This window comes from Natator depressus, chromosome 23, assembly GCF_965152275.1.
Source record: "Natator depressus isolate rNatDep1 chromosome 23, rNatDep2.hap1, whole genome shotgun sequence".
Taxonomy (NCBI): domain Eukaryota; kingdom Metazoa; phylum Chordata; order Testudines; family Cheloniidae; genus Natator; species Natator depressus.
Genome location: NC_134256.1, coordinates 4581621 through 4697308, shown reverse-complemented (window position 1 = coordinate 4697308; position 115688 = coordinate 4581621). Strand labels below are relative to the sequence as shown.

Genomic DNA, 115688 nt, shown 5'->3' with positions numbered 1-115688 from the left:
AAAAATTTCTGCCTTATTTCCTGTCTGATGGGTCAATTCGCACCTCTGCAAGGATGCCTTGCTGCTGTGCAGAGCCCCTGCCCTCGTACCTGAGCTCCAGCTGGTAGATGCGCTCCTTCCCACCTTCGCCCATCTCCAGGGCTCCTCCAGCCAGATTCTGCTGCAGATGGAGAGGGAAGAGAGGTGGTTGTGGCTATCCAGTGCTTTGCTGGGAGACTGGGCTGGGTGGGGGTGGGGGTGGGGGTGTAATTTGCTGGGGCGAGGCTAGCGGTGGTGCTAGTGGGCCGCCTTGCTGCAGGGTTGGGAGTGGAAGGGGGGGAGCATTGGACCGGAGGCTTCTGGCTGCAGCAGGGTGTGGGTGTCTTGTGTTTTGGAGTGTGTGGGGGGGGCGGGGAGGGGGTTAGTAGTGTTGCAGTGGAGGTGGGGAGAGCAGAGTGGGGTGCTGCTAAGGTGGGGGTGCCCCTGGGGAGCATCCTTGCTGGGGGTGATGTTCTGGGAGGGGTCTTTGAGGGGTGCTGCTCTGGATCCTTGGGGTGCATCCTTGCTGGGGGTGACGGAGGGCGCTGCTGGGTGTGTTGTTGTGGGAGGGGGCCCAGTGTGAGCTGGGGGTGGTGCTGTGGGGAATTCCCTGGGGTGTATCCCTGCTGAGGGTGATGGGGTGATCCCAGCGTGGTCTGAGAGTGGTTCTTTGGGGAAGGTCCCTGCTCTGCATCTTTGCTGGGGGTGGGGGTTGCTGTGCTGGGACAGGGTTGTCTTTGGTGAGAGGTGGTGCTGGGGATGATGGGGGTGCTGCTCAGGGCGGGGGGATCCCAGTGTGAGTCCTTGCTGGGGGTGGCGATTGGGGTTGGGACGGGGGATCCTTGGTGTACATCCTTGAGAGGGGGGTGCTGCTCTGGGGAAAGGTCCCAGTGTGAGTCCTTGCTGGGGAGGATGATGGGTGGGGGTCCCGCTCCCCGGGAGGAGGTCCCTGTTGTGTGTCCTTCCTGGGGGTGGCAGTTCGGGGCTGGGGGTGCAGCTCAGGGATCGTTGAGGGGTGCTGTTCTGGGCAGGGAACCCTTGGTGTACGTCCTTGCTGAGGCAGAGGGGTGCTTCTTGGGGTGGGATGGGGGTGTATCCTAGTGTGAGTCCTTACTGGGGGTGGCTTTTGGGGTTGGGGGTCTTTTGCTGGCTGGTGGGGGGGGTGCTGCTCTGGGAGGGGAATCTTTGCTGTGGGGGAGCTTGCTGGGGGTGGCGATCAGGGCTGGGGGGAGCGTGGCTCAGGGGTCTTTGAGGGGTGCTGCTCTGGGCGGGGGACCCTCGGTGTGGACTCTTGCTGGGAAGGGGGAGTCCCATCGTGGCTGGGGGTGTTTTGGGGGGTGCTGCTGCGGGATTGAGGGATCCTGCCTCTGCATCGGTGCTGGGGGGCGGGTCCCAGTGTGAGCCCTTGTTGAGGGTGCTGCTCAGGGTGGGTTTTTTTGGGGGGGGTGCCGTTCTGGGGGGGGGCACCCCTCTCTCCAGTCCCAGCCACTCAGCCCGCCCGCCGCTGGCAGCATCAGTATGCGGTGGGGTGTGCCGGCGGCTCCAGCGGAATCCCCGCCCCCGGCCCCCCGCCCCGCCGCTCACAATGTCCGCTAATCACCATCGGAAAGGCGGGGCGGCCGGGCTGGGGAGAGCGGGGTGCGCGGAGCCCGCCGGAGAGGAGCCGGGACCCGCCGGGCGCCCTCCGTGCAGCCGGGGCAGCCCCAGGGAGCGCGGCGCCGGGGGCGGGCGGCCGTGGGGGGGGGTCTATGGAGGCGCCTGCCGGCTGCTGCCCCCAGCGCCCCGAGGCCACGGCGGATGGTCACCCCCCCGCGGGAAGGAAAGGAGCCACCCGCAGCAGCAGCTACAGCGGCCCGGGCACCTGCCCCTTTGCCCTGGGATCCTGCCATGCCAGCCGGGTAACTCCCCCGCCTTCTGCCCCTCGGGGGGGGGGGCGCTGAGTGAGTGGGGGGCTGGAGAGAAGGGGTGCAGGGGGGTGAGTATGTGGGGCAGGTTGCATGGGGTTGGGGGGCTGGAGAGAAGGGGTGCAGGGGGGTGAGTATGTGGGGCAGGTTGCATGGGATTGGGGGGCTGGAGAGAAGGGGTGCAGGGGGTGAGTATGTGGGGCAGGTTGCATGGGATTGGGGGGCTGGAGAGAAGAGGTGCAGGGGGCTGAGTACGTGGGGCAGGTTGCATGGGGTTGGGGGGCTGGAGAGAAGGGGTGCAGGGGGGTATGTGGGGCAGGTTGCATGGGATTGGGGGGCTGGAGAGAAGGGGTGCAGGGGGGTGAGTGTGTGGGGCAGGTTGCATGGGGTTGGGGGGCTGGAGAGAAGGGGTGCAGGGGGGTGAGTATGTGGGGCAGGTTGCATGGGATTGGGGGGCTGGAGAGAAGGGGTGCAGGGGGGTGAGTATGTGGGGCAGGTTGCATGGGATTGGGGGGCTGGAGAGAAGAGGTGCAGGGGGCTGAGTACGTGGGGCAGGTTGCATGGGGTTGGGGGGCTGGAGAGAAGGGGTGCATGGGGTTGGGGGGCTGGAGAGAAGGGGTGCAGGGGTGAGTATGTGGGGCAGGTTGCATGGGGTTGGGGGGCTGGATAGAAGGAGTGCACGGGCTCTGTGTGGTGGGCATGGGGCTGAGGGTGCCCGGGACTCAGGGTCTGGAGAGAAGGGATGCAGGACGCTGTTGGGGGCAGGGGCTTGGCTGGGGGTTGCATGGCTGGAATGTTGTTATCTGGGGGTATGGGAATGAGTGGGGTCTGGATAGAAGGGGGTGCAGGGAGCTGAATGGGGGCCAGGGGTGCATAGCTGGGGTTGTGGGGTGTCGCATGGATGATGGGGTATTGGGTGTATGAGAGTTGAGCGGGTCTGCATAGAGAGAGGGCTGGGGGCTGTGTGTGTGGGGCAATGGGTGTGTGGATGAGGGGGTCTAGGGAGTGCATGAGTGGGGGGATCTGGGGGCTGAATATGTAGGTGGAGGGTGCTATGGGATTCATATCTGCTGGGGGAGCCAGGTAGGGATGCACCTATGTTGGGGTGCATGGGGGCCATGGAGGGGCTATGTGTGTAGGTGCAGGGGGGTCTGTCAAGGGCTGGTGGGGGGCTGCTTCTCCCTGGTTCCAGAGAACATGGGATTGACAGCAACGGGGTGGGGGGATGCCCTAACCTGTGGGTCCCCTAACTTTAGCTGCGGGGGAGGGGGCTCTGGGTCAGGATATTTGCATGAAATGGACCTGGCCTCGCCCTAGCATCTAAACCTCCCTTTGCTCCCATCCGTGCACCCACGTCTGTCTCCATCCCATGCACCCTCATACCATAAAACCCTCCACCCCTAGCTGCCCTGGGAGGGAGGTGGCAACAGAGCCCCAGTCCCTGCAAAGAAATCTGCTCAGGCACATCCTGTGGGGTGTAAAAAGTGCCCCCCCTCCCCCAATCAGCACTGATATGCAGCTGTTGATCTGGGAAACTTCCTCCCCTACCCGCCCACTTCTCCCCCTAGATGTTGGGGGAGAGCCCAGCTCTGCCCCATTGGCTGCTGGGTTGGCATCTTCTCCTCCCCACCTGGCAATGGATGTGGGGGGGCAGGGGGAGCAGGACTGTTTTGGGCTTTGAATGTGAATCCCCCATTCTCCCTCTGTGCTAGGCTGGATCCACTGTGGGCGCAAAGATCCAGGGCAAGGGGTCTAGTGAGTGAGCATTGTGCTTGGGGTGTGTGTGTGTGTGGGGGGTGGGGCTCGGAGACAGCGAGGGTCTGAGCCCAGAGCCCCAGCCCTGCTCTGAGCTCCGGGCCCCTCTACCTCACCGGGAGTGCAGAGCCGGCCAGAGAGCAGCCTGAGTTCAGCCATTATAGCCACAAACCTCATCCCCCACTGCATCCATCCCATTCCCCGGACCCGGACTCGCACCCTCCTTCCCTAGCCCGTCTGGGGCGGATGGTGGAGAGAGACTGAGCCAGAACTCCTGGGTTCTCTGCCTCTGATCCCTCCCAGTCTGTCTAAGGAGTGGGACTGTCGGGCTGTGGAGGGAGGGTGGCCCCCCGTGGCTGGGAGCGAGTGAGGCTGTGATGTAGTCCCATTGGAGTGCAGGGGGTGAGAAGAGATGTAGGGTGAATGGGGGGTGAGGGGAGCTGTCCTAGGTGGATCCCAGAACTCATGCCCTTGGGGGCAGTTCAGGATCATCTCCCCTGTTCTCCAGGGCTTTGCTAGAGTTTGACACTCTGGGGTTGGCAGAGCATCAGTGCTTGCTCCCGGAATCTGGAGTCTCCCCAGCCTCAGAGGGACCCGTGGTGGGATAACCGTGGGGTGCCTTCGTCTGCTTTCTGGACAGCACGTGGGTTGCTGGGTTTCTCAGCTTTGGCTCTTCCTGCCTCTGGAAAGGAAGGGTCGAGATCTGAATGTTCTGTGCTGGAAGGGACCGTTCTGATCTGACCTCCTGCATCGCGCAGGCCAGGGAATCTTGCCCGGCGATCCCTGCCTCCAGCCCAGATCCGGGGGGGAGCTTGAGCAGAGCATTTAGAAAGAGACGTCCCATCTCAGTGTAGACTCGGAGCAGCAGAGAATCCACCCTGTCCCGAGGGGGGCTGTTCCTTGCGTTAATCACCCTTCCCTGTTACAAACGTGCACCTTGGTTCCTGTCTGAATTTGTCCAGCTGCCGCTCCCAGCCGTGGTAAATGGACAGAGAGCTGGGTTGGGGTTGAGAGAAGGAACCAGAGAATGTGCCTGGCTGTGCCTGGGGCTTGTCTGTCCTAGAACTGGGGAAGACCTGCTGGATTCTACCAAGTCCATCCCAGGGCTGGTCTCTACAATCTAATCTCCAGACCTTAATCTGGGCTCCCCCACTCACTACCCCTACCCCTGCCCCACCACCTGCTAGTCCTGATCAAATGCCCAACAGCTACCACCCTCCTCTACGGCCCTCTTGAAAGTCCAGGGCACTTCCCTCCCCACCCAGATGTGAATTTCCAGGGAGATTTTCCCCTGTTCATTGTCTGATGCCTCTGAAAGTCACTGGGAGTTTGGCACTTGGCTGCCTTTTTTGCGTTTGAAAATGGACCCCTCCCTTATTACCCAAAAGAGGTGAGAGGCCCAGGAGGACAGCTAGAGCTGAGAGGAATAGAGAAGGAGGCTTTGGGAAAGGAGTGGGGTCTAGTGGTTAGAATAGTGGGGTCTGGGAGTCAGGACTCTTGGGTTCTGTTCCCAGCTCTGGGAGGGGCGTGGGGGCTTACAGCAGTGGGGGGCTGGGAGTCAGGACTCCTGGGTTCTGTTCTAGATTCTGTCACTGGAATCGCTGTGGCACCTTGGGCCAGTCAGTTGGTCTGTTCCTACTGTTTCCTGAGTTGTGAAGCATGGATGCCCACCTAACCCCGTAGGGTGGCTGTGCGGCTTTGCTGCTGTGTGTCAAGTGCTTGGAGATCCTCAGTGGGGGAGTTGCTGTGGATGTGACCTGCACGTTTGTGGCAATGACTCCGCTAGCATGCGTATATAACACAGCTCGGCCATGGGTCATAGCCCCCGTACTGCTGAGAGCTTGGGGAGATTCTCCTTGAGCTCAAGTGTCAATGGGGGTGGTTGGGGGAGTGGATCTGAGGGCATAAGATAATGCAGCAATGTGGGAGCCGGCCGGGGTCTATTCAGTTTCATGCAACAGCCCTAGAAAGATCAGCTGTGAGTCTGTGGGCAACATCTTTGCTCCCGGTGATGCTGCAGGAGGCAGAGTGGGGCTGGAAATGGAGGATGGAGCACAGGGGTGTGTACGTAGTTTTGCTGCTCGCTGCTAGAAAAATCCCCAGGGCCTGGGAGGAAGGATTCCAAGGGGACCCAGGAGCCCTGCTGTCTGTGGAAGGCAGATCCAGCCAAGTTGGTGTACCAGATTGGAGTGGTCTGGTGTAGATCCCCAAGGGGACATCTCAGCCTGACTGTCCTGGGGAATCTTTATTAAAGGTCTTTGAGTTTCGCTTTAATAGTTGGGACCTAATTGCATCAGAGGGGCCCCTTCTCTGCTGCCCAGTTTGAGTCAAGGGAGTACATTTTTTGATCCCGCACGTGGGCCTCTGCCAGCCTCCCTTACTCCTTCCCTGTCCCAAGTTCTCCCATGAGGTCTCATCTATGGGGCTGCGAACTCCCAGGGTGGAACGTGGCTCGTGGGGATGGCTCCGTGGTCTCAGATTTTGCACCTAGTTTTTCCTAATGCTCATCCGTCGCCCTGCGCCGTCTGCAAACCCTCCAGCCACCAAACAACAAGCTGATGGGCAAATATCAACCCCTGCTCCCCGCTGGGGGAAAAAACCCCGAGTCCGAGAGTTTAAAAGATGGAACTGATCGCCCCAAGCCCCCCTCCAGCGTCCGCCTGGGGCCTGTGTTGCAAGTGGCAGGCTGGCATTGGTATGCACAAAGCAGCCTTCCTATTGATGAGCTCAATTTGATATGCGTGAGAGGTGTGGGCTTGGATTGGTATGTGCGAGAGGGTGCGAGTGCGGTGGGGCGTGCGTTCGGATCGGTATGCATGTGTGCGTGTGGCGGGGACGTGGGCCAGAGTAGGTCTGTGGCTGCGGGCGGGTGGAGGCTGGTGTTATGCTGGGGGAAAGCAAAGCACCTCTCCCAAACCTTGCTGTCTTCTGCATCCAAGCACCCAGGCCTGGAGGGAGGCGTGCTTCGTGCTGGAGAGAGAGCCGCAGGCTGGTGGCAAGGGCACCAGGAGACGAGCCCCAAACGCAGAGGCAGATGTGGCGGCTGGGTCTGACTCGCACCAGGGTGGCAGAGGGGCGCATGCAGGCCTGGCAGGCGCGATTGGCAGCAGCAGATGCTGTCTGGGAATGAATCTGCTGTGGACACGTGAGGCCAGATTTTTCCAAGGTGCAGTTTGGACATTTTATCTTTACATGAGTTTGTGGCAGTGGACGCAGATCGGTCAGTTTTCCATTCTGCAACCGGTGCTCAGATGCCCAGAAGCTGTTTGTTATGTTTGTGTTACCTGCAAGATAAAAAACAAACGAACAAATTTGTGTTTAATTTAAATGAGGAACAATCTCAAAGCCATTTAAATGTTCTAGTTCACCCCCTTTTTAATCCCAACACTTCAGCATGTTTTTAAAAGTCCTTCCTGACCTAAGCTTCCACTTATTATGATTGGGGGTCTATAGATACCACCCTAATATTAATTAGTTAATCAGATGTGTGGTCCCTAGGCATTGTTACAAACAGATTGAAGAGAGTCTTGGTAACCCAGAACTAGCTTTGGTTTAACTTCGTAGCAGATGACGATAAAAAAAAAAAAGGAAAAATATTGTCTCTCTTCCCTGCTGTTTGGGGAAAGTACTCCTGAAAATAATTTGTGCAAAAGATCTATTGCTTTACCGAATGGAAACATGTCCTGTGGTATTTCTGATGGGAAAATAGAGATTTTGAGTTCCCCTGACTTGGAAAAGAACTCTTCTTAACCTCTGCAGGTTTGTACTGAATGCTGTGGATTTTAATTATAACTCCCGCTCGGGAGCCTGCAGTAATTGAGCTAAATTCATGTCATAGTTTATGCTAATATTTTTGCAATTAGGGGCTTTTAGAAAGATCTCTCTCCAACGCTTCTAGCTTCTTGCCTTGTTGTTATCAGAGTCTTTTTTGTTGTTTTTTTAAAAAATTTTTTCTCCTTGCATCAAACTTGGGGCTGTGGGAGACACGTTGGATGGGAAAGGTTTGTGTGTGAAGATAACAGGCTGTTTCATTCATGCATCTGAGGCGTGTGTTTTTTTTATTGAAGTGCCCACACCGTGGTGATAGAGAATAACCTCTGCCAGGTGCTGTTCAAGCTTCGCTCTGCATCCTAGGGCATCTGATGGTTTGCACAGTCCCTATCTGTCCATCGCTCTGCCCCGTGCTTATGCTAGTGCAAAGTGCGTACAAAATGCCCTCGCTTTGCACTGGTGTAAATGCACGAAGGCGTAGGCTGATGGGAGAATCGGAGCCCTCTGTATCAAGGCAAAGTAGTAATAAAAAAAAAAAAAAAAACCTGGGGAAAGGTGCTGCATTGTGGGCTCGAAGTGTAGATTCTCTTTCCTGATTCTCAGAGCGGGTACAGGCTGGGAAAACCTCATATACCCCTCTTCCCTTGACTCTGCCCCATAAAGGAAGCTCCATCTCCTCTTTGGTCTCTCCGCTGAGCCTGCCTGTAAAGGTGATGATGGGGAGTTGGTGGCTTATAAGATGTGGGCATTTCACAGGGGGCAGCGCCTTTCAGAGTGACTTCTGGCCCTCAGCTTTCAGGATCCACGGCTGCAAAACTCTTAGCCAAATATCCTGTTTCTGAGCAGTCCCGTTTCGTGGTGTCTGTTTGTTTTTTAACTCCGGGGGCCTGTAGCAAAAAGCGGCCAAGAGTTCACACAGCTCCTTAGAGTATTAGCAGCACCGGCACCATGGATTTCAGACTGCAGCTTGCAGCAGGGTCCTTGCGGTGGCGATCATCAGCAGTGCTTTCCAGGTAACAGGAAGTGAACCTCTTGTGATTGGCAGCTCATCTATAAGTCCCAGTTCTGCCCAGATGCAGGATGCCTCCTGTAGATTCATAGAGTTTAAGGCCAGAAGACCATCTACTGTGACTTCCTAGGGGTTGTTTGCCGCCTTCTGCTGCGTGGGGCACGGATCACTTGCTGGAGGATTCTCTGCACCTTGAAGTCTTTAACCCACGATTTGAGGACTTCAGTAGCTCAGACATAAGTTAGGAGTTTGTTACAGGAGTTGGTGGGTGAGATTCCATGGCTTGCGTTGTGCAGGAGGTCAGACTAGACTATTATAATGGTCCCTTCTGACCTTAAAGTCTGTGATTCTAAATACCCCAGGCCAGAGAAGTCATAGCTACATAGGACTGGAAGAGACCTCCTGGGTCATCAAGTACAGTCACGGGCAACCCCATCGTATAATCCTGTTCATGAATTTATCAAGCCCTGTCTTCAAACTAGTTAGGTTCTTTGCCCCCCCCCCCCCACCCCGTCCAATTACACATGTTTTGAGCCCAGTCACTTGTGTCAGACTAATGTTTCTCTTCCAGAAACACACCCTGTCTTCGTCTGAAGCCAGCGAAAATCCACCTCTTCTCTTGGGAGTTGGTTCCACCTGCCCTCCTTGTTAAATGCATGAGCCTTATTTCTAACCTGAATTTGTCTGGCTTCAGCTTCCAGGCACTAGTTCTTGTTCTGCCTTCCTCCGCTAGATTGTAGAGCCCTTTAGTACCTGGGATTGTCTCCCCATGAAGGTGCTGATACGCTATAATCAAGCCACCTCTCAATCTTCCCTTTGATAAATTAAAGAGATTGAGTTCTGTCAGACTCTTGCGATCAGACCTTTTCTCCATCCCTCGGATCGGTCACCGGAGCTGACTGCAGTATCCAGTATCGGTCTCATCCAGCCTGTACGCAGAGGGAAAATCACGTCCCCGCTTCTACTCACTATTTCCCTGTTTAAACATCCAAAGATCGCATTGGCCCTTTTCGCCCCAGCATCGCACTGGGGGCTCTTGTTGAGTTGTGTCCACCACTCTGACCTCTCAATCCCTTCCAGAACGGGCCTTGAAGGTGCTCGGTCCCTGGCAGAACTGGGTTCTCAGTTCTTAAAGGTGCAGCCCCAACACCTGGTCAGTTACGCTGCCAAGGAAGTTTGTACGACAACGGTATCTTTCTTGCTGATGAATCTGATATTTTGCTGCTGCTCTCTCCCTCTTAAAATCCCAGCTCCTGAAATCACGCCATTACGTGAGAATCTCTTCTTTCATTTAGAAAAAGAAGCACGTTTCTAGCCCTTAGGGCATCAGAGAAGATTTTGAAAACATAATTCCTAAAGGCTCAAAACCCAGAAGGAAAATAAAAAGAACCCTGTATTTATTCAAAAAAGAATTGGATAATTTCATGGAGTGATAGATCCACCAGGGGCTATTAGCCAGGATGGGCAGGGATGGTGTCCCTGGCCTCTGTTTGCCAGAAGCTGGGAATGACAACAGGGGATGGATCACTTGATGATTCCCTGTCCTGTTCATTCCCTCTGGGGCACCGGAGACAGGACACCGGGCTAGATGGACCTTTGGTCTGACCCAGTCTGGCCGTTCTTATGTTCTTATTTCTTTATTTATTTTAAATCTCAGGATTATTTAAGCTGGTTTCAGCATTTTTATCTGGGCAGGCTCATGCCCTTTGACCGTTTGGGTCAAAGCTAATTGAGGCTAGGTGGGAAACGGTTTTCCCGTCTCCTGAGAATTTTCTAGATTTCAAAAGAAAAATAAAAAAATAAAAATAAAAAATTAATCCTCAATTGGGACAAAAAGTCAAAATCTCAAAAATTTCCACAACACAAAACAAAAAAAATTTCAGTTTGGGTTACTGAAATATTTTGTTCCAATTTTTGCCTTTTTTGTGTGTGTGTCTCTCTCCTTTGTCTTTGAGTCCCATCCATCAGTTTAACAGTGACAATGGGGCCGAATAAAGTCTTTCAATCACTTTCTGTCTTGTACATAAGATCGACCAGGCTGGGTCAGACCAAAGGTCCATGTAGCCCAGTAACCTGTCTTCTGACCATGGCCAATGCCAGGTGCTTCAGAGGGAATGACCAGAACAAGTGATCCATCCCCCGTCGGCCCATTCCCAGCTTCTGGCAAACAGAGGCTAGGACACCAGCCCTGCCCACCCTGGCTAATAGCCATTGATGGACCTATCCTCCATGCATGTATCTAGTTCTTTCTTGAACGCTGTTATAGTCTTGGCCTTCACAGCATCCTCTGGCAAGGAGTTCCACAGGTTGACCGTTGTGTGAAAAAATACTTCCTTTTGTTTGTTTTAAACCTTCTGCCTATTAATTTCATTTGGTGACCCCTAGTTCTTGTGTCATGAGAAGGAGTAAATAACACTTCCTTATTTACTTTCTCCACACCAGTCATGATTTTATAGACCTCTATCATATCCCCCCTTAGTCGTCTCTTTTCCAAGCTGAAAAGTCGCCAGCCTTATTAATCTCTCCTCATAGTACCAGCTTTATAGCTTTGTTTATCTTTAAACCTCTTTGTTCTGTGTCATTCTTCGCCATCTCTATCCAATGCTGTGACGAAGTGGGAATGTTCTTAATGTTTTCTCTGAATACTGTGTGGGCGCCTCAATTTCCCCTGTGCATTTCTTAAGTATCTAGGTGATTGGATAAGGGTGTGTGATTGTTGCAGAGCCCTAGAGGGCAGGGGTGTGCAGAAGAGAATGGCCAACACCCTGTCTCCTGGCAACTGATGGCCTGGGCCCCTCCCCTGCAAGGTGCCAACTGAAGGTGTTAGAGAACAAAGAGATCAGGTGGCCTCCTTACCTGGGAAAGAGCCAAAGGCCAGAGGAGGGGCTAGAGGGAGTTTTCAGTTTGGAGCTCGCTGCGGAGATGCGGGGAGGCCCAGAACCTCCAAGATGGACCTGACTGAGGGGTCCTGTTTTCTGTACCTACAAGTTCTGTTTTAGACCATGTTCCTGTCGTCTAATAAACCTTCTGTTTTATTGGCTGGCTGAGAGTCATGGTGAATCTCAGGAAGTGCGGGGTGCAGGGCCCTGACTCCCTCTCACTCCATGACAATGCATCCTTGTTGGTCTTCCTCTATTTCTGGTTCCTTACACTCTGATTAGTATCACCACATGTGGTATCCTCTCTGTGTCCACTCCTGACGCATATCCAGACCATCACAACCGTCCTTCTTGAATGTTCTGGAACAGTGTCAATTAAGTTACATTTCAAAATGAAAACCTGAAACTTTTTGTTCAGAAAATGTCAAAATGGCATGCTTGGACAATTTTGGAACTTTTTTCAACTTTTTTTCAAGATGGGAAATTCATCAAAACCGACCCTTTCCCGCATTTTCGGTTTGTAGCACTTAAATCTGCATTTTTCAGGGGGGAAAGCATTCATCAAAATTCCAGCATCATCAGCTGCTAATGAAAGGGTGAGCTGGGGTGTGTATGCATGAGACAAACTCTTAAGAAAGAAGAGTCCTGAGTTTCAGTCTCCAACCAGTCTGTAACTTCCGCACTTGCTAACGCTGAACTGTGTAAAAATGCAAATTCGGGTAGGATTGAGCATAGTAGCCATCACATCAAATTGCTTCAGTGTCAAGCAGAAAGTTCTTTATACTTTTGCCCATTGTAACATCCCATGGCAATGAGTTCCACAGGTTAATTGTGCAGTGTGTGAAAAAATATGTCCTCTTATTTGTATGAAACCTGCTGCCTATTAATTTCCTTGGGTGCCCCCGGTTTTTTGTATTCTGGGAAAGGGTAAATAACACTTCTATAGTCATTTTTCCTACACCATTTATGATTTTATAGACCTCTATCATATCCCCCCCTTAGTTGTCTCTTTCGTGCCTTGAACAGATGTTTTCAGAGAACTAGCCAGGATGACTCCAAGATCTTTCTTGAGTGGTAACAGCTGATTTAGACCCCATCATTATATACGTATAGTTGGGATTATTTTTTTCCAAAGTGCATTACTTTGCACTTATCAATGTTGAATTTCATCTGCCATTTTGTTACCCTGTCACCCAGTTATGTGAGATCCATTTTTAACTCTTTGCAGTCAGCTTTGGTTTTAACTATCTTGAATAATTTTGTGTCATCTGCAAACTTTGCCACCTCACTGTTCACCCCCTTTTCCAGATCATTAATGAACATGTTAAACAGTACGAGGCCCAGAACAGATTCTGGGGGGGACCCCACTGTTAACTCTCCATTGTGAAAACTGACCATTTATTGCTACCCTTTGTTTTGTGTCTTTTAACTGGTTACTGATTCATGAGAGGACCTTCCCTTCTTATCCCATGACTGCTTACTTTGCTTAAGAGCATTTGGTGAGGGGCCTCGTCAAAGGCTTTCTGAAAGTACAAGTACATTATGTGGACTGGATTACCCTTGTCCACATGTTTGTTGACACCCCTCAAAGAATTCTAGTAGACTGGTGAGACATGATTTCCCTTTACAAAAGCCGTGTTGATTCTTCCCCAACAAATTGTGTTTGTCTATGTGTCTGAGAATTCTGTTCTTTAGTATAGCTTCTACCAGTTTGCCCAGTACTGAAGTTAGGATCACCTCTGGTGCCTTTTTTAAAAAAATCAGCATTACATTAGCTCTCCACCAGTCATATGGTACAGAGGCTGATTTCAGTGATAGGTTACGTACTACAGATAGGAATTCTGCAGTTTCGTAGTTGAGTTTCTTCAGAACTCTTGGGTGAATCCCATCTGGTCCTGGTGACTTATTGCTGTTTAATTTGTGAATTTGTTTTAAAACCTCTTCGACTGACATATCAGTGTGTGATGGTATCCCATACGGTCGGTCCCTAGACCTCTGACTGCCAGAAGCCGGGACGGGATGGATCACTTGATAATTCCCCTGTTCTGTTCATTCCCGCTGAAGCATCTGTCACTGGCCACTGTTGGAAGACAGGATCCTGGACTGTTGGGCTGACCCAGTATGGCCATTCTTATGTTCTTATTTGTCATCCAAAAAGAATAGCTCTGATGTGGGTCTCTCCCCAACATGCTCTGCAGTGAAGATGGATGCAAAGAATTCATTTAGCTTCTCTGCAATGGCCTTGTCTTCTCTGAGTGCTCCTTTAGTACCTCCGTTGTCTGGTGGCCCCTCTTGATTGTTGGGCAGGCTTCCTGCTTCTGATGTACTTTAAAAAAAAAAAAAATTCGGACAGTTTTTGTGTCTTTAGCAAGTTTCTTCTCAAATTCTTTCTTGGCCTGCTTTATTATCCTTTAACACTTACCCTGCTGGAGTTTGTGTTCCTTCCTATTATCCTTGGTAGGATTTGAATTCCAGATTTTAAAGGATGCTTTTGCCTCTAACAGCCTTTATTACTCGGCTGGTTAGCATGGAGGTATTCTTCTGGTCCTCTTATTGTCCAGACTGGGGCGGTTAAGGTGGGACCACCTTTCTGTATGGACAAAGCCTGACTGGAAGGAAGGCTTTTGGGCAGGGACTGCCTTTGTGTTCTGCGTTTGTACAGCCCCTGGCATGACGGCTTGGTCCATCACTCGGGTGCCTAGGTGCTACCATAATACACCTAACGGTGTTAAAATGTACACAGTGGGGTCCTGCTCCAAGGCAAGGGCTCTCAGGTGTTACCATAATACACCTAATAGCAATTAGTATGCATGGCACAATGGGGTCCTGCTCCATGACTAGGGGTGCCAAGGGGCTACCGTAATACACGTAATAGCAATTAGTATGCATAGTGCATGGTGCAATAGGGTCCTGATCTCTGATTGCTAGATGCTGTGGTTATACAAATAATTATTATTAATAATAGGGCTGCTCTGGGTATAAATTGGGACCAACTTTATCGCCCTGAGTCCTGTCTGGAACCTGAGTGCACTGAGATGGCCAGAAATCTCACTCTGTTTCTCTAGTCCTAACTCTCAGTCCCCACTTGCTGTAACAGTCACTGCAACGTAGCCAAGTGGCTCGGCAGCAGTTCTGCGGAAAAGGACCTAGGGGTGACGGTGGACGAGAAGCTGGATATGAGTCACCAGTGTGCCCTTGTTGCCAAGAAGGCCAACGGCATTTTGGGATGTATAAGTAGGGGCATTGCCAGCAGATCGAGGGACGTGATCGTTCCCCTCTATTCGACACTGGTGAGGCCTCATCTGGAGTATTGCGTCCAGTTTTGGGCCCCACACTACAAGAAGGATGTGGAAAAATTGGAAAACGTCCAGCGGAGGGCAACAAAAATGATTAGAGGACTGGAACACGTGACTTATGAGGAGAGGCTGAGGGAACTGGGATGGTTTAGTCTGCAGAAGAGAAGAATGAGGGGGGATTTGATAGCTGCTTTCAACTACCTGAGAGGGGGTTCCAAAGAGGATGGATCTAGACTGTTCTCAGTGGTGGCAGATGACAGAACGAGGAGCAATGGTTTCAAGTTGCAGAGGGGGAGGTTTAGGTTGGATATTAGGAAAAACTTTTTCACTAGGAGAGCAGTGAAGCACTAGAATGGGTTACCTAGGGAGGTGGTGGAATCTCCTTCCTTAGAGGTTTTTAAGGTTAGGCTTGACAAAGCCCTGGCTGGGATGATTTAGATGGGGATTGGTCCTCCTTTGAGCAGGGGGTTGGACTAGATACCTCCTGAGGTCCCTTCCAACCCTGATATTCTATGATTCTCTGAAGGTCCCCCAAGGGCGCTGGAGCTTATCTCAGCTCTGTCTGTTTCCTGCTGTCAGCTTGTTGTTCCGTGGTGTTGGTGTGGCTGGCTGGGACCCCGAAGGCTGAATCTGGGGTTGGGGTTCCAGCCGCACCTTGACCTTTGCCAAAAGGGTCCGCCTCGCTGCTAGAGATATTGCTGTCTCAGGGGGGTCGGTACGGACTGGAGCTGGTTGTCCAGCATTCTGCTACTGGGAAGTGCTGATTCGACCGGAACCTTTTGACAGAATGTGTCGATTGTTGTCAAAAAAAATTTTGCAGGGAATTATCAGAACAAAACCAGCCGTCTCTTTTGTTCAGTGTTTGTACAGTGCCTGGCACAACGGGCTCTTGGTCCAGGACTGGGGTTCCTAGGTGCTACCGTAATACACCTAGTAACAATAAAATAATAATTACTCCACTTTGGAAGCTCCCTATTCTGGTCAATTTGCCTGTGTAGACAATCCCTTAGTCTGTCTGGATATGTGTACGCGGGAGCTGGAGGTGTAGCCGTACCCGGGCTAGCTCTGATCGAGTTAGCGCGCTAAGTATAGCCGTGAGCCCCAAGTACAATCCTTTCTGAAACCCAGGGTAGATGCTCAGGGCAGCTAGTCTCCCCTGCCAGCCACGCCACCGCAGCGACTGTGCTATTTTTAGCACACTAGCTCGATCAGAGCTGGCGCGGGTATGTCTGCTTGAGCTGGGAATTACACTGCTGACTTACTGCTCGCTTCCCCATCTGCACTTCCCTGTCTCACAGAGGGGCTGCGAGGGTACCTCCGTGAAAGATGGCGAGGCACTCGGGTATCACAGTAAAGATGGGGAGGCGTCGTTAGGAGCCATACTATGGAGAGGAGGAACGAGCAATTTGTGATGATGAGGATCTTGCATGTACCATACACCAGTGCAAAGTGGGTGGGAGAAACACCACCTCCCCACTTTGCATGGGTGCCCGTGGCGGCACAAGGTGTAGGGGGATGGAGAACTGGGCTGATACTATTCAGGAGTGTGTGGAACCTGCGGTCTGGGTCAGCCTGGGAGGTGAAGGGCCAGTGACAGCATCTGGATCCTGACCCAATGTTCCTGCCAGTTTGGGGGTGTGCTGATCAGGAGTTCCTGCTTGTGGGGGAAGGAAACCAGCTCAGACCCACTCAGGCTCTGAAATGTTCCTTTTTTAAAGTGTAATTTTGTAATTTCTCATAAATGATCAAAATCCAGATGGGCCCTGCGTGTGCCTAGAGTGTAAAATGTGAAATTAACATACCACGTTAATTTCATGCACCCCCCCCCCCCCAATCTCAGGTTAACCAAAGAAGGAACATGAGCTCAGGGTTAGAGAGAGAGCGACTCTGTGGTGTGTGCATGTGGGTGGGGAGGGGGGGTGCGGGGGAGGAGGGAAGGGCTGGGAGTCAGGACTCCTGGGTTCTGTCCCTGATTCTGGGAGGGGAGTGGAGACTAGTAGATTAAATCAATGGGCTTACAAGTCAGGAGGACTGCTGCCGGGTTGTTCTGAGCACTGCACTGATTCACTATCAAGAGGGCGATTCACGTCCCACAGCGCTTCAGTTTCCCTGCCTGTCAAACAAGCGCAGTAATCCTGGACCCATTTTTATGAAGTGCTTTGAGATCCCAGGATACACCCGAAACAGTTGGACACTTGCGGGTGCGTGTGGCAGACAAGCCGCCAGGACCAGCAGCCTGGCAGGAGGTGCTGCTCACAGCGGGGTCGGGTGCGACCTGGATTCTTGGTGAGCATCAGGGGCTGGGAGGGTGGCCCGAAGCCAAGAGCAGGGGGAGCTGAGAAGCACTGGGGGGGGTGTGTGTGAATGTCTCTTCATGGGATACCCTGGCCAAGCTGGGATGTGCCCTGGCGGGGCGGGGGAGGGCAGTGAGTCAACTCAGACCTTTCCATCTGGGGCATCTGGTTTAAGGGGAGAAGGCAAAGAAAAGGCCCTGAGCTGCTTATGGCAGTCCTTGTCCCCTTCTGCCAGCGCTGTGGGGATGGGGCAGCTTCCTCTCAGCTGCTGCCCTAGAGGGGGTGGCTGGGAGGAGGCAGGGGGAGCTGCTGCCGCAGCATTTGCATCTGTGCGGGGATGGTGGGGCTGGCCCAGAGCGATACCGCGGGGCTGCCCTGGCTCTGCGTTGAACGGCCCTGTCCCCCGCTCCAGGGCCGAGGGCTCACTGGCTCACGCAGCGGGTTGGATGTAGAAAATGGTGAGGTGCCCACAGGGAATTCGCACCTCAGCAAGGTGGCTGGGAGGGGCAGAAAAAGAGGGGAGACAGCTCACTACAACCCTCTGTATCCTGAGTGCCCCCTTCCTAGCTCTGGGAGGGGAGTGGGGTCTGGTGGTTAGAGCAGGGGGGACTGGGAGCCAGGACTCCTGGGTTCTACCCCCAGCTCTGGGAGGGGAGTGGGGTCAAGTGGTTAGAGTGGTGGGGGGGTGGGAGCCAGGACTGCTGGATTCTGCCACTGACTCACCGTTCAACCTCGAACCCCGGAGCACTCCCAGCAGCAGTGGATAGTGCTTGCGGCCACGCAGCCTTGTTCTGACTCTGTGGATTGTGTGCATGGGGGAGGTGGGCTCTTCAGGCTCTCGTCCCCCTCTTGATCCCTCCCGCAGTTCCCTCCCTCCCATCCGGCTCATGTGCATCTCCCCAGCAGGAGCTGTGGTGTTTGCTGGTGTCCATGCTAGTCACTGTGCATTTGATGTATTACGGTAGCGCCGAGGAGCCCGAGTCACGGACTAGGCCCCCATTTTGCCAGGTGCTGCACATTTGTATTGCTATTAGGTGTATTACAGTAGTGCCTAGGTGCTCCCATTGTGCAAGGGGCTGTATGTTTTTATTGCTATTAGATGTATTAGGGTAGCGCCTAGGCGCTCCCCTTGTGCAAGGGGCTGTATGTTTTTATTGCTGTTAGGTGTATTAGGGTAGCGCCTAGGCGGTCCTCTTGTGCAAGGGGCTGTATGTTTTTATTGCTGTTAGGTGTATTGGGGTAGCGCCTAGGCGGAGGGGCCGTACAGACACAGAACAGAAAGATGGTCCCGGCCCGAATCTGATCCCTCAGCTCAGGGTTCATTCCCTTGCTGGAACCCCCTTGGTCTCGCCACTGGCAGCCTTTGGGTTGAGGCTGCAGCAGCTGAGCTCGTGTCTCCCTGGGCAGCATGGTGCCTTTTTAACCCTTTACCCTCCCTGCCGGCCAGTGGCTCTGAAAGCCCTTTGCAGACACAGAATCGGGCTGAGCTAGAGCAGGGACCCCTTGTGCAAACTGATGTCAGCGGTTCTCTTCGCCAGTGGGGAGGCCTATGCCCCAGCTCCTGAGGTGCGGTTGAGGCCATTAATTATGCACCCACCCACCCTGAGAGGAGGTGAGCGTTTTTCTTATGGGGGAGAAACTGAGGCACAGAGAGGGCAGGGGTCCTGTCCACGGCTGGTGTTAGAAACCAGGAGCCCGCATGTGCAGCTCTGGGCTTTAACCACCAGCCCACGTTCCCGCAAGGGTTGGGGAGGCGGAAAGTCAGCTCTACGATTGTCGAAAGGCTTGGCTACAAGAGGGCAGGTTGGCCCAGTGGTTAGGACTCGAGCCTAGGCATTGGGAGACTTGCATTCCATTCTCTGCTCTGCCACTGACTTCCTGTGTGACCTTGAGCAAGTCATTTAGGCTTTCCATGCCTCAGTTTCCCCATCTTTAAAATTGGGATAACAGCCCTGCCATGCCCTGCAGGGCTGTTATGAGGATAAATCCATTAAAGATTATGAGGTGCTCAGATACTGTAGTGATGGGCACCATATAAGTTCCTAGGATATATGGGTAATTTACCAGACACTATAGCTATACTGGTATGACTCCCTGGCACGCCCAGGGCCAGGGCATGTGTGTACGTCTATACAGGATCTGTGTCTCAGTTATACCAAGTAAGTGGCAGCTGATCAGATTTTTGTTTTTTAAATTAAGCCTTAATGACACCCTTAATGAGTCAGATTCCGTTCGTTTTTTCTGTCCCTGGTACCCTTCCTCTTCTGTCCGTATGCTCAAGCGGCTTGTCAGCTCTCTGGGAGCAAGGCCTGTAACTTCCCCCACGCCCAGGTTACTCCTGGGGGGTGTCTGGCCTTAGCCCCTCTGTATCCCTTATTGTTGTTATGGTGGAGGCCCCAGTGAAAACTGGGAGCCCCTCAGGCCGGATGCTGCCGAGATGCAGAGTGAGAAACAGCCCCTGCCCCGAAGGGCTCACTGTTTACATTGCCAAAAGGTGGGAGGGGAAACTGAGGCAGGGAGCAGGGCTGTGATACTCAACGCCACATAGGGCTAGAACCCAGGTCTCCGGAGTCCCAGCAGAGTGCTCTACCCACTGGGCAATGTTACCTCTCCCCTAGGTATTAAATTGCCCTTTTTCGCTGGGCCCCCCTTTCTGATCCCATACAGAGAGAGCGGCAGGTGGCTGTTGCTACCCACACCCCTGACCTTTCCTGGGGCTGCCATGGCAACATCACCCTGTAATGCCCCCCTTCCCCCCAGGTTACTCCTGGGTGGGGGCCCGAGGAGGAGGGCAGTGGTGACAAGCACCCACGTTGGGAGTTCCCGTCTGTGGCCCCAGGCTGAGGGATCCCTGGTGTCTGTTGGAAGACTATGACAGTCAAACATAATCCATCCCGCAAATTCTTAGCGCAGGTAGGGGACGGATTCAGAAGGTCGAGAAAACAACTCAGGGGTCATCCATTTTGGATCTGGTCTTGACCAACCGGGATGAATTTGTTGGGAAGGCGAAGGTGGTCGGGAACTTGGGAGGAAGTGCTCAGGATCTGATCGAATTCAAGCTCCTACGGCAGGGGTGGCCAACCTGAGCCTGAGAAGGAGCCAGAATTTACCCGTGTACATTGCCAAAGAGCCACAGTAATATGTCAGCAGCCCCCATCAGCTTCCCCCCTCTCTCCCTGCACCTCCTGATCAGCTGGTTCGTGGCGTGCAGGAGGCTCTGGGGTGCAGGGGGAGGAGCGAGGGCACGACTGGCTCAGGGGAGGGGGCGGGAAGGGGGGGAGTGGGGGCAGGGCCTGTGGCGGAGCCAGGGGTTGAGCAGTGAGCACCCCCTGGCACATTGGAAATCTGGCGCCAGTAGCTCCAGCCCCAGAGTCGGGGCCTGTACAAGGAGCCGCATCTTAACGTCTGAAGAGCCGCATGGGGCTCCGGAGCCACAGGTTGGCCACCGCTGACCTACAGGAAGGAGGACACGAGAACTGCAAAACAAGGACCCTGGACTTGAGAAAGGTGGATTGCAACTGACTCCGAGAAATAGCAGGCGAGGTCCTATGGACAGACCAATTGGGAAGAAAAGGAGTCGAAGGGGGTGGCAGTTCCTCAAAGGTGTAATGCCAGGTGCTCAACATCAAGCTATTCTGACGCAGAGGAAAGATTTAAAAAAAGCCACAGGAGGCCAGTGTGGCTGCACAAGGCATGTTTTAGCGATCTAAAAACCCAACAGGATACGTTCAGGGAATGGAAGGAGGGGCCCGGCACCGAGGAAGCATACATGGGAATAGCGTGAGCGTGTCGGGGCAAAATCAGGAAAGCCCAGGCAAGGAATGAGTTACGGCTGGCAAGGAAGGTTAGAGACAACAGGACGGGGTTCTTCAAATAAGTCAGATGAAAAAGAAAGATCACGGACAGTGTGAGCTCGCTGGAGAAGGTGAGCTGGGAACGGAAGATGGTAGGAACGCAGAGCTGCTCAATGCCTACCTCGCCTCAGTCTGTAACATGTGACTGGACGACTAACGAAGTTACTGCAGACAATGAAGGGGACGGGAGGCAGGTCGGGATAAGTAAAGAACACGTCACAGATCTTCTGACCAATCTGAATGAAGTCAAATCAGCAGGGCCGGATGCTCTTCACCCAGGCTACTGCAGGAATTAGCTGAAGAAATCTCGGAGCCACTGGCAATAATACTTACAGACACCTGGGTGACAGGTCCCGGAAGACTGGAGAAGGGCCAGCGTGGAGCCCATCTTTACAAAGGGGGAGCCGGGGAGCTATAGACCAGTCAGCCTGGCTTCGATACCTGGAAGCTACTGAAGCCAGGTATAAACCATTCCACTGGCGAATGCCTGGAGGCTGAAGGGGTGATCGCTAGCAGCCAGCATGGGTTTGCCAAGAACAAATCCTGCCAAACCAGCGTGATTCCCTTCTTTGACAGTGTAACTGGTCTGGTGGATGGGGGAATGCGGTGGACGTCCTATACCTGGACTTCAGCAAGGCTTTTGACACAGTCCCACGTGACATTCTGATAACTAAGCTGGAGAGATGCGGCTCGGCAGAACTACCATTAAGTGGATACGTAACTGGTTAAACAGCTGCAAACAAAGAGTAACTATTAATGGAACGATGTTGGATTGGAGAGAGGTCTCGAGTGGGGCTCCCCAGGGATCTGTTCTGGGTCCGGTGTTGTTTAACATCTTTATTAATGGCCTGGAGGTAGGAAGAGAGAGGAGACTGATCATATTTGCAGGTGACACAAAGCTGGCGGGGCGGGGGGGTGGGGTTGCCAACGCTTTGGAGGACAGAGCGAAGATTCAGAGGGATCTTGATAAATTGGAGAACTGGGCTTGAAATTCAACACAGACAAATGGAAGGTGCTTCAGTTAGGGAAGAAAAACCAGATGCACAAATGCAGAATGGGGGGTAACCGGCTTGGCAGCAGCACGGCTGAGAAGGAGCTGGGAGTTGTGGTGGATCCCAGCCCCAACGTGAGTCAGCAATGCGATGCTGTGGCCAAAAAAGCAAATGCAATTTTGGGTTGCATTAATACCTCCTGCAAGTCCTGGGAGGTGACAGTACCGCTCTGCTCGGTGCCGGCTGGGCCTCACCTGGAGACCTGTGTCCGTTGTATAGGAAGGATGTAGAGAAACTGGAAAGGGTCCAGAGGCGAGCGACAAAGATGATCAGAGGGTGGAACACAAGCCGCATGAGCAAAGGGTGAAGGAGCTGGGTATGGTTAGCTGGGAAAAGAGGAGAGGAAAGGGGGACACGGTAGTGGTCTTCAGATACTTGGAAAGCTGCCCTAAGAAAGCTGGAGAAAAGTCGTTCTCCCTTCCCACAGAGGGCAGGACAAGGGGCAGTGGGTTCACACGACAGCCCAGCAGATGTAGATTAAATCTCAGGAAAAACTCCCTCGCTGTACGAGCAGTAGGACAATGGAACGGGGGCCTCGGGGGGTCGTGGAAGCTCCTTCCCTGGCGGTTTTCGAAAGGAGGCTGGAGCCGTCTGTCTCGGGTGGTTTGGACCCAGCAAATCCTGCACCTTGGCAGGGGGTTAGACTAGAGGTCCCTTGCGGTCCCTTCTGACCCTGTGGTTGAGAGATTCTATCCTGTTGAGCGCAATTAAAAAAGCGGAGTGGGCAGCAGGCATGGGGCAACGCCACCAGCAGGGGGCATGCTGCCGGGCACTCCCATGGGAGCAAAGAACTGGAGAACATAACACCCCCCCACACACACACACATGCACATACTGCTCCCCCCTACTGCAGTAGAGGAAGAACTAGGGGAGAGCTGAGTGATGGTCTAGGATCGCGCACTGGAGTGGGAATTTGGACACCTGGGTTCTCATCCCAGCTCGGCTGCTGATCTTGTCCCTTTCCCCCTCTGTGCCCTTTGTGTATTTAGACTGTGAGCCCTTTGGGGCAGGGTCTGTGTCTGGGCGGCGCCCGGCCCGACGGGGGCCCCCATCTCGGTCACTGCGCGTCTGGGCGGCGCCCGGCCCGACGGGGGCCCCCATCTCGGTCACTGCGCGTCTGGGCGGCGCCCGGCCCGACGGGGGCCCCCATCTCGGTCACTGCGCGTCTGGGCGGCGCCCGGCCCGACGGGGGCCCCCATCTCGGTCACTGCGCGTCTGGGCGGCGCCCGGCCCGACGGGGGCCCCCATCTCGGTCACTGCGCGTCTGGGCGGCGCCCGGCCCGACGGGGGCCCCCATCTCGGTCACTGCGCGTCTGGGCGGCGCCCGGCCCGACGGGGGCCCCCATCTCGGTCACTGCGCGTCTGGGCGGCGCCCGGCCCGACGGGGGCCCCCATCTCGGTCACTGCGCGTCTGGGCGGCGCCCGGCCCGACGGGGGCCCCCATCTCGGTCACTGCGCGTCTGGGCGGCGCCCGGCCCGACGGGGGCCCCCATCTCGGTCACTGCGCGTCTGGGCGGCGCCCGGCCCGACGGGGGCCCCCATCTCGGTCACTGCGCGTCTGGGCGGCGCCCGGCCCGACGGGGGCCCCCATCTCGGTCACTGCGCGTCTGGGCGGCGCCCGGCCCGACGGGGCCCCCATCTCGGTCACTGCGCGTCTGGGCGGCGCCCGGCCCGACGGGGGCCCCCATCTCGGTCACTGCGCGTCTGGGCGGCGCCCGGCCCGACGGGGGCCCCCATCTCGGTCACTGCGCGTCTGGGCGGCGCCCGGCCCGACGGGGGCCCCCATCTCGGTCACTGCGCGTCTGGGCGGCGCCCGGCCCGACGGGGGCCCCCATCTCGGTCACTGCGCGTCTGGGCGGCGCCCGGCCCGACGGGGCCCCGATCTCGGTCACTGCGCGTCTGGGCGGCGCCCGGCGCAATGGAGCTCTGATTTCAGGTGTTACTGTAATTTTAGTAATCTAAGTTTATTAACCTCTCTGGCAGCTGTTCCCTGCACGATGCGGACAAATAAGTGAATGTGTTGGTCTGTACCAGCACTGAGAGGTCCCCAGAGTCAAAGATGGGGGTGTTGCTCTGGTCTCACATGGAGGCGAGAGGTGCAGCGAGCCTGGTGGTCTCTCCCATTTATCCTAAGGAGAGATTGTGCCTGTCTCCATCGCTTATCCGTGAAGGATACCCCTGCAATCTTAGCTTATGCCCTACGCCCTCCCAGCAAGTGACCCACCGTTATCTAGGCCATGTGCCCGTGGGCAGCTCCTGCTCTGGGGGCCCAGCCTCTGCTTGAGCAAAGGCCACGTCTGCATAGCAGACATCTGTCGGCATGATGAACTGGGATCTGTGACCCACAGTAGTGCCGGTGTCCCTAGCGTAGATGCAGCTATCCTGGCAAAGTAGGAGCACTCTGCCGTGCCAGTGTAGCTACAGCTGGGTTACACGTCTCTGGTGTGTGTTACCAAGTGAGAGACAGTCCCTGCCCCATAAACTTCACAATCTAACCAGACAAGGGGTGGCTTATTCTCCCGACACAGGCCTGGGAAACTGAGGCACAGAAAGGGACTTCCCCAGGGTCACTCTGCAGAGCTGGGACTAGAACCCTGGTCTCCCATGTCCCAGGTGTATGCTCTATCTGCTAGGCCATACTGTCTCCCACAGAGATAACCCTAGTCTCTCCTCTTCTTCATCATCCCCTAGCCCTTGGCAACAGCAGATGGGTCTTCAGCAACAGGAGCTTCCTCTGTCTGTACGTTGGCTCCCTGGTGGGGGGAAGAAAACTGACCCTCTCTCGCCTCTTGTTCTTGTAGGAGGCCTGGCCCTTCTCCAGAGGCCGCTGCTCAGAGACTGCCTGAAGTCAGCCGATCTGGAGCACAGCGCCCCAAGTAAAGATGGCAGCCCCGTTCGGCAATGAGGTGAAGTGCGTTAGCGTAGAGTGGGACTTCTTGCAAGGACTGTTGGTTAAGAATCAGCCAGTGCCCTGGTAAGATGCTGAAGAGGATGGATTCTTTGCACATATATAGCCCCTTCCACCTGCGTGTCTGGAAACACTGTACAGGCATGGGTTAATAAAGCCAGACAACCCTCCCCTCCCCCCCGGAGATGGTGTTGTCCTTGAGGGAAACTGAGGCCCAATGAGACGTAACTGCCCAATGTCACTCAGCAAGTTAGTGCAGAGCCTGGGACGAGAACCCAGAAGTCCTGGCTCCCAGTCCCCCCTGCCCCCATTAGATTCCACTCCCCTCCCAGAGCTGGGACTAGAACCCAGGAGTCCCTGCTTTCACCACGAAACACCACTTCCCCCAAACTGGGAATAGAACCCAGGAGTCCTGGCTCCCGGCTCCCAGCCCCCGCCCCCAGGAGTAACCACTAGATCCCACTCTCCTCCCAGATCTGGGAATAGAACCCAGGAGTCCTGGCCCTCAGTCCTGCCTACTCTAACCACTAGACCCCGCTCTCCTTCCAGAGCTGGAAATAGACCCCAGGGGTCCTGACCTCAAACCCTTCTTGCTCAACTCACTAAACGCTTTCCCCCTGAGTTGGCAATGGAACCCTGGAGTCCTGCCTTCGAGCCCCCCGCTGTACCCCTCCTGCTGAACCCTTTGCTCTTCCAGCCACTCCCGATGGTGAGGATTTCCCCAGGCCCGTTTGCTGACAGTCTCTCATCCTGGGGTAGCAGGGACCAGCCTCCAAACGTCTGGCACCGAACCGAACTGTCGCTCTGCCGGTTTTAAGGGTCTTCTCCCCCACCCCCCAAATCTCTGAAGTGGGAAACCCTGGGGCTGACACATCCCACACAAATGCCGACCCCTCCATTCGGCCACCGGCAGGGCTCCCAGCTGGAGGCTGAGCTGGCCAGCAGCCAAGTGCGTAGAGAGTTTTCCACGGTGTCCGTGGGGAGCCGTCACTGAGGGTTGTGTCCTCACGGGGAGAGGACCCAGAGCTTTCTGTGGTTATTAGCCGTTCCGTGAGTCTAGACTTGACGTTAGACAAACACGTCCCGGCAGCTCCCGGGGCGACTCACGGCCAGAATTGCCTCATGGGACACACTGGAAATGTGCCAGCGAGTGCCCCACCCGCTCCTGGGATCCCTCGTCTGATGCCACCAGCCCCACAGCGGGAGCCCCTTCCATTTAGGGATCCCCCCCAGCCAGGCCTGCCAGCTGCAACAGTGCTTGTGTCTAGAGCAGAGGGAACATTTTTCAACAGACTTTTCCTGGAGAAACGCAGCTCTCTGTGCTCCGAAACGATCCATTAATTCGGGGCGCACTCGGCAAATAGCTTCAGCGGAGAAAAAAAGGCGATTTTATTGCAAAAAATCTTTTGTTTTGACCAAAAAGTTTTAATTGTTTTGAAATTAATTTAACACCTCCCCCCCAAATTTTTTGTTTTGGATTGACCTGAAATGTTTTGATTGATTTTTGGAATGAATTTTTAAATAAGGTTTTGATTCAACACAAAATTTTGAAAGAAAAAAAAAACCATTTGTTTCAGTGGAATCAAACCAGATTTTTAAAAATTTTATTCAAGTTTTCAGTTCAGTGCCTGAACTGCAAAACCCATTATTTGCTCAGCTCTGCAGCGGGCTGTGTGGTGGCAGAGATACCCCTGTGGTGACTGTCAGCTAGCTTGTGCTCACGCTACGGGGCTTAAAACAGCAGTGTAGACATTCCCACTCGGCCTGAGTCCAGATTCTGAGACCCACTCAATTTTCTGGGTTTCAGAGCTCAGGCTCTGGCTCATGCAGGAACATCTACACTGCTGTTTGAAGCCCTGAAGCTTGAACCTGAGTCAGTTGTGGGCTTGGAGGCTCAGTGCCATGGGGTTGTTTTTTTGCAGTATAGATAGATGCACCCTTGGTGCTTCAGAGAATACGTCCCCTCGTTGGCTGTGGATGGAAGAGGGGCCTAATGAGGAGGGCTCCAGGTGACCAAAGTTCAATTCACTGCCCCTTGGGCGGGTTGCTTAGGCTGCCCCGGGCCTCAGTTTCCCCATCTGTAAAAGGGGGATGTCTTTAAAGGGAGGTTGGGAAATCCATAAATCTGGAGGAGTTCAGTGCTGGAGGTCCAGATGCACTATTTTAAAAATTGTGATTTAAAGAAAAAAAAGCTAGGGATATTTTTTTTTTATTTGTTTTGTGGGGCTGGGTTGTCAGGCCGGGGGTCTGGAGTCCATAGAGCAGACGCAGTCTGGGAAGCAGCAGGACCAGCCCACTCTCAGACCCCCTTGCACGATGTCCTGTCCAGAGCCAGATGTAAGGGTGGATTTCCGCTCCAGTGCCTGGGTGCTAGCAAATGAGAGTGAGGGGACTGAGCCTTCGGGGTGCTGGGTCTCTGTTCTCCCCTCCAGTGTCAGACCCTCTGAGCATCCCATGGGCCACTAAATTCCTCATGTATCCCTTCTGCGCTCCCCAGAGGCCCTGCCAATTTAGCTCCTCTACCCCTCCGCACACATCCTGGAAGGCACAGCCTCTTTCCCATGATCTGGCTACTGAGCACCAAGCAGTCTGGGCCCTTCCGAAAAATCAGGGGGGAAAAATTCATTGTGTCTCCACCCACAATGGAAAATGTTCCGAAGCAGCATTGCATTGTGGGGGCAGGCTGGGTGGCTGCATGTGAGGTAGGTGGGGGGCTTGGGAGGCGGGGTCCCTGTCTGGTGGCTGCGGGGGGACCAGTGTCGCCTGGTTGAGTCGGGAAGATGGTGGGTGGGGAGCAGCCCCCCACCCACAAACCCTCGCGCTCTCTAACCCCGGTCTGTGTGTGCTCCCCCTCCCCGCAGTCTGCAGGCCCTGCGGAAGGAGAAGTCCCGCAATGCCGCCCGCTCCCGGCGCGGCAAGGAGAATTTCGAGTTCTACGAGCTGGCCAAGATGCTGCCCCTGCCCGGCGCCATCACCAGCCAGCTGGACAAAGCCTCCATCGTCCGGCTCACCATCAGTTACCTCAAGATGCGCGACTTCGCCAGCCATGGTGAGCCCCCGTGGGGGCTGCGGGCCGAAGGGAGCCCCCCACCCGGCCCCGCTGGCAAAGGTAAGAGCCAAAAGCCGGGTGGGGGGAAGCAGAAGGAATCGGGGCTCCCCTCACTGCATCCACCTGCAAGAACCCCCCCTTAGTGGTCAATGCTGGAAAAAAAAAAACCCCATGGGTCATGAAGCAAAGAGGGATTATACTCCATTTACTGTCTCGTCTATCTAGGGAGATATTTACACTGACCCCCCCATCACCGTGGTATCTGACCCCCACACAACCCCCCGTGGGGCAAGGCAGGGCTGTTGACCTAGCATGACCAACCCTAAAGGAGTGAAAATCACAGCTCGGACCTCAAAACATCATGAGATTAGCCAGCCCCGAGCCCATGAGATTATTAATATTATCTTTCAAAATAATAATGGGGGGTTTCTTGTCTGTCTTTTGTTTAACACCCCCTGCCCATCCCCTGGTGCACCGGTGACCATTACTGGTGCCAGGGCTCACTCTTTTATTAAGCTGATTCTCAGGCCCTGCTGCAGGAGTTCTCCCCTGCACATCTGCCCCTCAATCAGTTGGGCCTCTCCCCACCCCATCGGCTCTGCCCCATATTTGCAATCAGGGGAGTGAGGTGATTAAGGATCTGGGCCTACGTCGACTCATCCGAGGCCGTACAAGAAGGAGGAATTGAATTCAGGGCTTGGCTAGCGCCCCAGCTGTGGCCATTCTTCCCCTCGGCTTTCTGCCCCAGAGAGCTTATAAACTAAATAGACAAGACCGGCCACGGCCAGGAGGGGAAACCAGAGGCCCAGGTTTGCCCATAGTCAGACAGCAAGTCCACTGTCGAGCCAGCAATAGAATCCAGATCTCAGTCTGGTGCCCTAGTCGCTGGCTCTGAAATATTACCTTAGAAGAGTCCCTTCATTAGCTGGTAGCAGCAGTAGACTCTTATCCTGCGTGTGGACCAGCCACAGCAAATTTGGCCAGCTCCTGGGGGTTCCTGATGTGTGCCCAGTGAGGGCATTGTGACTCCTCCATTCCCCCCCTACTCTCCCAGCTCTCCCTGCCCTTGTCCTTTCGAAGGGGCATCGGCTGCTCCATTCCGACACATGTGTGCGCTCCCTCGTACCCAGAGCGCACAGAAAATAGCATTGATTAGCCACGCAATAAATCACCATTTAAATAATGCAGCTTCCAAGTGTGTAATTAAGCAAATTAACTGCCTTGGAAGAATACAGGCTTCCAGCGATTTCTGATTACTGTCATTACCCGCGGGGTAGTTATCAGGCAAATAACATGTGTTCCCTGAAATAGGGATAAACATCTGCCTATTGTTCCAGGGGAGCTGGGGAGACCAGCCCTGTGCTGTCCATCCCCCCCGCACCACCACCCCCGGGACATTCACGCGTAGACGGATTCCGACACACAGCCGGCTTAGTTTGCGTCTCCTTTGGCGCGCGGAGCCAAAATCTGTTGGCAGAGGAATTATGATAATGACGAGCTTGGCAAGAGGATGCCTGAGAACTCGATCTGCTTTTGATATCATTGCAGCTGGGTCTTAGGCAGGGGGGAAAGGAGGTGCCATGATGGGGAGTCGGCCTAGGGGTTGTGAGTGGGGGGATCAGGATTCCTGGCTTCTGTTTCTGGGAGTTTAGGGGCTAGAGCCAGGGGATGGGGAGGACTAGGATGCCTGGGTTCTTTTGCTGTATTTGGGAGGGAAGTATGATGGAGGAGTGTAACGGGGTGGTCACCCGCTCCTGCCCTGAAGGGCTTGAAATCAGCCCTGGGGTGGGGCTGTGGCTGGGAGCAAGCAGTTCCCGGGCTGATTGGGGGAAGCAGGCTCAGCGGGGGCCATGCCCCAATCAGGGCCCAGCTGGCCCTTATCAGAGAGCCGTGGGCCAGGAACACAGAGTCTCCTCTAGCCGTGGAGGGAGATGGGCCTGGCTGCTGGGAAGCGTACCAGGATACCTGAGGTGGTGCTGGGCTGGGGGAAGGCCAAGGGAGCTGGGGAGCTCTGGCCTGGAAACCCCCTAGGCTGCAGGCCTAGTGGAAAGCCAAAAAGGGTCCAGGGGTTGCAGGGGGCAGCCCATGGGTAGGCAGAGGCAGCAGGTCCAAACCCCCCTTGCCTGTGATGATTGGCTTATACGCTGCAGTCTGCCCCAGTGTGCGGGGGCTCAGTGGTGTCTGGCAGTAGCCAAAGACTGAGGTGAGGTGGGGATAGTGGGTGGGGGTTCCCCAGGGAGGGGAGACCCAGAGACTGTGGGGGTACTTGCCAGGGGGCAGCACCCTGGGTAAAAGGGGCACCGGGGTCCGGGAGGGACGCAGGGGCCAGCAGCAAGCAGGACACCGGCCTGTAGAGGGTGCTCCGGAGGCTGGAAGAGCTAATTCCCTGAGAGACCAGCAGGAGGTGCCGCAGGGGTGAGTCCCGCCCCGTGACAAGGGGTTAGAGTGGGGGGAGGAGGAGTCAGGACTCCTGGGTTCTGTTTCTGGGAGGGCAGTATGGTTTAGGGGTTAGAGCCAAGGGGTAGGGAGGAGTATGAGTCAGGATCGCTGGGAGAGGGGGTGTGAGCAAGGGTTTAGAGAAGGATGGGGGCCTGGGAACCAGGACTTCTGGGTTCTAGTCTCAATTCTGACACTGCATGACCTTGGACAAGGTTACGCTAGCCCTAAAGTGAGGATCCTAACCTGCCTCTTGGCTTCCACCTGCAAAGCACGCCAGGTGCCAAGCGATAACTGCAAAGCTTTTCCTGCAGGCTATCATTTAGGGGGTAAGCCTATATTTGAGCCCTTTCTTGCCTCAAAAGTGCCCTGCGTGTTATGACTGGACCCCCACCTTTGCAGTAGGAAATACCCTCGCACATTCAAATATCCTGGTGAATGTTACTTTGAAAACAACAAACAAAATAATCCCGATTTCCTGACACCGTGTGAGCTGGGGAGCGGATCGGAGCGCTGTCGTTGTTCCTGATAGATAATCCTGAGGCACGGGGTCACACAATGAGTCGGGGTTAGAACCCAGGAGTCCTGACTCTGAGAGGGCTTGTTCCATTAGAATACAGGTGACCTAGGGGTCGAGTCATGCTGAGACGCCGTTCTGGTACCCAAACTTCCTTTTGTTGGACTGGCACACTGATGTGGCTCTGTACAGTTATAATCCTTATACAGCACCTTTCATCCGTGGATTTCAAAGCCTTCTTCGAAGGCAGTGTTTTGGCTCTAATGTTTGGGGAAACTGAGGCACACAGGATGCGACCATAGCCAGCTGGGAATCTTTCAGCTAAAACACATTTTTGTTGGAAAATACCGGTTGGTCAAAAGGGAACATTTCCTCAGGAAATTTTAGACAGACTTTTCTACTTGAAAAATGTTTGGGGCGGGGGGGGAGATTTCCAAATTGTCCGTGTTTTGTTTTGACATATTTTCAGAATGATTTTCTGATTTTTCTGCTTTTCTAGTTCATAACTACTTTTTGTTTAGACAGTTCAGCAAAATCAGAATAATTTTTATTTTTTTAATGCCTGAAATCAAAAGGAAATAGTTCAATGGACCCCAACTCAAATATTTTATTTTATTTTATTTTTCAGTTCGTGAAAATTTTTGAGGTTTAGACTTTTCTTCCTGATTTGGGACGGGAAAACCTTTTGATATCTCACCACCAGCTCTAGGAGAGATTTTACCCTGGCAGAGATGGAAATAGGACCCCATCCTGACTCTCAGGCCAGCAACCCGCCCACTAGGCAACACTGCCTTAAAATGCCCCTTTACTGCTCTCAGTCCATCTCTGAGCCTGTGCAGAGAGGGCAGGCAGTTGCTGCTGCTTCCCACATTCCACCGGCTGGGGTAGGGGAGTTATTCCTGATCCCTTTTGGGGTTGCCGTAACAGCATCACCTGGGTTCTTGACACTTGTATCCTCAAAGATGAGGAGGGAAACTCAGCTGCCCTTAGTGGGACTAGGGGAGACGGCTGATAGAAATCATGGTTCTAGGTCATCAAAGGTGTTTAGCTACTGAAGGAAGTCAGGCATGTAAATACCATGCAGGATCTGGGCCCTTGTCACCGCTCCCGGGTGTAGCGATGTCTCTGTGTTTGAGTGAGAGATCCACAAGGGTTATAACATAACTCCGCATCTCTCCTGCTTCCCACACCTGCCTGGGCTCAATTTCCTTCCTCCTACAGGCACCGAATCATCTCACAGGACCCTGGATTTGGCAATTGCTCTGATCCTAAAGTAATGCATCCCCCTCCCCATTCTCAAATAAAGCTGTTGACCCGAACCATTTCTAGTGCTAATTAGCATCTTTGACCCAGGGCCAATTTCCTAATCAATTGCATTAGTGAAATTAGCGGCATTTATGCTGACAGCAAAAGTCTTCCAGGCTTAACCAGGGAAAATATTAAGGTCACATTGATTAATAATCAGCAGTTTATTAAACATCTGCAGAGAGCCCAATTGCTCAAATTGCTCCTAATTTGACAGCAAAGGCAGTCTGATTTCCCTGAGTCATCCAGCCACCCAAAGCTGAGCTGAATTCTGGAAAGAAAAATCCAGCAAGATGCTGCCAGTTTTGGGGATGGATCTCTGAGGTTTGAAAAGGGGCCCGCTGGCTCCAAGACCAACTTCCGTTGTTTTGGTGGGTGCTGGGAGTCAGGGCTCTGGGGCTCTGCTCTGACATCTGGGAGGGGAGTAGGGTCTAGTGGGTTTAGAGCAGTGGGGACCTTGGTGTCGGGATTGCAGGGTTCTGGTCTCAGATCTGGGGGAGGGTGGAGAGGTGTCCTTTGCTTTAACCACTAGATGAGGAGTCAGATTTCACGGGCCAAGATTTTCAGACCTGGCTAGAGATTTTGAGAAGATGCTTTTAAAAGTGTGGGGGGGGGCCCTGATTTTCAGAAAATGCTGATCACTCGCCCTCTGAAAATCAGCCCCTTCTAGGTACACAGCTTGAGACCCCTTAAAAGCAAGGCCCCCAAAATGATTAGTCACTTTGGAAAGCATTGGCCCCTGGGTAAAACATGACTGGCTCTTGTCTGTGCATGCACCGATGCCCTCTGCTGCATGGAATCAGAACTGCTCACCTGTGTGTCATAGACCCCCTATACTCCTGTGGCAGGGTCTGGGCTTCTGAAGCAGTGAGGTCTGAGTGCAGGTCCAGCCTTGACATTCTGAGTGGTCACGGTGTACTTAGCGTGGTGACTTGCATGTACTTGTAAAACATCAATGGTCTGCTGAAATGCAGCGATGCGGAGAGCTCTGTGTTGTATTGTTTAGCAGAAGAGTGTGAAGAATTTATTTATTGAAAGTGGCTGAGGAGGCGGTAGGACAGAGATTGTGTCCGTCTACGTTAAACAGCCCCCATCACCTCACCACAGCATCTGAGCACCTCTCATTCTTCAACATCACAGCGCCTCTGGGAGGCAGGGCAGAGCTATTATCCCAATGTACAGATGGGGAAACTGAGGCACGGAGCGGCAAAGTGACTTATCCAAGGTCACACGAGCAATCTGTGGTGGAGCAGGGGATTGAATGCCTTTTATTTGTGCTGAGTTAGGAACATGTGAACTACCAGGCTGGATCAGAGCTGAGGCCCATCTAGCCTGGTTTCCCGTCTCGGACAGTGGTCTGTGCCAGATGCTTCAGAGGAAGGGGTACGAACCCCAGAATTGCAGATTTTGGATAAAGCTGTCCCCACGTTTCTAGATCCAAGGCCGGAAGGGACTGCTGTGATCATCTGGTCTGACCCCTGCATAACCCAGGCCAGAGAACTTCCCCACAATAATTCCTAAAGCCGATCCTTTAGAAACACATCCCACCTTGAATTAAAAATTGCTAGTGATGAAGAATCCTGGGTAAATGTTTCCAGTGATTAATTACTCTCACTGTTAAAAATTTACTCCTTCCCAAGGATCGTGGTGGATTCTCCATCCCTGGCGGTTTTAAAATCAAGATGGGATGCGTTTATAAAAGAACGTGTTTAGTTCAACCAAGAATTAATTTCTGGGACGGATGACAGTAGCTAGAGCAACGAGGCACTGGGAGTCAGGACTCCTGAGTCCTATGCAACCTCTGGGGGAGATTATAGTTGGGTGGCATGGTTCTATCCCTGGCTCTGGGAGGGGAGTGTAGTCTAATGGTTAGAGCAGAGGACTGGGAACCAGGTTCCAGAAGGGCAGGGAGAGATCAAATCTAAGCATCCCCCTGTTTGTGGTCTGACTTGGATCCCACCATCAGCTGTGCTAAATTTCCTCCAGCCTTGTAACGGAACGAACGAGCGTTGGGCTGCGAAGGGTTAATGCAGGCATATGGAATTTGTCGAGGAGTGATGGCAAGTCGGGGGAGGGGGGGGCGCCACAGTGGCCGAATTCTTCGCTTTAATGGTGTTATTGTGCATGAGAAGGAAGCCGGGGGGACGGTGCAGTGGCGTATGGGCTACACATCTGTGAATCTTCTTTTCAATCAGAGCAACGGGATAATTGGCCAGGCAAGGTTTGCACGGTGGGATTCCTGTGCAGCCAAGGAGCAGAGAGCCGGGTGCGGATTCACCAGTGCGTCCCCTGGCGGGTGGGGAGCAGCTGGATTGGCTTTCGGGCTGGGATTCTCCCAAAGCAGCCCTTCTTCTAGACGGAGGTCTCGCTGCTCCCTGCTGGAAGGCATTTGCCGCTGGGGTGGAGTGTGGAAGGCAAGGAGCTGTTTTTAACAGCTGGGCACGAGGCAATTTAGGACAAGGAGGACTGTCTGGGAGAGAAACAGGGAGGTAGAACTGCCCTCTGCGCATGGTCCTGGGGCTCTTGCAAATGGACTGTGGGCCTTGGTTTTATACCTGATCCCAAAGACAGCATCTTTGGCTACCCAGACCCATGCTGCAGCATTGGAGTCAGTGTTGGCTGCCAGGGGAGAGCGCTCCCTCCTGAGCCCCCATCTGGCAGTACGGTGTCCCCTAGGGCTGCACTGGGACATTGGGGTCAGCTTTGACTGCAACGGGGGAGCACCCCCTGCTGCGCCCACTCCCTCCAGCACAGTGCCCCCTAGGGCTGCACCGGAGAATTGAGTCTGCTGCGAGGGGAGAGCGCCCCCTGCTGAGCCCTCACCCCTCTGCTGGTAGCACAGCTCCCCTAGCTCCATACTGGGGCTCTGGGGTCAGCGCTGGCTTGGAAAAGAAAGTGGATTCTATTGGATCACTTGCCCGGCTCCCTGTGTTTTAACTTGGATGTCTCCCCACTAAGAACTTGCCAACTTCATAGCGTGACGGGTGTATGCGAGATAAGATGGTTGGCAGAGGGTGGGCACTGGCATGAGTTGGCTACAGCAGCTCACAAGAGCTGGTGTCACGCTACAGAAAGTCGATCCGCACCCCGTGGTGGGGGGAAAGATAGCTGGATCTTCAACCCTGGGAAGGGGGGTTGCGTGCAGGCGACCTACAAAGGGCTCATGGGCTTGGTGACTGGAAGGGCCTGTGCATTCAGTGACCTCAACGCTTTGAGCAGAGTTGGGCAAATAACGACAGAAGAGAGTTTGGAATCAAAGCCCCGAGTTTGGCTTGCCATTAATCTTGGGGGTTCAGCCAGACCCCCCCACACACACACACACTCTCCCAGAGCTTAGAGCAGAGAAGTGGTCACAGCTGGTGAGCCTGGACAGCAATCTAAACTTGCCCCCAAGAGTTTCATTTGGGTGGACCAGTCCTTGAGGAAGGGAAGGGAGCGTGAAGACAGTCAGACGATGCTTTGGCAAAGCAGGAGAGGATGCTAAGGCATGACGGTTCAATTCATCTCTCCAGAGCCTGATTCAAAGGCCCCTTTCAGCACTCTGGCCGTGTTATTGGGACCTTAAAGCGGCCATAAATGACACTCACCCCACAGTGTAAATGATAATCAGCCCTGTAGAGGCTAAGGCAGAAGGGACCATTCTGATCACGTAGTCTGACCTGCGTAACCCAGTGATCCCTGCATCCAGCCCAGACCTGCTCTCGCTGGAAAGACGCCATGTGATGAAGCAGCCACGCCAACCCTGGGGCATTTGTTCCAATGATTACACCCCTGCCCCATTAAAAATGTTCACCCCTGTTTCCAGTCTGCATTTGGCCAGCTTCAACCCCCATTCATGAGTTCTTCTTCTGCCTTTGTCTGCTCAATTAAGAGCTTTCCGTTGTCAGAAATCTCCGGGCTTAGGTGCTTGTGACCCGCAATCAAGTAGCCTTCTCTTTAATAAACTAACCAGGCCAAGTTTCCTGAGGCAGATTTTCTGGTCCTCTTGCCTATGGAGCTGGGAGGCGTGATCCTCGTGCTCTGAATGCACGGCTGGCTGAGTGGATCGAAGCATTCAATGGATAAAAATATCTCGTATTGTTCAGCAGACACCAGCTCTTCTTCAGCCAACAGCTGCACCCTGAATAGGGGGCTGGCTGGCTCAGGAGATTGGCGGCGACATGGGGAGGGGCCCAGCTAGTTTGCAACAGGGTCAGTCTGTTGCTGAGAGCTGTGGCTGTTTTGATGGCCTGAGTGAAGTGAATTTGTGGGGGTTCTCAGCAGGGCAGTGAAGTCTGCCACCGTGGTTGGCATCAGCTGGCCCCCTAGTCCGGTAGATTCAGCAGTGAAATTGTTAAGGACCGGGGTGTGGGCAGTCACGCCTAGTGGATGGAGCCGGAGTCAGGCCTCATGGTGCCGGCAGGAGTCAGAGCCAGGGTTGCAGCTGGGAGTCAGGAACCAGGGGTCAGAGGCCTGGGTCAGAGCCAAAGTCAGGGATCAGAGCCGTGGGTCAGAACCAGGTTACCTGGAGTGAGCCATGATGGGCAAGGCTGAGTGAGGCGTGGGCGAATGCTTTGAGCAGCCTGCTGGTGTTGCTGATCTCAAGAGCGGGTCTGCTAGTCCCCTCAGCCAGTCGGGCTGCTGGGCCAGCCAGGCGGCTGAAATGGGCCCAGCCACGCTCGTGAGACTGCCAGGTGTTAAGTGAGCAGGTAAGCAGGCCAGCTGCGGGTCCTTAGTCTGGACAGAAACCCGGGATTAAAAGGGTCACAGAGCCGGGCCTGCATTCTCGCCCCTGCGGCCCAGCGTGCCATCTCCAAATCCCAATGGAATCAAAAGACGCTGGAACGCTGCCGCCCAAATGCTGGATCCGCTCTATGGATACGTCAATTTTAAGGCTATTGAAGGGATCATTAGATCGTCTCGTCTGACCTCCGGCATAACACAAGCCACAGAGTTTCACCCAGTGAACTTTGCAGTGAGCCCAGTAGCTTGGGTCAGACTAAAGCATATTCCAGAAAGGCAGCTGGTCTGGATCTAGAGCCATCAAGAGACGTAGACCCCCCCACTTCCCTTGGGTGTTAGTTCCTATGGATAACTATCCTCACTGTTAAAATTAGGGGTCTTTTTTCTCGTTTGAATTTGCCTGGCTTTAGCTTCCAGCCATTGGTTCTTGCTCTGCCTTTCTCTGCTAGATTGCAGATCCCATGAGTACCTGGGATTCGTTCCCTGTGAAGCTACCGAGACACTATAATCAAGTTGCCTTTGGATCCTCTTGTTGTTTTGAGCTCTGTCCCTCCCTGGCATTTTTCCACAGCCTTTTAAAAACGTGGACACCAGAACTGGATTCCAGCATCGGTCTTACCCATGCCACAGACAGAGGGACTGGTGGATCTGGCGGCTTTTTACAAGCCCCGAACTCTGCTTTGAAGGAGAAGCGACCTGCTTCGTCGGCAGCCCAAGACAGGGTCCAATCTGTGATATCCCAGCTGGGGAGTTCAGACTTGTGAGACCTGGGGTTTATTTCCAGCTCTGCCACTGAGATGCTGACCTTGGGCAAGTAACTTCACTGCCCCAGGCTTCAGTTTCCCTGTCTATAAAATGGGGATAATGTTGCTGGCCTCCTTTGTAAAGTGCTTTGAGATCTGCCAGTGAAAAGCGCACTATAAGAGCTTGGGGTTATCCTCTGTGTTTAGGGGGCTCAGGTACTGTACTGATCCGTAGGACAGACCCTGCATAGAAGGGCTTTCAATGGAAAGAGACAGACAGGAGCGGGGGTAGGGAATGGGATTCAGCGTACAAGGAAAATGATCAGGGTTTGCATTTGCCATATCTTCATACCAACATGTACACACACCTCCCCAGCAATCCCTTGGTTAATTTGAAGGTAGAAGTGGCATTATTATTATGTATTTGTATTATGGTTGCATTTAGGAGCCCCACTCATGAACCCCACTGTGTCAGGTGCTGTACATTTTTATTGCTATTAGGTGTATTATGGTAACACCTAGGAGCTCCGTCGTGGACCAAGCCCCCATTATGCTAGATGCTGTGCATTTTTATTGCTATTAGGTGTATTATGGCAGCACTTAGGAACCCCAGTTATGGCCAGGACCCCATTCTGCTGGAAGGCACTGGATATTTTTTATTGCTATTAGATGTATTACGGTAGCACCTAGGCATTGCAGTCATCATGGTCCAGGGCCCCATTGTTCTAGGTGCTGTACATTTTATTTCTATTAGGTGTATTATGGTAGCACCTATGTGCTGCATCGTGGAGCAGGACCCCCCCCTGTGCTGGGCTTTGGACAGACACAGAATGTAACAAAAAGCCTAGTCCCAAGCCACCCTGAGGCTCTTGAAGCAGAAGCTGTGATTTTTAGGGAATCACCAACTCCTGAAGCGGGGGGCTGAAAAACAAAAAAACACCCCCCCCCCACCAAATATCATGGTTCAAATCAGGCGAGTTGTGGAGTTGATGACCTGTCCTGGTGTATGATTAATTTTCTATGTACGAGGTTTGGTCCGTCTGTCTGTTTCACTGGACCACCAGCCCGTTCAGAGACCATCAGAACCTCACGGTGTGATGGTAAAGCTGCAGGCTCTGAGTATCTGGGGCTGGCGTCCCGTGCCCAAGATTCAGAAATTTCCACTTCCCACTTCAAAGTGGGGTCAAAGGAGGGGAGAGGTGTGTTGGTGGCTTGGTGCCCCCGGAGGGGTCCAGAGAGCTTGTTGGAACACGGGCAGCGAGAACTGAGCCCTGCCTCTTTCATGCCGAGTAGAATATCCTGCTCAATTATTCAGCAGTGCTGGCTTGAAAAGGAAGGAGTCTTTTTGTGAAGGTGGCGGGGGGAGGGAGGAAGTGAGGTGCCTTTTAAAGAGAAGTCTCAGCTCAGGAGAGAGCGTGTTGGGCATGCACATGTGCGTGGGCGTTTCTAGTTTCCTAGAGATTGGGGCTGGGGTGAAACCAACAAAGCAAACCAACTTTAAAGCCCAACCCCCAAATTCTGTGTCAGGGGAGGGCAAGCTCAAAAAGGGAAGCTGAGAGCCTCCCCTTAGGGAAAAGCTGTCTCAGTCTTGGTATCTTTTTATTTTCAAAAGCTATGCTCTTCTAGCTCCACCACCAGATATGGGCTGGATGCAGGACCACCTGTGGGGGAGGGAGGCTCTCTGGCATGGGTTATGTAGATCAGACTGGGTTTGTCTAGATGAAAAGTTGGTGCCCGGCAAGCTGGGGCGTGACTCTACAGCGAACTAGCCTGCTGCATGCTCCGTCTGGGTGGACCCCGCTACGGCAGACTAAAATTTCTGTAGTGTGCAATGCCGTACTCCTGTGTCAAAGCGGAATAGATCAAAGCACACCAGACAACTTTTTGTGCGCAGCGGAGTCACATCCAAGTTTGACACGCGCTAACTCCTCGTCTAGACGAGACCTAAGAGCTGGTTGCATTCTTTTAGTGAAAACCCCAGATTTGGGGCACCGAAACATTTTGTCAATGCGTGTTGGTTTTGCTGAATGTGGCGTGTTGAAAAGTATTCTGAAACAGGGCAAACGTTTTGGGTTTTCGGTTCAAAATGACTTTTTGTTTGGAAATTTCCTTCCAATTTTTTTTTTTTTTTAAACCGAGTGTTTTGTTTCGGGTTGAAGAGAATGTTTCTTTCAGTCAGAAATTATTTTTTTGGAATGGCCAAGGAACCGAAAAATTCACGATGAGCCCAGCACCGTCTGGCTGGGTGACTGGCCTGGGGCCTTCTTCTAAGCATCCCTTCTGGCGAGGGGAATCTCCTTGTGATCTGGGTTATGGTAGTACCCAGAGGGCACTGCTCCCTGCCCCTGGCTATGTGGAGGGAGTAAGGTTTAGTATCATTTTGGTGGTGACCGAAACATAGCTCTTTGCCTTCCCTTGGTTGAGTTGCTCCACTGATTTGGTTTTACAGCCCAGTCTTTCCTGCCTATGACCTCTGCTTCCCCTCCTCACTGCAGTAGCATTTAGAGGGGGAAACCGAGGCATGGAGCGGTGGTGCTGTGATTTCACTGTTGTTTTGTGTTTTGCTCAAGGTCACACTAAGTTAGCAGAAGAGTTGGGGATAGGACCCATGATGTCTTGAGTCCCAGCCACCCCTGTGCTAACCACTAGACACTGCTTCTCTCCCAGAGCTGGGATAGAACCCAGGAGTCCTGACCCCAGTCCGTGCTGCTTATATTATTAGGCATCACTCCCTTCCAAGATCCAGGAGCCTGACTCTGAGCCCCCCATCTCTAACCACTAGACACCACTCCCTTCTTAGAACTGGGAATAGAACCCAGGAGTCCTAGCTCGCAAATCCCCTGCCCTAACCACCCCTCCACTCCCAGAGCTGGTTAGAGAACCCAGAAGTCCTAACACCCCTTCGCCTGCTCTAACTGGGGTCTGAGGTTGGGGCAGTGACTGGTCAGACGAAGACAGGACCGGCCCCCGCTCAGACCTGGCAGCGGCTCCCTTCTGGCTCTCTTCCCCTGCCACAGCACAGAACTTCACCAAGCAATTAATTCTAATCTCAGCGATTAAACCCCTCGTTAGCCAGAGGGCCAGATATTCAGATCCTTGCACAGCCAAGGGCAGAGATCGCTGTTGGAACTCGGCCTCGTTAGCTTGATCTCCCCACCCCACCCTGTCCCCTCGTTGGTCCAGTTTCTCTGGGCACTGTACATCCAGCTGATAGAATTAACCCTAGGGCTGCTGGCTGTGATGCACAAGGTGGGCTCGGAGCTGGGGTGACACTAGCCCTTTCCTTGGCCACTGTCGAGCAGGGACCAAAGCCAGACTGGGCCATGGAGACTGAGCGCCTTCCCTTGGCAGGGGGAGGTGTCGGGGGAAGGTGGCCCTGCCTTAACTTCCCATGGGGCAGCCCAGAGTGCAGGGGGCTGCTGTGGGGGGCGGGGACGGTGTCCAGCCCACACTGCCAGAGGAACGGTCACGGATTGACAGGCTCTGTGCTATACCCCAACCTTCAAACAGCCACTGGGGGGTAACCCCAAGGACCCACACAAGGGCAGGCCGCGTGCTCTCGGTGACTCTGAGCCTTCGGGCTCCAATGCGCCCTTTTCTCACAGTGACCCGACTCCATCTTAGTTCAGCCTCCTATGGTGACCTCACCATCCCAGGACCCCCCTAAGAATTCCCAGCTAGGGGGAGCTGCCCGCTTTCCAGCCCCATGACATAAAAGGGGCCAGAGCCCAGCGCTGAATCCGGGCCCAGGATCGGAGGATGTACGTTCCAAGCCCTTACCCTCCAGCGGGGTAGGGCGGGGAGCCAGCAGTGCTGTCGGGCGAGTCCCCACGGAAGGGCAGGGGAAGCTGGGTATATTTATCCCCTCAAAGACCTGAATCCAGCTGGCGGACTGGATTGCAAGTGCAGGGGGGCATGCTCCCCAAACCTCCCCACTCCCCCCACCCTGCAATGGCTTGTGCTGAAGGCTAGTCCCCTCTGACGCCCAGGGCCTGATTCTCCTGCTTCACCAGCGCCAAGCGGTCGTGCAAGGCGACTGCACCGATCCCCTCCTCCCTTTGTGTTTCAGCAGTGTGAGGCTCTGACCCCAGGCCTCATGCATTTCACACTAAATTTGCATGCCGGTGCAAGGGATCGCACTAGGGGCTTGGGCGGCAGTGAAGGATCATTCCCTAATGGTGGCTAGAAATCGAGGCCATGGCTAAATCAGTGGGGTGGCAACTGGGCTAAAGCAGTGACACCCTCCTGCTCGGGAGGAGAGAGGGCTGCAGGGTCTGGTATAGGCGCTGCCCAGAATTAAAGGGCTGGCACTTGGCAACACGGGGCCCTGGGGCTGGAGCCTGGCGGGTGAACGTCAGCCAGGATGTTCTGATGCAAACAGCTGCTGGCTGAACTCCTCCTACCTGGGGTCCGCTACCTCCAGAAACCACCAGCCCGGAGGCCATGGGCTGGGTGAGCCATGGAATGGGAATGGCCCCATCAGACCTGGAAGCGTGTGGGGGGAGCTCGCCCTGCTGCTATGTTGGCTGTGTCTTCCAGGCCACCCATCGCTTCCTCCTGCTGGCGTCTCTACTCTGATGCTCAATAGGAGGGGTAGTTGCCAGCACTCCGTGATCCAGTGACAGACAGGCCCCCTAGGTCCTGGCAGGCACCGGGCTGTTTGGGGCAACCCACGGGCCGTGTTTCTGTGTCAGGGCAGGAACTGGCCTCTCGCTCACCTGCCGTCCTGCCCTGCACCTTGGAACTGCCAATGACACACCTGTGGGAAAATCGCCCCGGGCAGGTTAGAGGGGAGTGTTGGTTGGTGACTAGAGGCCTGGGAGTCAGGACTCCTGGGTTCTCCTCCCAGCTGTGGGAGGGGAGTATGACTGAGTGGTGAGAGCAGTGTGGGCTGGGAAGGGACAGGAAAGGAAGTGGGTGAAGAGAATGAGGCAGCGGGGGTTTGGGAAGGAAGGATGGGCTAGTATTTAAGGCGCTGGGCCAGCACTGGGGTTCAGTTCTTGTCTCTGCTACAGACTCCCTCTGTGACCTTGGGCCCGTCACGTCACCAAGATTTTCTCAGGTGCCCAGTGCCTGCCATCAGGGCCAGACTATCAACAGGGCTCTGCACCCAGCATGCCAAGTGCTTCCAAACATCTGTCCCGTGAGCGCTCTCTGCCTCAGTTTCCCCCTTGGTATGACAGGGCTTATGCCCCTGCCGTTGCTTCCGGGGGGCTGTGATGAAGGGCTCGTTAATGACTGGGCAGTGTGCAGATATTAGAGGGGCAGGGAGCATATACAGGCACCTGGATAGAGAAAGAGGGGCTACCCTGCCAAGCGAGAGGCAGTGTGGGCTAGTGGTGAGGGGCCTGGCCTAGCCTAAAAGCCACCAGACCTGGGTTCTGTTCCCAGCTGTGCCAACTGGGCAAGTCACTTCCCCTCGTTGTGCCTCAGTTGTCCGCCCCTTTGTCTTTTATGGCTTTTAGACTATAATGTACACTCTTTGGGGCAGAGACTGTCTGTCTATGAAGTTTGGGCCTCTAGGTGCTACCGTAATACACATAATAAGGGAGGACCTGCTGGCTGATGTGATCACATGGAGGCATTCCTGCCAGGCTGATGTCTTGCAGCATCTCCTGGGGCTGGGGCAGGTTATTTCTCCATTCAGGAGACGCTTAGTTCCTTAATGCTGTCAGAGTGTCCAAGGCCAAAGGGACCACTGTAATAATCTGTCTGACTGGCAAAGCAGGGAGCTCTCTCCTGGCAGGAGGCTGCCACAGAAGGGCTTGTTATTATGAGGCAGCTTCTAAAGATGCGTTGCAAACATTCTCTCATTCTCGCAGCCCCTGTTGCCCCAGGGGAAACTGAGGCATGAAGCCGTGACTTGGCAAAGGTCACAGAGCAAGTCAGGGACAGAGCTGCACACAGAACTTGGGAATCCTGACTCCCAGCCACCCACTGTACCACACTCTCTCTGAGAGCCGGAGGACTGAACCCAGGAATCCTGTCTCCCATCTCCACCCCAGGGATAGAACCCAGGAGTCTTGACTCCCAGTCCCCTCTCCTGTCCTTAGACCCCCTATGCTCCCAGAACCACAGAATAAGTCCTAAGGAGTTCTGACTGCACCCCCCGGCTCTAACCTCTAGACCCCACTTCCCTCCCAGAGCCATAGGACAAAACCCAGCATGAACTCCCAGCTCCATCCTAGCACCAGGAATAGAACCCAGGAGTCCTGACTCCCAGTCTCCTTGCTCTAACCACCATCCTCCCAGAGCCACAGCATAGAACCCAGGAGTCCGGATACCCTGAGATCAGTGACCCAGAGGCCCTGCTCTAACCACTACCTAGCACTCTCCTCTGCAACTTAAAGTTTCTGCTGAACGGAAATGGATGCTACAAACATAATATAAGACTTTGGCTCCCCTTTCCTCCCTCTGAACCTGTCCTAACAGACCAAGGAGCCGTTGAATCTGAGACGAACAGCAGGGGTTGTTATTAGGTGCTTTGTTACTTTAAGAGTTGGCAACTTTCAAAGTATTAAAAAATGAAGAAGGTATTTTTCATATATATATGTCTCCCCCTCCTTCCCCCCCTCCCAGCCTAGCAGCTTTCTAATTCCTACATTAAATGCTTTTAATTATAGGAGCATTCGGTCTGACCTGCGGGGTTATTTCAAGAGAGGCGAAATGAAGGAATTAAAGAAAATGACAGAGAAAATTGCGGCAATTAGTGGAGTTTGCATTGTTCGGCGTGTCTGTCAAGGGAGCTCTGTGTTTGTTAGTTACAAGTAAATTCATACAGATAACAGAGGGAGCGATTATAAATGCCATCTTAGCTGCTGCATGGTGCCGCAGCTATTTTATTATTATTATATATTTTTTTGTTTAATTCTTTGTAAAATAATATTTCTCCTCCAAAGTAGGGTCCTGGGAAGAAAAGACTTACTCTCTCTGCCCCCACCCCCTTCTCTCCCCCAGCCCTGCAGGGCATCTGTTAAGTGCTGGTCCTAGAGGTTAATTCCATGTCTGCTTCGAAACGGGAGCATTTTGCATGCGTGTAAATGACTGCGCAGTTAATAAAGGAGATCAGCTGCTTCCTGAGATGGTCTGGGCTAGTGGTTAGCGCTCCGGGTGCCTGGGTTCCATCCCCACGTCTGCCACTGTCTTAGGGTGGGCGTTTCGGTAGGAGAAAGTTGTGTTGCTTAAACGGTTACGGGTTTAGTCCTCCTTTGGGGTGGCTGTATCGGCGTGGCTGTTTCTGTACGGGCGGAGAATAGCTAGAGCAGGATAAGGCCATGTCTACACTACACTGCAATGTGGCTGGGTTGGCCAGGGGGTCTGATGAGAAGAGATTTCTGAGCATCATAGCTGGGCTGGCAGAAGCCCCTAGTGTGCTGGCAAAGCTGAGCTTTGACTGGTATAGAGCAGGGGGGCTGGGAGTCCGGACGCCTGGGTTCTATTCCCAGCTCCGGGAGGGGAGTGGTGTTTAGTGGATAGAGCGGCAGGAGGGGCTGGAAGTTGGAACTCTTGGGTTCTTGTCATGGCTCTGGGAGGGGAGTGGGGTCTAGTACAGCTTGTCTAACTCTAGGGGGATGGAATAAGTTTTACCAGTAAAAGCTCAGTGTTGCTGGTGTAAACTGCATTCACACTAGGAGTCCTTTGCGGCTATAGTTTGACTGGGATGCTACACCAGTACAGCCTCCCAACAGGAGTTTTGGGGCAAGCAATTTAATTAGTTTTAAGGGAGCTGGACAAATTTCTGAGTGGGACGGTATGGTGGGGCTCTTGTGATTGTAGGGGTCAGGGCTCACTTCTAGTTTATCTCTTATGTTCCTAAAGCGCATGCTTCAGGGCTCCAGCTGGCTGCATGCAGGGGTCAGGAAGGGTTTTCCCCCTTGCAATGCATTCTGGGAGACTTTCTTTTTATTGCCTTCCACTGAAGCATTGGAGATGGCCATGGCTGGAGATGGAGTACTGGACGGGGTGGGCCAGGGCTCTGTGGTGGCACCGAGCGTTTTCTCTCTCTCGAGTGCTTGGCTGGCTGTTTCTTGCTCATGTGCTCCGGGTTGAACTGATCACCATGTGTGGGGTCGGGAAGGAATCCACCCGCCAGGTCAGATTGGCAGGGACCCTGAGGGGTTTTGCGCCTTCCTCTGCAGTATGGGGTGCAGGTCTCTTCCCCCGATTACCTGGGTAGATCTCAGTTAACCATTTCCATGCCATGGCAGGGGGCCCTCGGTCCCTCCTGTTCTCCGCCTGTAACATGCAACAGTCTCGTCTCCTGTGGGCTGTGGTGGATTTTCGGTTGTTGGGGTTAGCGTGTGGCTGCTGGGAGGGGTTGGCGGCCTGCGATGTACCGGTGGTCACACACACTAGGAGAGCTCTTGGTCCCTTCTGGCCTTGAACTCTATGAACAGAAGCCAGGTTTTCTGAATCCCAGTTTAGTGCACTGCAAGTTTTATGGAACCCTCCACACGCCTCGCCCCTTGAGGGCTAACAAGGTGTGGGGAGAAGAGCCTTTCAGCCTGCCTCCAGCCATGCCCATTTGGGCCTTGAGATCCATGGGGCTGATTTTCCTGGGCCCCAGTCCTTTTTAAACTCACTGTCAGTCCCTTGCTGACTGCCCATGGCCGGTGTCTGCGCAAGGTGAGACTTGGCTCTGGACAAGTATCACTTGCAAACTCTCATGGCTAGACGTTAGGCACCTTATTTTGACTGTCAGCTCCTTGGGGCAGGGCCTGGCTTTTTGTTCTGTGTCTGTACAGCGCCTAGCGCATTAGGGGCCTGGTCCAGGACTGGGGCTCCTCGGTGCTACCGTAATACTTCTAATAGCAATAAAAATGTACAATGCCTGGCCCAGTGGGGTCCTCCTCCATAACTGGGGATGCTACCATAATACATCTAATAGCAATGAAAATGTACAGCACCTGGCGCAATGGGGTACTGGTCAGTAACAGGTTCCCAGGCACTACTGTAATACTCCTAATATCATAAAAATGTACAGCTGCTAGCACAATAAGGTCCTGGTCATTGACAGGTTCCTAGGTTCTACCGTAACACACCTAATAACAATAGAAATGTACAGCCCTGAGCATAGGTCCTGGTCCATGAAGGCCAGCATAATGGAGTCCTGGGGCTCCTAGGTGGTACCATAATACACCTAATAGCAAAAAATATGTACCGTGGCTGGCACAATGAGGTCCAGGCCTAGGGTGACCAGACATCCTGATTTTATAGGGACAGTCCCGATTTTGGGGGCTTTTTCTTATATAGGCACCTATTGCCCCCCGCCCCCGTCCCGATTTTTTACCCTTGCTGTCTGGTCACCCTGTCCAAGCCCATGATGGGCTCCTAGGCACTACCACAATACATATAATAAACCGTCACACTATTTAATCTGGACTGCTGGGTACCCTGCAGAATTGGTTTTGCAATGGCATAGGGAGGCAGTGTGGAGGAGCAGATAGAGCGCTGATGTGGGAGAGTTAGGTACTATTCCCAGCTCTGTCAGGGGCTGCTGGGTGACCTAGGGTGAGTTATTTCCTCACTCTATGTCTCACTTTTCCCTGCTGTAAAATGAGGAGAACAATACAGACGACAGCTGGGTGACGTTTTTCAGGTGAAAAGTTCATGGCCCAAAAATGCCGATTCAGCGACACCAAAATGTTCTGTGACTTCGTTCTGATTTCGATAAATTGTTGATTTAGGAAAAACAAAAAACTCCAAAAGACTCAAACGGGTTCATTTCACTGTGATTTTTTTCCCCCCAGTTTGCAAAAACTTCATATTTCAAAGTTTCCTTTGATTTGATTTGATTTTTTTAAACTAAAAAATAGTCAAATCAAAACAAGACATTTTGATTTTGTCAGAACCAAATCTCTGATTTGACCCCAAAGAGGAGGGTTTTTTTTTCAACTTTTCCATTTGCCAGATGTGTCTAGAAGTTTTGGTTTTGGTCCAACCCAAAACCATTTTTTTTAGACTTTTCGGAATCGCCAATGAATCAAAAAATCTGTTATTCACCCAGCTCTGATATTGACCACCTTTGTAAAGTGCTTTCAGATCAAGCATCCACGTAGGAGAGGAAAGTGTTACTATTAAGTGATCATTTTGCATTTATCTGGCACCTGTGGAGGATCTCAAAGCAATTTACAAACCGGAACTACCTTCCTGATCCCTGTAGGAAGTAGGGGAATTATTATTACAGATGGGGAAACTGAGGCACAAGGCGGGGGAGTGACTTGCTTCAGCGTCTCACAGCTGTTCCCTTGTGTTTTATAAAGCAGCACTGTCGTTCTGTGCTTAATTCTTTGAGGAGAGGAAAGATCCTCGTATTAGCGAGAGTTTTACGGTAACAGAGGACAATGGGGAAATGAAAGTGTATGAGAAAGGGGTTTGGGGGTGAGGATGGAGGTGATGCTTCCAGGTTTGGACAAAGCGGGCAGACAATGAGGCAGAAGGATACATGAAAGTTGGAGCAGCAGAGGAGAAGGTTCTTGTACTCACACCACATGGCTTATGGGACAGAGCCGGGGAGGGCAGGGAATAGAGCAGGTTGAAAAAAGAAAGCCAATTCCTCTTGAAATGTCAAAACTCTTTTCTTTTCAGACAGTTCAGAACAGACTCAATTTTGATTAGCTTTTAAAAATTTAGTGATTTCCGCCCCCTATAAATGCACAGATTTTTAAGACCAGAAAAGGCCACTGTGACCATTATCTAGTCTGACCTCCTGAATAACCCAGGCCAGAGACTCCTGCCCAGCTACTCCTGAGTTTGATTTCAGCCAATTTAGAAGGAGAAAGAAGGAAAGAGAGTGTGCATGCCCCAGAGAGAAAGAGAGTGGAGGGCTGAGGGGAGATGGAGGAAAGGAAAAAAGAAAAGAAAGAAAATATATAAACGGGAAAGTCAACACACAACCAATTTTACTCTTAATGTTTTGGTTCCAGTTTCATTGAAAAAAATTGGGGGTTTTTTTCATGAAAAGGTCCAGTCCATCAGCGGGGCATAACGGGGTCAAGAGACATGTTTGTCCCATGTGGGGAGATAGCTGAGAAAGGTAGTGAAGCAGGGAGCTGATCAGAAAATGGAATTTGCCTCCTGTGGGGAAATCTGACACTGGGAAACTCATTTTCGTCCTGAATTGGAACGAAGCGTTGAAATTTTGAGAATGTCACGTGGACTGAAAATTCCCAAAGAATTCATTCTTGGAAGCCTGCGAACGTTTCCTTTTCACAACCTCGAAGCGTTATTTTATAAATGTGAGGATACTCTATAAAATATTATATTAAATATCATGTATCAATATAACAAAATGAAGATTTCCACGGGCCATAGAAGTCGAAACCAAATGAATCAAAGCAAGAAAGTTGAACTGATTTATTTTAACGTTTTTTTCCCAGTAAAAATTTCATCAAAATCGACCCTTTTCGGATTCAACAAAACTGTGTTTTCTGATGGAAAACAGTTCTGGCAAAAAAAAATTTCGGCCAGCTCTTGGGGCAAACCCATGGGGAACCAGTGCCTTCAACCTGGAGACGGCCACCTTCCCTGCACCCGCAGCTGCCTCGCTCCGTGTTGCCTTGAACAGTTCTGTTCCTGCCCCCCCACCCCTTCCAGCTCCTCCGTGGACCCCAGGAGCCAGGGATCTTTGCCTTCAGCTGCTGTGAGCCAGGGCTCTGTGTAGCAATGAGAAAAGCCTGAAAGAAAGGTTAAGCTCAGGTCCTGTGAACCTTTCAGGCTTTTGGGGGAGCTGTGAATGCAGAGCTGATAAGTATTCCACTGCCATCCGCCTGGAATGTTCAAAGGACAATGGCAAATTCTCTCCCTCTCCCCAGTGCAGTGAGGTCTCTCTGGCTTGTGTGATGTGCAAATCCTCCTTCACCAAGCCGTGTGTGTGTGTGTGTGTGTGTGTGTGTGTGGTTTAAGATGCAGGATGAGACCCTGGCTCTATAAGATCCCCCCGCCCCCCAAACCTCTAGGAAACAGACACTGCCTTATACATTTCACTGGACTTCAGGGAAACTTTTTTCTCTGATCCCTGGTAGATACAATCCCTCGCTTCTTGCCCACCCCTTTGTAAATCAGAAGTAACTCCATTGGAGTCAAGGGAGCTGATTCCCTTCGCCCTGATCTAGGTGTAAATCAGGAGTAACTGTGTTGGAGCTGACCCAGTAACACTTTGCTGCAGAGTTAACTCGAGTTATCTACAGACTTGAGCCTAGCTCAGGTGAGAGCAGCCACCTGGCCAAAAAAATACAGCACAGAGGGGTCGTGTTAGCAGCTGGTGCGCTGGGCTAAGGGGAGATGTCACTTCTGCCCCCCCCCACCCTCCCCCGGCAGGGCAGCCAGCTTTAAAAGCAGCACTGCCCTTGAGTGACCAGGGTCTTGTGTGTGGATGGCACTTGAGTTATAACTCGCATTAACTCTGCCTGTGGGAGATTGACGTTCACGGCGTGGACAATGCATGTGTCTGAGGCCTAAATCAGTCACGTTTACAAAATGCTTTGAGCTCCTCTGATTGCAGCTGCTAAAGACAGGCAAAGTTCTGTCACTGACTCACAAAGTCCCTGCGCTCCTGGGGAGTAAGGGACGTATTCTCTACCATCCCCATTTTACTGGGAAACTGAGGCACGGGGTGGGGTGGAGAGAGTGACTCAGCCAAGAGGAGGGAGCTGGAGGCTACTGGTTCCATCAGGCATGGAACCAGTGTGGCCCAGTCCCTCACGATCACACCCATAATGCCAGAGTACCCCCTGCGGCCTGCACCCACGGGCTAGGGGGAGAAGGCGCCATACAGCTGGGGGCTGGCTCTGACCGCTTGCATTCCTCTCTGCAGGTCCTGGCAGAAGGAACATGGCAGCTCTGCTGACCAAGCTCTTTGAACAGCATCTGGGAGGACACATTTTGCAGGTGAGTCCCGGCTTCCCTGGTTAAAGGGGATGCAGAGCCCAACCTGGGGAGAGAGATGAACTGAGCATTGCCTGGCTAATGGGGAATGCTGGGGGGGGGGATGGGACAATGGTGTGTGTCTATCAGAAAGGGGGGCAAACCCCATGGCGGTTGGGGTGGTGCATAGTTGGGGTGGGGGGTCTAGGAGCTCATCAAAGGCTGAACATCAGGGAAAACTCCCTGTCTCGCCAGAAGGGGTTAAAGCATCGGGGGGGGGAACAGGGCCCCTCTTCTGTTAAAAGCAGAGTGCGCATCCCCCCCCATTCTCTCCCCTCCCAGTTCCCTCTCCCCCTTGGCTGGTGAGAGACCCGGTCCCCGTATGGGCCCTGGGGGGCAGAGAATAGCCACAGCTCAGTGTGCTCCAGCCATGCCCCCGATCTGCCCCCTGTGGGCTCTGGGGGGGCAGAGAACAGCCACAGCACAGTGCACCCTGGCCACACCCCCGATCCGCCCCCATGGGCACTGGATGTAACACAGAACCTGGTCCAGTTGCTCCCAATTTCCCCAGGCTATGGGCCTGAACCGATGCCCATTGAAGCCAATGGGACGCTTTCCATTCACTGGATTGGGCCAGCCTGGCCTCTCTGTCTCCCCTGCCCACCCCAGGCCTAGGGAAGTGTGGCCCGTTTTGGTGGTAGGCTCTACAGGTCACCCAGAGGAGGCAGGGGGGAGGCGGCGGGTTCACGGTCTCTGCTCCCGGTGCTGCCCTGCGGCTGCCCAGCCCCTTCCCTTGCAGCTCGGCGCCCTGACATTTCAGGGCAAGCGTGGCTGAGCCCGATGGATCAGGCTAATTATCGCTGGAGAGCTCTCATGACGGCGGCCTCCTGGCTGCTGCCTAATTGTCAGAAGTAGCATAAGGTAATATTTTAACCAGCCCCCTCCCCTTCCCCTCCGCCACCCACCCAGGCCAGTGACGGACACGGGGCAGAGGGGTGCCTGGAGCCCTGGCAAAGCAATTTCCTGGGATCGCTCTGTTGGGTCCTGATTCCCCGTCGCTTTGCTCCCCGGGGGGGCCCCATTCTGCGTGGCCTGCTTTGTGTCATGAATCATAGAATATCAGGTTTGGAAGGGACCTCAGGAGGTCATCTAGTCCAACCCCCTGCTCAAAGCAGGACCAATCCCCAATTTTTGCCCCAGATCCCTAAATGACCCCCTCAAGGATTGAACTCACAACCCTGGGTTTAGCAGGCCAATGCCCAAACCACTGAGCTATCCCTCCCCCCGGCATTCCCATCGGGTGGCCTTTAGCTCTCTCCGTGCACCAGTGTGGAATCAAGCCCAGCCTGCGCTGTGGCCCCCTCCAAATCCAAAGGGAATGGCCCATGCCTTTAACGTGTCAGCCCCCCTTGCCCGGTGTCGGCTTTGAACTCCCAAGGTGTGCAGGATCAGGCTGGCCCAGTACTTGGGTTGGTGACAAGTCAGACAACCCCAAGGTACTGCGAACGGGGAGATGGTGCTTTTCCATCAGAGGCAGGGCTGACACTAATGGGGCCATAGGGGGTGCTGTACTGCAGGGAGTGGGTTGGGGGGGGCTCTGTAGGAGTCTTGCTCTCCCATTCTCAGTTCGCACTGGCCCACTAGGGGGCGCTGTGCTGCAGGGAGTGGGGTAGGAGGCGCTCTTCCCCTCTGAGTTAGCGATGACGCCATGTGGTGCGAGGGGGTGCTGTGCTGCTGGAGATGTCCAGAAGATGCAAAACTGAAGGCCTGGCTGCTTGTAGTGTTGTCAGAGATCCCCGTGGCACTTTCCGTGGGATTTGGGATATTGATCCCGTCCCGGGTAATGGCACTTTTCCTCCTTAAATACTCCCGCTGTTTCAAACAGAAGCAGGATACTTTCTCCCCTAAAACTGCTGCATCATTTTACTGGGCAGCTGTCTACCAACAGCTATGTTCCACTCCAGAAGCGGCTGCCTTTCAGTGCCGGGTGAGCAATCCCTGTATAAACAGCCCCTGAGCCCCACCCCAGAGGTGGCTGCATTTCAGCACTGCGTGAGCAATCCCTGTATAAACAGCCCCTGAGCCCCACCCCAGAGGTGGCTGCATTTCAGCACAGCGTGAGCAATCCCTGTATAAACAGCCCCTGAATCCCATCCCAGAGGCAGCTGCATTTCGGCACTGGGTGAGCAATCCCTCTTGCGGTGCCCCACCCCAGAGGCGGCTGCATCTCAGTGCTGGGTGAACAATCACTGTATAAACAGCTGCGTGCCCTACGCCAGAGGTGGCTGCATTTTGACACTGGGTGAGCAATCCCTCTTGCGGTGCCCCACCCCAGAGGTGGCTGCATCTCAGTGCTGGGTGAGCAATCCCTGGCTGTCTGCACCTTTCGTCCCATCGACAGGATCCCAATCGAAGTGTCTGTTGCATGACATGGCCATGGGGGCTAGAGAGTGGGAGCAGTTTTAATTTGGTTTTATGTGTTCAAATGAGAGCTGTGCCCGAATCAAACTGGGGGGGGGATCTACAAACCACCCTAAATGGTCCTGTACAAACCACCCGAGCCAAGGAGTTTGGGGGAGTTCACAGTCAGATACAAATGTTAGAGATGCCGTCACAGCCATCCATGGGCCTAGCAGTTAGGGCATTTTGCTGCCACCTTTGGGCACTGGGGATTCTCCCCCTGCCCAGGCCAGCAGGAATTATATTGCCCCTGGGGTGAAGGTGAGCTTCCTGAGTATTTGCATTAGTCAGCAGATTGCTCTGAATGTCCGGAGGAGCTGGGAGGTCACCACTAACACATACAAGTGCATAAAGAGGAGACGCAGCTTAGTCTGGAGAACAGGACACCAGACTGTGAGCCCGCAGACCTGCGTGCTGATCCTGGTCCATGTGACCTTGGCTATGCTCTTTCCTATCCCTGTGTCTACGGCAAGATCTTGTGGGTCTGTGCAGCCCCCAGCACGTTGCTGCCACCCTCGCCCCCAGTTTTAGTTGCATTGACGCCAGTGAGTCCCCGGAGAGGCCTGGCAACGCAGGGGCGCTGTCCTGCTGGGGCAAGGGATTCCCAAGCCCCCAAAGATGGAAAAGGCAGGAACGGTGAAGTAGAATTTCTGAGGCAGCCACCATCAAACTTTCACTGGGTGCAGGCAGGAGGCGTCACGCAGCAAACCCGCCTCAGACCCCAGAATAACGCGGAATATTGCCATTACGGTAGCACCGGCAGTGACTCTGAAAAAGGGGTTTTTTTGAGGGGCGGGGGGGATGATGGATAATCAGCTGAACATGAGCTCCCAATGCAGCACTGTGGCCAAAAGGGCTCATGCAGAAGCAGGGAAATCTCAAGCAGGAGCAGAGAGGTGCTTTTCCCTCCGTATTTGGCACTGGTGCTACCACTGCTGGGATCCTGTGTCCAGCTCTGGGGCCCACAATTCAAGAAGGACACTGATAGATTGGAGAGTGTGCAGAGAAGAGCCATGAGAACGATTAAAGGATTAGAAAAGATCCCTTATAGTGAGAGACGCAAGGAGCTCGATCTATTTCGCTTAACAAAGAGAAGGTTAAGGGGTGACTTGATCCCAGTCTATCAGTACCTACGTGGGGAACAAATATTGAATAATGGGCTCATCAGCCTAGCAGAGGCAGGTCTAACATGATCAGTGGCTGGATGCTGAAGCTAGACAAATTCAGACTGGAAATAAGGCGTACATTTTTAACGGTGAGAGTCATTAACCACTGGAAAAACTTACCCAGGGTCGTGGTGGACTCTCCATCGCTGACTATTCGTAAATCAGGATGGGATGTTTTTCTAACAGAGCTGCTCTGGAATGATTTCGGGGCAGTTCTCTGGCCCAGGCTATAAAGGCAGCTAGTCTAGACAATCACAGTCTTCCCATCTGCCCTTGGAATCAATGAGCTCACAGTCCAAATAAACAAAGAGAGGATCATTACCTCCAGTTTACCGAGAGGGAAACTGAGGCACAGAGTGATTAAGCGATGTACCCAAGGTCAGCCAGAGCCAGGGTAGAAACCCAGTGTCTCTTGAGTCCTAATCTCTTAAGCACAAGATCTTCTGAGAACCTTACTCTCGAGATCTGCCATCCCTGAAATATCCAAGCACCCTGATCGCTCACCCCTCAAAGCACCATCCCACATCCAGCACAACGTCTCCTCGCAGGCCTTGCCCTGATACACATGATCTGAAGGGAAAAAAACCTGCTTAGTTAAGGTTAAGCTTGGAAGGATTTGACTTTTATCAGTAAATGTCGGGAACCATTCATTTCACAGCGCGCGTGCGTGCAGGCACACAAACCAAAGCGAGGAAACGTCATTTCCGTCGATGACAACTGGAATGTACAGATAGGCGGTGTAAGGAAAATACTGCTTGAGAACTCATGAGAGCTGGAGTTAAGGGTATTAACTTTGTCTATTTTGACACGTGACGTGGACAGTTTGTGTTTTAACCGTTCTAAAGCTTTAACTTTTGAATCTCAGCCTCTACTGTCATTCAATAATTATTGTCTGACCCCCCACCCCCGTTGTCTGTCGCCACAATTTCCTGGGACTGTGAAAGTTTAAATGGATAAAAATCTTGAAAGAGAGGCTTCAAACCCGTAATTTTGCACAACCGTGAGCCTTTAAATCGATAAATATCCGAAAACATGCTTCAAAATAAACATCGATACGACCCATCAAAATTACAGAAAAAGAAGAATCCAATTCTGCCAAGCCTAGTTACGGGGCTGATGCTGTTTTTCAAATTTCTGAAGAGCCACAACTAAGTATTACCTGTTACGGAGAAGGAAGCAGCTATGCACGTAAGTAGGGCCCTGCCAAATTCATGGCCATGAAAAACGCGGGTCAGACTGTGAAATTTGGTCTCCTCCCGTGAAATCTGTAGAGTATAGGGTAAAGATCAGATTTCACGGGGGAGACCAGTGTTTCTCAAATTGGGGGTCCTGACCCAGGGAGTTGCAGGGGCGGTCACAAGGTTATTTTAGGGGGGTCACGGTATGGCCACCCTTACTTCTGCTCTGCCGTCAGAGCTGGGCAACTGGAGCGCGGTGGCTGCTGGCCGGGAGCCCAGTTCTGAAGGCAGCGCCCCGCAAACAGCAGCGCAGAAGTAAGGGTGGCAACACCATCCCAGGCCACCCTTGCCATCAGCAGCAGCCCAGAAGTAACTCTGCCTTCAGAGCTGGGCTCCCGGCCAGCAGCCGTTGCTCTCCAGTTTCCCAGCTCTGACGGCAGAGCAGAAGTAATGGTGGCCATACCGTGACCCCCCTAAAATAACCTTGTGACTCCCCCCCCCCCCCCGCAACTCCCTTTGGGTCAGGATCCCTACAATTACAACACCGTGAAATTTCAGATTTAAATAGCTGAAATCATGAAATTTACTATTTTTTTAAATCCTATGACCGTGAAATTGACCCCGATGGATGGCGGATTTGGTCGGGCCCTACATATAAGAGACTGGGGCCCTGGGATGCTGTGGGACGCCTTAGATTCTGATCTTGTAGGCAGGCTCATTTGCATTTTGTGGCTGCAGAATTGTGTGCTGCAGTCTAAGCGTCCATTTAATTAAAAATAAATAAATCCATCTCTCTAGATAATGAAGAAAACTCCATGGTCCAGAGCTTACCACAGTTGGGTGAAAAATTTCACCCGAAACTTTTTTCCAGCAAAAAATGCAGTCTAGGTGACCCCAGAACCAAAATTTTGCGCATTTGGGTTGTTTCAGCAAATTGTTTTGGCTGCAAAACTTAAAAAAAAAAATAAAACAAAAAACGTAAAAAGAAATCAGAAAAAATGGAAATGCTTCATTTCGACATGTAAAAAAAAACCAAAATGGTTTGATTTTTTTTGCTTTGAAATGACTTTTTATTCAAAATTGCCTTCCAAGCCACCTGAAAACGTTTAAGAGTGGTCAAAGTTGATAGATACGATAGGTAGAGAGGGAAGGAAAAGAAAACAGAGACCTGGCATTTCAGGGACTCAGGCCGGGGTGGGAGGGAATTAAAATGGAGATAATCCTGAAAACACCCCGACAGGCAGCATGGAAATCTGGGCCGAACTTCAGATCAGGCAGGGTGTCCCTTCCTGGCCCCAGCTATGTGCAGTCTGCCTTGGGTATTGTTCTCGCTGGCAAAGGATTATAAGCTGAAACTGGAGATGCCCTGAGCTCCTTGCCTACCTGCTTTCTAAAGCAGCTGGTCCATCTCCACAAACATGGGCAGGAAAGTTTTACAGCCAGTTACTTTTATTGAAAAGTTTCATTTGACCCCAAAACCATTCCCCTCCTCCCACCCCCCCGACTTTTCTAGTTGCTGAAAGTTTTTGAAAATTTAGTTTTCAGTCCCATCCAGAATGATTCTCCCCCGCCTCCCGCAACCTCCCAGTTTTCAGACTTGCCCGTGAACCAAAATATCCATTCTTTGCCAAGCTCCAGGACAGGCCATACGGCTGGCATGCCACAGCCAGCTGCTGGAGACATCCCCGAGTGGGTGGGGCCCTTTAAGGAATCTGATCCTGCACATCCCAATTCTTAAAAAGAAAAAAGAAAAGGAGTACTTGTGGCACCTTAGAGACTAACCAGTTTATTTGAGCATGAGCTTTCGTGAGCTACAGCTCACTTCATCGGATGCATACTGTGGAAACTGCAGAAGACATTATATACACAGAGACCATGAAACAATACCTCCTCCCACCCCACTCTCCTGCTGGTAACAGCTTATCTAAAGTGATCATCAAGGAGGGCCATTTCCAGCACAAATCCAGGTTTTCTCACCCTTCCCCCCCCCCCCCCCCAGACACACATACATCCACAGGCCATTGTGGGGCATTTCACGGGGGGCGGAGGGGGGCACTAAAATGGGGCTGATCCTGAAAATGGTGCAAAAGGCAGCAATGAAATTTGGGGCCGAGCTTTGAAATTGGAGAGGGCGTCCCTTCCTGGCCACGGGTTTGATCAGCTCGCTCCAGATCCCATCTTCCTGGTGAAAGAGGAAATCCCTCCATCGATGTGGATCATTCCCATCCCTAGTCCGTATCCTGCTGTGTGTCACTGCTGTGCAGCAGTTAAACAGCGGCTGGGTTCCACCCCAGAGGTGGCTGCATTTCGGCACTGACTGATCGATCCCTGTATACACTGCCGCTGTGCCTCACCCTAGAGGTAGCTGCATTGCAGTGCTGGCCTGACACAACCCTAGCAACCCACCCTGTTAGCCGCCAATCCGATGCAGGCTAAATGAAAGGCTCCCCTGGCATTTATCCATAGCCTGCAGAGGCTCCTGAGCCGCTCCCCTCCAGCAATTACTGCCTGTCACCCAGGCGATGCCATTGAGCCTCTGGATTTGATCTCCAGCTGTCACGAAGAGACCGGTTGCGGCTCGACAGCCTCTGACCCCGGGGCTGACTCTGAGAAGGAGGCTGCCATCTCTGCTCTGCAGGTGCCTTATTGATTTGGACAGGCCCTCGCAGGTTCTTAGCATGCAGATTTCCCAGGAAGAAACGAGCGTGATCGTCCGATCTCTGAAGGAAACCCACCCGCACTCCTGCTGGGATTTATCCCCCCAGTCCTGCTTCCTTCCCACTTAAAGCCAGCGCCTGGGGACTGAGCCACGTTGACACGAGCGTGTTTGCACGGAAGGGCTGATCCTCCCTCACGCTGCGCGTCGCACAGCCCCCGTGAACCTCACCCCATTCTGAGCTGGTAACATTTAGCCCGGGCGCAAATGACCGCGTGAGGCGTAGCTCAGTGGGGAATCAGGCCTCGACTGATCATGCATCGGGGCACGGGTGGCTTTGTCTTGCCTAGGACAAGCAGCTGAGTTTACATTGGGCTGCTGTGGTCTGTGCTTTCTCAGCCTGATCTGAATGCAGCCAGGTTTCCTAGCCAAGACGAAGCCTTAAAGGCTCAATCCGTGCACAACCCTCCGGCCGCATCTGTGCTCATCTAACCCACCGGCTCCAATTCCATCTCTCTTCCACACTAGTCAGTATCCCGCTGCCATCTGCAGAGGGCCTGAGTCTGTTGCAGACCCCAGTGAGGTGTTCCTGATTCTAGCTCAAGTTATAGCAGCTTCTGCTTTAGTTCAGGGACCCAGTTCTGGTTCGATTGCCGGGGTGTCGGCTGCCCCACTCGGACCCACCGAGCGAGCTAAAGAGAACACGAACTGCAGAGGAGAGTCAATACGCCATGGGTCTGCATCTTTCAAAAGCCCCCCCCTCCCGAAACCACCCTTGAGAACGATGGAGAATTTCTCCCCTGAGCTCCGGAGCAATCGGATGGGGTGGGGGATGGGAACCTTTCCTGCCGGAGGATGCTCTGCCCTGGTCCCAGGCCTGCAGTTTGCTCTCATTCCCGCTCAGGCCAATGGACACTCAAAGCCCATTTGGACTGAGAATTTAAGAGCAAAATGAAGAACACCCCCACCACCTGTCTGGTTAATTCGGACTCAGGCGGGTTCCTTAGCTCCCCACCAACGGCTTCTGATGAGGGCCCCAGGCAGCAGAAAGGAAGGGATAAAAAAGAGCAAGGACGCTCCATTCCTGGTGTAAGATCCATCAAGTCAGGGGTGCCACAAGGGCCGCTCTGACCCTGCTGTCGCAAGGGTTAGACTCGGTCGTGCTAACGGAAATGGTGGAAAGGAGATTAACAAGAAGACAGCCCTAGTTGTTCTCACTCGTGGATTGCAAAGCGTTTTAGGAAAGGCCATCAGTATTCTGATCTCCATTTTATGATGGGGAAACTGGGGCACAGAGAGGGGAAGTGACTTGCCAGCAGGCTAGCGGCTGAGCCGGGACTAGATCCTAGATCACCCGAGCCTCAGCCTGTCACGTTTTGGGGTCCAACCCAGACCAGCGAGAAGATGTCACTGCCGGTCCAGTCGCCCCGAGTGCCTTGGGACATTCAGCTGCTCTAGCTCCCAGCTTGACTGCAACCCTGGGCTGAGGGTTGGGCAGCCCTGGCTCCAGCAGCCTGCTTGTCACCCCCCGGCCACAGCCTGGGCTCCACCAGCCTTGGTGACCCCAGCACACCACCCCAGTCCTGACTTCCCAACCCCAAATCCAGCACGGGGTTGATTCAAAGTAAAAGGTTGATTTTAGAATAAATCAGATAATAAATTAGAATAAACAGCCAAGTTTCTGTAATGGAAAAGAGAGAGGTTTTAAGTGAGTTCAGGTATAAGGGATACCGTCGGAAACAGGCTCAAAAGCAAATAAAAGTGACTTGAAAGGGCTTTGTTGGTAGATGCAACAAATCCTGCGTCTTGGCAGGGGGTTAGACTTGCTCAGTGGTTCTCAACTAGGGGCCCACGTACTACTGGGGTCTTCCAGGGGGTACATCAACTCCGAGAGATTTGCCTTGTTTTACAAACAGGCTACATAAAAAGCGCTAGCAGTCAGTACAAGCTAAAATTCCATAGAGACGATGACTCGTTTATACCGCTCCGTAGACTATCCACTGAAATGTAAGTACAATATTAATATTCCAATCGATTCATTTCATAATTAGATGGAAAAAATGAGGAAGTCGGCCATTTGTCAGTAACAGTGTGGCTGAGACACTTTTGCCTTTTTAGGTCTGATTTTGTCAGCAAGTCGTTTTTAAGGGAGGTGAAACTTGGGGATACGCCAGACAAATCAGACTCCTGAAAGGGGGACAGTAGGCTGGAAAGGTTGAGAGCCACTGGACTAGATGACCCTTACAGTCCCTTCTAACCCTATGGGTCTGGGGTGGTTCGAGGTAAGATTCTTACCACACCTCCTACAGCAAGGTGCCTAGGGTCTCCACCAAGTCTTACCTAGGGGTTCTTTGCCCCTCTCTTTTATAGTCCAGAGACTTCTCCCAGACCAGGGTCCCAGCCATGGGGAAAGGTGCCATGGCTCTCATGGGGAAGGTTCCAGGCTTTTTTTTCCCCCGCTGATGCTTTCTGCAATGCAAAGCGATCTGTCCCTGCAGCCTCCGATATGCCCATGCATGGCCCCTGAGCTGTGATGGCACCTGGATGGAGGTGTGGGCCTTTCCTCGTTCCCCACTCCCCAGGCTTGTCTGGGCCAAACATATTTTAGCCGAATATTTCCTTCACATTTGTATAGGGCTTTGGGTGTTTCCCATACATACCCCGTGCAGGAATATTAATGGTCAGTGTGTCCCTGGTTTTCCAGGGATACCTTACACAACCCCTGTAGATACAGATCATGACATACGTGAGCAGGGGTACTCTGAATTTGGTCGGCCCAGCTGACCTCACTGCCTGATCCCAGTGTGCCCACTGGCATTGGGAAGCAGTTAGGGTTACGCTTCAGGGTGTGGGGAAAGTTTATCCCACATCTGTCCCCGGCAGGCTTCTTACACCTTCCTCTGCAGCATCTGGTGCCGGGTGCTGTCCAAGACGGGATACCGGGCTTGATGGGTCTTGACTCTGATCCAAACCGGGCGAGTCCCGTGTTTCTGGCATAGAGATGGAGCCGGTTCCTTCCCCGTGGGACCCTCCAGCCTGTGAATCTCCCCCTCGAAAATCATCCTGTTTGAAGTAGAAATAATCACAGCACCTTTCGGCAGCCACAGGGGTGTTTGGGAGACGACGCATAGGATGGACATAGGGTCATGGATCCAGTCCTCCCTCGTCAGATCATCTTTGGTTGTTTGGCCCCCGCTGCTCCTGTTGGGAGGCCGTTCCAGACTCTCCCTTCTCTGACGGTTAGAAACTTTCTCCTAATCTCCAGCCGCAACAGATTCCTGGTCGTTTCTTCTTGGGCCAACGTTGTCCGTTAGCTTCACTAGCTCATCTCCCTCCCTGGGGTTTCCACCCGCCCCCAGCGTGTGTCTAGCGAGTGCTCAGCTGTTCTCGCAGCCTGCGTCTAGCCCTGCTCCCCTGGTCTCCTCCCTTGAGATTGGCTCTCTAGCATGCTGCTCATGGCCCTAGCGGGGCTCCGGCCCATGCCTGTGGCAATTCCTCTTTTGGGACCATCTTTCCTGCCATATTGCTCAGCTTCAGTTCCTCTCTGGGTTGGCAAAGGAAGGGACGGCTCAAGGGGAAGCTGTCTCATTAACTCGTGCAGCCCCTCACCGGGGCAAAGGTATGAAGTTATTTTTCCTCAGCACATCAGTGGCAAAGCTGAGAATAGAACCCAGGAGTCCTGACTCCCACCCAACCACCCTGCCAACCATTAGGCCCTGGTCCCCTCCCAGAGCTGGGAATAGAACCCCAGAATCCTGACACCCCCCACCACTCCCCTCCCTGAGCTGGGAATAGAACCCCGGAGTCCTGACCCACCCCTGTCCCAGAGCTGGGAATAGAACCCCAGAGTCCTGCACACCTCCCCCTCCCAGAGGTGTGAATAGAACCCAGGAGTCCTGACCTCCCCCCCCGCTCCCCCTCCCCAAGCTGGGAATAGAACCAGGAATCCTGACTCCTGCTCACCCCCTAAGCCCCACTCCTCTCCCAGAGCTGGGAATAGAACCCAGGAGTCCTGACTCCCAGCCTCCCCCCAATAGCCACATGGAGCAGAGAGAGCAAAAGCCGCTTCTGTTGATCAGCTCAGCCCCTGGTGCCTGCGTTCCCCGTCCCCCCCGAATCAGGGAGGTCCGCCAGGGGCTCGGGACAGGTGTTGTGCACCCAGTGCCGAGGTGAGCAGCCGCGTTATTGAGTTACCGGCTTGTGAGCCGGCGCCGTGCTGAGGGGCAGGGATGTAATGTGATTGCGCGGCTCGGCCAGGCCCCTGCAAACTGCATTTGCTCCCCAGCAGCCCCCGCCACGTCCCGGGCACCTGCTGCCTTCCTGGTACCCAGCGCTCACCCCGGGACTAATGCAGCTTCATTCCAAGTAATTGCATTATGGGCTGGGGAGGGCGAGGGGGCTGTAAGGAAAGGGGTGGGTTTAGCTTGGCAGCTGCTTTGCAGGGAATCAGGTGGACTTGTCTGAGGCTGGGGGGGGAAGGGGGCTGCTGGGGGGGCGACCCCAGATCTCAGGGTGACCTGCAGTGGAATAGCCTGATGCTGCCTGGTTCATCAGTTGTAATAATTCCTCCCTCTGCCCCCACCCCCACCTCCTTTAATTTAACCCCGTGGTTCCCAATCTGCTCCTAAGGGTTGTCCCGTCCAGTGTTACAGTGGGGAAATCGTACCGGGATCTTCCCCACCAGGATATTCAGGAGCCCCTTGCGTCTCCCCATTCAGAAAGGGAGGGGATGGGTGTGACCCCTGGAAACCTGCTTGTGACCTCCACCCCACCCACACCCTGGGGTGCATGACCCCAGGTGGGGAGTGTCTGATTTAAGCCATTAGCTTTCAAAGGGCATTCAGTAAGAATTCATTATAATGCCATATACAGTAGTTATATAGGAGCTATACTTCCTCCATGAAATAGATCCCAGCTCATGGAGGAGGGGAGTGGTGTCTAGTGGTTAGAGCAGGAGGGCCGGGAGTCAGGACTCTTGGGTTCTATCCCCAGAGCTGGGCGGAAATATAATTTATAGCTCTTATATAGTGTTTTTTAATCGGTGGATCTCAAAGCTTTACAAAGCAGGGCAGTAGCCCCATTTACAGTTGGGGAAACTGAGGCACAGAGCGGGGAAAAGACAAGCCCTCCCAGTGGGCCAGTGGCAGCACCAAGAATAGTACCCAGCTCCCCCCATCTCAGCCCAGTGCTGTAGCCATCAGCCCATAGCGCTCCCAGGGTATTTGTAATGGGGGAGCATGCCACTGTGAGGAATAAAGAGATCCCTGCCCAGATGTTTAGGCAGTGTGGGGTCAAACTGGGAGGGGAGTGAGTCATTCTCACAAGCCACACCCCCAAAGCAAGCCCCGCCCACTCAAGACGACAAATTCAGGTGCCATTTACAGTAGATTGTCCCGGTGAGGGAGGAGAAGGAGTTAAATGTGAAAGTTACTATCCCCTCCCAACACTGAAAAGGTTTTAAACACAATGGAATAGAATCCACAATCTGTTCTGGGATGGCCCAGAGAGGGTTCTGTGCCCAGCTCTGGGAGGGGCATGGGTTAGAGCAGCGGCGCGGGCAGTCAGGATGCCTGGGTTCCCTTCCCAGCTCTGGAATAGCGCATCCGGCTTTGAGCAGCAATTAAAGAGTTAACATTGAGACGTGACATGCCATTGCTAGGTTTCAGAGTTAACATGCCATGGAGTTACAGGAGGTCAGTTTGCCTTTCTCTCAGAGCCCGTTGGCAGCAGACGTGGCAACCTCGGTTCATGATGCTCAAGGTTTTCTCTGCGTAAGACCTAGAGACTTAACAAGTCTTTTAAATGGAAGCTTAGAGATTCCACAGCCCCCCAAAACAGCCTCGCCTCTGTGAGGTGGCCCAATTAGACCAACCAACCAAACTGAGAACCCTGCTGCGGCCCAGAGATCACGCGTAGCCGGGGCCAAGTGCAACCTCCAGATGGCGAAGTTTTAGAAAATCTGGAGCCGGAGGCAGACTCTGCGAATCTCTCCCCCCACCCCACCCCCCTTGAACAAAGCCTGAGGTGCCCCAAATCCACTCCAGCTCAGACCCATCTCTCTCTGCAGTGCAGGGTCTCCATCCCAGAGCTGGCTCGAGAGAGACGGGCTCTGCTGGACTGGGAAAGGGGGCACTGGGTAGGTTCTTCTCCTTTCCCTTCCATACTCCTTCCCTACCTGCCAATTTCCCCTCTTCCAACCCTCCTCCCCCTCTACCTGAGGGCTGCCCATGGGGAAGCCACGCTCACAGGCTAACAAAGTAAGGAACAGCCCGGCCCCCACCACTCTGTGCCCCCTCACCTGTGGAAGAGACAGGGAACCAACCTCGGCAGGCACGGATCTCTCTCCCCAGGGCCACCAGGGAATCCCAGTTGCAGTGGCTCCTTGGGCTGACTCCCAGAACATCCGACATATGCGGCCGTGTCGACTGGTCACTACTGCCTTCCTCTCTCGAGGAGTCCTGACTCCCAGCCCCACCTCCTCCCCTGCTCTAATCACTAGACTGACCTCCCCTCCCAGAGCGGGCCATAGACCCCAGAAGTCACAGAAAGCATTAGAAATGTAGGACTGGAAGGGACCTCAATTGTCCAGTCCCCTGCACTGAGGCAGGACTAAGTATTATCTAGACCATCCCCGACAGGGGTTTGTCTCACCTGTTCTTAAAAGCCTCCAATGGTGGAGATTCCACAATACCTTTGGGTGATTTGTTCCCGAGCTTAACTAGCTTGACAGTTAGGAAGTTTTTCCTAATGTCCAACCTAAATCTCCCTGGCCACAATTTAAGCCCATCGCTTCTTGTCCTGTCCTCAGAGGTTAAGAACAATTTTTCTCCCTCCTCCTTGTAACAACCTTTTATGTACTTGAAAACTGTTATCGTGTCCCCTCTCAGTCTTCTCTTCTCCAACAAACTCAATTTTTTCAATCTTCCCTCATAGCTCATGTTTTCTAGGCCTTTAGTCATTTTTGTTGCTCTCTCTGGACTTTCTCCGATTGGTCCACATCTTTCCCAAAGTGTGGTGCCCAGAACTGGACACAAGACACCAGCGGAGGACTTATCAGTGCGGAGTAGAGGGGAAGAATCACTTCTCGTGTCTTGCTTACAACACGCCTGCTAATACAGCCCAGAATGAGATTCTTTTTTCTTTGCAACGGTGTTACACCGTTGACTCATATTTCGTTTGTGATCCACTCTAACTCCCAGATCCTTTCTATGTGGCGTACTTTGCATTTGTTCTTATTGAAATTCAGCCTCTTTATTTCAGTCCATTTCTCCAGTTGATCATTTTGAATTCTAATCCAGCCCTCCAAAGCGCTCGCAACCCCTCCCAGCTTGGTATCGTCCGCAAACTTTATAAGTGTCCCTGGCCTCTGTTTGCCAGAAGCTGGGAATGGGCGACAGGGGATGGATCACTTGATGATTCCCTGGTCTGTTCATTCCCTCTGGGGCATCTGGCATTGGTTGCTGTCGGAAGACAGGAGACTGGGCTAGATGGGCCATTGTTCTGACCCAGTACAGCCGTTCTTATGTTCTTAAGTGTACTTTCTATGCTGTTATCCAAATCACTGATGAAGATATTAACTAGAACCAGACCCAGGACAGATCCTTACGGGACCCCACTCGATTTGCCCTTCCAGCTTGATTGTGAACCATTGATAATTATTCTCAGTTTTCCAATCAGTTGTGCACTCACCTTATAGTAGGAGACTGATTTCTAGTCCCCCTGCGCTAACCCATTCCCCTCCTGGAGCCAGGCACGGAACTCTCTCTGGGCCATCCCAGAACAGGCTGGATTCTAGTCCATCACCTTGTCAGTGTCAGGAGGGGCTGGTAGTTTTCATGTTTAACTCCTTCCCCTCCCTCACCTGTAATAAACTTGACATAAGAATAATCTGTTGGGGGGGGGGTCGTTCCCCCCCCCCCCCCCACACACACACATCAATTCCCCATCACATGAAAGCCACCCCATTCCCCCCACAAAAGGATGTCAAGTGTTTAATTACTGTTGACCTGCGAGTGGCTCATCGCAACCACTTGATAAAAAAGCAATTTTGTCTGGCAGTGGTAATTAACGCGGCTGAATGTTAACGTGACTGTCAGTGGCATTCATCTCCCATTATTATCATGTCTCTCCATAACAGGGTGGGTGGGGGGATTGTGCTGCACAAATGTATTCAGGCGGCATTCAGAACAATTGTTCCTGTTCCTTGGATCCACACGCACGCACTGCCTATATCAGAGACCGGAGCTCGCCTTGCGTCCCCGCCACCCTCTGGTCGGTCTGCGGGGCCCTCCAAGCAGTGCTGAGTCTGGCTCCTCCTAGGGCTTTGCAGCTCTGGCTCTGGAAGAGCTTTGCAAAGAGGCAGGGCCAGTGTCCTTATCCCTGCTTGCAAGGTGGTGGAGTGACTCACCTCAAGGTCCCATGCAAGGGCAGTGGCAGGGTTTGGAATTGACCCCAAGCGTCCTGACTCCCAGCCTATCCTGCTCTAAATGCTCGCGACAGCAGCCTTCTCAACAGCTGGGACCAGGACCCAGGAGACCTAACTCCTAGCCCCCCCTGCTGTAATCACAAGACCCCATTCCACTCCCTGAGCCTGAAATAGAACCCAGGAGTCCTGACTCCCAGCCCACCCCCCCACCCCCTCAGCCATTAGACCCCACTCCCCTCCCAACAGCTGGGAATAAAAACCAGGAGACCTAACTCCTATCCCGCCCTTCTCTAACCCACCAGCCCCCAACTCCCTTCCCAGAGCTGGCAAGAGAACCCAGGAGTCCTGGCTCCCAATCCTGTGCTCAGTTCACTAGACCAGGAAATCAAGGCCAGCCGCAGCTTGGGGTTGCGGGTGGGAGGTAAAGAAATCTGCCACCGAAAATCACCCAAGTTTGAAGCCAACTGTACAACTGCATGAAATACAGCCAGGCAAGCCTGTCTGGGCTGTCCAGTGCCCCCTGGTGGCCCGGCTGGGAATCATGCGCTCACACTGTGCTCATCAGAGTATTGTGCACTCTAGCTATGTGGGTCTTCTTAATCTACGGGGTGCCAACCCCTTCCCTCCGGGGGGGGGGGGAATTCCTCAGCGTGATGGCTGTTCCTCCTCAGGCATCCAGCACTGAAAGCGTTAACAATGTTGGGGGGTGGGGGGAACGTCATTGGGCAGCAGAGTTAACACTCCATTCAGCTGACTGGGGGCAGTGCTCCACTGTGCAATCCAGCCATGGCATAAGCAGGTGTAATGCCATTGAGTTACACCAGGGTGGAGTTTGGCCCTTAGAGGCATCTTGACTCCTTTTGCAGACGCAATTCAGGAGTGCTGCGGGGTGTCATGTTCAGCAGGGTAAATCCTGGCTCAGGCCATCACAAATGGGCCCAGTAGTCAGTCTAATAAACCCAGGTCGGGGAGGGCAGTTTAAGGACCCCAAGCCCCTTAACAGACTGTGATAACCTCACCCTACACTGAAATGCAGCTGTCTCTGGGGTGGGGTATGGCAGCTGTTTATAAAGGGTACTATCATCTGGTGCTGAAATGCCAGGCTTTGCTTTCCTGAGTGTGACTCCCTGCAGTGCACCTTAACTTAGCTGCCTCTGGGGTAGAATGTGGCAGATGTTTATATAGGGCCCCCTCACCTGATATTGAGCTAGGGCTGCCTCTGGCGTGGGGCAGTGGGGGCTATTGGTACAAAGATGTCTCATCCAGTGCTGAGATGCTACCACCTCTGGGGTGCAGCATGGCAGATGTTTATACAGGGATCATTCACACAGTGTTGAGATAGGGCCACCTCTGGGGTGGAGCGCAGCAGCTGTTTAAACAGGAATCCCTTGCCCAGAGGCAGCCGCTTGTGGGGAGGGGCGCAGGGGCTGTGGCTGCATGCCAGTCTAGGGCAGGCCATGAAGAGCAATCCTGCACCCACTGAGAGGGGAATTTAAAGTGGTGAGATACAATCAACCGGGTTGGAATTTGGCCAGGACACGGACGATAACCTTCCTGTCTCTTGCATAAATTGCAGTGGGATATAAATTTGCATCTCATCTGAAAGCCAGCCCATTATTCCTCTTTCCCCTGAGCAGCTGGGGGTGGAAGGGGCGAGGGGCATGCCACCAGGTCACGGCTCAGCATCTTAGACACCTTCGGGGCTGAGGCTGAAGACCCCCTGGGGCCTGCCCGCACAGTTCACCCTCACTCCTGAAACCAGCCAGTGGGCTCAGCACCTGGGATGCTGGCAGGCAGCTGCTGGGGGAGGTTTGTCTCATAGATCCCTCCGTACCCACACGTCCAGCCAGACGTGGCCTTATTTAAACAGCTGCTTTTGAAGGCTCAGGGGGGCTGGCTAAGGGGCTGTGCAGCCTTGGACCGGGTGGTTAAAGCTAAGCCAAGGCGATGGGAACCCAAAGGTGTGGCCACTAATGGATGGTGTGAAATGAGCAACAGCTGGCCAGGTCAGAAGGGAAGCCGGAGCTCGGCTCAGCTGTGCTGATCGGAGTGAGGCATATGGGGTAGCAAGCAGGGTGTGTTCGGGTCCTGCCCTGCAGCCGCCCAGTGGGCGCATAGCTGCTGTCAGCCTCTGGGGCTGGCAATGCAGGACATTTCATCGCCCCTGCACAATGGTCTGATGATGGTCTGTGGAAGGTAGGCTGAGATCCCCTTTTGGGCCCGGGCCCCGGTGGGCGCTTGGAGATGGGACAGGGCACCTGGGGCCTCCCATAGCACTGTGAAAGGATCAAACCATTGGGATTATTATTGATTAGGTGTATTACAGTAGCACGTAGGTGCTCCAATCACAGACCAGCCCCTCCCCCCTACACACCCACCCTATGGTGCTAGACATTGTACACTTTTCTTCCTATTAGGTGTATTACGGTAGCATCTAGGCAACCCAGTCAGAGTCCAGGACCCCATTGTGCCAAGTGCTGTACACTTGTATTGCTATTAGGTGTATTACGGTAGGACCTAGGAGCCCCAATTATGGGCCAGGATCCCATTGTGCCAGGCGCTGTACAAATACGGAACAAAAAGTCAGTTCTAAGTGTAAGACGGGTGACACCAGGTGGACACAGACAGACAGGAGATCGCCGTTAGATTTCCCAAGCTGCAGCTTTCAGCGGGGGCTTTGGTCCCAGCTTGGCTTTCCCATCCACTGTCCCCGCTTCCCCCGCCCTCCGGAATTGAGTTGTCGTCTTTGCAAAGCCAGGCAGGCGATGGCCAGCTCTGGAAATCGAGTCACTTCGCTGGGGCACAGAGCGTGTAGAAGAAAGCCATTGCGAGGGCGAGCTAATCCCATCGGCACCGATAGCATTGGTCCTGCCGGTGCCCGGCCCGAGTGAGCTGCATAGTAAATGTGTTCTCTCTCTGTCTCTCTCTTCTCTTCTCAGTCTCTGGACGGGTTTGTGTTTGCACTAAACCAAGAGGGGAAGTTTCTTTACATCTCCGAGACGGTGTCTATTTACCTCGGGCTCTCGCAGGTAGGAGCGATGCGAGCTGTGTACTAACATGAATAATGGATACGCGCTGGAAATAAATTCCAATCAGGTGGCCAGACCGTGCGTCGGCTTAAAATGCATGAGCAACGTGACCCGGTGGGCTGCAGTGAGAATCACAAGGCGACGACCTGCCGGGCCCGGTGCATCAGTGGCTGGAAAGATGCCTCCCATTTCACCGCTGAGCAACAGTGTTACGCCCAGCAACCCGGCTCCCGTTGAGGCCAATGGCAAATCTCTCGTTGACTTCAGTGAGAGCAAGATCCAGATTGTGACTTTCTAATGGAAACAGACAGGATCGAGGTGGTCTAGTGGTTAGAGCACAGGGCTGGGAGTCAGGACCCCTGGGTTCTATTCCTGGGGCTAGTGGTTAGAGCACAGGGCTGGGAGTCAGGACTCCTGGGTTCTATTCCTGCGGTTTGGGTTAGGGCACAGGATTAGTGGCCGGAACTCCTGGGTTCTATTCCTGGGGCTGATAGCCAGGACTTCTGGGTTCTATTCCTGGGGCTGAGAAGGGAGTGGAGTCTAGTGGTGGGGCAGGTGGTAGTGGAGACAGAACTCTTCTGCTGACTTTCTCGGTGACTGTGGGCTGCTCTATGCCTCAGTTTCCCCATCTGTGAAATGGGGATAATGATACCAACCTCCTTTGAAACATACGTTGAGATCTGCAGCTGGAAAGTGCTGAGTAGTCAGACTAGCGTAAGGTCTGAATTGTCTTGTATTGGGGGCTGGATGTGCTAATGGGCTCCCACTGGTCAGAGCCAGGGGAGGCCTAGATGTGGAGGGGTTTGCTCCAGGGCAATCAGACGTCTCCTGTTCCCCCACCCTGCGGAGGGATCCTTGGGGCATGTCACCAGTCTGAGTATCTGATGGGAACTACAGCGGGTTGGAAAATTGATTTTCTGCACTGGGAGAAATGTTAAGGTTTCTGTTTATTTTTTTCCCATCCCTCATCGGGAGGAAAAGCCAAAATGTCGAAATTTTTCATGAAATGAAATTCCTCCTTCCCACCCAACTTTCACATTGGGCCAATCAAAGCATTTCATTTTGATTTTATATATATATATAAAAGCAATTTTTGAAATGACAAGTCAGTTTCTATAGGAAAAATCAAAACTTTTCATGGGTGTTTTTTTATATGATTTTGCAAAATATTTCTGTTTTGTCGAAACAGCCCCCCCATGGGGCAGATCGGGGGCGTGGCTGAAGTGCATTGCCCTGTGGCTCTTCTCTGCCCCCCCAGGTCCCATAGGGGGTAGATCAGGGGTGTGGCTGGAGTGCACTGCGCTTTGGCTATTCTCTGTCCCCCAGGGTTCATGGGGAGCAGAACATGAGTTAGAGCAGCCCTGAAGCTGCTCTAGGTGACACTGGGGGCCAGGCACAGAATATGGGGAGCACAAAGGGGGCTTAAAGCCACCTCTCCCTACCCTTGTCCCCAAGTGCAGAGATGGAATAACTCAGCATCAGGTCCAAAGCCTTTTGGGCAGGGATGGGCACAACCTACACTGTTTAGACCCGGCACATGGTCAGGTCCAGATGTCCCAGTTCCATGGTGGTTCAGCCCCATCTCTGCGTTCAGGGGTAAGGATCTTCCCCAAGCTCTGACCCTGGCCTAGCAGCCAGAAGCAGACCCCCCTTCTATCCCTGGCCAAACCTGATAATACTCACCCCGCCCTGGCACCTTGATCTGTCCCCTCTATGAACCCAATGGAGACAGACCACATGATGCAAATCAGCTCTTGGAGGGCTTAGGGCTCATCCAGGACACCCCCCCGACCCACCCAGGCCCTCCGCCACACAGATGCCATTTTAGCACCAAGTCTCTTTGCACAAAAGAGGCAGGAGTTCCCCCCACCACGTCCCCAGCAAAGCCAGGACACGCATGGTAACAGCCTTGCCGCGGATCCTTAGCAAACACCGGGGCTTTGTCTTAGCTGAGTTTCACCTGCACTAGAAAACATTTGGGCCACCTCCCCTTCTCCTTGTCTGTCGCTGCGCCTCTTGGCCCTCGCAGCATAAATAATTAATAGCAGTAATTATCTCGGCAACAAATGAGGGCTCTTTTACAGGTGTTGCCTTATGACTGGTGATTGCGTTAAAGGCTGGAGTGACTACGGCTGGTGTGCGTCGGGGGGAGGAGGGGAGCACCCGGGCAGAGGGGCACTGAACTGAGCCACCTTTGTGTAAATGCCCTGGTGAATTCTCAGTGATGGACTTCAAGTACCCACAACACACACACACACACACAGAGCAGGGCTCAGTCCTTCCAGCAAAGTGCAGAAGAGCCACACACACAGAGAGCAGGGCCCACCCCCTCCAGCAGGGACACACACGCGCGCGCGCGTGTCGAAAATGCTTCAGATCTGTCGGTTACTTTGATCTCTCAGGTTGCCCTGCAGGGGAAGGGGCAGGGGCTCAGATCTGGGTTCAGTTCCCCGCGCTGCCCCAGATGAGAGGCGTGAACTCAGGCTGCTCGGTCAGCGTCAAGGGGCCTTAATGTGGTGGAGTTCCACGTGGTGGGGGGGGGGGCTGCACCGGTTGGTGGAAGGACCCTGCGCCCAGCCCCCTGGTGTAGGGCGTGGATTGGGGGCATGGCCGGAGCGCACTGAACTGTACCTATTTTCTGCCCCCCAGGGCCCATGGGGGGTGGATCAGGAGCATGACTGGGGTGGACTGTGCTGTGACTATTCTCTGTCGACCCTGAGCCATCAAGGCAGCCCAGCAAATGAGCCAGGACTCCTGGGTTCTCATCCCAGCTCTAGGAGGGGAAGTGGGGATCTAATGGTTTGACTGGGGGAAGTGGGGGGAACTGAGAGTCAAAACTCCTGGATTCTATCCCCAGTGCTGACACCTCAGACACCCCTTCTGCGTGCCTCAGTTTCCTCTCCTATAAAATAGGATAACTGGGCGGGTTGGCTGTGTGGTTAAATACCCGTGATGTGATTTGAGATCTTAATGGTGACGTCTGACCATTAACCCCAACTGGAGCCGAGTATCTGGAAAGCCGACCCCCCCTCCCAGTCCCCCAACCCACGCGCAGCCCAAACACCTCAGCCCTGGTCCCACGCTGTCTCACCCTCCCTTCCATAATGCAGCAGGTGTTCTGTACCTCCATTTTTCTTTCCCTTTCCGTTCTAATCGCTGTAGGGGAAACGTGGAGTTGAAAGGCACAGCCTGGGCTCAGAGCCCTGTGCTGAGCAAAGGAAAGGATCAATCTATCGATTGGGCGGGCTGCAGGCTCCCACCGCTGCCCCCTGGCACCTCCCCACCAGCTCTGTGCCTTTCCCATTGTTCTCTTGTTGTCAAGATGAAGAACAGAGAAACTTCAAAGATGTTCTTCAGCTCTTTTCTTGTGCTTTGGAACAATAGCTCCTGTCAGACAGAGCCCGTCAGACCGGTGTCCGGCCCGACTTACTGCATTCTGCTGGTCTCCGGAGAGTACATCCCTCCCGGCCTTAGTATGCGGGGAGCGCTCAGTCCCCAGCCCGGATGCAGCAAACCTAACTTGGTTCAGTGTCAGGGGGAGGAAGGGATTGCAGCTGTTGAAACAGCCCCTGATGGGGAAACTGAGGCACGGGGTGGGGCGATCACCCAAGGTCGTCCAGTGAACAAGAGACAGGGATAGGACCCAGGGACCTTGCCTTTAGTTCTCTCTCGTCTCTCACCATTACAGGTGATGTGAGTCCTGGCTGCCAGCCCCTCCTGTTCTACCAACTAGACAACAGTCCCCGCTGTGACTTGGAAATAAAACCAGGAAGCCTTATGCCCAGCCCCCTTTGCTCTCACCACTAGACACTCCCCCCAACCCTCTGGAGTTGGGCACAGAACCCAGCTCTCCCCGCTCTCTGCTCTAACCACGAGACCCCACTCCTGCCCCAGAGTTGGGCACGGAACCCGGGCGGTCCTGACTGTCAGCAACCCCCCGCCCCACTCTAACCACTAGATTTCACTTCCATCCCGGAGCGGGCAAGAGAACCCAGCTCCATCACTGGGTTCTGCTGGTGGCTCATTGCAGGAAAAGGATGGTGCGGGCCATGGCGAGCTGACCGGTTGCATGGTGCCAGCTCTGCCTCGTTAGTAGCTACTAAAATTGCATTTGCTGCTCTCCCAGGATCGCTTCACCACAGGAGGGGCCACGCGCAAGGGGACCGGGGGCTGTTCCCATCCGTGCTGGGGTCCAGGGCATGGGGCATGGGAGAAACGAACCCCACAGATCCCCAAGTATGTTCCCCCTCTGCTCCCTCTCCCGCACCTGGGCCCCTACTCAGCCACCAATGATCCAGGAGCTTTGCCCTGTCCATGACAGTGGGCCTCCTCCCGGTCTCCCCTGGAACACTACCTCTCCATGGGGGTGGGGGAAACAGGGGGCACCTGGCTGGGGAGACCCACCTACCCATTGTAGCTCCTGGCCAGGGTACAGGAGACAGCATCTTGCAGCAGTGCCCTGTGCACGGATAGCACCTCCTCTCCCGGATGAGGAGCTCCGGCCACGTCCCTGGCAGCTCCCGCTGGAGGTGAGTTTAGCACAGCTGGGCACCTGTGTGCGGGGGAAAGCCCCTGTGGTGGGATTCTGCCTCGGTGAGCAACCACCACCTGGACACTGGGCTCTTCGTCTCGTCTTGGCTGTCATGCAGTTATTGCTGTTGCAGTTGCCATGTGCCTGCATGTCAGTGCTGGGTGAGCGATGCCTGTATAAACAGCTGCCACACCCCACCCCAGAGGTGGCTGCATGTCAGTGCTGGGTGAGCGATGCCTGTATAAACAGCTGCCACACCCCACCCCAGAGGTGGCTGCATGTCAGTGCTGGGTGAGCGATGCCTGTATAAACAGCTGCCACACCCCACCCCAGAGGTGGCTGCATGTCAGTGCTGGGTGAGCGATGCCTGTATAAACAGCTGCCACACTCCACCCCAATGGTGGGTGATTTGATTTCCATCCCAGTCTGTCAGATGTTTTGGGATCTTTGAATACAGTATGCATTAGAAATAGAAGAGATGACAAGGGAATTATGCATGATGCTCTGTACCTTGCCTAATGGTTAGAGCAAGCATGAGGGAGACTGGGAGTCAGGACTCCTGGGTTCTATTCCCATTGCAAGAAGGGGAGTGTTCTCCACTGGTTAGGGCAGCAGGACTCCTGGGCTCTCCTGTCTCTAAGAGGGAGTGTGGTGCAAAGCCTTGTTTAGGGGACTGACAGTGAGGACACATAATTAGTTGTATTAAGATAGTGCCCAGAGGCCCCCGACTGAGCTCAGGGCTCCGTTGTGATGGTGCTGCACAGACCCCAGCTGAGATCAGGACCCCATTGTGCTGGGTGCTGCATAGACACAGCGTGAGACAGTCCCTGCCCTGAAGAGGTCACAGCCCAAAGGGTAGGAGGAGAAACTGAGGCATGGAGCAGGGAAGGGACTTTCCCCAGGTCATACAACAGGACTCTTGCATTCTGCTCCTGGTTCTGGGAAGGAAGTGGGGTCTGGTGGTTAAAGTAGGGGGCAGGGAGTTAGGACTCCAGGGATTTTCCATGCCTGATTCTGCCACTGACTCACTGCATAGCCTTAGGTGCCTTCCCCGCTCAGTGAAAGAGGGTTAAGTACTTTGAGAGTCTCTGGCCCATGCATGGAGGGCACCAAGGAACCTGGCTGGGGCATAGTTTAAACGGCACGTCAGGGTTTCGCTGAGGGCTCCTCAGGGCCTCCGTGCCTGAGTCAGATCGCAGGCGCTTTAATGCATCCCCAGCGAGCACTGCAGACCCGGAGCCAACCCCAGGCAAGGAGAAGGCAGCCTTTGATACCACAGCCAGTGCTGATGGAGAGGACCTTGCCGCAGGCTTTCGGGGGGGGGGGGGCGGTGCCTTATGGCTCTGAGGCAAGGAATTGGATCGGGGCTGCTGGGACCTCATCCCAGTGCTGTATTATCCAGCCTCATTCATGGAGGGGCATCTCTCATCCCTCCCCCCGACACACACACTGTCCAGCTCCCCTTGCTCCCCCCCCCCCAATCTCCCCCCGGAAAGATCTCTTTGTCTTCAGCCCTTTCTTTCTTTCTTTCCCCTCCACACTCTCCCCGTGCCCCCAGCTGGAAAGATAAACCCCTCCTCATCTGCCCTGTGCCCAATCCCCTTTAGCTGGCAGAAGCCTCTGGGTTTGCAGTAGTCAGGCCTTGTGCTGCCAGCTGGGGAGACAGCGTGGGCTAGTGGCTAACACACAGGCCCGGGAGCCCTTGGCTGAGTCCCTGCACCTCACCTCCCCTGAGTGTGAAAACGGGAGCAGGCTGCTGCCCCTAGGCATGCCGCTCTCTAGGCTCGTCTATGGCTCCCACCCCGGTGGCGTCTGGGCGCCTTCGATGAGGAACTGTGACCACGGCGATCTCTCTCCTGCCCTTCCCTGCAGGCACGAAGGCGGCATGAGACTGAATTCCTCAAGTGCTTTGAGATCTTGGGGGCAAAACAGCAAAGGGGCCAGCTGCAGCCATGGTCACTGGCTCAGGATGCCTAGCCTTTGCCCTTCATAGATGTTAATTAATCCTTGTGACCCTCCCCCCCCCGGGCAAGTTATTATCCTTCCCTATTTCAGGGTAAACTGAGACATGCAGTGACAACGTGACATGCACTGGCTTCTCTTCTCCAAATCCATGGCAGAACCCAGGAATCCCAGCTCACTGTGACCTCCTGTAGCCACTAGAGCACACTCTCCTCCCAGAGCTGGGGACGGAACCCAGGTGTCCGGCGTCCCTGCTGTAACCACTAGACCCACTCTCCTCCCAGCGTGGAGAATATTATGAGATTTTAGAACATGGTAGTGCCTAGAAGCCATGGTTGTGGACTAAGATGACATTGTGCTAGGTGCGGTACGTGTTTTTTTGCTGTTAGATATATTACGGTAGTGGCTAGGAACCCCAGTCATGGACTAAGATCCCCATTATGCTGGGCACCATATGTTTTTATTGCTATTAGGTGTATTATGGTCGTGCCCAGAAGCCCCAGTCATAGACTAAGACCCCCCCCATTGTGCTAGGCGCTGTACATTTTAGTGGGATTAGGTGTATTGCGGTAGCACTTGGGAGCCTCAGTCACAGGCTAAGACCCCATTGCGCTAGGTGCGGTACGAACACAAAAGCAGCCCCTAGCCCAGCCCATGAGTCCTGTTTCCCCCCTGCCCCATTCTATCCTACTAGGCCATGATGCCTGTGGGCTCACCCCCCCACCCCCCCATGTGTACCACACCGTTCCCGAGGGCGGCGGTGGTCTCCTATGCAGCGTTGGTCCTTAGCCCATCTCCAGCAGCCGCCTTGGCAGCCCGGGCTTGCTCCTTTCCGCTTTTGATGAGGCTCAGCCCTTCGGAAAGCCCCTGAACCCTGGAGGCGAAGAAAATAGCTTGGCATGATTATTTATTGATCCTCCCTCTTCATTATGTGGTGGGAAACGTTAACCCGAAGCGCTGACCTTAAGTATTCCAACGGGACGCCGCTGCCCCCGGGCAGGCTGGCACGGTGATGAGGATGCTGCCCCTTCCTTTGCAGGCGGCTCGGAGGTCACGCCGGCTGACCTCGCTCCGGCTGGGGCAGTGGGTGCGTGTCTGGGGGGCGGCAGGGAGGGGGGCTTTTAGAACAGGCTCTCCATCCAGAGGTTTATTGCATTAGCCGAGGCTCAGCCCTGTGTGATCGGTGAGAGCGAGGGCTGGTTGACAGGAGAGGGGGCAGGCAGCTGTGTCTCTCTGGGACCACTGAGGCATTGCTGCTTGGCATTCTCGCCTCACAAGGGGGCATCTGGTGCATACCCTGCTGGGCTTGTGCCCTCACCAAGGGGGCACCCCCCCTCCCCCCGTGGGTGTTGAGCAATCCACGCCTAGGTAACACAGGATCTCCTGGAGCATCGGGTCCCATCCCGGCCATCGCAGGCCAGCCCATCTGATCAGCCCAGGCAGAAATGTATCACGCTCCATCAGCTAACTAGCAGACGTGCCAAACTCGCGGGAAAAACGCCGAAATCGGGCTTGTTTTTGGCTTAATTGGCTTGTGAGTTGCTAGTTGGCTAGTTTTTGGCTTGTAGCTTGTGGCTTCTTATTTTTTTGGATCAGCTCCCAGCAAGCAGGGGCAAGGAGGGGAGCGAGTCAGGGAGTGCACAGCGGGCCCACCACAGTCCCAGACTGCACGCTGGGGGACCAGGCCACCATTGTGCTAGGGGCTGTACAGACACAGAACAAAGAGACAATCTGATCTCTCTCCTCTCTGATGGCTGTCTGGAAGGGCGGCACCAGGGCCTGGCTTAGAAAGGTGGGGAGGGGAGGCGCCAGGTGACCGCCAAGGGCTGGTTGGGTCTGTCAGCTGGCTTGGTGTTAGGTGCATCGGGCATGAGTCCTGCGAGGGGGTGGTCCCAGATGCTGGGATCCCGGAGGGGAATGGCCCCAGCTAGCTTCTCTCTCTCCCCAAACAGGGGAGCCCAGCTGTGACTCCCCCACCCGTCTCTGTTGCCTTTTAGGTGGAGCTGACGGGCAGCAGCGTCTTTGACTACATCCATCCTGGAGATCACCCTGAGGTCGCCGAGCAACTGGGGCTCAAACTGCCTTTCGATGCTGTCGGCTCCCCGCCAGAGAGCCAGAAACCTCCAGGCCTCACTGGGGCCAGCTCTTCCTCCTCCTGCTCCTCCTCCCTGAACGAGGCCTCTGAGCCCGGTAAAGCAGCTTCTCTTGCTTGGCCGGAAACAGCTTGTGGACCCATCCCCTACCCCCCAACCCCCAACCCTCTGCCTCTGCCCCAGAGCTGCGACAAGAACCTGGCAGTCCCAAATGCCTAGTCCCCCTGCTCTAACCACTACACCACACTCCCATCCCACCAGGAATAGAACCCAGGAGTCCTGATTCTCAGTCCACCCTGCTCTAACCAGTAGACCCCGCTCCTGTCCCAGAGCATGGGGTGGAACCCGGGAGTCCTGACACCCTGCCCTCTCTGCTCTAACCACTGGAATCCCCAGCCTCTCTCCCTTTGCCTCCCCCCTCTTCCTTTCTCCTTTCCCCAGTCCCTCTCTCCCCTTTCCTCTCTCTTCCTCCTTTCTTTTCCTCTTCTCTCTCTCTCGCTTCCCAACCCCTTTCCCCTCCTTTTGTCCCCCGCACACTCCGCTCCCTGAGCCTTGGATTTCCCAGCCCTTTGTCACCTTCATGTGTGAGCTGCTTCCCCGGGGAGGGTAGGAGACCAGACTCTGTGCTGGCTGCTTATTCCCTCAGTCTCTCCTGGCCCCCACCAACCGCCTTCACCCAGGGGTTGTCGGTTGTCCCTGTCCTGCACACCCACAACCACCAGGGTCTTGCGGGGGAGCCGGCAGCCAGGAGACTGGTGGGTGGCGAGAAATGAAAGGCAGTCTTCAGTCGCCTTCCATCTCATTTGATATCCGTCTGCTTGGCTTTTATCTGGGGAACCTTTAAAAGATTTATACGAAGCAGGAGCGTAAAAGAGAATGAGATATAAAGCTCAGCCTGGAGCGCGCTCTGCCTCCCTAGACGGAAAGCAGACAGCGGCCCGTCCTCTGCATTGCTGGGGGAGTGCAGATCGATGCAGGTTTTGGGGGGAGAGACGTGTGTTCCTGCGGGGGAGGGGGTTCTGCTGGGGATGGGTGCCGTTCTTAAGGGGGTGGGGAATTGCAAGCCACAGAGCTGAGGGGCGCACGGTCTTAGCAAAACTGCTGCTCCAAAATTGCAATAGATTGGCAGGTGTTTGCATACAGGGGTCCTGGCGGGGGCTGGCGGAATTGGGTTTCGAAGGGATCTGTTCCCACGGGGTCGGGCATGTGGGGGTTTGGGGGCTTGGTGGATTATTTCGAGATCGGGGAGATGAGCCTATGGGGCCAGTTAAACCAAAGAGTCCTCAGCATAAGAGCCAGGAGGTGACCAAGGCTGGGGGCTGGGAGAGAGATGTAGCAGCGGAGTGGTTTACGCTGGGGCCTCTCCCCTTGTGGGGTGGATGACAGTCATCGGGATGGGGGCCGGGGCAAGTGCCACACCGAGGTGGGGCACAAGGGAGCGCAGGATGAGCGGGTTGCAGGAGTGACGCTTGAGAGGCCGTACAAGATGACCCAGCCCCTGCCCCAGCAGGAAAACAGACTCCTCCCCGATCCTCGCAGGAAGCCACCTGCTTTTTGATTCAGGCCTCATGCCTCCAGGGCCAGCCTCCCTCAGTTATTTGAGGGCCAGCCTCGCTCTGACAACGGCCACGCCCCTCATGGTGATCCGCCGGAGCCCCGGGTGGATGGCCATGCCCCCCTCGAGCTGTGTGGGGGGCTGGGTGTCTGAACCATGACGCTGATCACCCCGTGTCTGTCTCAGATCCTGCTGGCTCCCACGCGCCCCCCAAGCATGACGCCCTGGAACGATCCTTCTTCGTCCGTATGAAATCCACCCTGACCAAGAGAGGGCTGCACGTGAAGACTTCTGGCTACAAGGTAAAGGGGCCTGAGGGAGTGATCTGCTGCATGTAGTGAGGGGCCTTAAATGCCAAAACCCTTGCGTTGGGGGGGGGCACACACCTCGTCCCCAGTGTCTTCCCACTGAGGCTGATGGTGCGGGGGTGATCAGCTCTGAGCTCCTTGCTCCCAAAGACCTGATTGATCAATTGCAATGCAAATGCCCAAAGCCTCCCTCCTTCCCCGCTAGCTGATCACCTCTACTGAGCCTGGGTCATTTTCTCCTGTTCAGACCTCCCTGCAGGCCCTGCCCCTGATGCTTCCTCCCAGCTGAGGCTGTGCTCTGCTGCTCAGGGTCCAAGCTGTGAATGATTGGTGCCAGCCTTTCCTTCTCTCCCCTTCCCTCCCCGTGGCCGGCAGCTCTGCAATGGAGCAAAAGTTCAAAGGGATCCAGGAGTCCGTGGCCGCTGGATCGGCACGAGCAGGAGGCACCTTGTGTCAGGAATCGAGGCCTGCAGCAGAGCTGGTCCCGAGGGCAGCTGGTCTGGAGTAGGTTGCCTGATTGGCTGACTCCTGCTCTAACCACTAGGCATGACTGCCCATATCCCACCCTCTGACCCCTAGCTCCCTTTGACTCATTCCCGGCACGGCCTTGGCGTTAGGGGCCCAGACTCTCCGTCAGTGGTACGGCACGGGGATGCTGTCTCAGTGGATAAATGTTCCCCGCCCATACACAACTCTCTCTCTTTCTCTCCGACCCCCCGCTCCCCACCACCACACACAGGTGATTCATGTCACTGGCCGTCTCCGCCCCCGCCTGCCGTCCTTCTCCCACGCCCATTCGGTCCTCAGCCGAGTCCTGGGGCTGGTGGCCCTGGCCCACACGTTGCCGCCTTCCACGCTCAGCGAGGTGCGCATCGAGTGCCACATGTTTGTGTTCCGGGTCAACATGGACCTGCAGATCGTGTACTGTGAGAGCAGGTGGGTTCAGGGGCAGGGGGCTGGGTCCGGAGTGACTCGGTTGGTGTCAGTGGCGCTAGGGCCAGATTCTGCGCACAGCCACCCGGGGGTAAATCTAGAGTCATTGCAGTGGTGTCAGAGATAAAGTTGGCCTGTGCCTTTTATTTTGGCCTCAGGTTAATACCTGATACAGCCTTGTATTCTGGGATTCTCTCTCGCCCCACTACAAGGGATCTGTTCCGTTTCAGGCCCCAACTGGTGTGAAGCCACCGTTGCCCCATTGGTGTTGATGGGGCCAGATCCCCAGCTGGTGTGAATCGGCTGTCGCTCCATTACAGTCAATAGGGCCAGACCCCCCAGCTAGTGTCAACTGGAATCACTGGAGCTGCGCCAATTTACCCACACTCGGGATCTGGCCCCTACCATCCAATAGCATCCTGGTGCATGCCAGGTCGCCACCCCTTCCTAGCCAGTCTCTATGCCGGGACGGGGGACAGTGGCGTTCAGGTGGTCCACCCTTTCCCATCTCTCTCTGCTTCTCCCTGCCTTTATAACTCCCTGCTTCTCCTCCACCCACAGGATCAGCGATTATATGGACCTATGCCCCTCGGAGCTGGTAGGGAAAAGCTGTTACCAGTTTATCCATGGTGAGGATGTGGAAGGAATCCGGCAGAGCCACCTGGACTGTAAGCATCCTAGTTACGGTCCCCTGCTCTGGTTTGCCCCAGCTCTTCCTCTCTTTGGGGTGAAGGGTCCATGCCATGTCGGTGGGGATAGGCATATAAAGGGACGTTTCAGAACCCAGCGGGCAGGGCTCTCTGCTGGATTTCCTAGCTTGTAAAATTCATCAGCTGGAGGCAGGAAGTGCTGTGGGAATGAGGCACTGGGCACCCAGGAGACCAGCCTTCGTGTCCCAGATGTGCCACAGATCCCCTAGCATGCGTCACTTAAAAAAAAAATCTCAGTGCCTCAGTTTCCCCCACCTGTACAATGAGGTTACTCATCCTTCCTTGGTCTGTTTCGACTGTCAGCTTTTCGGGGTGGGGACTGTCTCTCCCTGAGTGTGTGGGTCCAGCCCCTAGCACAACATGGTGCCCTGCTCTCAGTTAGTGCTACCGTGACCACAGCAAGTTGTGCCTGCGTGCGGGATGCCGCCGGGTTCCTAGGGCAAAGGAAAGTTGTGTCCCCATCCTCTCCTGGGATACTTGCTGAATTGTCTCTGCCAATGGATTCTCCTCCCCTGTCACTGCCTCTGCAGGAGACGCCCCTGCCCTCTACCTCTTTGTCATTTGCGTCTTTTTGTTCCGCTTGGGTAAAGCTGCCTGCCCCGATCTGGGTCTAAGCTGCTTCTCTCCAGTGTCGGGAGCAGCTTCAAAGACCAAGTTGTCTCTGTGGCTGCTTGTTGAACTCTAGCTATGTCAGGTTTGCTTTGAGAGGGGTTCTGTTCCTGCCTCCCTGATTGTCCCTCCTGCGTGGGGTGCTCTCCCTGGCGACGGGGCCAGCCGTGCTGCATGCACTCTGTCCATAGCTAGATTTCCTCCAGGCGGGCGTGTGGCACTGTCTGTCCAGCAAGAGCTGCCATCAGACCTGTCTTTTCCCCAGCAGACCTGATGTGCTGAATCCCCAGCAAGTCTTGCTGAGCCTCAAGGGTCTTCGTAAACTGCAAACTGTCCCAATGGCTAAATACTCATTTAAAACTTGATACCGTATTTCCAGTCTGAATGTGTCTAGCTTCAATTTCCAGCCATTGGATCATGTTAGACCTTCCTCTGCCGGACTGAAGAGCCCCCAGGTAGATACTGATAGGCTGGAATCAAGTCACCCCTTCACCTTCTCTTTGTTAAGTTAAATAGCTTTAGCTCCTTGAGTCTTATCACTATATGACAGGTTTTCGAATCTTTTAATCATTTTCTTGGCTCTTCTTTGACCCCTCTCCAATTTATCAGTCTCCTTCTTGAATTGTGGGCCCCAGAACTGGACACAGGATTCCAGAAGCAGATGCACTGGTGCCAAACACAGACATAAGATAACCTCTCTGCTCCTATCTGAGATGCCCCTTTTTTATACATCCCAGGTTCGCATTAGATCTTTTGGCCCCAGTGTCGCATTGCGACTGCATGTTCAGCTGATTATCCAAATGTTTTTCGGAGCCACTCCTTCCAAAGGCTAGACTCCCCTATCCTGTAAGGATGGCCAGCAGTCTTTGTTCCCAGGTGTATCCATTGACATTTAGCCATGTTAAAATGCATAGTGTTTGCTGATGCCCCGTTTACCAAGTGAGCCAGATCGCTCTGTATCAGCGACTTGGCCTCTTCGTTATTTACCACTCCACCAATTTTTGTGTCATTTCAGTGGTGATTTTCATGTTTTCTTCCAGGTCAGTGATAAAAATGTGAAATAGTGTAGGGCCAAGAACTGATCCCTGTGGGACCTCACTGGAAAGACATCTGTTGGATGAGAGTTTCCTGTTTACAATGACATTTTGAGATCTATCAATTAGCCAGCTTTTAATCCATGTAACGTGTGCCATGTTAAACTAGGGGTTGATAGTTCCTTACCAATGCTGATCTGGCTTTGGAGAAGTCCAAGCAGGCGCCCAGGAATGGGCTGTGGATCAGCAAGGGGATGCAAGAGACCTAGGGGAATATTGCAACCCCTTGTCTCCAGGGATGGATTTGGTCCGTGTGGTGTGTCTGAACGATGCACTAGAAGGCAATGGTTATGCCCCTGGGCAGGTGGGCTGATAGCAATCCTACTAAGCTAAGGAGTGTTGGGTTTGCTCAGTTCTTGGATGGGTGCCCTCTCAGGATCACTCAGGACGCTACAGGGAATAGTGCTCATGGCAAGTTAGGGACCACGCTGCTCTCACTTGATGCTGACCTCAATGTCCTAGTGCAGTGCTGTAGGAAAGTGTTGTAGGAAGTGGTTGATAACTTTAAAGAGTGCAGACCCCATTGCCCCAGTGTGATGCTAGGGGGCGCTGTGCTGCTGGGGCTGCCATGAGTGACACAGCAGGGGGCGCTCTCTACTCTGAGTCAGTGCTGACCCCAACATGGCACTAGGGGGTGCTCTCCCTTTGCAGTCAGGGCTGGCCTTGCTGGTGGCGTTGCCACCTTTCAAATTGGATCCTGACCTCTTGTGATCATTAAAGATTCTCCGAACATCCCTGTCAGAATCCGAACATTTAACCCCTGCTTGTCCAGGCGAGATCCCAACCCTGGAGATTAAATTCCTGCTCCCTAAACCACTCCCCTCCCGCTCCAGTTTCAACTGGACGCAGGATTCTTTCTACACTTCCTGGCCTAAACTGCAGGGCAGATGTTCAAACAGCTGCTGCATCCCACCTCAGAGAGGGAGCAGCTGGACTCGGGCCTTTATATGCAGCATGAAAGCTGCTTTGGATGAAAGGTGCAATCCGTTATTAATCATAACTAGCCCTTAACCTGTCAAACCTTTGAGCCGGGCCCCGGCGTGTACTATGGAGAAAGATAGCTTCAAAAGCCAGAAGGGACCACTGTGATCATAGAAATGTCGGGCTGGAAGGGACCTCAAGAGGTCATCACGTCCAGCCCCCTGCACTGAGGCAGGACCAAGTAACCTTAGACCAGCCCTGACAGTCTGGTCTTAAAAACCTCCAACGACGGGGAGTCCACAACCTCCCTTGGACACCTGTTCCAGAGCTTAACTCCCCCGAGAGTTCAAACGTTTGTCCTGATATCTCACCTAAATCTCCCTCACTGCAGATTAAGCCCATTATGTCTTGTCCTGTCTCCAGTGCACATGGAGAGCAAGTGATCATCATCCTCTTTATAACAGCCCTTAACATATTTGGTCATCTACTCTGACCTCCTGTCTAACACGGGCCATAGGAATGCCCTGAATTAATTCTGGTTTGAACTAGCGCAGATCTCTTATATAAAAAACATCCAGTCTTCACTGAACACTTGCCAGTGATGGGGAATCCACCACGGCCCTTGGTCAATCGCACCAATGGTTAATTACTCTCACTGTTAAAAACTGACACCTTATTTCCAGTCTGAATTTGTCTAGCTTCCACTTCCAGCCATTGGATTGTGTTAGTCATTCCTCTGCTAGACTGAAGAGCCCATGATCACATATTTTTCCCTGTATGGTTACTGATAGGCTGGGATCAAGTAACCCTTTGACCTTCTCTTTGTTAACCTACACAGATTGAGCTCCTGGAGAATCTCACTATCAGGCAGGTTTTCCAATCCTTTTTATCATTCTCGTGACTCTTCTCTGACCCCTCTCCAGTTGATCAACCTCCAGCTTGAACTGGGGACATCAGCACTGGAGAGACATGAAAGGTGCCACAGAGACATCTGAGATGATGACAAGCTGGATAAACCATTAAGAAGCCGTGGCTGTGATAAGTGGGACTATACCTTTCCTGGGATCGTGGGGGGGCGGGGGGGAAGCCCCATTCTTGGCTCGCTGTGCTCATGATAGAGGGGAAGGGGTGGGGCCTGGCAGCCTTCAGCTGACAAACTTCTTTTTCAATTAGTGTTGAAAAAAGGCCAGGTCGTGACCCGATATTACCGCTGGCTGCAGAAGAACGGGGGCTTTGTGTGGATTCAGTCGTGTGCCACCATCTCGGTCAATATCAAGAACCCCAGCGAGAAGAATATGGTCTGGGTCAATTACATCCTCAGGTGAGAGCACATGGTTGTGTTGTAACAAATCAGCAAGCTACCGAAGAGGGGCGTTGCTGATCCACATGCTGTGGCCATAGGGACAGATTCACAGACCCTCCTGCTCCAAAAGCTCAGGCAGCTGCCACCCACTGAGCTCCGGGGCAATCCCCATTCACTGCTGACTTTGTAGGGTCTAGGACACCCAGGTGAGCTGTTCTGAGTTCATCCAGGAGAGGGCAATGCTGTGTGCGCAGGCTGTCAGAGGATCCCAAAGCACTGTGTGATGAACTAATGTTTGGATTATGGGAGCAGCCAATCAGGATCAGTGCGGGGCTGTGTTCCCTGTAAGCTGCGCTGGGCAGGAGAGATTAAATGCCGCACAGCCAGGTGCCCCTCCTTCCACGTGCTGCTCCGTCCTGCAGCTGCTCCCGGGACCATCCTGCTGGCTGTGCGGGGGGGTGCTGATGTCAGGGTGTCCGCCTCCCCCCCAGCCCCTGTACCCCATCTCCATAGAGCAGGGTGGAGGGGACACAGCTGGACTCAGAACTCGGAGCTACTGTGGAGAAGGGTGAGTGGCTTTCTTAAAGAGACAGTGCACTGTTTCTGAGATTTCTCCAGCAGCAGCTCACACAGTATCTGTCTGTCTGTTACACACACACACACTCTCTCTCTCTCTCCCCCTCCCCCTGCCCATGTACCCCCATCTCCGCAAAATGGAGGAGGGGAGACACCAGGGCTCAGGACAGAGCAGGAGAGCTTTCAATGAGTGTCTTAAGGAGACAGCGCAGGGCATCTCAGAAACTTTCCCAGCAGCCAGCACACATGCTGTCTCTGTGTCTCACACACACACACACACACACACACACACACACACACACACACACACAGAGTCTCTGTGACACACACACACACACACTGTGTCACACACTGTCTCACACATATTGTGTCTGTGTCACACACACACACACACGCACTGTCATACATACTGTCTCTGTGTCATGCGCACACACACACACTGTCTCTGTGTCACAATCTGTGTCACACACACTGTCATGCACACACACACAAACATAGTCTCTGTGTCTCACACACACACACACACACACACACACACTGTGTCATGCACACACTGTCTCTGTGTCACACTCACCTCCCAACCCATACTTGTATTATTGTTGTTGTTGGTACTTCTTGGTACTTCCTGCAATGCATATATATTCTCTGTAATTTTATTCTTTCAAAGTGTGTTATTTTAGTGTTTTGACTGGTCTATGCATTTCATCATTTGTATTTCTCTTACACTTACATTTAATTCTTTGAGTAGTGAGTTCTAAAATGCCTAACCTGTCCTGGCTGGAGTAATTATCCCTATTTAACTTTTTAAAAATATATATTGTCGCTAGGTTTTTTTGTTTCTCCTGGTGGTGCAAATCCGCACATACCTCAGTGCACGTAACATTTATTCCCCACATGGATGGAAAAAATTAGAGGGAACATTGCTGGGTGCTCTGTAAACACATAGGAGGAGATGGTCCCTATAGGCAGTAAATGACCTATCCTCCCAGTCCCCATGGAAATGGGGGCAGTATTTATTAGCCTCATTGTAAACTGAGGCACAGAGTCGCATGGTGACTTGCCCACAGTCATACTGTGGCAGAGTTGGGAATAGAACCCAGGAGTTCTGCCCCACAGGCCCCCCTCGCTGCTCTAACCACACTCCCCTCACCCTTGCTCTAATCTCTAGACTATGCTCCCGCCTCAAGCTGGGAACGGAACCCAGGAGTCCTGCCTCCTAGTCTATTGCTTTGCCCATCAGATCCAGCCAGGCTGGCTGATCGCTTTGTAAGTGTTTTAGTGATTAATACTCTTCATCGCAGCAGTTCCTGGTAGACAAGGATCCAGCTCCAGCCTGTTTTAGCTGCACAGACTATTAAATGTTGAGAGAAGCAGCAAACCTGATTGAAAACCTCCTTTGCCCCCCATCCCATTCCAGCAGGGCTGTAATTTGTTGAGAAAATATTTCTCTATAGCTGCAGAGTGTGGAAGACACCCTGGGAAATGTGATCTGAGACCAGCAGGTAGCTGCCATTTCCATCTGTATTGTCCACCTCCCTGCTAGGGCTGCAGGGGGAAATCTGCATCGCCCACAGTCCTGCTCTGATAGACACACACAGAGCTGTGCATCTCTGCTGGGCCCCATGCTCATGTATTCCAGGCAACGGTTTGCCCAGGTATAGGAACAGAAGCCCTCAAAGGTGTTTCGGGTGTAACTCGCATTGAAATCAAAGGAGTCGGGTGCCTAAATACAGTCGTCTATAGTAGCACTTAGAATCCCTGGTTGAGGTCACATGGGGAAATGGAGGCACAGGGAGAGGAAATGACATGCGCCATGCCACAACAGAGAAGGACATGGAACCCTGGAGTTTTGATTCCCAGACCCCTCTGCTCTAACCACTAGATATCACTCCCCTCCCTGACCTGGGACTAGAACCCAAGAGTCCTGACTCCCAACTCCCTTCTGTTCTAACCACTAGACACCACTCCTCTCCCTGAGTTGGGAACAGAACCCAGGAGTCCTGGCGCCCAGCCTCCCTGCTCTAACCACTAGATACCACTCCCCTCCCTGCATTGGGACTAGAATCCAGGAGTCCTGGCTCCCAGCCCCCTCTGCTCTAAACACTAGACCCCATTCCCCACCCAGAACCCCTAACCTGTGCTGAGAGCTTCACAAACCCACAGTAAAAGATAGTGGGGGGTGGCGGGGGGGGAACAGAGGCAAGCCCCAGATCCTCAAAGGCATTTAGGGGACCTAATTTCCACTGATTTCTGTGGGAGGATCCAGGATACGAAGTGACTTGTCCAGGCTCACCCTGCAGAGCTAGGACTCGAACCTAGGTCTCCTGACACAGTATGTCTACAGAGCAGCTGGAAGAAGGCCAATGGCATTTGGGGCTGTATAAGTAGGAGCATTGCCAGCAGATCGAGGGACGTGATCATTCCCCTCTATTCAGCATTGGTGGGGCCTCATCTGCAGTACTGTGTCCAGTTTGGGGCCCCACACTACAAGAAGGATGTGGAAAAATTGGAAAGAGTCCAGCGGAGGGCAACAGAAATGATTAGGGGACTGGAACACATGACTTATGAGGAGAGGCTGAGGGAACTGGGATTATTTAGTCTGCGGAAGAGAAGAATGAGGGGGGATTTGATAGCTGCTTTCAACTACCTACAGGGGGTACAGTGGATACAGGGGGTTCCAAAGAGGATGGATCTAGACAGTTCTCAGTGGTGGCAGACGACAGAACGAGGAGTAATGGTCTAAAGTTGCAGTGGGGGAGGTTGGATATTAGGAAAAACTTTTTCACTAGGAGGGTGGTGAAGCACTGGAATGGGTTCCCTAGGGAGGTGGTGGAATCTCCTTCCTTAGAGGTTTTTAAGGTCAGGCTTGACAAAGCCCTGGCTGGGATGATTTAGTTGGGGACTAGGTCCTGCTTTGAGCAGGGGGTTGGACTAGATACCTCCTGAGGTCCCTTCCAACCCTGGTATTCTATGATTCTGTGATTCCCTGCACGGGTGGGCAGACACGAGCCAGCTCAGTCCAAACAGCAGCAGAGCCAGAGTGGCTCAGGCAGTGGGGTGGGCCAGCCACCCTCGTACAAGCCTGCTCGACTGCCCAAACTGCTCCAACCACGCTGCTATTTTTAGTGTGCGACCTTGATCAGCACTCCCCGCTGGCGTGTGGATACAGCCACAGTCTAGTGCCCTGGCTGCTGTGACACCTGGGCCTTTGCACCAGGCCCAAGCAATGGATCTGGCCGTAAATATCCCTTCATCGGTGGCCGCCCCTCAGCTTAGCTTGGCGTGCCATTTCGCTGCACAAGGCGGCTGTCCGTTCAGCGCCGAGAGGCACCCGGATGTGGCCCCTGACCTTGAAGCTAGACCACTTCAGGCACAAAAGAAGATGTACATTTTTAACAGCGAAAGCAATTAACCCGCGGAACAACTCACCCCGGGTCGGGGTGGATTCTCCATCACGGACCATTTTTAAATCAAGACGGGATGTTTTTTAAAAAGCACTGCCCTAGGAATGATTTGGGGGCTGTTCTCTGGCCTGGGTTATGCATCGGGGGTCAGACTAGATCAGTGGTTCTCAAACTTTTGTACTGGTGACCCCTTTCACATAGCAAACCTCTGAGTGGGACCCCTCCCCCCTTATCAATTAAACACTATTTTATATATTTAACACCATTCTAAATGCTGGAGGCAAAGCGGGGTTTGGGGTGGAGGCTGATCGCTCGCAACCCCCCATGTAATAACCTCATGACCCCCTGAGGGGGTCCCGACCCCCAGTTTGAGAACCCCTGGACTAGATGATCACAATGGTCCCTTCTGGCTTTGGAGTCTATGAATTTTGGTCACTGGCCTCCGTAGCGTCAGAGAACGGCTCTGAGCAAACATCGCAGGGTGGGTGTGGCACTGCAAAAAATCGCCACTAGTCTGGAGTGTCTCCCCCACCTGCACCATTAAAGCGACTCCAGAATGACACACTTTCTGTGGCGGGGAGAGGGTTTTTTTTTTTTTATATCTAAAATAAATTAATATATGAATGACTACAACAGATGGTTATTAATGGCTGTTTTTTTTCCCCCGCTAAAGCAAAAGGAGCTATTATTATGCTAATCCTGTAAGTAATTACAGATACCAGTGTATGATTTGTCAGGGTGATTAGTATTTTAGTTAATTAGTGCTGTAATTACAGAGACTAATTAACTTTCTCTCAGCCTTGCCGGAATGGAAACTTATTTACTTTCTTTTCTCTGGGAAGCAGCACGTGATGAATGATGAGGGGCGGCAAGGGGGACCCTCCCCATCCCACCCCAGACCGAGCCCACTGTCAGCAGGTCGCTCTCAGGGGCGCTCCCCTGTTGCTAGCCTCTGCCAGCCTCCCCAGTCATGCACCCTGGCTGGGCTAGATTGGAAGGGAGACCGGCTAGTGGTTACTCTCTATATTGTTATATGGGATGGGACTGTGATTTACAGAGAGGGTCTGGGGGACTCAACTCCTGGGTTTGCCTCTCAGCTTAGAGCGAGGGGAAGCCTAATGCTTAGAATAGTGTGTGTCCTGTTTCACCTTCTGTAAGATGATGGGAGGTTGTCATGGCTACCTTGTAGGGCTTCTGCCATAATTATTGTTAATAAAGTGCTTTGGGATCCTTGGAGTCAAGCTGATACAGACATGGAGGAGGGTGGGCCAATTTCACTCCTGGTGTAGCACAATCTACCTCAAGGGAGTTACACTGCTGCACCGTGACGCTATGGGTGTTACACCAGGGGAGAACTTGGCCCGGTGCTTTTCCCCTTCCTCCCCACTCCGAGCTCTGGCAGAGCCGTTTGCAGGAGACGGCTCATTTGAATCGGATCCAACTCTGCCTGTCCATAAACAATGAAACCCCAAAGCTGGCTGTTTTCTAAAAGAGAGAGCTTGCGATTTCCAATCTGTCCTTGTTTGTTCTTGGACAATAAGGCGATAGCCCTAGTGGAGTTGTTTTGCAGAGACCAGCCTGCAGGTGGCTGGCTGTGTCAGCTTGAAATCAAGTTTTCCTTCTTCGGTTCCTTTGTTAGGGCTCAGTCGGTTTCATTCCATGGCCTCCCAGCAGGCTTAGCAGTCTACCAAGGATCAGCACACACTGCTCTGTCTCCTTTGGGAGGCCCTTTCTAGGATGGCTTGGGGGATAGGAGTACTAGACTGGGCCACAGGAGACCTAGGTTAAATTCTCAGCTCCCTCACAAACTGCCTGTGACCCTGGCAAGTTACTTAGACACCTAAGTCCACCCTTTAGATGCCGCTGACATTTTCAAAGGTGGCGCCTAAACCCATGGGCACCTAAATCTCCTAGGTGCCTACGGGCTTGTCTGTACAGAGACACTCAGAGCTGGTCTACACTAGACGGTTAGATCGACTCAGCTACATCACTCAGGAATGTGAAAAATTCACACCCCGAGAGACACAGTTAAGTTGACCCAAACCCAAAGCGCTAGATTGATGGAAGACTTCTTCCAGCTACCGCCTCTTGGCAAGGAGGATTTACTACAGGTGTACCACTGTGCAGTTTCTAGTGTAGACATAGTTTCAGGAAAGTTTAGTCTGAATTCACTTTTAAAATGGATTAGTTGAACTGAACTAAACCCCTCTGTGGATGCTCTTATCCAGAATTAAAATGGACTTGATTCGATTTAGCTGAATTCACTTCCAAAGTGAAATAGAACCCAGGAGTCCTGACTCCCAGCCCCTCTCTGCTCTAACCACTAGACCACACTCTGCTCCCAGAGCTGGGGAACCCAGGTGTCCTGAATCCCAATCATCCCACTGTGCTCTAACCACTGCCCTTCCAGACCTTGAATTCAAACCCAGGAGTCTTGGCTCTTAGTTCCCTGCTCTAATCACTAGCCCATACTGCCTCCCACGGCACCTAAGCTTGTGCTACAGAAATCCCATCCATGGAGGGAACAACCTGATCTGTTGTTTCTCTGATTTACTTTTGCCAAACCCTTTTAGCAAACCCGAGTGTAAGAACACAGCCCTGGACATCTTCCAGCTGCCTGGGATTCCAGCCCGACAGACCGATGCCTCCGATGTGTCCGACTTGGAACCCGACTTCAAAGGTAAAAGCCCTGGCCAGATTGCTGCCGAGCCAGCGACAGGATGTTCTGGTAGCACCTGCCTCATTCCGGGGACCGTAGGTTACCAGTGCCCTGATCGGTGGCTGCTGCCGGAGCCAGTGCTCCAGTATATCAGGCCTCCAGCTCACTGCTGCGCTGTGATGGGTATTTTAGCTTTGGCTTTGCCAATATACCCGCCATGAAGGAATTAACTCAGGGGAGTTCTCTGGCCTGTGTCACACAGGGAGGTCACCCTAGATGATCACAGTGGTCCCTTCAGGCCTTACAATCTATGAATGCCCCAGACTGGCAGTCCCAGCCCCATCTCTCTAGGTGAGGGGGGGGGGTCCTCTTTTTTCTAAGCCATTTCTAGCCCCACTGAGGCTCTGGGAGGTACAGTCATGCAGGGGGTGGGGAGCTATTCAAAAAGGAGTGCTCTCCCTTCTTCTAAGTCATGACCCCAGAGGGCATCCCGCTGTGGTTGTGGGAGATTTGGGCTTGCAGATAAGGGGCAAAAAGGAAGCCCTGACTTCATGATCATTAAGGATCATTTTCATCAGCAACCTGAGGGCATCTCCTCAGCTGGCATAAATCAGCCAAGCTCTGACTACCGCAGAGCTCCAGTGATTCACACACGTTAACCCCCTGTGTCCTGGCCAAATTCCAGTTTGGGCAAGAACTGTCAGTTTCCCCTAATCCTTCTGCAATTTCAAATACACGTGGGGTTCATGTTCGCTTCCTTGCCTGTTCTATGGCTTTTAACAGGCCGCTGCACCCCACCCCAGAGGTAGCTGCATTTCAGGGAGGGGTGAAATACGTCATCTCTCCTACCCATTGCGGGGGCAAGTATCATGGGGCTTTTTGACTGAATGCTTGTAAGGTGCTTTAAGATCCTCCGGGGAAGGATGCCACAGCAGGGCAAAGCATCGTTAATTTCACTCCAGACACAGCCTCATCTTGATTAACCTCTCTTGGCATATGATAAATTATATTATAGGGTCATGCTCTGAGATAGCATAGTGTGGCAGCCCTTTGCTAGAGGGTCAGATCATGTGTGTGTCAGGGAGGCGGATTTCCAGGGACGGTAGAAACTCTGGATCTGCAGGTAAATTCCTGCCCCTCACAAACACTCAGTACTAGCGTTCGTCTCTTGCCAGGCTCCCTTTGACAACCTCCCAGATAGCAGCATGCACAGCACAGGAGCATACTTCACCCCTCTCAACTGCTTTTCATTTGAGGATCTCAAAGCACTTTACAGGCATTAATTAATGCAACCTCCTGGGACCTAAGGATCTATTGTCCCCACAGGAGAGACCAGAACCCAGGAGACCTGGCTCCCACTATCCCTTTCTAACTACCTCTTCTCAGCCCGCACTTCTAGCTTTCAAATCTGACAGCGTCGTGGTAGGCTCTCTGGAGCCCCAAAGGATCACAGGGCTAAAGCTGGGGGAAACATCAGGTTTGCCCTAGTCATAATGAATTCCACGCACCCTCCTCCTCATGGTGCACTGGAAGCCAGGTCAGTGTATCAGACCCCTACGCCTGTGCCAATGTACGGTCTGCCAGGGTCCTACTCGGTCATCACCACTCTCCCAGCAACCACCAAGGACCCCCCTCCGGCTGGCCTACTTGAAAGATACCCAACTCTTGCCTTTCACGCTCACCAGTTGCTAAAATCCTCCAGTATTATTCTTAGGTGTATGACGGTAGCGCCTAGGAGCCCCAGCCAGAGACGAGAACCCCATTGTGCTAGCTGATTGCGATTAGGTGTATTATGGTAGCCCCAGTCACATGCCAGGGCCCCACCGTGTTAGGTGCTGTACAAAGACAGCCCCAAAGAGCTGAGGGTCCCACTATAAGACAGGAGACATCAGATGGGGACAGATGAATGGGGGAGCACAGGGAACCAGTTGAGACCGTGTTAGTCAGCACCTACTGTTGCTTCCTTAAAAGCTGACCATAGACACACCCCAACCTAAACATCTCTCCAATCCAGCCCAGCCTCTCTCCCTCCCCATGTGTTACTGTAGTTATGTGAGTACGGAACCCTGTGCATCTTACTTCAGACAGCAACCTGCAAAGCCTGGTTACATATGCGAAATCCAGAGCAGGCAGAGCTACAATGACCGAGTAGAAGGTTGGCCCACGGCCTAGTGGCAGGGCGTGACTGCACCAGAAGATAGTATTAAATTGGTCGAAAGTTTCCCGTCAAAACAGTTTTCAGATGAAAAACTGGGTTTTTGTGGAAACCAGATTTTTCACGCTGAGTGTCTGTGTCCTGTGGAAAACTTACATTTTGCATCGGAAAAACAAACTAGTTCATCCAAAACCGGAAGTATTTTGATTTGGATATGCTACCACAGAGCCTCATGGGAGTTGTAGTTTGGTTGTCTTGTGTCCCCATTCTCCTGTATGGGCTGGCATCCCTGACCAGACCACATCTCCCATGATGCCCCACAGCTAAGGACTCCCATGGTGCACGACCTCCCTTCTGCAAGAGGTGAGACCCTGAGGCATCGTGGGAAATGTCATCCAACAGAGAGCCTGGCCAATAGAGAGTAGAAGCAGGAGGCACTCAAAGTACAATTCCCATGATGCACAGTGGCAGCATTTCCAAATAGATTTTTTTTTCCAGATGAAATTTTTTTGGTATTCAAATCTGATGGGGAAAAAAATGAAATGTGCTGTAGAAAACTTAGACAAAATAATGTACTGTGCTGTTTTTAGGCTTGGCAGAATTCAAGTTTTATCATTTCAACCCCTATTAATGTTTATTTTAAGCATTTTTAAAATTTATCAATTTAAATTTTCAACATTGCGAGAAACTACGGGGTGTCAGACAACTAACGTTTTGAATTTCAATGTCTCCTGTCAATAAATAAAGCGTTATGTCTGTTAAACCCCATTGTCAAAATATGCTAAGGAGCCTTAAATCAAACTAATAAATTCCCTGGTAGCATTTTTCTTACTTTGCCTATCTGTACATTTCTATTATTATCAATGGAAGTATTATTTCATTGGTTTGCGTGTGAAAATGGTGAAATAAGCATTTACCGACAAAAAACGAATCCTTCCAAATCTAGTTGTTTTTAATTTTAAAAAAATCCATGGAAAATATCCATTTTCTGACCAGCTCTACATGTAGGGAAGAAACCAGTACTGGCCCTTGGTGACGAGTGGAATAGATGGGACCCAAACAGCATTTCCCCATCTCCAATGTATTGCCCTATAGAGAGGATCCAAGTTTGGGCCCTTAACCAGCCCAAAGCATGAAGGAATCCTATTGCACTGAAGCTACAGACAACCCTGGAGACAGGCAGGTTGGGCTAGTGACTAGCGCACAGCCCTGTGCATTGTGTTGCCCGGGCTCTATTCCTGGTTCTGGTACAGTGTGACCTCAGGCGCTGCTCAGCATCTTGGTTTCTCCATCGGTATAGCAGAGGTGGTCAGCACTGTGGCGCTGAACCGGAGTTGTAATATTCGGATGGAAGAAAAGCACAAACTTATTAAGGGAGCTAATCTTTTTCCTCTCCTCTTTGGCCATAAGACTGAGAATCAGATCCGACCTGGCAGGAGGGGGACAGTCTAAGAGGAAACATGCCGCGTTGACTTTGCATCGCCGGTTTGTGCATGCCCTGAGGTTGTGATCATTAGCTGCTCTGCAGGTAGGAAGCAGCTATAAAATGGGATGTAACCTCCCATTAGGTTTCTTGCTGGAAAAAATATTTTGTTAGATAAAATAAACCCATCGCCTGCTGGCAGAAAGCAGCTAGGTGGAGTTTAACAACCTCCGTCCAGATCGCTTGCTGAGAAGGCTGCTCCTGAATCACCTTCTCTTCTTCCCTTCCAGAGAGCGACCATGGGCCGGAACAGAAGCAGGGGAACCAGTTTCTGCCCAAAGCGGCTGGGGCCTTGGCCAAAGGTTACTCCCGGAGCACCCCGGATGATGGAGCCCGTTGCTCCATGGCGGAGAACGATGCCAGCAGCCCGGAAATGAGCTACAAGGATGAGGACGTGTCGGAAGGCGCTGGGGTGAGCGACGCCGAGAGCAGGCGCAGGGGGCCCCGGAGCAAACGGATCAAGCTGGAGTTCCAGCCGGAGAGCCCCCCCCGGGAGGCCTCGCTCGTCAGCACTGAGGAGTCAGACAGCGGCAGCGAGGAGGAACCTGATCTCCCGCCCCAGCCGGTGGCGCTGGAGAGGAGGGTGAACGGGTACAATATGGCGGCAGGGAGGAACGCGGGGCCGAGCCAGCCTTGCACATCGGAGTTCGCCTCCGTCATCCAGACCCAGAGGAGCTACCCACTGAAAACCAACACAGCGCTTAGCATTAAGACAGAGCAGAGCCAGGCTCCCAAGTACGACAAGGCCGCCCTGTGGACCTACCCCTCTGCCCGGGATGCCCTCCACGAGGGACCCCCCTACACTGTGAGCAAAGCACTTAGCCTGGAGAAGCCCATTCTGAGGCAAGCCACTTCCCACTTGTACGTCTCCATCCCGGACTCAGTCCTCACCCCTCCCGAGATGGACAGCAGCGGAGGCCTGGCCAAGGCCCCCTTCAGCACATCTCCCCGGGCTATGCTGCCGGCCCCCTCAGCTGAAACGCTCTCCCCCCCGCTCTCGGGCTCACCGTGCGAGGAAAGGGCCACGTCGACACCCTTCACCCCCCTGGTCTATCCTGGCGAGATGGAGGCTCTCCAGCGGTTCCACGCGGGGAACGTGGTCCTCCCGCTGGTGCACCAGCTCGGCGGGCACCACGGCATCGCCAGCACCACCGGCTCCCAGAGCCTCTACACCACCAGCACTATCCGATACGCCCCAGCTGACGTGACCCTGGCTGTGCCAGGCAATGTGCTGCCTGCCTCCCATGCAATCAACCTCATGGACATCGGCAGCGTGGAGTCCAAGGCCTCCATGGAACTCATGTACCACCACATCCAGCGGCTCAACATGGTGGCGCCGTTCGGGAACTCAGCCAGCGCTACCGGTTTGGCGCAGATTTCGGGCACTGCGGGGGGCGTCTTCACAGCCGCCGAATCCTTGTTCTCTACGCTGCCCTTCTCCATGGCCAGCGGCGGCATCCACAGCCTGTCAGCCGCAGAGCGCAAAGAGGACTAAGCCAAACAGCTGCCCTGAAGGCGTCTCGTTAGATATGCCACCCCGAACTGACTCTGCACTGAGCTTTGCGCTGAAGTCCGTGCTCCTTTGAAACTCATCTCGGGGGCTCGCAACCACAGGAGCTGCTGGATGTTTCAGCAGGGAAAAATCTTTATTCTGGAATCAATCCTCGTGTCTCATTCCCCTGCCCCACAACTAAATCACAGCACAAATCAGTATTCTGCTCCCTGCTTCATAGCTTTATCCTTCTGGGCCAGATGCTCCTGTTACGCTGGTGTAAATCCAAAGCAGGTCCATGAGTTACTCCAGATTTACACCAGAGAACAGAATCTGCACTTTTTAAAAATCAGCTACCCTTTGTGGAAGAGCCAGAATCACAGCAAGCATCAGCTTACCCCTCCCCCCCTTCTTGATTTATATCTTTAAAAGCAGGAGGAGCTTCCTTCCCCTCTTTGCCTTTTCTCCCATTATTGCATAATGGTGCATGGGAAGAAAGGACGCTTTGCACTCATGACGTGGCCCGATTTCCATCAAAAAATGGAGCAAGGCTGATTTACAGCAGTAGAGGATCTGGCCCCTCGTACTTTTCCAGCTTCAAAATGCTGTATAAACATTAATCAATCCTTACTGCCAGACACTTATTATGGAGCTGAATATCATCCCCATTGTTGAAACTGGGGGCCAGATTCTGTTCCTCTTCTGTTACACGGGGGTAAAATCTGGAGTGATTCCATGGTAACTGAGAGCAGAACAGGGTTTGGGGAAGCCAAGACACCAAGAGAGCAATGTAAATTGGAGCAAATGGATGCAGCTTCCTTAGAAATCTGTGGGGTAAATGCAGCAGGGAGGGCATGAGTAGCAAAGTGAGTTGCTTATTCTGATCAGTGGGGAAGGCAAAATGAGGTGACTTACACCCTCTCCATAGCTGCTTTAATGTGTAAGACAATGCGCCCATCCCTCATCACCTCCTCTTTATCTTACCAGCTCCAGGTGGCTGCTTCTCTTACCCCTCCTAGCCCTGTTGGCCTCTTCGGCTTGTAAGTTTCAGTTGTGTCCCAGCCGCATATAGCTGCAGGTCAGACTAATTGGCCACTTATGCCTGTTTTCTGACCCACCGAGCAGTTTGGCCCAGCGCTCTGTAAGGGCTAACTATGCTTAAGTGCTTTTCCTTGCAGATTAACAACAAAATAAAGAGAGTGCTTTGATCTTTGGGAGTGGGCGATAGGGGATGGATCAGTCGGTGATTGCCTCTTCTGTTCCTTCCCTCTGGGACACCTGGCGCTGGCCGCTGTCGGAAGACAGGACACTGGGCTAGATGGACCTTTGGTCTGACCCAGTCCGGCCGTTCTTATGTTCTTCAGCCAGGCCTTCTGCTACCCTGCTCTGTGCCAGCAGCAAGCTTCCTTTTATTCCTCCCTAGAAGGAGGGGGAATTGGTTTAAAAAAAAAAAAAAAAAAAAAGAGGCTTCTCCCCCAACTCCACTGGGTGTTTTTCTCCTATTCAAGGAAGGATGAATGGAAGCTGGATGCAAAGAAAAGGGTTTCCAGGTTGCTCTAGCGGCTTGGCTGGAGAGTTCCTGTTCTTCTCATTACCATCATTTTCATGGCAGGGCCTTTTTCCTAAGAGGGAGTGAGCCCTCTCCCCAGCTTCCAGTGGCTTCAAACACTAGCTGTGCTCAGCTGAAATCCAGCCCACACAGCTGCAAACTGCATTTGCTTTTAAGCGACAGCAAGAGCATTTGCACTCACGTCTCTGTCAAATGTTGCTTAAGATACTCGATAAACGCTTAAATGGTCATTCGACCAGAGTGTGTAAGAACGATGGTCATCTGTGGTTAAGGCTTCCACCCACAGTTCAGTCCCCCGATTCCTCTATTTCTTTATCCAAAGGGGAACAACTTCAACAGGAGAATCTGAGAGCCTGACATCAGAATAGCCCATTGGTTAGGGCACACCTGAAAGGTGGGAGACCCCCATTCAAATCCTCTCTCACCATCTGGGAGAGAGGGGAATTGAACCCTGGTCTCCCACACCTCCGGTGAGTGCTCCGACCACCAAGTTATGAAGTGGGCAGCATCCCCTTCTTCTCTGGCCAGATTTGAATAGGACCCAAGCACATAGGTGTGCTCGGAGCATGGCCACCGGCTCAGGACTCGCAAGCAAACGCCTATCTTCCTCAGGTGTGTAGATCATGCTAGGGCCTAGGCATGAGATAGACACCCAGATGCCTTGAATGAGGCATTGTGCATACGCCCAGAGGCAGAAACTTGGGTACCCAGGGAAGATTTAGGCACCAGGTTTAGGCAACTAACCAGTTATGCTGAGCAGGGGTGGGGGGGTTGTGGATTGGGATGGTGCCCGAATCAGAGATTTAGGTGCCTAAATGCCTTTATAGATCTGGGCTGTCATTCAGCAAAGTCATTGGTGGCGACACTGATTTACTGTAGTCCCTTATTCCTTGATGTGTATTTAGAGCTGTTGGAATGACAGCCCTGCCAACTGACCCCTGCCATGGTAAGCCCACCCACTAGGGATGAGGAGAAGTTCCATTTCTGTGGTCTGTTCAATCCATGGCTTTTGCGCTGAGATTGCCAAGAGGGGGAACTGCCGTGGGGCCAACTAGGAACTAAATTAAGATCAACTAATTTCCCAGATCACCGCACACCAGCGAGCAGTGTTCACGGTCACGCTGGGCTGGATTTGAACCAGTGACTAGTTTGAAAGGCTGGCATTGTATGACGGAGCCTCTTCCAAGCAATCCACCCGCTCCCTCTGCAAACACAGCCCTTCAACTGAATGATCCAACAAAAATAAGCCCTCGGGGGGTGCCAGAGCCACCTCTGAACCCCTTCCTTCCCACAAGCTAGGAGAACAAAAGGATGCAAAGAGAACTCCATTGGCTGCACTTAAAAAGGTAAACCGATGTCATGACTTTTAGCACTTATTAAAAAGAGAGAGATTTGTATAATTCTGTTAAACAAAACCCAACCCCAACCAGTAGTGCTTATATGCCATGTTCTTTTTCTGTAACTTTTGCTAAAGGATCTCTGTGTGTTTTTTTAATTTTTCCATTCCCATTCGTCCGATGAAGGTAGCTTCCATCGTTGACTGGGTGTTGTCATTGCGGCTGCTTTCTGCGGTCCAGGATTTCAATGAAAATTAAATTAAAAAAAAAAAAAGGAATCAACTTGTTTCTCCCCTTTTGGTTTCATGAGAAGAAACCATGAAACGAATGAAATGCCACGGAACAGCAGCAGAACATGTCAGGTGAGCAGTATGAACAGCTCCCAGCAAGACACAGGGCATGGGGGCGGGGGGGATGGAAACCCACTGTGAACAGCCAAGGATTTGACTGTCAAAGGTGCTGGCAGCCACAACTGTTGCCAGTCTCAATGGGAGTTGTGGGTGCATGGCACTTCTGAAAATCAGGCCATTCGCTTGCAAACATGCCTTAAATTGGGGAGTAGGTTTCGGTTTGGTACCAGGGAATTCATACACACGTCTATCCCTGCCTCTCTAGCAGAGGCCCAGAAGCTGTCAGTCAACAGCACACGATCTGTGAAGAAGCACCCAGTGTATTTTCAATGATGACTGGATCCGATGGCTGTTTGCTAGCAGATTTAAAGAAGTGAAGTGATTTTCACGACAGCAAAACTCACTCTGTCAGACTTTCCAAAGCTGTGCTTAAGAATACCTGGAAAGGTTTCAGGCTGACAGGAATTGGGCAGATGGATGGTCCCTACTTTAATCCCTCTCACAGGAAATGCAGCTGGACAATGCATTAAAACAAGACATTCAGAGCCATAGCCCTGGACTCAGCAGCTCTTCTGAGATAAGTTACATGAGGGGGCTTTTATTTTTGGGTCCAGGGAAGAGAGCAGGAGACCCTTCCACTGCTCTTTGCATTTTCTGTTCCGTTCTTGCTCCATCTCTTACTGCTTACACCCTCCTTTGTCATTAGCTTTCATGCATACATGGCATTTAAAAGAAATAAAATTATTAGTCAGTAATGTTTCACATTCAATCATATGCTTAGAAGCTTCAATATTTGACTGCAGTTTTCTTCTTTAGATCTGGGTAAATATTCTCCCTTTCAGATGAGGAAACTGACTTGGCCACAGACCCAGCTAGTGTCCGAGCAGGGGATAAAACCCAGGAATACCAAAGCAAACCCATCCCTTACACTTAGCACTAGGCCACACTCCTTCCCAGAGCTGAAAACATAACCGAGGATTCTTGACTTAATCCCTTGCTCCAGGCACTAGACCATGCTTCATGAATAAGCATCCGACATTGCTTCATCTTGCTCAAGTACATCAGTGTTTCACTCAAACTCAAAGGGAAAAGAAGAGATTTTACGTGATAAGTTAATGTAAACTTCTACAAACTTTACTGGGCCAGCTGCTGCATCCATCATGGAAAGCAGCTATCAGAGGGTTATCAGAAAGATTCTCGTAGAAATTGTTTCAAAATAATGAGGACTGGCAGCATTTGCAAAGCCCAGGGTAGTTATAGGGCTCATCTAGTCTCTTGGGCATTGTACCTCTTGGGTATTTCAAAAGGTGCTCGCCAAATAAGCCAAGCAGCAGATACCATAGGGAAATAGGACAGAGTTTATAAACTGGAGAAAAAAGTTTTCACAACAGCTATTAGTGAAATGTGCCAGACTGACAGTCCTATATGATTTATTCACAACACACACAACATGCCTGCATGGTGCTTTAACAGACAAGTCCCTGCCCCAAAAAGTTTACAGTATAATTTAAATAGGTGGACAACTAATAAGGAAAAAAGGCAGACGCCTCAGAAAGGGAAGAGAGCTAATTGTCATTAGAAAGGCCAGGCAAAAGCAGCAGGTCAGATGGAGATATCAGCAAGACACTGAAACCCTCAGGAGAGATGCTACAGCAGTGCAAAGCAGATTAAGTACACCACAGAGGCTGCAGCAGGGGAAAATGGTCCAGGTATGTTTTGCATTAGTTATGAAAACTGCGGTTAACACATTCCATCTGCTCAACTCCTCACCTTCCAGAAGCCCGTAATGCCAAATGCTCTGAAGGTCATTTACATCAATTACTAATGCATGGAGCGGAGTCATTTCCAGTGCACAACCCCTGGGGACGTTGCCTCTGCGAACTATGCATTGCCCAGAGAGCTTTAAATCAATGGGTTGCCACCTCTGGTTTGAAAAATAGCCAACGTGTCTTTATCACCCGGCTTTCATGAGCATCATTTCCTGGAGGCCGAGAGACGGGGCCAAATTCTGCTCTATCAAATAGTGTAAAGCTGGAATAATTCCATAAGATCCTCTTAGTATTTACTCCCCGCACAGGAGGTGCTAGGATACCAACTGCAAGACTTCCTAATTCACAGACTAATATTGTCCTCTGGTATTCCTACAAAGTAAGAGGATTTTGTTGGAGGGATGTCAGGACACTACAAAAAGCCTCACACCTAATTATTTGCACATCCTTTGCATTTTTTGGCTGGGGGTTTTAGAGCACTTTGTAAAAGCTGCTATCCCTAGTGTTGTGTTGGGAAAATACTTGCATCGCAGTGCCCGGAGATTCTGACCCTAAAGCCAACATAACCAGCCCCCTTGGAGAGCCTCCCAGCAGAGACACATCCAACAGGGCAGAACTGGCACAGAGGTTCCTACACCACACCCACCCCGTTGGTGCAGAAGGCATGGCCAGGATTTCCCAATCTGATGTTTTGCTAGCACATCAGCACTTGGGAGTTGCGGACAGCCAGCATAACTCTGAATGCTGGTATAAGTTACATCTGACACACAGGCAGCCCATGGGGCAAGGAGGTACAAAGTGTATTCTCCACTGTCAAGGATCCAGGCCCTTGATTTTGTTTCCTGCCTTGCAGGATGGATCAAGCCTTCAGGTCACAACATCCTGATGTTTCAAACGAACGTGGCAAACGATTGTTCAGACCAGTGAAAAAAAAATATTAGAAGAAATGAAAGTAACAATGTCTGGGGGAGGGGAACAGATGCAACCAATTAGAAACCTCACCCGGTTGTGGCTTCATCCTATTTCCCTCCCTTTACTCACACTGATAGGTGGCCTTACTTCTAGCTATCCACAGAGTCATTTCCACCCACATGTACCCACTGTTGTGTGGAGGGCTGCAAACAGGGCCTTCTCCAGGGCCCTGCCAAACTTTCAAACACCATGAGTCACCATGACAACTTGCCAGACGTCAAAAGGGCAGCATCTAAACTGTACTAAGTAAACCGTTTTACAGATCAAAAATAAACACTTTGCCGATCCTTAACTCCTCCCACTGGAGGATCTCAAATATGCTCTACAAACCTTATACCCAAGAAGCAGGCAATTATATTCCATTTTAGAGATAACTAAACTGAGGCAAAGAGCAATAAGTGACCTGAGCAAAGCAGTAGCAAGGGTAGGACCGGAACTGTACTCTCCTAACTCCCAGTCTTATGCTTCCCAGGTAGGTGCTTGTGGAGTTCAACAGAAAAAACAAAACAAAACAAAAAAGCCCCTACAACTGTTCATCTCTCGAGGCAATAGCAGAGAAAGGGCAACACATGAGGGCCTGATCCTGAAGCCTTTATGGAAACAAAACTCCTGGAAATGAATGGAAATTTAACCTGCATAACAACGTAACCAGGCCCTTTCTGCAAGTGGATATGGGGAGAGTGAGAAAGCAGAGTAATCCCAGAGTGTACATTTCATTCAGACACAGGAAGAGAGGAGTTTTGTTTTGATGTTTTTAATACAAACATTAACCGATCTGGATGTAAAATGGTCTCAATAGGCACAGTGAGTAACCTCAATGTGATATGCTAACTTCACAATGTAAGCTGGGGCAGCAAGATCGAGCTGCTCAAGAGGCGCAGTGAGTAACCTCAATGTGATATGCTAACTTTACAACATAAGACGGGGCAGCAGGATCGAGCTCCATGGGATACTGTTGCGATTCAACATTTCTAGGGAACATCAGCTGAATTTGGCTTAAAATTCCCAGCTTCTGCATACCTGGCAGAACAGGCACGGGATGTCTGTGGGAGACGGGAGCACAGGATCTCAGTGGACAGCCAGCTCTTTAAAAGCATCAATCCATTTTGACAGCAACGCAAGCTCCCAGCTGGGAAGCCATCCCACCAATTCATTTACTACCACAGCAGGGTCTCCTGCAGCCATATTTCCATTCGATGATCCAATTTTTCTAATGCTAATTCCCACTGCCAATCTGGAAAATGTTAAATAAATATAAAGCAGCCAATGCAGTCTCTTATTTAAAATAAAGCTGCCCTTCCTTCGTGCCCTTGGACACAGTGAGCAGGACAGCCTGTGGGCGCTGTATCTATTGCATTAAAACTCGGTCCACTGAGCGTGCTGGAGAACATTCTAAATGACCATCATGAAAGCAGCAAAATTCCCCAGGACCTTGGTCTTCACTCATCCGACTTCCCATCATCCTTTTTTGTGTTCTGGCATTCATCACTACTGTCCTCCTGTACGATCTCAACCTCAAGGCGACCAATGTAGAGGGAGATGGCACACAGCCAGAACAGCGCCACCGTTGTGACCACTGTGCCGTTCAGCAGGGCCGTGGAGAAAGCAAGCATCATGGTGCGGCGGAGGAGGAAGAGGCTGACAAGGTAGGAGGCGCTGCCATAAGAGACGCAAATCCCGCCGAGAATGAAGAAACCTAGAGTAGAAACAGAGAATGAAATCCATCTATGCATCTAGAGCAGAGCTTGGTAAACCATCCATCTATGGGAAATATCTGAGCAGCTCACAGTCTTTAATGTATTTATTCTCCTAACACCCCTGGAAAGTAGGGAAGTGCTAAGATCCCCACCTGTACGATGGGGTAAGGAACACAGAGAATAAGTGACTTAGCCAAGGTCATATAGGAAGTCTGTGGCAGAACGGGGAATTTAACTCAGGTCTCCCAAGTCCTAGCCTAGTGCCCTAACTTCTAGGCCAGTCTCTCTCTTTATAATGGAATCAGGGCCATACTAGTTACGACAGGCATTGTGCATGACCGCTGCTGGCAGGGTTTTCCTGACTAGCATAGACATAGATTGACTGTGTTATAAAATTGTTCCAGACTCCCTAGGGGGTTGTCTTAATAAATCCGCATCCACACAAGTCAAGCAAGATGTACTAGAACACTGCAGGCAACAATTCTGCCAGGGCAGATGATGCCAGAAAGTCTTCCCTATGATTTCTCCACTTTGAGTTAGGGTTTAAGGAAAACAATCTTGTATACGTTATTCTTAAGAGTTGTTTCCTGGGAGGTAGGAAGGGTGGTTAAAGCACATGACTGGGCCCCAGGATTCATGGGTTTTCTTCCCAACTCTGCCACAGAGTTCCTCTGTGTTAGCCCCAGGCTGCAACTGAGTTGCAAACACTGCAAGAAATCAAAATCCCAAATTGGCCTGAACTTCCTGTCTTAAAGGTCAAGAACTCTTCAGCTGGACACAGCTCAACCATAAACCCACAACTCGTCATCACATGTGCGTCAACTTACAAAGACAATTCTTCTCTCTTCAGTTTTGAAGAACCACTGCACCACACTGTGGTGAGCTTTAAAATAACCATACACAACCAAAATTCTTTACGACTGTCATGTATTTCTCTTGCATTTCCTCTCCCTCCCCTGTAGTCTGTGTGCAGAAGAAAGCAGCGAGAGTCCTCCTCCTAGCTGATTCATCTATGTCCCAGTCAGCTATTTAAGTCATCATATTACTTTCTTCATGGGGAATTAGGAGGCTAAATACTAGCATGTGGCATCAATGAACAAATGAAGCAAGACGAGATTAGAGGACCAGCACAAATACTTTGAAGTTGTATAGCACCTTTAAAAAGGATCTCAAGTGCTTTATGAAAACACACATTAGGTCTCTCAATCCTCAGGGGAGGAGACTTTATTATCCCCATTTTGAAGATGGGCAAGCAGCCAATGAGAGAGGAAGTGACCTACCCAAGATCTCATTCAGCAAGTGTACAGCAGAACCAAGAACAGATCTCAAGAGGCCTGACAGAGATAACACCTGCCATACAGAGTAGGTAGTTCTGAGCTTGTACCATGCTTTGGGATCCTCAAATCACAGTGCTAGGTAAGGTCACCATGTCATTGACAAAGGGCTTTGAGTCAAAAAGGTCATCACTAGTTTTTGCTGTGATCCTAATGTGTATGTTTTACACAGACAGCAGCCCCACCCTTCTAGCACACATGGCTATCAACACTGCATCTTGTCACGCAGTCACATGCCTCTGACAAATCTGTGGCAGAAGTCCCATAAAAACTAGTGACTTTAATTTCTCCAAATGGTAGGCCTTGTGTGCAATATAACTGCCTCACAAGAGAAACACCATTTCTGTAAATGGATAGATTGATGACCTCTGATATAAAGATCAAATCTGGTATTTTTCCCTCCAATGAGCGCACCAGACTTCAAGATTCTAGCCCAACAGGAACAATGAAGTTACTTTCACACAGTCACCCTATTACAGACATCTGTATTACACATTCATCTTCCCCCACCCCCCATATTTTACATCACCCTCTAAAGCTCATCTGGGGGCAGCTACATCTCCTTTTCTAAGGTCTAGGGTCCAGCACATTTATACACATTACAGTTCACTTCTTTCTAGGACATAAAGGTCAGTTTGCTGCCATTTTAGCATATCTGCTAGTGCCTTCCTCATTTCATAACAGCTTTCCTGGAGCACAGAGTTAAACACACACAGAAATTCAATAACCCAAGAGTTCAATCTCAGTAACTCACAGCAGTTGCAGTCTGTATGTATGATCCATACCTACCACATCTTTTCAATGGCTCTCTCAAAATGCATTACAATGGGAGTATTCTCACCATTGTACAGACTCAGAAATTAAGTGATATCGGGGTTAAGTAAATTGTTCAAAGTCATTCCTCAGGGATTCATGGGCTAAGCTGGACATTGGATCCATGCATGACTCTGAGGCCATGTCTACACTACCCGCTGGATCGACGGGTAATGATCGATCTATCGCATCTAGTGTAGACACGATAGATCGATCCCTGATAGCTCTGCCATCAACTCTGGAACTTCACCATGGCGAGAGGCGGAAGCGGAGTCGACGGGGGAGCGGCGGCCGTCGATCCCGCGCCGCAAGGACGCGAAGTGATTCTAAGTTGATTTAAGATATGTCAACTTCAGCTACGCTATTCTCGTAGCTGAAGTTGCGTATCTTAGATCGATCGACACCCCCCTCACCCCGCCCCCGCCCCCCAGTGTAGACCTGTATGCATTCTATCACCACTATTCAGAGGCCTTTTACAGACCATTACTACAGTGCTGGAGCCATCATGATTTAGCATGTAAATTGCACTAAGGCAATTTCAAGATGCCTATTAACTTCTTTGTTACTATTATAATCATATAAGCCATTATAGTCTATTGGCTAAAGATCTATACAGACAATACATTTGTAGGAGCTTTATAAAAAATGATTAATAGATTCTAAGGCCAGAAGGGACCACTGGTCGTCTAACCACCTGCACACCACAGGTCATAAACCTTCCCTGATCTTACAGGTATAGAAAGCAGCTGCTATAGCCATGTGGTTCAAAGTGTCTTATGAAATCTACTAATTCTGTACACACTGGACTGGATTGCTTCACCCATAATTGACATGTGGCCACCTCTGGGCTTAGCAATTGTTTGATAGGGCATAAGTGAACTGACCTTAGTTACAAAAATCAACATTTCAGTGGTGGGTTAACTCACCTGGTGACAATAATACTTTTCACTGGTGCAGCGTCCAGTTCAAATCTCCCCTTTGCTCATCTATAGCGTGTGTTACTTACCATAAGCTGCCTCTCGTCCCATGTCGCTCTGGACATAAGAAATTACTCCAACGCCGGTTGCCAGCAAGCCATTGCGAAACCAGGACAGGAAACCTGAGTAGAGAACAGGAGAAAGCGAGTGTTTCTTCCTCTTCAGCCATTTGTTATTTTGTTTTTACTGCTACCTGTTGTGGTAGAGAGGATATGAGGCACCATTATGTCTGGGAAGCAGATTCTTTAAAAGATTAACTCTCACAGCCTTGGGATTTTGTCTATAGCATGTTCATCCCTTTTATATTGGAACATGGGAACACAAGCAACTGCAGGACTCCACAGCATCCAAGCTCCACATGGTCCTGTAGTGTCTCAAACCTCTGTCACACCCATAGGAAACTCCAGAGAGAGGTCTTTCAAAGACAATCTACCAGACCTAGGTGAGAAGGGCAAACGTGATTACTGCTCATCTTTAACACAGGTTAAAATCTCCCTTGGGTCTCTAGTTCTGGCTTCATCCCATCAAAACCCACTTTCCCTTTTCAGTCTATCACCCTATCAAGTTAACAGGTAGCTGCATCATCTTGGGTTGCAATGTTTAAGCAGGGTTTAGTATGGACAGCACTCAGGTGTGAAGTTTCCAAGCCCATGCGCTGCGGGACGCACCAATGATTCAGTGAGGGGGTGGCTCTTCCTTTCAAATCAGTACTGATCAAAATGCCACAGCATGGTTAAGGGGAAACTGTACACTAGAATAATGGTGACAGAATGATGAGTGCCCTCCTCTTTGTCTCATTACTGAGGTAGATGGCTCAACATGGTGCAACGGGATGTGCTATTTTTTAGATAAAACATAGAACCAGCGTCCTGGCTACCTGTACCAATTAGAATTCCTAAGCTGCATTCCACACGCGTCAGGAGGAGCAGCCCAACTGGGATAATTACATTATGCTCCTTTAGTGGATAAGGGATTCTCTCTCACTTCCTGTCCCAAGTTGTGCATTTTAGTGGGAAGGTGAAGTGACACCATATGTAGATATAAAAGTGTGTTCTTGTTGGTTCTTATGACCTTAATACATATTCTTCACAACTCAAAGATAGATGTAGGTTTCATTTTTAAAAGGTACACACTCTACAGTTTTAAGTGATTTATTCTGAAAACTTTTCAGATTAGTTTTACAGCTATCTCAGAAAATGAATGATTGTTTGGTTATTTCATTTACCAAAGGTAACTGAAGCAGATATTTATGAAGTCACTGGGAGGTGAACTATCTCCAATTCAACAGGTTAATCATTAATATTTGGAGGATTTTCTTGCCATGCTGTATTAGGAGGAGAACATCACCAGACACACATTTAAATTGTTTTATTTAACTAAAACAACGTTATGTAGTCTGGATTTATTTTTCTTCAACAGCAAACATATATTTTAACAAAACAAGCATATGAATTTTTGAATTTAGTTAAACATTCAAATTTTTTTAAAATCAGGTTTGTTTTTGTTAAAATTGTTTTTAACTAAAATCGTTAAATGAAATTTTTTTTTAAAAATTAAATCAACTCTGTCAGCCAGGTCAACATGACAAACTTAAAATATTGGCTTCTGCAGCTAACTCAGTCATCTTCACCTTCATTTTCCTGTTTGTTCATAATCTGGAAAAGAAAAACAAGCATTCCTGCTTTTTCAGGTCCCAAACGATTTCTCAATTTGGAATGAATTAGTCCAAAGGAAGAAAATATTCTTTCTGCACCGGCAGAAAAAGCTACTGCTGTTAAAAGTGAGATTCTCTCTTCAACAGTTTCTGAATCCAAGTGCTTAAGTGACTTTCACCAGTTCACTGGTGTGACTTTCTTTAAAGCATCATCAGCAAACATATTTCTTGAATGGTTCTTATTCCCAAACTGGGTCTCTTTTACAGCCTGCTGCCATTATAGGTTTTCTCTTCTAGTGAGAGAATGGTATGGCAGATCTCAAATCAACGAAGGCTACACTCAGAAAGACCTCAAGACTTCTGGAATATGCTGCTCAAACAGTTTCCCTTTTGTTTCTACTGCCTGTCCCTCCCTTCTCACATTTATCTCCAGACTTTTTCTCCTTGTCCAGATCTATTCCGCCCACAACTATCTTCTATTCACTGAACTTTCTGAAACTTTACACTTTCTGAAACTTTACACTTTTAGAGAGAGGTAAGGGAGTGACTGGAAACACAAATTTGCAGAGGGACAATAGGGTTGAGGTCTGTTATTTCTCACCTCTATATTTTATTTATTTTAAAACATTTTTTCTGTTAACAAGTATGTTATCTCTGGAGACACAAATCCACAGTTTGAGAACTGCAAAACTAAGCATCTCTGATGGTATCTTCTCGACTGAGTCCCATTGGGTAGATAGAAAGATTAACCTAAATAATCTATACAGAAGCCCCCCAAAAGCTTTAAATAAAAAAAAATTGATTTTTATCCACTCTGGTCAGTGACACCCTCTCACTTTAACCAAAACAAGACACCGTGTCAAGATGCCATCACACGGTACCAACCCTAGTTGCACATCCACATCTAGATACAGCGGCACCACCTTGACCCACATGCTTTGTCAGAATACCACATTATGCCCTTCCAGCCCTTATGACAACCCTATCACTGCAATGTTATACACCATCTCCCCACACAAACCCTTACGTGCCTCTCCCACCATGGTATTCCCAAGAGTTCCCTACCCCATTCCTGTCATCAGACTACCTGCAACTCTGTGCTTTCCCATCCTCACCACCCCACACGTTACACCATCCCCAACTGAACCCCGATACACCACACCAAGCCTTAAGCCTCACTATTCCCTGTGTCACCCACCCCACTTCACTTCGCGTCTCAGGTGGCAGCAGCCCAGCCCCCACAACACCTCTGGCCACATCATACCCAAAAATGGACCAGCTACCACCCCATGCCATCCCCTCCACCACCCTGCCCTCACAGTACATGGACCCTCCCGTGCCCCCATCCCCACATGCTGTGCTGCCCCAAAGCCCCTTATGCCCAATCCCCTTTATCTCCCACCCTGGCCCCACTCCCCTACAGCCCCCCACAACCTCCCTAAAGGCTCCTTCCCTTCCTTCCTCCCCCACACACTCCACTTCCAACCCAACAGCCCCACCACCACAGACCTCCTCCTGCGACCAGAGCACACCTCCCTTACAGCACCCCCACCACGGGCCCCCACCCCCAACCATAGCCACTCCTCCCCTCCAGCTCCCCTCCTCACAGCCCCCGCACCATGGGTCCCTTCCCCCTCCCCCTAGCCCCCCTCCCCCCCACCCTGCCCCCCCTCCTCCACGGGCCCCTTCCTGCTCCCCACCATAGGGCCCCTTCCACACAGCTCCCCTTCCCCCTCCCCACCATGGGCCCTCCCCCCACCGCGGGCCCCTTCCTGCTCCCCACCATAGGTCCCTTCCACACAGCTCCCCTTCCCCCTCCCCACCATGGGCCCTCCCCCCACCGCGGGCCCCTTCCTCCCCACCCTGCCCCCCCCACCATGGGCCCCTTCCTCCACCCTGCCCCCCACCCACCCACCCACCATGGGCTCCTTCCCGCTCCCCACCATTCCACACAGCCCCCCTTCCTCCCCACCCTGCCCCCCCACCATGGGCCCCTTCCTCCACCCTGCCCCCCCCACCATGGGCTCCTTCCCGCTCCCCACCATGCCCCCCCACCATGGGGCCCCCTCCCCTTCCACACAGCCCGCCTCCCTCCACCCTGCCCCCCTACCCTGGGCCCCGCCCCCTCCCTACAGGCCCCTCAGACACTCCCGGCCGGGCCTCCCCGCACGGACCCGTCTCATGCGCCTTCCTGAGCAGCCAGGCGTCCGCCTTGTCCAGCTCCGAGACGGGCGGCGGCGGCGGAGGGGAGGCAGAGGCCCGGCTCGAGCTGCACCGGGGGGGCCTGCGCCCGGCCGCGCCCCGCAGGAAGCGCCCGGCCGCCCGCACCCACCAGCCCATGGCGGAGTCTACCCGGTACCCGCCGCCCAGCCAAGGCCGCCGAGGCCCGACGGGAAGGGGTTGCCGACGGGGATGGGCTGTCCGGGCTGTCACTCACAGAAGCACCGCCCCTCAGAGGGCGGGAGCCCAGGGGGATAGGTCAGCGAGCCTGCCACTCATGATAACCACGCCCCTTCCGACGGGAGCCCAATAGGATAGGTTGCCCAGCCCGTCTGTCGCTGGAGTGTTGGGCCCCGAAGGTTCCGCGGCAGTTGGAGGGAACGCTGGCACTTGGGGTGGGAGGGAGCTGGGGTGGAATGTTGGGCCCCGAAGGTTCCGCGGCAGTTGGAGGAAACGCTGGCACTGGGGGTGGGAGGGAGCTGGGGTGGAATGTTGGGCCCCGAAGGTTCCGCGGCCGTTGGAGGGAGCTGGGGTGGAATGTTGGGCCCCGAAGGTTCCGCGGCCGTTGGAGGGAATGCTGGCACTGGGGGTGGGAGGGAGCTGGGGTGGAATGTTGGGCCCCGAAGGTTCCGCGGCCGTTGGAGGGAACCAGGGGTAGCGCACAATTGGGAGGCGAGGTGTTTCCAGGAGGATCTCAGTCTTAAGAAGTGATTCCCAGTATGAAAAAGCATGAAAACATTTCAAGGGCCAAAAGATCAGTTCACCACCCCACTGTCTACTTAACACAAACAAACAAGATTACCCTGAGAACATACATATAATTGATTTCTCATCCTAAGGGAAACAACCCTGCAAGGTTCTGAATATTGTCCAACTGACCAGGCCAAAAGAGACAACGTTGCCTTAATACACGTGAAAGGCCCCATTTCCGATATCCTTTACCAAGCACAGAATCTCTGGCTTGAGGCTGTAAGATAACTGGTGTATGTTTACTAAACTAAGCAGCAGCAACAACACAGAGAGACAGAGAAAAGACTAAAAGGACCAGTCACAAATATTCAACAGCAGCCATACAATTTCTTTCTACAGCATCCAGCACAGGACATGTCGCAGCATTTTAAAAGCAACAGCAGCCTGTGTTTGTTTAGTTTATATTACCCCCTGCAACCCCGGGAGCCATACGAACAGATGGGTAGTAAGTTCTAAATTTGTGGTGTATAGAGAGTAACCAGAGGTCCCAGATTTTCTCAGACACCGCAAGATGTAACATGGACAAAGTCCTACCGTTTTGCACTTCAAGGATATAGGGTGTTAAAAATTCAATCCACTATAAATATATTTTATTTTGCCCTTCTCTAGTGCCTTTCATCAGAGATGCTCAAGGCCTTTTGCAAACATTTACTTAAGCCTCACATGCCATGATGAAGTAAATAAGGGCCTTAAAATTAATAAAATTTCAAAATTAATACAGAATTGGATGAGGAGCCAGTGTAGGGCACTTAAAAGGGAAGTAATTTGACTAGTTACCTGCATAAATTCAGGCTGCCTTCTGGAAAAATACGAAGTGAGAGGTATAAAGTGTTTTCAACTCCCATTAAAGTAAATGAGAGTTAGGCTGTTCAGTACTGGCCTACAGATTTTCAGTACCTGTCATGAACACCCACAAAAAAAACTCTTGTAGTCAAGATTTGTAAAACCCAACAGCATTTGTCAATGTTTGTGTGTCATTCTTGTTTAGTGACGGTCTTAGTTTGTCTCTAACTAAAGAGATCGGCATGAGATATTAGATTTGAAAAAAAAAAAAAAAAACACATTTCTACATTGTGTCTCCAGCACTAAATCACGTTCAAAACAGTAAAATGATACAGTATGTTATAGGCAATTAGTGAAATGGTACTAACTATATGAACCATTTATGCTTTGCCAGTATTTTAATAAGGGATTTCTACAAACAAGGGAAGTCCTCCTTATCCTGTGCTAAACTTAGTATCCCTGTGGTGCACATGATTTGGGGAGATAGTGAGGGTCTGGGAAACCTATTCATTTGTTTTCACTTCTAATGTTTTCTCAGAACTATAATCAAGGCAGCAGTATTTGGCAACGAAACTTGCATCAAATTACACTTTTCTGGAAATGAGTTTAGTGAGAGAATAGCACAGCATTTAATGCAGTGGTCCCCAAACTGTGGGGTGAGACCCCCTAGTGGGCTGTAACAAGGCCCAGGCCAGCCCCCACAGGCCATAGGGAGGGAGTGCCACTCAGCCATGCTCTGCCCCCAACTCTGCTCCTGGCCCCGACCGCCGTGACTGCAGCCCCACTCCAGGCTGTAGCTCCAGCTGCAGCTTTGGCCCCAACCACGTCACAGATGGAAACTAAGATTTGAGATAAACTATAACCTATGAGATGGTGAAGTCTGAGTCAGCCAGTCAAAGTGCACATAAACTTAAAAAGAACCTCTCAAATCCAGTCCAGTCAGGAAAGTCTTCTCCATTTTGGAAAAGAAGGTCTTTTTAGCACATGTTCATTTTGCTATAGGTTTAGTTTCAAACATCTGCCATTTGAGCAGACCCAGAGAGCTGGAGTGATCTCAGGGATTCGCTGAGGTCCAATCTATGCTGTAGCTCTTCACCCACTATGCCAGCATGTTTTAAGGGGTTTTTTTTAAAACCCATTTTATAGCTAAGCTTTGGTTTCAGTTCTGCATTTTGGTACCCTTTAGCTTTAACAGGAATTGTGTCCATTTAACTGAGGGAAGAATTAATGTCCATGCTATTAGGATCTCTGAGAGAGCAGCTCTGGGCAGAGATGAATGGGGGAAAACCAGTTTCCAGGCGAACTCCGAGGAATAGGACAGTTGAAGTTGGCCCAGTGTGCCAGATTCATGCCTGTGATTTTTCAGAGTTCCTCCTTTTTGCTGAATATTAGAGCCTTTCCATTCAGATTGTACTTCTCTATGTTCTCTTTATATATTTCAATATTTCCAGTACTACCATTTCCTTTAAGCACCTTCTTTATCTGTAAAAAGAAAAAAACCACATTGCTTTACCCAGTGAAAAACGAACAACTAAGTTCTTCGGAATCATGCCCACCAACAGTTAACCAAAAGTTAAGATTAACCATTAAGCACTGGTTAGGATTAAGAAATAACAGAAAAATCTAATGATTTCCTTATACTTTGTTTGACTTAGTTTCTTATTTATTCCCCTTCTCTCCTCCATGAGATGGTAACTATTACTGTTTACACACACAGTATATAAAATGTATGCCCAATAAATGGAGAAGTTTTGCCCAGGCATTAGGCCTGTAAAGCTTTATTGTATCTTGAATTACGTGTACTATACTTATCTGCCAAGATCCTCTAACAAACGGTAAATTGCAAATTTGTATACATTTTCACATTACAAGCATCAATTCAGATGAAGTATTAAAAGCTTATGACTTCCCATTTTTAATTTTTTTAAATATTAATTTAAATTTAAATAATTTTTAAATTATAAAATGTTTTGAAATTATCCAGGTCCTGGAGAGGCATCCAAAACCTTTGGATATAACTGAAATTTTGGATAATTAAATTTCAGCTCATAATCAAATCTATACAAATTTTAGATGTGGAAATTGATTTTTACTAATCATGGTTCAAATAATTGTGGTATTATAAATGCATTAAATAATTTTCTAGGCCTTCTTTCCAATATTATTTGAATTATTTCATGGTGAAAAGTCCCTTTCCTCACACAGGATCAGATCTTTGTGCCGAGCAGAAGAGATCAACCCACAGCTCTACAGTTGTAGCGCCTACACTCCGATCTCCAGGTTTTTTATGCATTTTTTACATAACTTGGACCATTTTATATTAATTATATGGACAAAAAGAAGAAAAGAGGATATTTATAAATATTGCCTAGCTTTGCATACAC

The 115688-nt window shown here is 52.2% G+C and overlaps 2 protein-coding genes across 6 annotated transcripts; one reads left to right on the top strand and one right to left on the bottom strand.

Moving 5' to 3' along the window:
* Positions 1-1772: 1772 nt before the first annotated feature.
* Positions 1773-99070, top strand: NPAS1 (neuronal PAS domain protein 1). 5 transcript variants are annotated; one of them, XM_074937018.1, is made up of 12 exons: positions 1773-1916; positions 24634-24806; positions 27602-27849; positions 50327-50400; positions 69201-69290; positions 77781-77973; positions 79618-79733; positions 80479-80675; positions 81234-81340; positions 85180-85327; positions 91863-91969; positions 95817-99070. In XM_074937018.1, the coding sequence occupies exons 2-12, from the start codon at positions 24715-24717 to the stop codon at positions 97079-97081; spliced, it is 2637 nt and encodes an 878-aa protein (XP_074793119.1). In that variant the 5' UTR covers positions 1773-1916; positions 24634-24714; the 3' UTR covers positions 97082-99070. The 5 variants fall into 5 exon arrangements, with proteins under 5 accessions (XP_074793119.1, XP_074793122.1, XP_074793120.1 ...); XM_074937019.1 differs by lacking the exon at positions 1773-1916 and adding an exon at positions 6566-6843; XM_074937021.1 differs by lacking the exon at positions 69201-69290.
* A 4762-nt stretch (positions 99071-103832) lies between these two features.
* Positions 103833-111891, bottom strand: TMEM160 (transmembrane protein 160). Its single transcript, XM_074937948.1, has 3 exons — positions 111726-111891; positions 107927-108019; positions 103833-104772 (listed from the first exon to the last, which is right to left on the bottom strand). The coding sequence occupies exons 1-3, from the start codon at positions 111889-111891 to the stop codon at positions 104516-104518; spliced, it is 516 nt and encodes a 171-aa protein (XP_074794049.1). The 3' UTR covers positions 103833-104515.
* Positions 111892-115688: the final 3797 nt, after the last annotated feature.

Coding starts and splice junctions, on each gene's coding strand:
- NPAS1 (XM_074937018.1), top strand. CDS start 24,715: ATGGCAGCCCCGTTCGGCAATGAGGTGAAGTGCGTTAGCGTAGAGTGG. Junction 50,401..69,200: donor TGGGAGGACACATTTTGCAG/GTGAGTCCCGGC, acceptor TTCTCTTCTCAG/TCTCTGGACGGGTTTGTGTT. Junction 69,291..77,780: donor TTTACCTCGGGCTCTCGCAG/GTAGGAGCGATG, acceptor GTTGCCTTTTAG/GTGGAGCTGACGGGCAGCAG.
- TMEM160 (XM_074937948.1), bottom strand. CDS start 111,891: ATGGGCTGGTGGGTGCGGGCGGCCGGGCGCTTCCTGCGGGGCGCGGCC. Junction 108,020..111,725: donor CAGGAAGGCGCATGAGACGG/GTCCGTGCGGGG, acceptor TTCTCTACTCAG/GTTTCCTGTCCTGGTTTCGC. Junction 104,773..107,926: donor GGGACGAGAGGCAGCTTATG/GTAAGTAACACA, acceptor TTTCTACTCTAG/GTTTCTTCATTCTCGGCGGG.